At 36.5% G+C, this 144,179-nt stretch overlaps 1 protein-coding gene across 1 annotated transcript; it reads left to right on the top strand.

The window, feature by feature from the left end:
• The first annotated feature begins 38,030 nt into the window (after window positions 1–38,030).
• LOC131079194 (uncharacterized) lies at window positions 38,031–83,405 on the top strand. The gene is made up of 10 exons (XM_058017099.2): window positions 38,031–38,467; window positions 38,810–38,934; window positions 39,802–40,032; window positions 43,568–43,826; window positions 44,119–44,369; window positions 80,135–80,402; window positions 80,944–81,068; window positions 81,189–81,425; window positions 81,993–82,251; window positions 82,792–83,405. The coding sequence occupies exons 1-10, from the start codon at window positions 38,173–38,175 to the stop codon at window positions 83,016–83,018; spliced, it is 2,277 nt and encodes a 758-aa protein (XP_057873082.2). The 5' UTR covers window positions 38,031–38,172; the 3' UTR covers window positions 83,019–83,405.
• The last annotated feature ends 60,774 nt before the right edge of the window (window positions 83,406–144,179 follow it).

The raw sequence follows: 144,179 nt of genomic DNA, 5'->3' as shown, positions 1-144,179 counted from the left end.
ATGAAAGAATGCAAGCAACACAAAGAGGAAGAAGCTATTATCCAACTCATGATTTGGATAATATAACTAATAAGTAATGTCATCACATGTGACATGGAAAACCAATCAGATTTTGTAAATTTCATTATGAAAAATCAGATCTGAAAGTGGAAAATCAGAAATAATGAAAATGTAAGAAGTGTCGGGTTCACTAAAAATTTTAGTGGTGAAATATGAATTCACTTATTTCCACTAAACATGAAAGGGAGGAATAAAATTAATAGATTCAACTCCAAATGGAGTGGAATGTTGATTAGAATTTACCCTCTCTTTGATTGATTTGAGGGTTCTTAAAGGATTTGAAATTGAATGTTAGATCTAGGGAAAATGATGGAAAGTTAACATAAAACAACTTGAACAACAAGCTACAGATGTGGTATGGAGACATAGAGATATTATAAGAAAAAGGGATAGAGAGGAACATGTGCCTGGAAATTTAGCTCAAAAGTATGGGACCAAGATGCTTGGACCAACCCAGTCCTCCAGCTATTAGAAGAGAAAAAATAGGAAAGTTTGAGAATCAAAATGTCGCTCAGAATTTGTTTGCATAATTTTATCATAAATTAATGGCACTGACGTGCCCGGGGCAACCCGGTCCTTTGCTTTTCACCGCTACCAAAGTCAAAATTGATCATCATCATCTCCTCTATCAGAATATTCGCCCATAGCTCCTGAATCTATTGCCTATACATAGAAAGAAGGGAATATGTGTTGTTGATAGGGGTTTTCCTAAGTCAAGCCTCAAGTTTGGAATTAACCCTTGAATTGAATTGAAATTATAAATGGAAATATTGAAGCAAATGTTGAATGATATACCTCAAATTTGCTGCAATTGGTAATGGTTGACGATGCTATGCTTTTTTAATGTAATCACAATTTTTGATGCAATAACATGAAAAAACATGAATGGATCAAACACAAACACATGTTTTCATGAAGATTGATGTATTTGTTGTCCCATGATGTTGAAAATATTGGAAAAATACGGTGGGATGAAATTTTGCCTTGAACGCTTGAAGATGATAAAGAATGTATGTGATGAGAATGTTTGAGTATGAAAATGAATCATAAGGATGCTCTTATATAGGGATTCTAAGGTAATTTATTAATTAGGGTGACCTCCAATGGTCGAATTGAGATACTGAGATCTGAATTCACTAGGAAGGGGAAGTACATTGACATATCCAATATAGGTGATGTTTAAGGAGGACCGAGATGCCTTTGTTGCCCCTGTCCACCAAAAATGCATAACATCATCTTTCCTCAAAATATGTTGATGATTAAGGTAATCTCTAGGAGAATGAGGAGGATCTAGAGTGATTAATGTACTAAGTTTAAAATATTTTCCTTGCCCCACTTGCACCAAATTATCTTTATGAGAAGAGGATGGTTCAATGCTACTCTTTGATGTTGCCTCGCCCTTGGAGAGATAATTAATAGGAGTATTGATTATTTCCTCATAAGATACCCTAGGTGAGGTACAATTTTTAGCCATTTCAATATCATCTCTAGGATTATCAAGGGTATTATCTACCAAAACCTTTATGAAATGAACATGCTCCGTTAATTTCTTTAAAAAATATCATTATGTAACAACATTAAACATGGATAAGAACCTTGAAAAATGTTTTATAAGTAGGAAGTATCTTTGAGACCCTTATTATTCAATATGTGAAAGTGCTATGAAAGAATCCAAGAAACATGAAGTGGAAGAAGCTTTTATCCAATACATGATTTTGTTAAATATAACTAATATGTAATATCATCACATGTGAAATAGAAAAATAATTAGATTTTGCAAATTCCATTATGTAAAATGAGATTTGAAAGTGAAAAATATGAAATAATGTAAATGTAAAAAGCATCGAGTTGACCAAAATGTTTGGTGAACTAGCTACCCAAATGAATCAATACAATGCATACAAATTATATATGAAAAATGAAAATTAGAAATAAGCATAAGAAACATTGAGTTCCCCAAAATGTTTAGTGGTGAAATATGAATCCACTTGTTACCATTAAACATGAAAGAGAGGAGTAAAATTAATAAATTCAACTCCAAATGGAGTGGAATGTTGCGTAGACTTTACCCTCTCTTTGTTTAAGTTGAGGGTGCTTAAAATATTTGAAATTGAATGCTAGATCTAGGGGAAATTATGGAAAGTTAACATAAAATAACATGAACAACAAGATACAAACATGGTATGGATACACAAAGCTATATTTAAGTAGAAGGGACAAAGAAGAATTTGTGGCTAAAAAATTGGCTTGTAAGTATGAGACTGGGATGATTAGGGCGACCCAATCCTCTAGCTATCAAATATGGACAAACATGAAACTTTGACAATCAAAATGTCGCTTAGAATCTATTCCCAAAAGTTCATCAAAAATTCATTGTACTAGGATGCTTAGGGTGGCCCAGTCCTCTACTTTTCGCCTCTGAGAAGTCAAAATTGATTGTTGTTATCTCCTCTACTAGAGTCTTCATATGTAGCTCCCAAATCTCTTATCTAAACATGGAAAGAAGGGAACATGTGTTGTTGATAGGGGTTTTCCTAGGTCAAACCTCAAGCTTGGAATCAACCCTTGAATTGAATTGAATTTGTAAATGGAAATGCTAAAGTAAATTTTGAATGATATACCTCAAATTTAATGCAATTAATAATAGTTGATGATGCAATGATTTTTGAATGTAATCACAAGTTTTGATGCAATAACATGACAAAACATGAATGACTCAAACACAAACACATGCTTGCATGAATATTGATGTAATTTTTTGCTCCATGATGTTGAAAATGTTGGAAGAATATGATGGGATGAAATATTGTCTTGAATTCTTGAAGATGATAATGAATGCTTGTGATCAGAATGCTTGAATGTGAAAATGAATCAAAATTATGCTCTTATATAGGGATCCAAGGGTAGTTTATTGATTAGGTCAACCTCCAAAGGTCAAAATGAGACACCAAGATCTAAAATCATTAGGAAGTGGAAGTACACCAACATATCCAAAATAGGTTATGTTTAAGGAGGACCAGGATGCCCTGGGCACCCTTGTGCACCAAAAATAGGGCAAACAAGTGGTAGATAAGAATACACAACCCAAGGCATAGGTTCATTTATCCATGTAGAAATATGACATCAATTTTGAGGTAAAAAGGCTAGACATGGACCTAGGTGAGAGCTAAGACAAGACTCGCTAGAGCAGAGGAACAAAAAGTAGTGCAAATTGTATGAGGTTACAATTGACTCTACACCACTATTTTTCAAGCTCATTTACTATCATAAAACAAAACATATAGCTACCTTAAAACAAACATATAACATCATACAAAGGATTTTACAAATATTAATGGCAAAGTGCATCTTCTCAAACAAGGTAAGTGTTTAAGGCTGATTAGGACTATCCTAGGTTCATTAAAACTATGTTACACCATTTAGGACTATCTACATTCATTAAGACTGACCAATATTCATTAGCAATGACCTAGTTTCATTAGCATTGTCTTAGAATCATTAGGAATCCCTTAGGTTTAGTAGGATCATCCTAAATTCAAATTAACTCATTTGTGACAACCTAGACAATGGAGAAAGAGAATAAGATAGAGTGGAAAAGAGAGGGAGAGATGGGTATAAGGAGGAAGAGGGAGATAGAAAGGGAAAGTAGAAGAAAGGGAGGGAGAAGAGGAGTGACAAAATAATAAAGAGAAAGAAAGAGAGAGGTTTAAGAAGAGATGGAGGGAGAGGTAAACATGGAGGGAGTGAGATACCTAGGGAAGGAGGAAATAGAGAGATGAGGGAGAGAGAGAAGAGGAGATATTTTATAAAGGGAGAGGGAAAAGGGGGGAAGGAGGAAGAGGTGGAGGGATGGAGAGGACTAGAGAGCGAGCATATATAGATGTAAGAGACCTAGAAGGGGAGAGAGAGAGAGAGAGGTAATAGACCTAGATGGGGAGAGAGAAGGATGAGATAGATAGAGGGGGATTGAGAGAGGTAGGTAATGAGACATGGATGGAGAGGTAGAGAGGTGGAGAGGGAGGGAGAGAGAAACCTAGAGAATGGAGAGAGAGGGGAGGGTAGATAGGTAGTGACCTAGACAATGAAGAGAGAGAGAGAATAAGAGAGAGTGGGGAGGGGGAGAGAGATGGGGTTAAGGAGGGAGGGAGAGATAGAGAGGAATAGACCTAGAGAGTGAGGGAGGGAGAAGACAAGAAACAAAAGAAAAAAGAGAGAGAAGAGTGAGGAGGGATGAAGGAAGAGGTAGACATGGAAAAGTTAGATACCAAGGGAAGGAGGATATAGAGAGGAGAGGAGGGAGAGGGAGAAGAGAAGGAGAGAGTACATAAAGGAATAGAGGTAAGTGGGGAGGGATACAGTGGTGGAGAGGGAGGGAGAGAACTAGAGAGGGGACATATAAAGAGGTGAGAGATCTAGAGGGGGAGATTTAGGTGAGATACCTACATGGAGAGAGGGGTGAGATAGATATAAGGGGATAGAGAGAGGTTGGTATTGACACATGGATGGAGAGGTAGAGAGGTGGAGAGGGAGGCAGGGAAAAACCTAGAGACGAAGAGAGGATGGGGTGGGATGGAAGGTTATGACCTAGACAATAGAGAGAGAATAAGAGAGAGTGGGGAAGGGAGAGATAGATGGGGTTAAGGAGGAAGGGGGGATAGAGAGGGAGAGTGGAAGAAAGGGGAGGGATAGAGAAGAGGAGAGACAAAAGAAAAAGGAGAGAGAGGAGTAAGAATATACAGAGTGAGAGATAGACATGGAGATAGTGAAAGACCTAGGGAAGGAGGAGATAGAGAGGAGAGAAGACATAAAGGTAAAGAGAGAAATGAGAGACCTATATGGGAAGAGAGATGGATGAGATAGATATAAGGGGATGGAGAGAAGTAGGTAATGATACATGGATGGATAAGTAAAGAGGTGGAGAGGGAGGGATGGAGAAACTTAGAGAGGGGAGGAGAGAAAGGGATGGATGGAGAAAATTTTCAAGAGGTGGAGAGGAGGGGAGGGAGGAACCTAGAGAGAGAGAGAGGGGGGGGGAGAGAGAGAGAGAGAGATAAAGGAATTAAGAGACCTAGGGAAGTAGTAGATATAGAGGTGAGGGGAGAGATAAAATAGAAAGAGAGAGTTCATAAAATAGTAGAGGTAAGGGGGAAGGGAGAGAACTAGATATGGGTCATGTAGAGAGGTGAGAGACCTAGAGGAGAAGAGATAGGTGAGAGACGTATATGGGGAGAAAGAGGGGTGAGATATATTGGGGAGATAGAGAGAGGTGGGTAATGAGACATGGGTGGAGTAGAGAGGAGGAGAGGGATGGAAGGAGAAAACTAGAGTGGGGAGAGATAGGGTGGGAGAGAAAGGTTATGACCTAGAAAATGGAGAGAGAGAGAGAGAGAGAGAGAGAGAGAGAGAGAGAGAGAGAGAGAGAGAGAGAGAGAGAGGGAAGAGATAGAGAGGGAGAGAGGAATAAAGGGAGGGAGATACCTAGAGAGGGGAGGGAGGGAGAAGAGGAGAGACACAAGAACAAAGAAAGAGAGAGGAGTAAGAAGGCATCAAGGGAGAGGTAGACATGGAGTGAGTGCAAGACATATGAAAGGAGGAGATAGAGAGGTGAGGGGGGGAGAGAGAAGAGAAGGAAAGAGTTCATAAAGGGAAAGAGGTAAGGGGAAGGGATAGAACTAGAGAGTGGACATATAGAGAGGTGAGAGACCCATAGGGGGAGAGAGAGGGGTAAGTGTTAGGCCCAATATGGAAAGCTAATGTACTGAGAGGGGAGGGGTGAATCAGTACTTCAAAACTTTTCTTCAATAAGAACTTTACTGTTATGCATAAACCGAATAGTGCAGTAACATAATATAAAGATAAAACAAATAGATAACAATCATACATGATTCACTCCATAACACATATATTTTGGTTATGTAGAAACTCTTGGTTTGAGAGAAAAATTGTGGTGGGGATGGCACCCACAACTTCACTACTGCAATAATAAAGAGTACTCGGTTAGAGCTACATGTTTAGCTATTTTTGATAGCTTACCCTATTAGGAGTATCAAGATCTGTTAGATCTACCTTGCTAAAGGATTTTACAACACTTAAACTAAATGTTGCACCTGGTTAGAGGCTTTACAATTTATAGACTTGATTAGAGTCTTTTACCTTGTTAAAGGTTTCTCTTACAACTTTAAAATATTACAATAAAATCATTACAAATATCTACAACTTTACATCTGGAATGTTATAGCAGATTCTATGTGCTCAAAATATGATTATCTTGCTTATAACATACCTCGGTAACCAATATAGTAACTCGGTAAACCCTTCTGTTTACTCTATTCTTTAACTATTCTCTGAAAACCTTCTCGGTGACCTCTGTGTCTCTATAACAGTCTTCTTACACTCGTGCACTCACCTGGTTAATTCTTAACTCATGCTGTATAAATAGATCTCTTATGTCGGTGATCCATTCATTGCTTTGATCTTACAAATATGATTTATTGAATGAATAACCATGCAAGATATTTCATTGGTTAGATGACCTCAAAATCATACACAATCTTTAAGTGCAATTTCCAATGTGATAACGGTTAGATGTTCCTCGATCTTGTAACACATTTTCATATGTATGTCCAGGTTCAATGAATCTGGTAACACATTTAACTCAGTGTATATCAACTCAATGTGTCATCTTTTCTACTCGGTAGACATGGAATGATACTCGATAGATAGCTTTGTGTAAACTACGCTCAGACTACTTTCTTCTGTAACCGACTAGACTGTGCATACCGACTAAATATTTCGGTAGTAGTAACCGAATAGAGTATATAGTATAACTTTGACATGAAACTAATGGCAACTTGATAAGTAGTAACAATCTCCCCTTTTGACATTAGTTGAGATGTTTGACAAAAAACTACTTTCAAAGTTATAACTCAAAAATCTATATATTTGCAAAATTTGACTATACTGATAGTATGTACAATAGTCAATAAAATAATATATCCAGATATACTCCCCTTATCGATATACTGTACAAAACTCTGATTTTGCATGTTCGGTGATTAATGTTTCGTGTGCTGCTCTTGATCTTTGCTTACTGTCCTGTTCACTGCTCGGTTCACTGCTCTTGGATACTTTGCTTGCTCTGCTCGGTATACTCCCCCTGTATACTATACTCCTTTTGTTTGATACTTTGAATACTATATCACTCCCCCAATACTGTATTACTCCCCCTTTTTGACATACATCAAAACTTAATTACCATTCGGGGGTGGTAACTGATCAAAAATGGATTTGTACTTGGTCCGGGCTTCGGTGAGAGCGACAGAGAGTGCATTCTTTACACTATCCATTAAAGAATTATGTGCTTGAATATCAGCCAATAATGATATTAAGCCATCTAGAGTGCTTCCCTCTTGTGTAGTAGATAGGGAGGTGGCTCGGTTGATCTGTTCTTGGACGGATGAAAGATGAGGAAGGAATAATGTCTATAGTGTCATTATATCCATCTTGATCTTGTGTTCTTCATTTCTTAAGTCCAATTGTTGAGCCATGAGTTGTTGTAGCTTGGTATAAAAATTCTGAACTGAATTTGGCTCTGTAGTCAACTTATTTGAGAGATCAGTGATCTCTTTCTCAATTGCCTCTGTTTTATTTTTAATGTCTTTAATGAATAAAGAAAATGTGCAGAGTTTCTGAAATAAATAAAGAATGTTCTTGAGTTGAGGAGTCAACTCAGCAATAAATTTGACAAGTTTAACTTTGCCAATAGCTATAGCTTTCTGTACCTCTTCTATCATTTTTGCAGTGAGCTCTTTGTCTTTTAGTTTTCTCAAATACTCTGATGCATCTACTCCAGATGTCTCTATTTTTGTTAGGAGTTCATCCAGTTGAATGTGGATGGCTGCATCAGTGGATATTGTAGCTTCAGGTAGCATATCTATTAAGAGTGCTTTCACCTTCTGAAGTAGTTTATTTTTCTTTTGAATGGCCATTTGCTTCTCTTGTTTGGCCTTTGCTTTGCATAGTTCACCGAAATCAATGAGTGCTTGCCCCTTTAATTTTGATATATCAACATTGGGCAACACTATTGGTTTTGACAAATCAACTTTAAAACTATGCTTTTTCATCTTCTTTTCTTTACCTTTCATCGATGGAACTAAGACAATGGCTTATGAGGCTTGATGACCCTCGGTAGGTTGCTCGATAGAGGCAACACTTTGATCAGTTTCTTTAGCCTCTGTAGTGTCCTTTGGTGTCTCAGTACTCGGTGTCTCAATTGCAACATTCTCAGTGCTAGAAGGTGCTTGAGATATCTGTTCTTCAGTAGTACCTTCTCCTGTTGTAGACTTGAGACCTTTGATGCCTTGATCCGTGTCATGAGGGATTTCGGTTGAGATAGGTTGCTTGACTGGTGGATAAGGCTGAACTTGTTCCAAGATTGATTCACTAGATACAAGTTTTGCATATGCATTGCCTTCTATCATTTCCTGTTCCGGTGCCTCTGTATCCATGACATCTTCATCTATTTGTATGGTGTCAGCAGGGTCTTTCTCGGTAACATCAGGATCTTGCTCAGTGACATCAACAATTTCAACTGTAGCTTGCTCACCAACATCCTTGGTTTTAAAGATTTCCTGCCACTTTGCTTTTGTCTCATTTTCAACTTCAATGTACAGCCCATTCATCAGTTTTAAGGCTCTTTGTTTGACAAGAAACTTTGAGTTGTAGGTTGTCAGATGTTCTTTTATTTCAGCTACTGACATGTCAGGAAATAGATGAACCAGACTTCTCTCTCTGATCTATTTCTCCGAGTCCATTGCATACTTCCACCTATTATCAATATGCAAGTAAAGTTCATTTGGAAGTGACTTTGCTAGTTCCAAAGGAGCTAACTGGAATTTTAGAAGTGTGCAGATGACAACTTCTTCAATTTGTCTCTTCTCATCATTATTTCTGGTTTCATACTTTACATATCTGAATGAACCAAATCCTCAATATTCTTTCAGATTAGCACAAAAGTTTTCAACACTATGTACATTTACCTTCTTGCTTTTGACAATCTGAAATTTGCTTGCATCCTTTGATTCGGTATCACTAGACTCTTTTGCCAAAATGAGTCTCCGGGTAGATTTCTTGTAGGTCTTTGTTACCTTGGGAGCAGTAACACTTTTTGTTTTCTTACTCAGTGAGGCTGCAGATGCTCTTGTGTTAGGTTGCTTTGGAGGTGGAGTCGGCGAGGCCTTTGATGTGTCCTGTTTCTTTCTCTTCAACACTTTACCCTTAGGTAATTCAGTGCTTAGTGTTATTGATGCCTCTTGGGCTTCAAATTCCTCTTCGGTAATGGCAATCGTGCCTTTGACAGGTGTAGAGGAAGAGTCTTCTCTAAATTTCTCTGACAATGCCTTTATCATTTTTGTTGCCTTTCTTGTAGGTTTGGGTACTACAATGCTCATCTTTACCTTTTCCTTTACTTCCTCATAGGTTCCATACCTTAGCTCAGTAGTATGCCTCGATAATGTGAGAAATGCATCAATTTGTTGTTGTATGATGTCAAAATCAATCTCATATCCCATAGGTGACAAAGATTGAGTTCTCGGTTCCACAACATTCACATAACAGTAACCAATGTCAACTTCAAAACATATATCATTTTTGTATTTTTCTACTAGCTGGGGTGGAATCTGGTATCTGTTATACCCTTTTTCTTGAAATTTGCTGAGGTAGTCATCCATAATATCATTGAAATTATCACCTAACTTCTTGATGAAGTCATTTATCTGATGGGTGATTGGTCGGTGTAGTTCCCAAACAACTTTACCAACTGATGGAAAGAATTTTTCAAAATAGAAAAACATGCATACAAGTAATGATCCAAACTTTAGTGTATTAGCCGAGTTGTTTTTCTTCGGCTTCCTGATGGTGTTCAGATTCTCAAATAGGTTCTTTAGAAACACCTCACACAGATCAATTTTCATTCCCTTTTTCACAATTTTGTATGCCAAGTCTACTGCTGCACAGGGTACACTATTTTCCCTTGCTGATTGGAAGAAACAGTAACCCATTACTCTTATGGCAAATTTTAGTTCTTCATCAGTGACATTATTCAATTTCAATCCTCTACAATTTGATTCCACTCTGGTTAAACCGATCAATTCCTTCTGTGATATCATCTTTTGGGCTCGGGCATGATCATAAATGGGGTAATCGGTAATCAGATGAATGATCTCCTTGGTAATCTTAAATGGTTGTTCTTCTAGCCACATGAAATCATCGTGAACTCTGCTCAGAATAAACTTAACCCACTGGGGTTTGAACACACGAGGATATGTTAGGGCTTCAGTTAATCCCTTGATCTTGATGTGTTCATACTTGTTGTTCAATTTACCATCTGTGCACAGTTCATCATAGGCGTCTTTAATTTCAACATGACCGAGTTCTTCAACACGACATTTGGTGAAGAATCTCACATCTTCGACTAACAACACTCTATCCGGGATGAGTGAAAAAGCGGTTTTGTCATCCGGTTCAGATGTAACTTTGGGAGTCAAAGAGTATTTTAGTGAGGGCTTCTCTACATTCTTGACAACAATGGGATCTTGGATCTTAGGTGACATTTTAGATTTCAAATAAAAGCTAACAAAGAATCCTTAGGGTTTCAGGATTTTCAAATGACAGACGCTTTATACTTAGCAGATAATGGCAACTAGATAAGATCAGTAAACCAGCTTAACAATGCATTGAGATTGATGTAAATACCTTGAATTTTCTTTGTAGGAGGTTTTGATCGCCTTGGATTCACTTTGCTCTACTCTCTCAAAAACTTGGTAAGTGAAAATGACTGCGAAAATGCTTTTAAGTACACATTATACCTTATCGGGCTCTGTGCGGGTTAGGTCAAAAACATTAAATGCTCTCAGTTCACTTTAACTTTCTTTCCTTTTTTTTCGCTTTAACCGAGTAACCAAACTTCCTTCATTCACTGACTAGACAGGTTTCCTGTATAGTGCTTCAAAAGACTTTGATAGAATTTCAAAGTTACTATTACATCTTAATTATGCAGATTTGAATTAAGTACATGATAAAATAGGAACTGTTAAGATTTAACCTTGAGATAATGCAGTCCCTTCATACCTTTACCGATTAATTTGGAATAGGTGCACCTAACTCGATAGGTAAGGTGCTTACTTCATTTGACACAATTTCCTTCTTTTTCCAAATCATCTTTAATTTGTCTTTTATTTCTTCAGTGTCTTTTCTAGGTTGATCTCTGCAATCTCCAGCCAAGTGTCCAACTTTGTAACAATGAAAACATGCCATACCAGGATTTCTCCATGATCTTCGATTGTTCATTCCAAACCTTATAAAGCAGTTGGCACTTATATGTCCATATCTTCCACAACATTCACACCATATCCTTGTATTGTAATCCCATGGTACTGCAGAGTACTATTGGTAAGGATCTGTGTGAGTTCGATAACCTCTAGCATTTGCTTGGTGTGCATACCACATATAGTTCTTTTGCTTAAACCAACACTTCTCGGTACTATGTCCATATCTATTGCAGTTTTTGCAAAACCCTTTGAATTTTGCCTTCTGATAATTGTTAACAGACTTTGTCCTACATTGATTAGATGTGTGACCATATTTATTGCAATTGTAACAATAACCATTGGACTTAGTGACATTCGGTTGCTTACCTTTTCTGATTTAGCACATGTTGGCAGTGTGACCTTGATTTCCACAGTAGTTGCAAATAGGCTTCTTTCTTTTGATGTTATTCTTGTTTCCAGCTTGCTTTGATGATTCTCCTCTCTCGGTAGTATGAATTCCCTTCTTAGTAGAGTCTTTTCCTTTGTAACCGAGTCCTGCATCCTTGTTGGGTCTTCTTGTATTCAGTTGCTTATCCAACATCTTTGATGCTTCATAACTCTTCTTCAGTGTTTCTTTGGATTTCTTCTCTGATTCAAGTTCATCAGTCAACCTTGATACTTCAAGTTTCAATGCTTGATTCTCATCATTTTTTAGAATTGCTTCATGATGTGCATAACCTAGTTGATCTGATAGATTTTGTTGAATTCCAATCAACCTTGTGATTTCATCATTCTTATTAGATACTAAGACTTCAAGTTGTTGTTTCTCTCTTTCTAGATCTCTTACTTTATCCTCGGTTGTCCTCAATGCATCAAGATTTTCAGTCATCTGTGTGCTGAAATGTTCATGTTCTCTTTTCATTGCTTTCAGTTGATCAGCCAGTGCTTTGTTCTTTTCTTTCAATACTCAAATCATTTCTTCAGTTTCTTTAGATATACTGTTCTCAGATGATGTCTCAATTTGTTCCACTAACTCTTGAGAGTCCTGCAAATCATCAGATAATCTTCTTCTCACTTTCAAAGATTTTTGTATTTGCCTTTGCATGTCTGCAATCACTTGATTAGCATGATCCAGTTCTTCTTACAGATACACAATCCTCCAAGATTGTTTATAGCCTTCCATTGATAAGATCTTTCTCTTTAGGCAGTTAAACCTTTTTTCAAGATTGAAGCTCTGATACCAATTGTTAGGCCCAATATGGAAAGCTAATGTACTGAGAGGGGAGGGGTGAATCAGTACTTCAAAACTTTTCTTCAATAAGAACTTTACTATTATGCATAAACCGAATAGTGCAGTAACATAATATAAAGCTAAAACAAATAGATAACAATCATACATGATTCACTCCATAACACATATATTTTGGTTACGCAGAAACTCTTGGTTAGAGAGAAAAACTGTGGTGGGGATGGCACCCACAACTTCACTACTACAATAATAAAGAGTGCTCGGTTAGAGCTACATGTTTAGCTATTTCTGATAGCTTACCCTGTTAGGAGTATCAAGATCTGTTAGATCTACCTTGCTAAAGGATTTTACAACACTTAAACTAAATGCTGCACCTGGTTAGAGGCTTTACAATTTATAGACTTGATTAGAGTTTTTTACCCTGTTAAAGGTTTCTCTTACAACTTCAAAATACTACAATAAAATCTTTACAAATATCTACAACTTTACATCTGGAATGTTATAGCAAATTCTATGTCCTTAGAATATGATTACCTTACTTATAGCATACCTCGGTAACCCATATAGTAACTTGGTAACCCTTTTGTTTACTCTGTTCTTTAATTGTTCTCTGAAAACCTTCTTGGTGACCTCTGTGTCTCTGTAACAGTCTTCTTACACTCGTGCACACACCTGGTTAATTCTTAACTCATGCTGTATAAATAGATCTCTTATGTCGGTGATCCATTCATTGCTTCAATCTTACAAATATGATTTATTGAATGAATAATCATGCAAGATATTTCATTGGTTAGATGACCTCAAAATCATACACAATCTTTAAGTGCAATTTCCAATGTGATAACGGTTAGATGTTCCTTGATCTTGTAACATGTTTTCATATGCATGTCCAGGTTCAATGAATCTGGTAACACGTTTAACTCAGTGTATATCATCTCGGTGTGTCATCTTTGCTGCTCGGTAGACATGGAATGATACTCGGTAGACAGCTCAGTGTAAACTACGCTCTGAGACTACTTTCTTATGTAACCGACTAGACTGTGCATACAGACTGAATATTTTGGTAGTAGTAACCGACTAGAGATATAGTATAACTTTGACATGAAACTAATGGCAACTTGATAAGTAGTAACAGTAAGATCGATAGAGGGGATATAGAGACATGGGTAATGAGTCATGGACGGAGAGGTAGAGAGGTGGATAGGGAGGAAGGGAGAAACCTAGAGAGGGGAGAGAGATAGGCTAGGAAGGACAACTAACAACATAGAAAATGGAGAGATAGAATAAGAGAGAGAGAGAGAGAGAGAGAGAGAGAGAGAGAGAGAGAGAGAGAGAGATGGGGGTAAGGAGGGAGGGAGAGAGGATGAAAGGGAGGGAGGGACCTAGAGAGGGGATGGAGGGTGAAGATAAGAGACAAAATAACAAAGAGAGAGAGGAGTAAGAAGGGATGGAGGAAGAGTTATAGATGGAAAAATTTAAAGACCTAGGGAAGGAGGAGATACATAGGAGAGGGGAGAGAGAGAAGGAGAGAGTTCATAAAGGATAAGGGGTAAGTGGGGAGGGAGAGAGTGGTGGAGAAGGAGGGGACATATAGAGAGGTGAGAAACCTAGAGGGGGGAGAGATTTCAAATACCTAGATGGGGAGATAGAGAGGTGATATTGATAGAGGTAGATAGAGAGAGGTGGGTAGTGAGACATGGATGAAGAGGTATATATGTGGAAAGGGAGGGAAGGAGGGAGAAACCTATAGAGGGGGGAGAGAGAAATGGGGTGGGAGGGAAAGGTGACAACCTAGACAATGAAGAGAGAATAAGAGAGAGTTGGGGAGAAAGAGAAATGAGGGTAAGGAGGGAGGGGAAGATATAGATGAAAAGAGAAAGAAAGGGAGGGAGAGAGAGAGAGCTAGAGAGGAGAGGGAGGGAGAAGAGATGAGACACAATAACAAAGAGAGATAGAGAGATGTAAGAAGAGATGGACAAAGAGGTAGACATGGAGGAAGTGAGAGACCTAGGGAAGGAGGAGATAGAGAGGTGGGGGGTGTTTATGCTAGATTTGGAAGCTAAAATTATTGTAAAACCTAAGAGAATCAATCACTAAAACCCTAGTTCTATAATAAAATCCAACATAAAACCAATGAAGAACCTAAGATCATGGAAAACATCAAATAAAGAATAATTATACCATTCACATGCTCCAAGGGCTTTTCTTCATTGTCCTCCTATCTCCATTGTTCTTGCTTGATGTTGTTTCTCTTAGATTTTATGTTTGCACAAGAGCTCAATAGAGAATGGATGGTGGTTGAGTCGAAATTCAGTTGAGTGTAGATACTTGAGCACTTTGTTCTTTTGGAAAGAGAGTGGAAGAGGTCTCTTGTATAGAGAGAATCCTACAAATCAAGGGCTAGGATTAAGAGGTGGAGGGATAAATGGGTGGCTTAGATTAGAGGGTAGGTATAAGAAATAGGAAAATATTAGAGAGGTGGTTAAAGGTAAATTAAGAGATGAATGACACTTGTCGTGGAGGGAAAAAGATAATGAATTAATTAAATAAATAAATATTTTTGATTTATTTATTTAATGGAAGAGGTGAGACCAATTAAATAAATAAAATATTTATTTAATTTGGGGAAATGATAATTTAAATAAAAAATAATATTTATTTAAATAGGGAAAGGCTAGAAAAGGATTGGTGAATTAATTAAAAAAATAAAAATCTATTTAATTAATAGAAGGCTTAGGATAAAATAATCAAATAAATAAAATATTTATTATAATTGGGCTAGGACAATTTTAGGTGTCTATAAGGGGAGAGAGAGAAAAGAGAAGGAGAGAGCTCATGAAGGGAGAGGGGTAAGTGGTAAGGGAGAGAGAGGGAGGGAGATAACTGGAGAGGGGGCAAATAGAGAGGTTATGGACCTAGAGGGGGATAGAGAAGTGAGAAACCTAGATGGGGAGAGAGATGGGTATGATAGATAGAGGGGGATAGAGAGAGGTTGGTAATGGGACATGGATGAAGAGGTAGAGAGGTGAAGAGGGAGGGAGGGAGGGATAAACCTAGAGAGGTGAGAGAGAGTGTGTAGGAGGGAGAGGTGATGAAGTAGACAATAGACAAAGAGAATAAGAAAGCATGTAGGAGGGAGAGATTGATGGGGTTAAGGAGAGGGGGGGATAGAGAGGCCGAAACGGTGGGAGAGACCTAAAAAGGGGAGAGAGAGGTGAGAGAGAGAAGAGAGGAAGATTGAGAGGGAGAGATAGAGGGAAGTATCAACATGAGAAATACCCTTAACCCTATGTACCCTAAACCTAGTACCATCAATCCTGTATCATAAAATCAATACCAATGTCCTCAATCCTATATGCTAACCCTATATACTACACCCTATTCCCTAAACCCTATTCAAGGGAGGGAGAGGTGATGACCTAGAGAGGGGAGGGAGAGAAAATAAGAAAGAGAAAGAGAGGGATAAAGAGGGAGGTAGGGAAAGGTAGATGGGGATAGAGTGAGAGACCTAGAGAGGGGAAAGGTAGAGAGGTCAGAGAGGGAGAGAAAAAAATGTGAGAGATAAGTTCACAAAAAGAGGGAAGGGGGAGTTAAGGAGGTAGGGGGAGAGGTGGAGAGTGAGGGAAAGAATTAGAGAGGGAGAGATATAGACGTGAGAAACCTAGAGCTTGGGGAGAGAGGTAACATACCTATAGGAGGATAGATAAAGGGAGAGAGATAGACAGGTAGGTAATGAGATAGAGAGGGGGAGGTAGATAGGTAAAGAGGGAGGGAGAGATGTAGAGAGGGGGAGAGAGAGAGAGAGGGGATTGGAGGGAGAGTTACTGATCAAGAGAATAGAGAGAGGGGGGAGAAACTATAAGAGAGGGGGAGAGAAGAAGAGAGAAAGAGGGAGGAAAAGATAGAGATGGGGGTAAGAAGGGAAGGCAGGGTAGAGAGGAAGAGAGGGTGGGAGAGACCTAGAGAGGGAAGGAATAAGTGAAAGAGAGAAGAGAGGAAGAAAGAAAAGGAAGTATTGGTAGAGAGGAAGGATATAGGAAGGGAGTAAAAGATAAAACTTCAACTATCCATCATCAATCATAAACCCTAAACTCTAAGCCTTGATCAAAGTGGGGGGAGAGAGAGAGAGAAAGATAATTAATTCAATACATACAATAATGTGATATAATTATTTGGTGTTTGTGTTATGTTAGTGCATTTCTTATAATGTGCACACATTGTTTGGCTTTGGTATTTTAAAAATACATTCAAATAATATGCATGCATTATTTCATACTAGCATTTTTATTTGCGTCAGGAAATTCCAACCCTTTAGGTTGGACTTTCCTTATGCATCTAACCCTTTGGGAATCCAATCCAAAGGGTTGGATGACCATTTCATGTTAAAGATGTGTTTTTTTTTTAAATGTAAAAAAAAAAAATCACACATTTAAGGGTATTCTCTACATCAAGTTTGCAAATGTTTGAATGAAAATTCAAAAAATACCATGATGACATTAAGTTCTCTCTTATCTATCTAACCATATATTTTTTCATTTTTTCAGTATGATAAGGTTTTCATCTTTATTTTCTTTTGTTTACGTGTTCATTTAAAAAAAAAAATCATGTGGTATTTTAGGTATAGTTTTTTACTCATTCTTCGAATTTTGAAACAAATTAATATTTTTAGAAACTAGACTCCATTCTACACATATTTTTAAAAAAATTGAGATTTTAATTAGTTTTCAAAAATTGTAGGGAGGAAACACACTCAAATTTCTATTTTCAGGTTGTGTCCACTTTGGAGTAAAAAAATCATATATACATTAAAAATTAGCCAGAAATCCAACATAAACTACATGGTCTTAGCTAATTTCTTATTACAATTTTTTTTGAAATACTTAAGAAAGGTTAACATTTTTGGGGAGCACATCAAACACTGTTAACAATAGGAGCACTTTGTGTGTTCCCCCTTTTTGAAACCCTTAATCTCAACCACTATCAAAAAAATTAGTAGTTTAGAAAATAGATTTAGAGTACTATAACTCTTATTGTCGTCGGATCTTCAAATTGTGAGCTTAACTATCTTCATTTTCTCATCCATGATTAGACTATTTTGAATTGTTTTTTAAAAAGTGGCATCTTAAGACCCCCTTTTGGTCCCCCATTTTGGTACACTCTGATGAGTTGAAATAATAGTTCTTTTTGTGTCCATGTTTTTCATGATTTAAGTTATGTAATTAGACAATGTGAAGGTCATAGGGCATATTGGAGTTTTGACTGTGTGCATATTGAATATTAACCGAACCTACTGAACCTTGTATTATTTTTGCTAAATATTCATGTAGCTATGCAAATTACTATGATAATTTCATGTATGGATGCATAAATGTTATGGTTGACAGAAAATGGATGCGTATGTGTTTTCTTGCACTAACCCTTGATGCAGGAATAAATAAGTAGTTGTATAAGCGGTCAAGCTATGCCAGTTGGAGGATTGCGCCATGCAAGTCATTAGAGATCTTTCAAGGTGATTGAGAGCATTAAAGACAATAAGGGAGATGGTGTTCGAGTGGAGTGGCTAAAGAATGGTGAGGCAGTACCAGCTTTATTTATGACTATCTTCAACAGGTGAAAATCTAGTGAAAACCATCATGCTATATTCCTGGTTGTGTAATGATGAAAGTCCCATGATCTTTGTGGTTGACTTCTTCCTTGTTGTAATAAAAAATTTATGCCTATTCTCATGGGCATGGTCTAGTTAGTTAAGAGTTTTTTATAATCTCCTTATAAATAAAGTTCTGAACCTCTTTGCAGAGGTTAGACAAAGTTTTCAGAGCTAAGTAGTGTTTTCCTTGTTTTATGTATTGTAACAACTTTTGGAGATAATGAATAAATTTATGTTATTCTGAGCATATAGAAGAATTTGAAATCTAGGTACACTCATCTAAGGGGGCCCACTTGGTGAGTAATCTTGTGTAATTATTAAATTATGTTTTCTTTTATTGTAGTAGTTGTTCTGGCAATTGACTATTCCTGCAACCACTGGAATCAGATCATGTGACTGTTCCTGCAGCCAAAGCAGGCAGTGTAGTTCCTACTTGCTAGATTTGAACTTAGATAACAATTATTCATTTAAAATCATCTTTTAGTATTAATATTTCATGTAGCCATTTAGTTGTTGCATCTTTTTATGTTTATTTCAGCAACTTCATGTTTTGCAGAAGGATAGAATGGCTTTTACTGGAACTTAGTGCACAAATAGTGTTGACCCATTTCAAGTAATACATCTCTAGGTTGACAAGTAAATGAACCTCATCTATAGGACTGATATCTATTCAAAATGGATGTCCAATCCCTGAGTTAAGGCTTCAAGTCTAGTTATTATCCTAATTGGCAAGGCATACATTTTTGGCATCGTTATCGGGGATGGTGCCAAACGAAGAACCTGTCATAGTCATGAGTTTTCAAGTTTTCAGTTTCAAGTTTTTTGTTTTGATAGTTAAGATAAGTTGTTAAGTATTTTTCTGAATCTGCATGCATAGAAGAAGAAGAAGAAGAAGATATGCCCATGGTAGATTCCTTCCTAATCACCTTGATCATAGAGGACTCAATCCATATGAAGCACCAGATGTAAATCCTTTTGCTGCACTTTATCAAGCCTTAGATAATTTAGACTATCGTACATTTGAACTTTCAAAAAATGACCTTCATTTTCTTTTTGGACCACTTGAAGAGGATCATTGCCCTTTAGTTGTTCACCAAGGACCAATGGTGTGACAAGGAGGTGGAGCTAATCCACTAGGGGGTGGAGGTAATCCCCTACCTCTAGGTGGTGACAATCCACCTGTTAACCCAACATTTGAATTTCCCATTTCTGATCTGCATGGTAATGCTAACCTCGAGAACATCCCAGCTTCTTCTTTGCCTAAATTTTATGGTCTAGTCACAAAAGACCCAGATAATTTCTTGTTTGAATTTGATGTCCTCTGTAGGAGCTATGATTACACTATAGATGTCCATAGACTTAAAATATTCCCTGGTACTTTGAAAGAGTCGCCTTGAGATGGTTTATGAGTTTAGGGAATAGCTCAATCAATACACGGGATGAAATGAAACGATTTTTTCTTAGGAAATATAAAGATTATTGTAGGGGAACTGACCACCATGGACATGATATCTTCATAATGACGCAGAAGGAGGATGAAAGTCTAGAAGACTATCTTGAGAGATTTCTATTTTGTGTTAAGAAGTCTACACACAGTGCTCTAAATGAAGAATCTATCAAGCTGATATTTTTTAGAGGAATCAATGAAGGATGTACAGATGCCCTAGACCTTATGGGAGGTGGAGATATAACTCAATCATCATGGAATGACATCAGCCAAATCTATCAAAAGTATTTCAGGGCCACTACTAAGAAGAATAGGCATTATAAGCCTGGAATGTCTTCATCAACATCAAGCAGTGAAGTTTCCCAAATGGAATTAAGCCATCTTCTAAAGGATTTTAAGGAGGATATCATAAATAATATGGCCACTCAATTGGACACACTTCAAGCTAAGAAGAAGCACGAGGAAGCTAAAGCAATGCTTGCAGAATTCTGTCCACATTGTAGGAAGAAGAAGAAGGACTGCAGATGTAAGTTGGTTGCAAATCTTGACGTTTCTGAGTTTAAGCCAGTACATGGAGATGAAGAACAACTTTTATATGTTGCTCAAAGAAGGCCATAGGCCCCAAAACAAGGTATTCCTCCCGATCCATTATCTTTTGCTGGTTATAATAGGAATTCTTATGCACAATAGTCAGTGGCAACCTTTATATGTTCAAAATTTTGGGAACGTTGGACCTCAAAATTGGTAGAATCCTCAAAGTTCATGGCCAAAATTTTCAATTCCATCTCCATAGTGGTAGTAGCCACATGGAAATTGGTCTCAATCTCAAGGACCATAGCAGCTATCACAAGGGAGTTGGCAACCTACTCCTTAATGGAGAGGAGGCCAACAATGGTCAAGTCAATCTTCTGGATACCAGCAACCACTACAACAACCTCAATGGCCTGCTATAATGCCACCCCTACTCCTAATGCTACTACTTCTAAACCTACCCATCTGCCAGCTCAACCCATGCCAAATCCTAATAGTAGGCCCCAACAACAACAACAAGTATATTATGCTGATCCTAATCAGTATCTTGCATATTCTCTCAATATAAGTGTCATTCATCTTAGATCTGGGACAACCTTGCCTAATCCATCTCCTCTGGTTATAACTAAAATGCCACAAGAAAAGGAAGTATTGAGTCCAAAAACCCAAGCTCCTCAGGTTCAACAACCTATCAATTCACCTACAACTAATAAAATGCATCCATTCCCTCAAAGGCTACAAGTCGAGGAGACTAAACAACATGAGGATGCAACCTTTGATCTTATTGATTAGCTAAAACACATATGTGTTAAGATTCCATTATTCCAAGGTATTAAGGATGTCCCCATCTATAGTAGAGCAATTAAGGAAGTATGTTTGAAGAAACCTGGTAGGAAAAAGAAGGGCCCACAAACAATCTATGTAATGGGTCAATTGGTTGATATTACATTGTGCAAGGTTACAATACCTAAGTACTCTGATCCTGGTAGCCCTATTGTGAAAATAGTCATTAATGGCACTCAGATAAATAATGCTCTAATAGATTTGGGAGTAGCCATCAATGTTATGACTAAGGATATCATGCAACAAATTAACATAACTAGTCTCAGACCCACTCCTATGGTTCTGCAACTTGCTGATAGTTCCACATTCTGACCTGATGGTATGATTGAAGATGTTGTGGTTACTCTAGATTCCTAGGAATATCTAGAAAAAATCATGATATTATCTCCCAGAGCTACATTGGGAGGATATCCTGTCATTTTAGGGAGACCCTGGCTTGCTACAACTGATGCATACATTGGGTGTCGGTCAGGGGACATGACTATTTTCGATAAGAATTCTTCTAAAACTCTTGCTCTATATTCACCTATGCAATCTCAACTTGATCAAGAGCAAGTTGTTTGGCCTGACATGGGAGAAGAATTAGAACAAGAGGTCAACTATGTTCGTCATCTCATGATGATTAATAGAGAATCATTTATACAACTTCAAGATGAAGATTGTGTGCTTTGTAATATTATGGAAAATCAATATGGTTTGGAGCAACAATCATAGGAGCTAATGTCATATATCATGGCATCAAAACTTTCTGCAGCCACAGACATATTGCATACTTTCTTATTGTAGGAAGTCCATACTTCTTATCTCTCTGAAGTGACTTATGTAAATCTTACTGTCAAGGTAGAAGTTTCTCTAAATATTAATAATCATCTTTCAAAAGACCAAAAGACAACCTTGGTTGACCTACTTAAATTTCGTAAGAAAGATTTTGCATGGGACTATAGAGATATGAAGGGTATAGATCCTAAGCTTTGTACACATCGAATTATATCAAAGAGGAATGCAAACCAATTAGACAACTACAAAGAAGAATCAATCCTGCATTAAGAGAGATAGTTAAAGAAGAGCTGCAAAAATTGTTAAATGTTGGATTTATCTATCCTATATCAGATAGCCAATGGGTGTCACCTTTAGTCATAGTTCCTAAAAAAGGAGGTAAATGGTGTGCTTGTGTGGACTACACGACACTCAACTTGGCAACTAAGAAGGATAATTTCCCATTACCATTTGTGGATCAAGTGTTAGATTCTTTGGTAGGAAAACAATACTTTTTTCGTTCTTGGATGGATTTAGTGGTTACTATCAAATTCAAATTGCCCCAAAAGATCAGGAAAAGATAACATTTACTTGTCCTTGGCGGACATATGCTTATTTTGATCTTCCTTTTGGACTATGTAATGCCCCAACTACCTTTCAGAGAGCTGTGATTAGCATATTTTTTAGACATTTCAAATGACTGCATGGAGATATATATGGACAATTTTACTACTTATGGTTCAGAGTTTGAGGAGGCATTGGGTAATTTGAAGAAAGTCCTACAGAGGTGTGAAGATTACAATTTGTCCTTGAATAGTGAAAAATGCTTCATGATAATGCAGGAAGGAGTAGTCCATGGACATCACATTTCAAAGGCTGGAATTCAGGTTGACCCTTCCAAAATATAGGTCATCCTCAACCTTCCTGTTCCTACAAAGCAAAAGGATGTTAGAAGTTTCCTTGGTCATGCTGGATATTATAGAGATTTATCAAGGACTTTAGTAAAATGGTGGGAACCTTATATTATCTTTTTTCTAAAGACATGGAATTTGATTGGACTCCAACATGTCATGAAGCTTTCCTGAAGCTCAAAAGAGCATTGACAAAGGCACCAGTCCTCAAGGGTCCAAATTGGTCATTACCTTTCCATATTCACATAGATGCATCAGACTATGCTATAGGAGCAGTTTTGGGATAGAAGTTGGATAATTTAGAGAGTGCAATTTATTTTATCAGCAAAAATTTGCAGGGACCTGAGCTTAATTATACTGTCACGGAAAAGGAGATGTTGGCAGTCATATATGCACTTAACAAGTTTAGGCATTATACAATAGGATATCAAATATTTGTTCACACTGATCATACAACAATACAATATCTCATGAACAAGTCTTCCATTACAAGAAGATTAACTAGATGGTTACTACTGATACAGGAATTTGATATTACAGTTGTTGACAAACCAAGGAAAGCCAATGTAGTTGTAGATTACCTTTCCAGGCTCCAACTACTGGACATTCTTGCAACAATAGATGACTCCTTTCCTGATGAACACTTGTTCTTGATAAATGTTCAAACCCCCTAGTATACTGATATTGCAAATTATTTAGCTGCTAATAAGTTTCCTTCTCACTTTTCTCCCAAGGAAAGAAGGTTGTTAGTTGAGAAAAGTTTCAATTTCTCTTGGATTGTTGATTGCCTATTCTACATGGGACCTGACCAAATCCTAAGGAGGTATGTCCATGAGGATGAAACTTATGATATTCTTCATGCATGTCATGATGAGCCATGTGGAGGAAATTTTATTGCTAAGAGAACAACAATCAAAATTCTTAATGCAGGGTACTATTGGCCAACTTTACATAAAGATGCAGCTAAATACACTAGAAAATGTGATAGATATCAGCGAATGGGTAGGCCTACCAAATCTGATGAAATGCCATTGTATCCCCAAATATTGGTTACACCATTTGACAAGTGGGGATTAGATTTTGTAGTGCCAATTGACCCCCCTTGTAATGGGAAATCTTACATTCTAGCATGCACTGATTATGTCACAAAATGGGTAGAAGCAAAAGCAATGAAGCATGCTAGAGATAATAAGATAGTTGAGGTTATCTATAAGGAAATATTTACAAGATATAGAGTGCCCACAGAAATTGTTACAGATCAAGGAGCACAATTTACTTCTACATTAATCACAACCTTGGTTAATGAATATAATATTAAGCACAGGAAGTCCACTCCATACCATCCTCAAGCAAATGGTCAAGTAGAGGTGACTAACAGGGAACTAGAGACTATTCTCACAAAGACAGTAGCTCTCCATATGAAAGATTGGTCGAGCAGATTGCCAGAAGCCATTTGGCCATACAAAACTACCTGGAAAATAACTATTGGTTTTACACTTTTTGAAATGGTGTAAGGAAATTTAGCCATGATGCACATTGAGTTTGAACACAAAACTCTTAGGAGAACTCTACAATTGAATATGAATCTATCTGAAGCATAAAGAGCTCAAGTCATGCAACTCAATACCCTAGATGAAATAAGGAAACTATCTCTTCAACACACAAAGCTTGTTCATGTTAGCAGCAATCAAGAAGGAAGACTGAGAGGGGAGGTGAATCAGTCTTCACCAGATCAGAAAATTAAACTCAAAAACATAAACCGATAAACTGCAACAATAAACAAATAAGAAAATTAACAGCATAACACACAAAACCACGATTCTTGATGTGGAAAACCCGGTTAAGGGAAAAACCACGTTGGGAACCTACCTACAGTAAGATGATACTTTGCAGTAGTATGTGAAAATATTACAATGGGGAATGCACATGCATTTAGGCACGTTGCCTAGAGCTCACTACTCAAAAGATATTTGCCCGAAAGGCTACAACCCTCAAGGAAGTCTCACTGACTTACAATATGATTCGAACTACAATTCAGAAGAAATAAACTACAATGATAGCATCTACAAATGCCTGATGACAATTCCGATTAAGCATAATTGTCTGCTCAGCAACACCAATCTCTCCTTAATCACAACACTGAAAGATGAATCACTTGATCTCACATGCACCACTCTCTGATAATGCGGGCACAATACCGACACCAAAACTAAGTGAATAATTCATCTATATATACAATTCATCAACCTTGATAACAAGGTCGGCTAAACCCTCAACCCTCAATTCACAAAATTACATTGCACGATACAAAGATCAACCACCAGACCAATATAATGATTTACATTACATAACATTGACCTAATTCAAATTCCCAAATGATCACATCCATCGAAAATCATGGCAAGATCAACCGCAACACGCTACACCACCATGCAAAACTGCCAAAAACTTGCACAACAATCAATGTGGATTGTCAAAACAAATAGGACATGACTAGGAAGCACCAGCAGGCATGTTAGAATCATCACCAACAGTTGTACCAACACCACTTTTCAAATCTTCATCTGTCAACGTCTAGAAAGCTCAAGAACACAACTAATTAGCAACTGCTACGAAGAAAGATGGTTGATCTTTGTATTGTGCAATGTAATTTTGTGAATTGAGGGTTGAGAGTTTAGCCGACCTTGTTATCAAGGTTGATGAATTGTATATATAGGTGAGTTATTCACTTAGTTTTGGTGTTGGTATTGTGTCTACATTATCATAGAGTGGTGCATGTGTGATCAAGTGATTCATCTTTCAATGTTGTGATTGAGGAGAGATTGGTGTTGTTGAGTAGAAAATTATGCTTAACTAAAACTATCATCAGACATTTGTAGATGCTATCATTGTAGTTCATTTCTTCCAGATTGTAGTCTGAATCATATTGTAAGTCAGTGAGACTTCCCTAAGGGTGTAGCCTTTCAGGCAAATATATTTTGAGAAGTGAGCTCTAGACAGTGTGCCTGAATGCATGTGCATTCCCCATTGTAATATTTTTACATACTACTGCAGAGTATCATCTTATTGTGAGTAGGTTTCCACCAAGGTTTTTCCCTTAACCGGGTTTTCCACGTCAAAAATATTGGTGTTGTGTGCTATGTTGTTAATTTTCTTATTTGTTTAGTGTTGCAACGTATCAATTTATGTTTTTGAGTTTAATTTTCTGATCCGGTGAAGACTGATTAACCCCCCCCCCTCTCAGTCTTCCTTCTTGATTGCTGCTAACAATTGGTATCAGAGCTTGGTCATAGGTTCAAATCACGCAGGCCGTGACAAGTGACACTGGGAGGGGGATTGTTGGCAGTGGGCTAGCATCCCTCGTGGAGATTTGCGACATGGTTTAATAGCCTCTTGTGGATTCTATCAGTCTAGTGGTTGTATCAAGCATTGACAAATAAATCTTTTGGTGCAATGACAACCCTAGCTTGTAACAATTCAGAATCAACGTATTAGATGGCATGATAAATACATTAAAGAAAAGAAATTCAAATCTGGAGGTTGGGCACTTTATATGATTCAAGGTATAAAGATACAATGGGGAAGTTGTAGACTTGTTGGCTGGGTCCATATGGAATTATTGAAGTTTTTCAAAATGGAGCAATTCAGTTAGCAACCATAGACCATGTTAAATTTAAACTTCTGGTGAATGGTCACATATTGTGTCTTTATCATAAACCTGCCACAAAAGAAGACTTCCAGCAGTAGTTTGACATCCAGTCACCTACCATAGTTCCTATAGCTTCTGCAGGGGGACTTCCTATCCCAAAGTCCTAGATCATTCTTTGCATGCAACTATAATAAATATTTTCACATTTTGTGGGAATACTATTCTACATTAATAAATTTTCTTGCTTCACATCATTCCATCTCATCTCTTTTTCTGCCACATCACCCACTTCACTTCACCCCACCTCATATTATGATTAAATGAAAATTTTGTTGCAACAATAATTTGCACAATTGTAGGTACGTATGTTATCTATTTTTCTTTAATCATGCATTTATTTATCCATTATGACGATTATCATGTGTGATTCGTATAATATGTTTTCATTCAACTCGGTTCTTTTCCATATGTGTGGACACATGTGTCACCTTTGGTTGGGGTGTGTGTGCGTTATGATTAAATCTGTGGTTTTTCATAGCTAGGTGTCTTGTCCATGACATTTTAGAGTGTGTCCACATCACTTAAGGTTCATGTTAAGTGTTTTTAAATTTCTAAAATCATTTTAGAATGAATTCAAGATTGATGTGACAGCCTATAGCAAGTGTGAGTATAATTCTCCTGCCGCCATTTTTATTGCAAGGTACTATGAGTTAAATTGAGATAAATGATACCCGTAATAAAGTTTTTAAAGGATACGGTTCATGATTTTTTTTAAGTTTCACAAAGAATTTCGGCACTCTGCATTTGCTATAGCGGTTTAACAGAATTTTTCTTTTGCCTAAGTAGCCATGGGAGGTGCGCCTATCCACCATGAGTCTGTAACTCACAATGCCTTGCTATAGGATAACCAGTGTGAACCCTACTTTTGAAATTATGGGTGGATCGATTATATCTTGAAATTAACAAATTTTAATGAAGAAAATGCACAAGAATTTATGTAGACATTCAACAATGGTGAAGCTATAGTTAAGGGTTTATGGGTTGTAGCCACAAAAGAAAGGATAGAAGAGCTTACAGGGTTGCCAAGGGATGGGGAATTATTTCCTAAAGCCAAGGATGCAAGGAGTGCGTGTGTGGAATTCACTCATCCAAATGACAGACCTCTTAGTGTGGATAAGTAGGGGACAAAGAGGATGTCTCTTCTAGTAGAATGGCCGCAAGTAACTTAGCATGTGATGAAGTTTTTGACATGTGATGGAAAATATTCTAATCTACATTTTTTTCATTTCAAGTTATTGAGCCATTTACGACATGGGTGGAGAATGAATGTACCAAATGTCTTATATCACCTTTCTTTCTATCAATGCTAAAGAGATGCAAAAGGGTAGTTCACGGTATGTGAGTCATCATGGGTTAATTAAATTGTTAGTGGAACATTCCCTGAGGGATGTCTCTTAGATGACATGGAGAGAGTTTGAAGATATTAGAAGATTTGGGGAAGGCAATGCCCCTGTTGTGGAGGAAACTGCGGCTCAAGAAGGAATAACTGAGGGAGCCTCATCCTCTAGGGCTTCCATGGCTGTTGAACCTCCTATTGCTGAAGACGTTCCACATGGTATAGAAGAAACCATGAACAAACCAAGTTCTGAGCCTTCTTCTACTCCAATTTAGACTAGGGCCGCACTTCATGAAAATAAGGGCAAAGCGAGAGAAGCTACAGAGGAAGAAATTATTGAGCGACCACAAGAGGTGCATGCTTCTCCTGCAGCCAAGAAGAGAAAAACAAAGAGAGATGGTTCTCCTGTGGAAAATCCTTCAGCAACCACACAAGAACTATCATTGAGGAGAAGTCGTAGGGTTTGACAAAGGTTTCCAACATCCTCCTGCAGCCACACAAGAACTGTCATTGAGGAGAAGTCGTAGGGCTCGACAAAGGTTTCCAACACAAAAGAGTACAGAGGTGGTTGTTTTTGTTGAGCCACCTAAGCAAGAACATGGTGGTCCACATGAAACTCAATCGTAGAGGAGTCAAGGTTTAGAAGGATTGATAAACCTAGTCGAAATTGTAGAGTAGGTAACGAAGTCAAGAAATAGGGTTTTGAAGCCCCAGGTAACTGCTCATAGGCCTCCCTCTTCTCTTACAAGTCTGTCTATTGCACTTTCATTTTATAGAGAATGGGAAATAGAAAAAGCTAGGATGCAAAAGATAATTGATAAACAACAAAAGGAAATTGAGAAGAGAGATAAATAGATTGTTGAATTGCAGACAAAGGTGGATACTGTGGTAGACATGATTCTTAAAATAATGCAATGTACGGCTCCACCAAGGGTTTACGCTTTGTTTTTGAAAGAACAACAGGTGTTTTAAATTAACCCATATTGTTAGGGATTTCAGTCCCTCTTTGGAGACCCCACATGAATTGTATCATTCTTACCAAATCTCTCGTGCAACCATTAAAAATTTACTATGTGAATTGTATTTGCACAATTATGATGTCACCTCTGATACCGAATGGAACCCCCTGTTATATATTGGAGATATTCATCTAAAAGAATTTATGTCATGGATAAATAATGAAATCAGCATGGGAGAACAATTTAGGACACACAGGGACATGGATCTTGATTGTCCACTATCACTTAGGGCTGAAGCTAAGATTCCATGACTCTTGTATTACGATTGGCAAAAAATATTGTATAGATTTGACATTAAGAGCTGAGTTTTGCCACTCAGGGAGGAGGTGTTCCAATAATTGTAGTTGGACATTTGGCTCAACAATGGAATAACATTCCTGAAGAACTTAAACAAGGCGAGCCCCATTCCTTGCTGAATTATCATGCAATGATACAAAGAGCCCCCAAGTATATCCATCTGGGCAGAACAAAAGAAAATAATTGGTTACCCTTGATATTTCAGCCACCTATTCTCATGTGGTCGCTCATGGGATGCAAAGCCACTGATAAGCCCTATGATGAATCCGCAGAAGAAGCCAGGTGGACCAGGTTGGAGAAAACAAAGGGATTCTATTGGAACCTAGCTACAGGAGGCACATGACAGGGTACCATTGGTGATTTTAGAGTTAGTTCCCATGTGAGGAATTTTCCTCCTGGTGGAGGACCAACAAGAAGTTAGGTTGGGGGGCAAGATGATGAGTTGAGATAATATTTCTTTTTGTTTCCATGTCTGTTATGTTTTTTCATGATTTAAGTTGTGTAATCAAACAATGTGAAGGTCATAGGGTATATTCGAGTTCTAATTGTGTGCATATTGAATATTAACCGAACCTACTGAACCTTGTATTATTTTGGCTAAATATTCTTGTAGCTATGCGAATTACTATGATAATTTCATGTATGGATGCATAAATGTTATGGTTGATAGAAAATTAATACGTATGTGTTTGCATGCACTAACCCTTGATGCAAGAATAAATAAGTAGTTGTAGAAGCGGTCAAGCTATGCTAGTTGAAGGATCGCACCATGCAAGTCGTTAGAGACATTTCAAGGCAGTTGAGAGCATTAAAGACAATAAGGGAGATGGTTTTCGAGTGGAGTGGCTAAAGAATAGTGAGGCAATACCAGATTTATTTAGGACTATCTTCAGCAAGTGACAATCTAGTGAAAATTGTCATGCTATATTCCTGGCCGTGTAATGATGAAAGTCCCACAATCTTTGTGGTTGACTTCTTCCTTGTTGTAATAAAAAAAATTTGCCTACTCTCATGGGCATGGTCTAGTTAGTTAAGAGTTTGTTATAATCTCCTTATAAATAAATTTTTGAACCTCTTTGTAGAGTTTAGACAGAGTTTTAAGAGCTAAGTAGTGTTTTCCCTATTTTATGTATTGTAACAACTTTTGGAGATAATGAATAAATTTATGTTATTCTGGGCATTTAGAAGCATTTGAAATATGGGTACACTCATCCAAGGGGGGCCACTTGGTGAGTAATCTTGTGTAATTGTTGAATTAAGTTTTCTTTTATTGTAGTAGTTGTTCTGGCAAATGATTGTTCCTGCAGCCACTGGAATCAGATCTTGTGATTGTTCCTGCAGTCAAAGCAGACAATGTAGTTCCTACTTGCTAGATTTGAAGATAGATAATAGTTATTCATTTAGAATCATCTTTCAATATTAAGATTTCTTGTAGCCATTTAGTTGTTGCAGCTTTGTATTTATATTTCAGTAACTTCATTTGATGCAGTAGGATAGAATGTCTTTTACTGGAACTTAGTGCACAAACAGTGATGTCCCATTTCAAGTAATACGTCCCTAGGTTGACAAGTAAATGAACCTCAACTATAGGAATGATAGCTATTTAAAATGGATGTCCAATCCATGAGTTAAGGCTTCAAGTCTAGTTATTATCCTAATTGTCAAGGCAGACACACTTACCCTTTACACTCCCTAAAATTTTCACCTCAGTGAAGTTATCTTTTTTATGCTCTATGTGGCATTGGTAGCATGTGATCAACGCAAAATGATACAACACAATAGCTTGTGGAACCTTCACATGTCCCACCTTGGTAGCATGTGTTACACCTACCATAATACAAATTGATAGCATGTGGACCCTTCACATGGTATACCTTGGTCTCTTACGAGTCACCTAGCATAATACAATTTGCTAGTCTATGTGCTTCATATAGCCTACCATTTTACACCCATGGTCACAAAGCATAATACAACTTTCTAGCCTATGATTTAGGATTTTATTATCATTTGCATGACCCCAAGTGAAAAAGTAAGATAACATCCATGTCATGTAGTCTCTTTCATATTGAATGCATCTCTATCCAAATGTTGTTGAAATTATCTCCTTAAAACAATCAATCAACTCATTATACTTTTCTCTTTGTGTAATAATTCCTTTATTTGTTGTTTTCTTTATTTTCTTTATATTTTAAGGATGACACATAGTATTTGATAGCCTTCCACGTTGAGGTCTCTTTCACTTTTTTTACTCAATTTTTCCTTTGTTATTTTTTTGTGTGATTTTTTCTCGTGTCAATTATATGTTGTTGAACACACACCAGATGCTACTGAACAAAACTTCATAACCTTTTATACACATCTACCATGCTGAAAATAAACTCAACATCAAACCAAGAGGGGCCAACTTTTCATTAAAGACTCCCCCTCAGACACTGCAGTCCAAGTCAATTACCGAAAGAAGGAATTGTATCCACAACAGATGTTAAACCACCTTCAACACTTCCTTCAATCCTTTCTTTTGATTTATTCACCCACAAAAACTTTCTTTTTCCTTTAGAGTCCATTGCATTCTACATACCAACAATCGTTCCTTTCCTTCTCTTAATTTTTTTTTGTAATATGCCCAACAACATTACAATTATAGCATATTGGACCATTCTGCATAGAGTTCTCATTCACATCTCTTATAAAGTTTTTATTCATTCCACATTCAATGGCTTTGTGCCCATATACATTGCAAACATAGCAATATCCATTGAAAGATCTGGCATATCTATTTGTATTCATTCTGATTCTACATTCACTAGCCTTGTGTCCAAAATTGTTGCAATAATGACAATTTCTATTGAAAGAATAATTCCTCATATGGTTTCTACATTCATTTGCTTTGTGCCCTACTTGATTACATTGGAAACAATTTCCTTGGAAGGTAAATACCTAAAATAAGTAGGAGGTCTCTGGTCCATCACAGACATTTTGAAACTCTAGTTAGGCATGAAATTATTCTTATCATCAATACCACTCTTCACCTCTTTGTCCTTTTCTTCATTTCTCTTTAAGAATTCACTAAACTCTTCATTATTTTGAAACTGCAAAACGTATTCCTATATCTATTTTTCACCTTTCAAACTTAAGCCATTACTAATTTGATCTTTAGCATCTTTGAGTTCCCTTTATAGATTTATCACCTCTTCTTCTAATTTCGAACATTCTTTTGTCTTCTCATTAAGCTTTGTTTCATATTCATCAATAGACTTCTTTCCTTTGTCCAATAAACCCCTTAAGGAAATCTTCTCAATTGCCTTTTATATTTGTCTCTGCATGCATCTAGATCAACCAATGCAAATCTCATTTCTCCTTCCATATCAACAAATCCTTCAACGTCATCCCAATCACATTGATCTAAAGCATCCATATCATGCAACTCTTCTTCAAACATAGTGTTCAAGACTCTGGATCTACCTCAAGCGATTAAGATTACTCAAGAGGAACCTTGCTTTGATACCATATATTTAACCCAATGTAGGACTAAGAGGGGGGGTGCATAAGTCTTGAACACAAATAATTCAACACATATACAATTAATCAACAACACATATCCAACACATGAACACCAAGATTTTCTACGTGGAAAACCCAAATAGGGAAAAACCAAGGTGAGCACTTGCCCATAAAATATATCCACTATGTATATTTGATTACAAGAAGAGCACTTGCAAACTTGATGCTAACTACAACAGGGCAAGATACAAAAATGATTTGAAAAGAAGGATCTCTTTATCATGAAGTTGTCCTTGAACTCTACATCAAGCGATCAACATAAACACACACAAGTCAAACCTCATCTCTCAACACTCTGTCTCATGCCTCTGCCATAGTCTCAAACAACTTGCATATCACTCAAACATAACTCTTCTTCTCTACTTTGAATTTTGTTGATTATCTTCACATCACATACTTCTTCCCATCCTCTTTCTTTTCTTCATGCAACTTAATCACATACATCTTTTACATACAAGATAGATCATCAAAGCTTGAACCAAGTTAGCCTGAAACACAACACACCTTTCATACCAAAAATACACATGTTGATCCACTCCAGGAGAAAGAGGGGACCAAAACACATCTTCCAAAGATCAATCCATTGATTCACAATCACTAGAAAAATCTTCAACATCCCAACACACAACCCATCCATATAGACAATCAATGGTCAAAACAATCTCTGCAATGCAAATTACTCTTATCTGGATCTCCAAATGCTACCATGAGACCCATAACATATAAAATAACCTTCCACAAATCATATTCGAACCCAAAGATAGGTTTAACATAAAAAACCACAACCTACTATGGAATATGCCACAACTTCTAGAGAACACATATTTCCGGACCACAAAACTAACTCATGCATAATGCCAAAAACATAACCAAAGAAGATAAGAACATCAAACAAGATCAACAACACTTTCCAAACCCAAATTTTTTTGAAACAACCAATAGAACATCTGCAACACCAACACAACAAGATTTCTTTGCACCACAAACATTCCAGACCAACAATTATCCGAAACAACAAGTTTGACATCGTTGACAACCACAACAACACATACTTCCAACATGTGTGTGTGTCTGGCATCTAAAAATAGTAATTTAGCATGTTTTTATTTTCTATCTTTGTTACCTTGTGTAGCCTTCTATTGATAAATGTCTATTTTGTAAGTTCCCAATCTAAGTCATAGTTCCTTTAGTTGAAGAGCTTTCATCATCCTTTATAATATCTTTTAGGTTAATGATAGTATTTACTTTATGTATATCCTTTTAGTATTTATTTTCTTTAATTTAGCACGTGTATTCACGTAGGTACACTAGCTCACTAAAATAGAGGCAAAATATAATGTCAAAAAATGCATACCCTTGTAATTTCATGTTATGTTTTATGTACAATTTGGTGTTCATTCCCTTAGTATCTTTTTAGGATTATTTTTAGTGCTTGTATTACCATCTTTCATCCTCAAAGTACTTAGTTCTTCTTTTTTGTGTTTTCTTTTTATTAAATTTTATGCCACTTATGTCTTTCTAGTGCCTCATCATTTTTTAGCTGAACTTATTTGGACAGTACCATGATGCATGCTAAAAAATGACCATTGAACAAGAAATGTGCATGGGACACTAGCATGTTGCATAGATTTTTGTGTGATACATTAGCATCCCATGATAGTTTCTTGTTTAGTGACCATTTTAAAGAATTTTTCCACTCATCACCTTCCCTAGTCAATGAAAACAAATTACAATGATTCCAAATGACTTGTTAGCTCCTTTCTTTGGCCTCTCTTCTCAAAGTTTTAATATATCTTTTCATAGTTACATTCTTTGGATTTTTTGTTTCATTTTTTCTTGCATTCTTACAACTTTCTACAATCTCTCAAGAATTCTACAACTCTCTTTTAACAATCACTTTTAGCTCTCTTATCTCCGTGTCTTCCTCAATCCTTTCCAAGTGATATGTTCTTTCTTTTTACTACCGTTGCAAATATTCATTTAAATTGTGCCTTTGAGCACCTTTGAATCCTCAAATCCCTTCTCTTTAATTATAGTTACACTATTTTACATATTCACAAATCTACCCATTCCCTAACACACTTGGGATAGGACCATGTTCACACACTATTTTCTAGCTATATATATTGGTTATTGTGGATATTGAAAGACAAATATTGATATTTGACTAAAACAAATCCCTAAATAGCCCAAAAAATTTCTCTTATTCCTAATAGCTACAAGTTGTATGAAGGAATAAGTTATCCAAACTCTAGAGGATTTAGAGATATCTTCTCCTTATCGATTTCCTTTTCATTCTGATAAAGTTATTTCAATAGATTAATATTTATATTTACTTTTATATTCTTTCAATTATTGTCATCTCGTCATACTTCTAGATTTTTTTTAATTTGCAGGTTATATATTTTTTTAAGTAGAACAATACTTTAGATTTTTTGGGTTGTATGAACTAAAATGTGATGAGTGGATGTCTTGGTGACACATTAGTGTCCTAGACTATGACTTCTTTCATTTGGCACATAGTTCCTCTTGCCTTTATGTTTTTATTTTATAATAGAAAATATAAATTATTATTGTATTTTTTAATAAACAACACTTTATGATATTGTGGATTTAATTTGTTAAAAATTAGCAAACTAGTCTCAATCCTAATGTGAAAGTAGGAAAAATCACTTGGTTAATGCACTTCAGGTAAAATTGCCATTTTTATCTCTTACAACAATAACTAATTATTTTTTAATAATCAATCAACTTCCTCCACAATTTTGTCCATTAATTATCTAAAAACTAAATAAATTAAATCCACATACACTCCATTATAAGGTCAAATCTATTTTTATTTAGTTATTAAAATTAAATTAAATTAATTAAACCGACTTCACCCCATTATTAAATTAAATTTATTAGGCCCCCTTTTATCCACTTACAACAAATAAATAAACTATAAATAAAAAAATTCCCTCCACAATTACTTAAATTAAAGAAGCCACTTTACACATAATCCAATTTCTTAAAATGCATCTCCACCGTCTATCCATCATTTAATCTTAGCATCCACACCCTCACTTAAGCACCTATAAATTAAGCTTGCAAATCCTACATTATCCCCCTAGACATTCTAATACCCATGCTCTCTCATACTTAGGTACTCAATAAAGATACATTAAGCATACACATACAAGTACATATAATCAAAATCTTGAAGAATCTAAAGAGCAACTACATCTCTCATTTCCATGAGAAAATCCACTTGATAAAGGAGATCTCTTGCTTTGGTAGGTGAAGGATATATATATATATATATATATATATATATATATATATATAGAATCAAGCATATATTGAATCAGGCAAAATAGTAGAATACATAGAAAAGAAGGTAACCATTAGTTGCCAAGAATAATAGACAAAATCGTTCCAAAGATATAAAAATATTTTACTTGATTTAGAATAAGGGTTTTATATAAATTTAATATAAAAATATAAAAATATTTTAAATATTTTACTTTGATTTAGAACAAATTTTTTATATGAATTTAATATCTTGCATTATATTCTAGATCTAACATCATAATCTAGCAATAAATTACACAAATTTGTGTTAAGTCAACACTATGTGGGAAATGATGAGACAAGAGTTGATCAAAATTTGCATTTGAACTTCAAGATTTCAAGGGTTAAGTTTATGGTTGCAAGGCCAACCTTGCATCCACAAAAATGACCCAATATAATAAAATTTAATTAAATTAAGTGGGTTATGGAATGTGAAGGGATGCATGTACAAATAGGCATAATAATACATAATCATGGTGAGTATATTGGAATATGTGTCTATGTAGATAGGTGGAGGATATATTAATAGGAATGAATGTAAAGAAATGGGTAAAGGTGACACAAGATTATGCCATTATTCATATATAAATGTATGAGGGATTCTACCCAAATAGATGTTGAACTAAATAAAAAAAGGCATAAATATACAAATTTCACTATTACAACACATCTTAATTGATTTGTTTATCATACTCAAAACTTTTTATATCTAAAATTTTAAATTACATTTAATTTGTACAACTTAAATATTTTGTAAAAGAAATTCTCCCTATAAATGTAATCAATTTAAATATTCACTAATTTAATTAGTAGTATTATGCTCATAGGCATAACCTAAATGGTAGGTATTATAGAGTTCAACATTCCCATAAGAAAAACAAAAAGCAAATAGTAAACAAAACAAACAAAATGGGCACGTTTCCATTTGAAAGATTTAATTTCAGATTGGATTTGATTTGTCTTTGTATGCGAGTTAACTACTTATAGCTATTGTTTTGGGTGGGTAGTAACGAGACATGTTGTGGTGTCCCTCAATGTCCCAATACCTATCACTACAACCACCTAAAAAATGACCAATACTAATGCACAAATGGCCTGGTAGTTGTGCACTATGGGTACCAATAAAGTTACACATCTCCTCTAATTACTAAAGTCCAAGAATTCTAACTACTGGCCAGCTATTGGTACATGTGAAATTTATTAAGAAAAATTTAATTATCATTTTTAAGGTTTCTTTAATTTGAAGGCTGGATGAGCAAGGAGTAAAGGTAATTGAAACATGGATGGTAACTTTGATACTCTTTCCGAATGAACAAATAAAATAATTATATTAATAATTTTTTTTTAAATATGCTTGTTATTCAATATAATATGTTTAAATTTATCTTTTCTAAATTAAACTAAAAGTTATATGTATTATGTATCTTCAGACTTGACTTGCATCCAAAGAAAACAGAAAGATCTAAACCTAATTGTAAACAAACCTAGAGGTTACATCAAGAAATTAGAAAAGTATAATGAGAGTTTGAACTTAGTCTAATCCATACAAGAGATTCCTTTTAAAAAAATGAAGGTTTGACTTAAGTCAAATCCTGAGTTGAGATTGCATCCAGAATGAAAGACGAAGGTTCGAATCTAACTACTCCACTCAAATGCTTACATTTAAAAGCTAAAAGATCCTCCTTCTTCATATTTAGTTAAACCCCACCTAACTTTACCCAATACCAATGGCATTTCTCATATCTTTTCCTCATATTTCTTGAGGGCGAAGTTTCAACAGTTATATCTTCTAGAGCTTCTAGAATGGCTTACTTTAAGCCCTTCCACATGTTTACACCATGACAAAAACACCTTATAACAGTCTGTCAATGACGTATACAACACGATGTTGACCAGCTGTTCATAATCCTTCAATCAACGGTTCATATTCTCTCAAGTTGTAGGAACTAAAATGGAACGTTGATGGGGTTTGATTTTCTTGAAAGGTGGGCTCTCTTGAGCATGCTTATTTGACTGAGTAATGTAAATTGAATTCATGGTGGCTACCAAAGTCAACAAGTAATTCAAAAATATATGTTGTTTCGCCCATTTTTTCTTCTTCGAACTGTTTGTGGAAAGATAAGAGTGGGAGGAAAAAGTATTCATTCATGTTGCATGGAATGAATTCATGAGAATGGATTTTCAGGAGTGGAGATGGATCAAGATTGTGCTCTTCTGTGTTGCAGTTGTGGCTGTCAAGGCATGTATTTGGAGGAGCAAAGGTGTTTATGATCAGTTTCATGGTGCCCCACCTAAGTTTTCTGCTCTTTTTGTGTTTGGAGATTCATTAGCAGACTGTGGGAATAATAACTATATCAATACAAGTGTTGCTGCTCGTGCAAATTTTGCTCCGTATGGGAAAACTTTCTTTGGCACACCCACTGGCCGATTCTCTGATGGCCGAACCATATTTGATTTCTTAGGTATATTATATGTTTATTAAATTTTCAGAATTTTTTGGTTTGATTGTATAAAAGATTTTTGAATCAATATTTCGAATCATATTACATACATGAACCATCATCAGATGTAAGAAAGTAAGTAAAACTGCAGAAGAAAAATATATCTGAAACTTTTAATTGTTTCTGTTTAGGTCATAAAACAGTACAGTCAATCTATGTCTTTTCTTTCTGGTTTGATAGTTACACATGTTAAGAAGAGAGTTCACTCAGAGGGCTAGTTCTTGTTGTTGTCTTGCCTTTTTGTCAATAACTAAAACTGGAAGTAGATGTTGTATTTATATGGTTTTGAATTTGGAATGGCAGCAAGTAGGATGGGGATGCATTTTCCTGCTCCATGGTTTCAAAGCAGAGTGGGTTTGGTGAGCTCTGAGGGTGCAAACTTTGCTTCTGCTGGAAGTGGGTTGCTGGACTCCACTTTTCAACATCTGGTAAGAAATATTTTGAAAATTTCATTAATTGGCATGAGTTTACAATATTTTGTGTGGTGTTCAAAAGAAAGATTGTTTCTGAAATCAATATGATATTTTGGATCACTTTCATTAATCACTCTCCTCTTTCGGATGACTGACCACTGATTGTGTTCGAAAATATAATTCAAACATATATACAGTTGAATCCAGAAACACCCAAATCCAGAAACACCCAACTCTTTCTGATAACAGATCACTGTGTATTCCAAAATATCACTCAAACACATATACAGAAACAATCTGAAAGTTTTATCATGAAGAAAAGAACTCAAAGGATGAGAAGTCTTAATCAGTGGAGTATATTTGTTGGGCTTTCTCTACTAACAGAGTTTTCTTGTCACAAATTTATTTGATAGTCACATAAGTTTACAATTTTTTCAAATTTAGAATAAGGTAGGTGAGGTCTTTCTTCAATAGATGGGAGAAAAAATTTCTGTAGTAAAATTATTTTTAGGTCTTGCTGTTAGGAGTTTGAAACTTATGTGATTACCAAGCCTGCCTTTTCTGTGCTGTGGATCCTTAAACAATGCTTCTTTGAGGTGTTTGTGTGCTATATGGGTATTAATTACTAAAAACTAGCATGTGGGTTCTGATTCCGCTGTAAGTAGTTTTGCTTACAGCTCCTTCATCAAGCCATAACACTTAAACACACAAGTAAAATTCCACAAAGTAATTAACATCTAAACTTTCACTAAACTGACCACTGGACCACTGTATTCAAACTGACTATTGGTCTGATATACCCTCCATTTGATTTAATATCTCTGGTTTGAAGTCATATAATTTCCTCTCTGCTTACTTCCAATTTTTTTATTGTGTGTGCAGAATGTTATTTCATTTGGGCGCCAAGTAAAGGAGTTCAGAGATGCATTTTACATGGTGGGAGGAGTTTCTGGGTATCCAGCACAACAGATGCTTTCGGATTCTGTAATTGCAATCAATATTGGAGCAAATGATATTGCTGGGAATTACTTGACAAATTCTTCTTTCAACCACAAAGTTAGACCCCAAGCATTTATCCAATCCCTTTTGGAGATCTATAAACACTATTTGCTGGTAAGTCAGAGATTTAAAGTTGTTTTCTTCAGGCTGATTTGAAAAAAACAATTTCTTTCATTATGTACAATTAGTAAATCAGATTCAAAAGAAATAATTTTTAATTAAAGACATTAGGTTTTCACAATTCATAATATTGATAATTCAGTTAAACTGTAAGAGCTTTTCAAATCAATATTTCGGATCACACCACATAATCCATCGTCACCATCAGGATGATAGAAAATTATAAGGAAAAAGACAGTAGATTTCCATCATCTATAATACTGATAATCCAGTTAGACTGTATAAGGGTTTTTCAAATCGCACCACATAACCTATCATCACTATTCATCCATCATTCAAGTAATAGAAAATTACAGAAAATATAAAATCACAGAATGTAATTGAAAGTGTTTTGATTCAAAAACTCTTACACAATCTAATCCTCAAGATTTTCAATTCTGCATGAATAAAAAAACTTTTGTTTGTTTGTTAGTTAATGGGTATTTGAACTATTGACATCAGGAACAGCTACATGCTTATCAACATGTGATGACAGCTATGTTTCAGCGGTAACTGTGTCAGTACTAGTAATAACCTAAGGCTTAAATTAAAAAGACATCCAATCTCACAATTAATTTAGTAAAACTCTGCACAATTCTAGCTAACTCACTACATGACAAAGTTTTACAGAAAATTTAAGTTGAACAGTAATATTTTTGGTTCCTCGAGGACACCCAAATGGACGGATCTGCATGGATTCGTTTGTCATGTCTTTTGGTGTTTTGACATGTTAATCTGAAACAGTAGAATATCAATACAACCATATGTTTTTCACCATTACATTCATCTCTGATAAATGCTTTTTGACTGGTTGGCGTGTCAGAAAATTCTGCCTCATTTATTATCTCTAAATTTTCACATGCCCCACACACACACACTATATATATATATTTATATTTATCATCCCGTGACTCTTGGGCGGCCGGGCCTTCGTCTCACGGGATAGAAAAAAATCTTTACAAACTCATTACTGTGGATTCTGCAAATCTAATAATTCCAGTCATAATTGATGAAATTTTGGTGGGGATTGAGTTCTGTGAGCTGTTATATAGTATTATGTGGGCTGTGTTTAATGGCTGCCGCTGAATTTTGTTGTATGCTTTGTTCAGTCTTCTGTGTAATCTCTGTATTCTTATGTTTTATTTAAGATTTTAGAAATTGTAATAGAGGATTGAATCAGTGGCTATTCTTCATATAAAATAGTGCTTATAAAAAACTTAAATGTGCATAATACAAATGTTTTTCAATAGATTTTTTGCATTTTTGTATTTTTGTATGGAGAATAGATAGAGTTGTCTTATTTCTGAAACATTTCATTAGGAGCTGTTGAGATTTTTTAGACTAGGGTTTTATGTGGGGTTAGGGATTTTTTTAAAGGTTGAGGGGTCCCACCAAGTAAAAGAAAAAGTTTAAAATATTTTTCTCAATAGTAGGGGTCTCTACTTTTTAGTTTGAAATTGAAGTAGGGAAGATGTTATCTTCCCCTATTTTAGTGAAGCAGATCCTGCTTAAAAGTTGAAAATAAACTTTGAAAAAAAGGGGGGCTAGAAATAAGCATTGCTCCTTATGAAAAAAACAAACATGTGGCTTTATCATATTTGTTCCCTCTCCTTTCTATTTTTTATCATATTTGTTACCTCTCCTTTCTATTTGCCTATAATTTTGCCTACAATTTTTATTTGTAAAAATGTAAGGAGTCATTTTACTTTCCATGGGACCACCTGCTCCACAAATTACTCCTAAAAAAATTGAGCAGCTATTGCTACCCAAAATAAGCTAAGCAGTAGCATGGGGACATGCCCTTAGAAATTGTCCCATCAATTATTTTATTTTATTTTATTTTGTATTTATTTATTTTATTGAATTAGTATGCAAAATAATAAGATGTATGAGACCATCAACTTCCATAAATTGAGCACCTATTGAAGTATTTAAGTTTTTTAGCAAGCTCCCTTCCAAGAGACCTAGTCTTAGGAGTATTTTGAAGTGGGATGAATTTTGTAGTGTATCTTTAATGGTTAAGATCCAAAATTTACGGAAGTTGGGGGTCTCACAATTTTTCTTATTTTACATTATTCAATTCAATAGATATATAAATACAAAATGATAAAAAAAAATGTCAAAAATTTAAAAACTTCACATGATTGACAAGTGGTAGAAAATTTCATACGCTGATGTTAGGAATTTCTAGCCTCATCCCAAATGCACACCCTTAAGCTGGGGTCCTATCCAAGAAGGTTTTGAAAAAAAAAATTTAGTAAATGTTATTGAGATTTTTTAAGAATATTTTAAGTTGATGGTCCAATGAATTTAGAAGTGCTCTTAAGCTTAAAAGTTTAGGTTCTAAACTTTAAGGAAGTTGGTGGAAAGGATTATAAATATAGAGAGATAAAATAAACAAATAAAGATAATTTTTTCTTCATTTTTTTCTTGGTGAGAATCTAGAACTTCACATGATTGAAAAGTGTGAGAAAAAAATTACTATGTTGATGGGGCGCTCCATTTCACCCACTCAAATCTATGACTTTAAAAAGTAAAAAAGATTCCAAACATTTTATTTATTTATTTATTTTTGCTTCATGAGACCTCTTGCTCATAGATCTTGAAACCCCCTCATGAGATCTAAACCTTAAAATTGCAAACTAAAAAGAAGTGGTTCCTATTTATCATTGGAAAGATTCTAATTAATTTTAGAGCACTTTTTTTTTATCTTTTTCTTCATTAGACCCCACTCCATAAAACTAAACTCCTCCATGAGACACCATAATATATTCACATTTATATTATGATGATGTAAAAGATGTATTTATAGACATTATTTAGGATTAGATTTACAAATTTGGAATTGGAATTTTGTCAAACACTTAAGACAAACTTGTCATTGATCTATATTTTATGTTTGAACATAATTTTATATGATTTAATTTTAGTATGACATGATTTTATATAATATTTTGTGAATTTATGTTATACTATCATAAATTTACCTACACTCTTGTAGCATTGTCTTCTTTTAGAATGACTTTGTGCTAAGAAGAATTTTGAGAATTTGCTATAAGAGAATTGAAGTACCAATTTTTTCCTAACTCAAATCAATCAATATTAGATGGAAGACACGACAGACAATTATGCAATTTACCTAGATGTTGTAGTGTCTATTAATGACTGCGCAAACCTAATGTCACTACTTGATGATACCTAGTTGTCAAATCAATAACAATAAAATTTGATAAAAAACTAGTCTTAAAACAAGCTGAAAACATAATACTATGTATTTTTTTTCCTCATGGCACATTATGATTAATTATCAGAAAAAAATAATGAAAGTTTAGTCCAAATCATTATAAAATATAAATTTATTTTAAAAATAAAAATAATAATATTTTTGATTGATCCAAAACAATTGATTAATTGATAAGTTCAGTATTACTTTTTTTAGAGTTACAGATTCTCTGAAACCCTCTAAATACTGCTTGAAATGATTCTACAGGAATTGCACGAGATCGGCGGGCGAAAATTTGTTGTGTTCGGAATCGGGCCTCTGGGATGCAGTCCAGGGATGAGATACGCCGGCCTTGCCAAATGGAAAGGCGGATGCGATGAAACAGCCAATGAAATGTTTCAGGAATTTAATTTAGGACTACAGAAGCTCATCCGCCATTTAAACAGAAATCTAATAGGATCAACCTTTCTCTATGTCAATACTTACGACCTCGTCCTCGGCATCATAAACAATGGGAAAACACTTGGTAAGAATTCTCTGTCCCAGCCATTTTCTGAAAAATATGTTTTAAAGCAAGCTTTTCTGTTTATATCTCAGATTCAAGCTCTTCCGTTTATGCCTTCGGCTGTAATAGCAAGCTCTTCCGTTTATGCCTCAGATTCAAAACTTTTAGAAGGATTTTGTTTTTAGGGTTTTCTGAAAAATATGCTTTAAAGCAAAGCATCTTATATTGTTTTATGCCGTTGGCTGTATTAGCAAGCTCTTCAGTTTATATTTCAGATTCAAAACTTTTAGAGTAACTGGGGGTTTTGTTGCAGGGTTTTCTGAGATTGAATCTGCTTGCTGTGGTGAGGGAACATTTAATGCTGGTGTGGGATGTGGACAAAAGAGTGAACACTCTGTGTGTGAGGATGCAAGCCGTCACATATTTTGGGATTCATTTCATCCCACAGAAGCAGTGCAGAAGATCATTGCAGAGGAGGTTTGGGGTGGAAATTCCTCTGTTTTTCCTTCCAATTTAAGAAATGTGATACATGCCCCTGCCTCTCCCTATATTCATTCCTTTACAGCATAGGTTAGAGAATTGGAGAAATTTGTATATAATGAATGGGTTGCTAAAGAGGAAAGAGCTCACTTCTTTGTGGTGGTGGGGACAGCATTGGGTGGCTCGAAATTGCTTATTTTTGGATGTGTTGGAAGCAAAATGATGAAATATAAATTGGGTTGTTCTCAGATTTAAGATCAGATTTGGGAGTGCAGAAGTGAATTGGATCAAATTTGTTAGCAAGAATCCAAACTCTGCTATGGATCTAAGCTACCTGTACAAAAATGCCCTAAGAAAAATATCACCAAGAATATACTGAAGTTTGAGTGTTTGTAACCTACATACAAAATGGTATTGTGGATAGATGAACTTAAAAGGAAAAGATTGTTCTTCTTTGGTCAAACCTTTAGATAGCAATGTAATATACATATCAATGTTTTTTATAATACAATTTTTTTAGGTGTCAATGTATATTAAAAAAATTCAATTGGTGTTCCAAATAAGTGAAGTTTTATCCTTTTAATCAACAACCTAACATTGCTATGCAAATGCTTTTCCATTTTGATTGGCTCATAATGGCTAAATGGAGGGAAAGATATGAGGAGCTTGAATTTTTAATTTGCAATCTCAAAAATTGGGTTCATTTTGGTCAATTCTTCCCTTCAATTATGAATTTGAACTAGGATGGTGGATTGATAAATTGAGGTTTGATTCTAGGCCTTAAGGAGTAAATGAAAATACAATTGACTAAGACTAGGTTTTGTCAATTTTCGTGCAAAATATATCATTTTGTACACAAGTCATATTTTTAAGACAAGTGGGTCAAAGTTAGTCTAAAATGAAGGGGAAAAGGTGCAAGGCATGCAATTTTCACTAGTACAAATATATGTAAATATTATATGCTATAAGAAGTGTCAAAAAAGGCTAAAATAAGGTCTCTGACGATAGACTTTTCTTGTTAACGATTTTGTGTAGTATTATTATAAGGCATGGAAGGCACTAGCCCATGACATTAGAATTCAAAACCAAATACTTGTAGATTCGAGTCTACAAGTAAAGATCATACTAGGGACATTAGTAAGGAACTGTCATCTTAAGGAAGGTGTAGTATATCAATAGGAGTAAGGCATGTAAGGTGTATATAGGCACCAAACCATAAGATTGGGATTTAGGATCAATACTTGTGAATTTGAGTCCACATTAAACTATTAAATTAGGGCCCTCGTTAAGGAAATCACTTTTAAGGACATTATGTTGTGCTAATGGAGGTAAGGCACATAAGATGCATATAGGCACAAGATTGCAAGGTAAGAATTCAAAATCGAGTATTTTTTAACTTTAGTAAGGAACTCACTTTTTAAGGACTTTGTAGTGTACTATGAGAAAGTTGAAGGGCATCTTATGCTAAAATAGATTAAGACCAATTAATAGCTATGACATAAATCAACTGAAGACCAAATAGTGGAATGAAGCAACATTAAAGCAAATATATAAAATCAAAAAACATTTATCTTGTTACCTAAATTATTGTATAAGTTAGAATATTACTATCTAAATTGAATGGTTCATTTTATAATGGAAACAAAAAGCTTATTGTCTTTGATAGCATGGTTAGCATAAAGATACAATGGCTCTCAATCGCTCAATGCTTATCTTTCATACACCCGCAATAACATCTATGAATCACCTTGGCCCTTCTTGGTTGTAGATAGTTAGCCAAATGTGCACACTCATCCATTATAATCTTTATAGATAGATGCTCTATTTTATTAGACCCTCTACATCAAATTACTAAAGTTACATTTCCAAACTCATTGTCTTTGCGAAATTATTAATGGAGTCTACAAAATTGAGTATATGTGCAACGCGATCTAGTTTGAGATGGAGGTCACAATTAAGAGATGTACAAACTCATAACTATAACGCACACAATTCCTTATGTTGATCCTCAAAAGGGATTAAACCTTTATGAAGCAGTCGGGTTAGCTTCACAGGAGGGGCACAGGCACCCTGTGAAACAAACTCCAGAATTTTAGAAGTTGACTCTTCAGGATTAGGGGAGAAGAAAAAGGGGAGGGAGGTCTTTACTGTTAGACTAAACTAAAGGGGCAATGTGCCTATAGTAAAGATTGGTTTAGGAAATGACTTATGGTTATTTCAACCAAGAATGTGTGTGATGATGTTCATAGGGTTTCGGCCATTACTAGCCAAATATTCACACCATCATTGAGGAAACATGATGCACCACAGACCCTTCATTGTTAGCCAAGAAAACATAATATACAAAGCTTATAAGGCATAGAACATAACATTCAAACCCCGACTGCAGGAAGTACCTGCAAGGGTCTAAATAATGCCGTAAACTCCTAAGGAATGCTAATCCCATTATGTCCTAAAACATGATATAGGAAGATAATTCCGATCAAGAGATCCCAAGAATGGGTTCTTGCTTCTTAATCAAAATAACTCCTACAAGGGTTCAACAAGAAGCTTTGAGCCTCCAAACTATGATTTCCTAAAGGGCAAGCTATGGGAAGTACAATTCATCTTCTATTTTAGGTGCCCTATGAAGAGAAGAAAACATTCATGATCATGAGCACACCTAATTAGATTGTAAATAAAGATACCAACATAAGTAGACTGGAACAAACTCGAAGGAAATCAGCACAAGACACTTTGATTAATAAAAAGAAAAAGGCCCCATGGACACAACTTTCATAATTCATTAAGAGCAAAAATACCAAGGCTAGAGAAAATATTTCAGAAAACTAATAACATGATGAACCCTTCTGGTATTAAGAACATGGAGTTTCCAAAGAAAACTATGAATTTACAATTGTTTCTCAGCAAAAAACTTTCTATCTTTTACAAGTTCACCTCATAAAAATAATTTCCCAGACCTTTTACAAAGAGAGCCCATGGGCCTTTATAGAAAAACATGCCTCCTCACCTTGATTTTTTTGTGCCAAGGACAAATGTGCCCTTCTTACTGATCGTTCACAGGATGTGCACCAATTGTTGATAAAAAGTCGATCGCCCTGATTTCTGGGCTTTTATGGTTGCATGGTCAGATCGAGGGTGTGTTTTTTAACACTTGTCGACCCGTGGTTGGATAGTGAGAAAACCCGTAATTGTACATATCCCGAGAATATGCGTCGACAACCTAGATGAGAGAGCAGCCAACGCATTGGACACTTGTCATGTAGGTGGGCCTTCTTGAAGGGGACTTCTTTAAGTGAGCGCAAGGGCTCGATGAGTAGGCCACATGGCATCCTGTCTATGGTAGCTGGAACATGGCACGCTTGGTGGGGAATTCGTGGATTTGTATGCGGCCACTCTAAGAGAGGACGGGGCACAACAACTTGGTGTAGATGGAGTCAACACCTTAAAAATAGAAAATATCACCATATAACAACATCTAACACAATAAAATGCTACTAAACGATAACTTTTATTGATTACAAAAATTTATATCATGTCACTTTAAATTACATATAGGCTTTGGAGACTTCCTCTCAAGCCTCGCATCTTGGCTTCTTGAGCTAAAGGTTTTCAATATATGCTTCCTTTATGGTTCCCATTTTGTTGGTATATATAGATGATTTTTTAGTAATCATATTATACACTCCCAATAAAGAGGGACAATGTACCATGTTAAAAGATGCATTACAAGTTGTCTATGAAAAATTCTGAGGTTAATTATTGTTGTTATATGGAGCATAATCAGACACAGAGGATAAATTTTCTCCACTTTTATCGACGTAGTTTCCCCCCAAATTATTGAACGAGGTTTTGGGGGCAGCACCATTGGCACACTTGCTGTCGTGGTACAAGGCGGGGTTGAGGGGCAGCGTCCTCGATCGCCCCTGAAACCTCAACAGACTTTTATTATTTAAAAAGGTGTTAGGAGTTATTTTTCTATTGGCTGACATGTTCTAACCCTAAATTTGTAACCGACATAAATCTTGATAAAACGGCTAAGGGTTAGGGTTTTCTGTAGAGAATTTTGTAGCATTTTGCAGCGGTATTGAGTTGCAGGGGATTGTTGGTTGTAATCTGTTTGATTTACTGGATAAAAATATTGGACTCTCTGTTTGGTGGATGTAGCCTGAGTTTGGGTGAACCACATTAAAATTGTCTCCTCTTTGTTATTATTTATGTGTTTTTCATTCCTCTGTTTAATATTTATTTGCATATAATTGATATTTTCTGGATGCAATTCCTAACAATTAGGCCTCCTAATTGGTTGGTTCCATAATATAATTTTTCATAAGAATTAATTCTAGTCCCAATGGTTCAAATGTGTAGTTAAATTGCTTCAATGGTACTTTCCATTTGGCTTTCCTTCTACATGCTATGGAAAAATATAATGATTCATAACAAATACTTCAAATGATTGAAATTGCATAACAAATACTTCAAATGATTGGCTTGCTGAGAGGAAGCCACAGTGTAAAATAATGCTTCCAAATGCAAAATCCATGGGAGCTTCACTTAGTGAACCTAGGTTATAGCATGTGCATTCTTGGAATACTAAATAATCCCCCTATTTTCAAAAAATATTGCCCTAAAATCCTTTTTTGTCACCCCCTCCCAATACACAACCCAAATTAAAAAAACCCCCATGTTTTGACCATATACTGCATTTTTTCATACCCCGAATTAAAAAAACCTCCCTATTTTCACCAAATAGGCAATATATTGAACTTATTTTTTGAGATATTAAACCCCCCAATATGAATGCACGTGATATAATATTGCCTAGCAAGTGAAGCCCCTGTGGAAAAATCTAACAAGATAAATGATGTTGAAATTTCTTACAACTCTTAAACTATTGCAGATTAGATAAACACACATAAAATCATATTTAAATAAATTAAACCACAACACTAGATATATGTGGGAAGATGTGGGACAAATGGATCAGCGAGAGGATCCAAGTTCTCCAGTATGAGATGCTATAACTGCAATCAGATGGGGCACCCAGCCTACAAGTGTCCAGAGAAGGCCTCAACTTCTCATGGTGGTGAGAGGAGAACCAGTTTGAATCAAGAAGATGAAAGGAGTGTGACATCTCCTGAAGTAAATTTGACGTCAGAGATGGGAGAGAACCTGATCATCAATAGGACACTGCTCAAGGAACCAGTGAAGATTGAGCCACCCCAAAGAAAGGCTTTGTCTAGAGTCAACTACAAGATTCAAGGTAAGGTTTGTAAAGTTGTCATAGATTCAGGGTCTCCTGATAACATTGTATCTTTGGAAGAAGTAAACAAGTTGAACTTGGAGAGAATACCCCATAGTTGTCCATATAGGGTCAGCTGGTTGAACAAAGGGAAACACATACTCATCAATGAACAAGCGTGGGTAGAGTTCAATATTGAGGGGTGTAAGGATAAAATTTTGTGTGATATCCTTCCAATGGATGCTTTCCATCTTTTGCTTGGCAGACCATGGCAGTTTGACAGAAAGGCTCATCATGATGGAGAAAAGAATTCATACTCTTTCCAAAAGGATGGTGTGACTTTTAGGATACAATCAATGGTAGAAGGGGATCCACAACATGTAGGATCTAGTGTGATGATGGTAGGGGAAAAAGAGTTCCTAAATACACTAAAGGAGGAAGGTGGAGTAGGTTTTTCTTTAATTGTGAAGCCCAATGAAGAAATGAAGAAGGGTGTGAGTGAGGTAGGACCTAAGGAGGTCAGGGAACTGCTAGAATGGTACAAAGGAGTAGTTGCGGAAGACATACCTGATTCCCTGCCACCTATCAGAGATATTAGTCATCGGATTGACCTCATAAAAGGAGTAGTACTTCCTAGCAAGGCAACATATAAAATGACCCCACAACAGAATGAAGAGATAGCTAGGAAAATTCAGGATCTCCTAGATAAAGGGTTGGTGAGAAAGAGCCTTAGCCCATGTGCAGTACCTATTGTTTTAGCCCCAAAGAAGGATGGGAAATGGAGGCTTTGCACCGATTCTAGGGCTATAAATAGGATAACCATCAGATATAGGTTTCCTAATCCAAGGATAGAGGACCTAATGGATTATTTAGGGGGAGCTACCTATTTCTCTAAAATTGACCTCAAGAGTGGGTACCATCAAATAACGATAAGAGAGGGGGATGAATAAAAGACTTCATTTAAAACCAATGAAGGGTTGTATCAGCGGCTTGTGACACCTTTTGGTCTTTCAAATGCCCCTAGCACCTTTATGAGACTAATAAATGAAGTTTTGCAGGGGTTTATAGGGAAATTTGTGGTAGTCTACCTTGATGACATATTGGTGTTCAATAAGAGAAAGGAGGAGCACTTGAAACACTTGGAGGTAGTCTTGAAGTGGCTGCAGGAGTAGAAGTTTATGATAAAGTTAGAAAAGTGTGACTTCATGAAGTAGGAGTTGGTGTACTTAGGCTTTGTCTTCTCTAAGGGTGACTTTAAGATGGATTCTTCCAAGGTAGAGGCTATTTTGAACTGGCCTACACCTAAGATAGCCGAAGAGGTAAGAAGTTTTCATGGTTTGGCAATATTTTATAGGAAATTCATTAGAAATTACAGTGATATTTGTGCACCTATGTTAGAAACCATCAAGGGTGGTGGTAAGGTGAAGTTTGTGTAGACCAAAGAAGTGGATAAGAGTTTTGAGTGTTTAAAATAAGAAGTTACCAAGTACCCAGTCCTAGTATTGCCTGATTTCAGTAAGGTCTTCACCATTTAATGTGATGCAAGTGGATTGGCTATAGGAGCAGTATTGAGCCAAGAGGGGAGACCGGTGGCCTTTTTCAGTGAAAAACTAAATGAAGCAAAGAGGAAGTATTCCTCATATGATTTAGAGTTGTATGCCATGGTACAAGCTCTAAAAAAGTGGAGGCATTACTTGCTTCCTAAGGAGTTTATTGTGTATACTAACAATAATGCTCTTAGTTTTTTGAACGGACAGGAGAAGCTCAGTCATAGGGATATGAAATGAGTTGAAATTATTCAAGCATACACCTTCATCATCAAGCACAAGAAAGGGTCAGCCAACAAGGTTTCAAATACTCTAAGTAGGAGGGTGTTGACAATGCAAGAAGTGCAGTTGCAGAGTATGGGTGTTGAAGCACTCAAAGGATTGTATGAAGAGGACCAAGATTTCAAGGAAATATATAAGGTATGTTGTGAGTTTGCAAATGCTTTTCATGGAGAGTTTTCTAACTACACCTTGCAGGATGCTCTTTTGTTCAAGGGATGTCAGTTATGTATCCCTAGGTGTTCAATGAGAGATAATGTAGTAAAGGAGAAACATAGTGGTGGTTTAGGAGGTCACTTTGGGCTAAATAAGACTTTGGACCTAGTTAGGAGATTTTACTTTTGGCCAAAGATACAGACTAATATCAAAAAGTTTGTCAAGAGTTGTATTGTGTGTCAGAGAGAAAAGGGGGTCTCAACCAATGCAGGGTTGTACCAACCTTTGCCTATACCAAGTAGACCATGGGAAAGTTTGAGTATGGACTTTGTGATGGGATTACCCAAGACAAAGATAGGTCATGACAGTGTGTGTTTTATGGTAGACAGGTTCAGTAAGATGGCTCACTTTATTCCTTGTAAAACCACAAATGATGCTAGCTATATTGCAGGATTGTTTTTCAAAGAAATTGTTAGAATCCATGGGTTGCCTTTGAGTATTGTATCTGACCGAGACAATAAGTTTGTAGGGCATTTTTGGAGAACCTTGTGGAAAAGGTTGGGTACAAATTTTTCTTTTAGCTCAGCCTATCACCCTCAAACCGATGGCCAAACTAAGGTTGTGAATAGGTCATTGGGAAATATTCTTAGATGTTTGACAAATGAGCATGGCAGTAGTTGGGATGTGGTGATACCTCAGGCAGAGTATGCCTATAATGATTCAACAAATAGAAGTATAGGTCTGAGTCCTTTTGAGATTGTGTACAGTAGTCATCCAAGAGGAGTTTTTGAATTCAGAGATGTCTAGGGGTTGGACAAGAGGAGTGGACATGTTGATGAATTTGCAAAGGCTATGAAAGAGGTGCACCAACAAGTCAGAGATATTGTACAACAAAATAGTCAAAAGGTTAAAGAAAGAGTGGATCAGAGAAGGAGAGATGTGCAGTATCAATTGGGTGACATGGTCATGGTTCATCTTAGCAAGGACAAGTTTCCCAGTGGAAGCCATAGCAAGTTGATGATGAGAAGGATTGGACCTTGTAAAGTTTTAGATAAATATGGTCCTAATGCTTACAAAATTGAATTCCCTGATGATATTGCTATTTCGCCTATATTTAATGTGTCTGATCTAACATTGTATAGGAGTCCTACTGTAGGAGAATGTACAAGTCAATTTGTTCAGGAAAGTGAAGAATGGATACAACACTTACCACCTAAGGAGCCGCCTAAGATGGAGTACATTTTGGATAGAAGGGAAGCCAAGAAAACAAGGCACAAGACCTATTTTAAGCACTTAGTTAAATGGCAGGGCCTTCGTGACTCGGAAGCTACTTGGATGCTGGAGGAAGATATCAAAAATCAGGGTGGTGATTTGCAGTAGTTGGTCTCTAAGAGGACTTGAGAAAAATTTCACCCAGGGAGTATGGTGCAGGAGCACCCACCTATGAAGAAATGAACCAAGAACAAGATGATTTTCCATTAGCCTAGAAGGAATGTAATAATACCCTATGGGTCCTTTTTGTAATTCAATGTCCTCGAAGTGTGACAAGTTTGTCCATGTTTGGGTCAAATTGTCATCTAGGGTATGGTAGAGCAAATTGAGTCAATAAGGGTCACAATGGTCTAATTTGAGGGATCAAGTGACCACAAGTCTATTTGATTCATTTTTTATGTTTAATAATAAAATGTAATCATTTTGGGGGACTATGATAGTCTAGAGTCTAAGTTAGTTGAATTATGCAAAAGTTGTCATATTGTCAATTTGTTGTCATGACAATTTTGCACTTTTTGTAAGTCGTGATTCTCCAACGGTCAGTCAGTTTGAAAAAAAAATAGAGGAGGTTGTGGTTATTTGGGAGATATATTTAAAGGCCCCAAACACTAAAGGATGTATGTTGGTTGATTTGGAAAGGAAATTGAAGCATCAAAACTGTTGGAAACTTGGAAAAACTGTCTAATTTATGTTGATTGCATACTAAAGGTGGATTGGAAAGAATGCTCATGGCATAGATCCTACAACTAGATTGGTTTACCTTTGTTTTTCTTTCAGTTTGAATTCTTGAAGCGATCGTTGCCCCATTCTACAAGCAAATCTCTACCAGGTAGCCTAAAACCCTTAAACCCCTAGGGCTTGACTGCAATAATGGGTTTTGGCCTATCAATCCTTAACTAAACACTCTATCATTATAGGAGATGATAGGCCACTGTATCATATGTCAATTCCAAAATCCTTTAAGAGGATACAACATGGCGAAAAGGATGGAGAACTAACCCTAGGTCTGGCATCTCTATGTGACAGACCGATTTGATGAGTTCAGTGTGTGAGAATTGAGTGCTAGAGAACTGGAAAGGGGTTTGAATGTGGTAGAAGAGTACTCTGGAGGTTTACATAACATTTCATGGTCAGTGATGGTCACCCATTAGGAAAACCGAATCAGTTTGTGAAAGACATTCAGTCAAATAGGCCTAAAAGCCCTATTAGGTCTGTTAGTGCAACATTGGTTGGAAAATCTGCAAGTTGGCCCAGTACTAGAAATTGAGATATTGTTGAGAACTCCCAAAAGGGTATCTGAAAATATAATTTGTTGGCCTAGAACCTTAGGGTGTCAAAATCAATCACCCGATTCCTTGAAATGGAGGCCATGCAATCCTGTTTCATTTGTGTTAAGGTGTTGTGAGAACACCCCTCCAAGGATCTTTGTATTGAATTGGTCAAGTGGGCCATTCAAACCCTAAATTCTGGTAGTAGCCCACTCATGTATGCAAGGGTGTGGGTAGTCAGACAAAAACTTGAGAAGTGTTAGTTGTTCGTAAGTGGGCATAGTGGAGCCTTTGGGTCTTCCAAGGTGTTGTTTGGTGCCATTGAACCATTTCTTGACTTGGTGTTGTGTAAGGTTCTTTGGAATTAGGGATTATTGGTTGAGTTTGTGAGCCTTAGAGGTTGGTTGGTTCAAGGTTATCTCCTTCCGGTCTGTTGCCTCCTCATCAGGTTCCTCCACTACTCCACTAAAACAAGGAAGCATTATTATAACCATGTGATAATTCCCCCTTAATGCCGATGAGGGAGTGGTATTGGAAAACCAACTAAAATTGAGCATAAAAAATGTGCACAAAAATGTAGAATCAACATTAGTTCAATAGATGACAAGAAATTGGAAAAGGGTGTGCTTCATGACACACACATGAAGCAAGAATCACAAGCATCTATTACTATGATGGAAAATCTAAGACACTACACAACTCCCCATTACACTTTGTTATTCAATGTAAGCACACAATTCCTTCTCTAAAGAACACACATTTAATTTTGTGGCACTTTATATGACCACATTTATAGACTTATTTTTTGTTTGTAGAGTTCTTACAATTTTTATGTCATGAGGTGGACAATGAAGACATATATCAAGTATGCCTTTCAAACCTCAAAAAAAATGACAAAGATAAACAAATTGAACCGATTATTTAAAACATTAACCCTTTTGTAATGATACAATTATATGACACTTTATATTAGTGCATTACAAATTCCACAATGTGAATTTGGTGTACATGTCCACAAAATAAGGTATATTTTTTTGGCATTTTGATGATGTTGTGATTGTCATTGATGGACACACACTTGTTTTATGATCACTTCCCTATGTATGAGTTATTCTCAATTGGTAATTGTTCTAACCGGTATTATGAATTATAGTCTTTAGACTATCGATGTTTTGCAGAAGGTGTTTACCGGTTACAAACTGACTGAAGACCCAAAGCGGTATGAAGACCTCAAGCAGTTCGAGGATCTCAAGTGGAACGAAGGAATAAAGCGACAGTTATCATTTTTCCTAGTCTTAATTTTGACAAACCGGTAATTGGTAAATTGTATGAACCGGTAATTGGTCAAATGTATGAACCGGTATTACTTGGTGATGAGTTACCAACTGGTATTTTTGTGATGAGTTATCATCCACTGACACTTTGGCGGTGATTTTGTGATGTGTTACCAAATGTGTCTAGATGCACTAAACCTAGGAACTTGCAATGCAATCCTATTGGATCGACATGAAATCAGATTCCTTTATAAAGACACCATGTCTAGGGTTTTAGAAGGCATTAGGGTTTTAGGTGGTTGATGAGGTTTTTGTATGTGCGATCATAGAAGAGAAGATTAGGTCTGTTTGAAGAAACAGAGTGTTGAGATATTGAAGACTGAAGTAATGTTGAAATGCTTTAACAATGAGTTATCAAGGATCTAACCAAGCATATTGTGCTAGTATCTAGATCACTCAGTTGTTGATTACTCACATCTTCGACAAGTCTGAAACCCTTAAGCGGGTAGGCCCAGAAAAGCCTTTGTAAATCCTCTAACAAGGTGGTTCACAACTGTGGATCTGAAATCATCTCACAAGGTAGTCTTTAATAGGACTTATCTCCTAACAAAGATCTAGATTCCTAACAGGATCTGTTCTAGTAAAGAACATTGTATGACCTTAACCGGTCTGGTTTCTATTATGCAGATAGTTACTTGTGAGTTTCTGCTCACTGTGGTTTTTCCCATTTGGGTTTCCACGTTAAAACTTCTTGTGTTATGGTGATTGTGCTCTTGTGGGTGAATGCCTTATTTGATGTTTGGTTTGCATTTGTTTTCCCCGGTTTGTTAGTAAACCTATTACACCGGTTGACTGCTAAACTGTTCAAGTGTTTGAGTTCAGTATTTTTTGGTATACTAATTCACCCCCCCTCTTAGTATTCATCAATTGGTATCAGAGCCAACCTTTCTATAAGTTTAACCACTTGGAAGGAGATATGGGGGAATATACTATGAGGGAGCTTACTCATCGTCTCACTCAGACTGAGAAAGCCTTTGATGAACTTAAAGTCAAATATAAAGCCTCTCTAGCAAAGAGAAGAGAGCATGTTGAGAAACTGATGGAGCTTACTGAAAATAGTTCTTCTGATGAAGCAGACATGGAATCGCTAGTTCAAGAAGTTGAAAAACTAAATGAATCTAATGCCAACTTGAGAAGGGAACTGGAAGGACTGACTATCAAAATGTGTCAAGAGCTTGAGAACTGGAGGAAAACTAAAGATCTAGTAAGAGACAAAGATCACGAGATCTCCAAGCTGAAGCAAGAAATCAGTGCACTTACCACTCATCTCCAAGAGAGTAAAGTGGAAAAAGAAGAAATGCAAGGTGAACTAAACATGGCTATCTCTGAGAATGCGACCTTGAAGGAATCCAATGCTTCTATTTCCAAGGAACTCATTGAGACAAAGGAAATACTTGCCAAATTCAATCAAAGTGCTGCTAAGTTAGAGCAAAAGCTTGAATCAGCTAAACCGGTAAAGAATACTAATGGACTTGGTTTCTCTGGTTATGAGGAAGGTGAAACCTCTAGAGAAAAAGATGTAGCATCAAAGAAGCAACCAACATCAAAGGATAAAGGTAAGCAAAAGTTCAAACCTGTTTGCTTTAATTGTCTCAAGGAAGGACATACTGCTAATGTATGTAGAAATAAGGCTTACAATAATTTTCCTTACTTTCTAAACAATAAGCCTAGATCCAATAGATTCAATGGAAACTATTATGCATGCAACAAGTTTGGGCATAGAGAATTTGAATGTAGGTCTGTCGTGCACAACACTGGAAGATATCCTCAAAGGAGTCAAGTAGTTTTTCCTAAATCCTCTGTGAACTGGAATCCAAACCGGTATAATGCCTATAATCATCAGTCAGGTAGTGGTGGCTATCAAACTGCAACCGGTTGGAGAGCAACCTATTTGATTTGCCATGGTAGCGGTCACATTGCTGCAACATGAAAGAGGAAGAATGGTAGAATGAACAATGGACCATGGAGAGCACCTGGAATGGTATGCTATCACTGCAACAAACCGGGTCACACAGCTAGAATCTGCAGGATGAGAAAGAACATATCGGATGATATACCGGTCACTCTGGAAGGAAAGATTGATGTTGAAACTATTCAAGCGGATATGAAGAAAACATGGAAGAGGAAACCTAAAAAAAGTGTCACAGAAAGAACCAATTTTTGCACCTAGTGTAGAAGTCTCTGAACCGGCAAACTGAGCTTCAGAAAAGCTTAGGGGGAACAAATCGGTGAAATATTTCGAACCCCCAGTTTATATTGGTAAAATACCTTAACCAGTATGTGTTACCTGTCAATCGGTAGAAGACTGGAAACGGTAAAAGGCAAAATTAGGGTTTATGCCCTAACGGTGATGCATTTATTATGGTAGGTGAAGAATTTGTTTAAAAGGGATTCTTAACGTCATTTTCACTTATCAATTTGTGAGCGAAGAAATTTTCAAGTTTAGAGCGACCAAAGGCGATTCGACTCGCAATTCAGAGTGAATTGAAATCTAGCAAAAGAATTTTGAGGTACTTGCAACCTATCAATGAAGAACACTAAGTGGTATTCAAACAATCGAAGTGGTGAAGTGTGTGTTGTATTGACAAACCCTAAATTTTGAAATTCTGAAGGTATTTATCGAAATTCTTGTTTATCAGTTAATCATGGCTTCTGCATCGCACTCCAGTTCTAGTGCACCTGTTGATTCAACAAATTTTATCCAACGGAAGATGAAATACAATGCCCTATCCCAGATACCCACTAGAGTTATAGTGGAAGGTGATATTTCAGGGTACATTGATTGTAAAATGGAAGACCTAGGATCTCTAGTGATCCATTCCCAGCTAGGTCTATTCTGCGGGGATGACAAAAAGATCAAACTAGAATACAGCATCCTGGAGAGGAAGAAACTTCACAATGGGGTGTACTTTCTTGAAGAATTCATGGAAGATCACATCCGCATCATCCTGAGCAGAGTGCATGGCGACAAGATGTATCTTGAGAGGACACATGACATTACGCCTGAAGCTATTCATGTCGTCACCGATTTCTGCAACACTGGTGAGGTGCCAGCCCTAAGAAAAGTCATCAAGACTGAAATGACTAAGCTCTCTGGTTCTGTGAGCGACCAATGGGGAATGACTGTCAACACCATCAACGATGATTTGGTCAAGTATGCTTGCATGGTGATTGGATACCGGATGTTTTATGCTAGCAGAATAAACTCTGTCTCTGTTGCTGTGGTAAATGATGCCTATAGAATGATCATGGAAGATGCCTCATTTGATCTATGCACCTGTATGCAGAAGCAACTTCTAATAAATTTGAAGTCCATGAAACAGGACAGTGCCCTAAGATTCAAATTTGGATAACTTTTGGTAGGTCTGTTTTTCTACTTTCAAGGCTATTTTTCGGGAGTCGATGATATTCAATGGTATGTTGACCAACCAGTTACCAAACAAATCAGAGAAAGTCTTCAAGCGGTGGGAACCAGATATCCTGAAGTCTTGAATAAATACTTTGATGAATTCAAACGGAAGATGAGCCAGAGGATGAGGATAGTTGGCGATATCATTAAGAAGTATGAAGAGGACATCTGCTTTACCATCAAAGTAGATGAGTGCATAATGGAGTCAGTTGAGCCTAGAAAGGAAAAAGTTGAACCCATGAGATATGAGGTGATGTATGACATGCTAGATGGGTATGCCTCTACCCTACTTGCCTCGCCTCTTGATCCAAAGAAGAAGAGAACCAACACCTACTTGGAAAGGATAAAACTAGTTGAAGAACCTTCAGTGAAGAAGGGAAAGGCAGTGCCATCGGTATCAACACTGGTTACCTCAGCAAGTCCTAAAGTGACCAAGCGGTCACCTGCCAAGAAGAAATCGAAAGTTGCACTCGCCAATGTTTTTGAAAGAAAGCGGAAGACCAAGAGCAACTCACCAGATTCTAAGGATACAGAACCTAAAGTGCAGCCTAAGAAGACTAGGAAAACTAGGAAGAAGGCAAAGGCAACCAACAATGAACCGGCATCGTTAGCACCGGTAAATATAGACATTTCCTCTTACAAACCATTGAAACATTGTCAAAGGACTATCAAGAATGTTAGGAGAAAAGTGCTAAGTGATTTAATAGATCACTTTGATGATTTTAATGATAATGAAAAAGAGGAAGTTGAACAGGAAGTCATCAAATATCTATGTATTAATGACCCGTCGCCATCAGAAATTAGATCGATGACACCAGATTCTTTATACAATTCTTTAGATAACAAATGGTGCATTGCCATTGAAAAAGAACAAGAAATAAGAAAGGAAATCTTTGCACAATATTTTCTTGATGTGTCAAATTCTGAGCTCTATGAAATCATGGATAAGAACAAAGGGCTCTTCTTCATAAGAAGAAGAATACTCAGGATGCTTGAAGGCAAAACATCTGAAGTAGAGAAGGATACTCATCTGCATGCCAAAGCTGCTATCTGGTTGCATCAAGTGTCTGAGGCCAACAAGAAGGTCGAACAGGAACTGGGAACCGGAAAATCGGATGAGGAATTTGATGATAAAGGAGAAAGAGTAACAAAATAGGTAGACACAATTGATGTTGATGCGCTAGATGTTGAAGATGTCACTCCAGACATTGAAAAAGAAAAAGTAGATAAGGAGAGACATGACAAAGAAAAGGCCGACAAAGAGCAAGCAGAGAAAGAGGAAGAGAAGAAGAAGCAAGAAGAGGAGAAGAGGAAACAGGAAGAGGAGAAGAGGAAACAGGAAGAGGAGAATAAGAAAGAAGAGGAGAAGTGGAAAGAAGAAGACAGAAAGAAGGAGGAAGAGAAGAAAAAGCATGAAGCGGAGCTAAGGGAGAAAGAAGAGGAAAAGAAAAGAGTGGAAGAAAAGAAGGAAGCAGAAAAGAACAAGCAAGCTAAGACTCCAAAGGCAACCGGTGGTCAAGCCAAACCAGCTGACATCACCAGTCCTATTGACGTCCAATCTACAAATGAATCAGAGCTTCTCCAAAGCATTAAGCTTGCACAAGAGCCACTGGAAGCATTAAGGAGGAAAAAGGAGCAAGATGTTATTCAAATTGCGGTTGACACTCTTACCAATTTGATTCCCGGTACTAACCTCCCCAGTACCGATTCCTCTCTAGCCCAACTAAAGCTTCTCTGTACAGTTGTAGAGGACCAGGTACAATGCCTGGAAGAAGTTGTTGAAGCTAATGCACAAAAGAAGCATCAAAAGGCACTAAACACTTCCTTAGTACAGAAACTGAATGAGCTCCGGTCTCAACTTTAGAAAGGGCAGAAGGATATAAGAGATGCTATGGATGAGGGAAAACTATTGTTGAGTAAGATAAGCCAACCCCATCTATTTTGTGATGATGTGCTTGCACAGAAGGAAAAACTACAATCTGATTTGCAAGCATACATAAGTAACTTTAAGACACCATATAATTCTTTCACCACATATGGGCAAACTGTTCACCAGTTTCAGCTCCAGTCTGCCAGAATAGAGTTGGAGATTAGCAACAGGACTAGAGATTTGCAAGAACTTCAACTGGTTTTATTACCCAGACTGCAAATACTTCAGAAGTGCTTTCTCAATCCAAAAGCTTTAACGGTCACTCAAGACATGAGTACAATTGATGCCATGGAAGAACAGGTATCCCAGATGCAGACGAAAAGTGAGGTTGCTACCTCATTACTTGAGTCATGGTCGTTATCCATGAAGACTTTTATGCAGGATTTTAAATCAGTTTTTGATAAGTTTCACTCATTATTGTCATAAACACTTATTTTAATAATAATGAGAAACAGGGGTTATTCTGCAGTACTTTGTCATTGTTGGCAAAGGGGGAGTAGTATCTAAAATTTTGGTGAATGTTATGTATACTTTCATGTTATTTCTTTAAGGGAGTAGTATACATTGTATTTTCTACAAAAAGGGATAGTGTATATGCTTAGGGGGAGTAATTTTGATTATGGCATATTTTTTTTGTAAAACACTTAGATGTCAAAATTTTCCTAAGTGTTGCCATCAATGCCAAAGGCAAGGATTGTTGGCATTTTGATGATGTTGTGATTACCATTGATGGACACACACTTGTTTTATGATCACTTCCCTATGTATGAGTTATGCTCAACCGGTAATTGTTCCGACCAGTATTATGAATTATAGTCTTTAGATTATTGGTGTTTTGTAGAAGGTGTTTACCAGTCACAAACTGACTGAAGACCCAAAGCGGTATGAAGACCTCAAGCGGTTCGAAGACCTCGAGCGGAATGAAGGAATAAAGTGGTAGTTATCATTTTTCCCAGTCTTCATTTTGACAAACCGGTAATTGGTAAATTGTATGAACCGATAATCAGTTAAATGTATGAACCGGTATTACTCGGTGATGAGTTACCAACCAGTATTTTTGTGATGAGTTATCATCCACCAACACTTTGGTGGTGATTTTGTGTCATGTTACCAATGTGTCTAGATGCACTAAACCTAGGAACTTGCAATGTAATCCTATTGGACCGACATGAAATCATATTCCTTTATAAGGACATCATGTCTATAAGGACATCATGTCTAGGGTTTTAGAAGGCGTTAGGGTTTTAGGTGGTTGATGAGGTTTTTGTATGTGCGATCATAGAAGAGAAGATTAGGGCCATGTGAAGAAATAGAGTGTGGAGATATTGAAGACTGAAGTAATGCTGAAATGCATTAACAATGAGCTATCAAGGATCTAACCAAGCATACTGTACTAGTATCTAGATCACTCACTTGTTGATTACTCACATCTTCGACAAGTCTGAAACCCTTAAGCGGGTAGGCCTAGAAAAGCCTTTGTAAATCCTCTAACAAGGTGGTTCACAACTGTGGATTTGAAATCCTCTCACAAGGTAGTCTTTAACAGGACTTATCTCCTAACAGAGATCTAGATTCCTAACAGGATCTGTTCTGGTGAAGAACATTGTATGACCTTAACCGGTCTGGTTTCTATTCTGTAGATAGTTACTTGTGAGTTTCTGCTCACCATGGTTTTTCCCATTTGGGTTTCCACGTGAAAACTTATTGTGTTATGGTGATTGTGCTCTTATGGGTGAATGCCTCATTTGTTGTTTGGTTTGCATTTGTTTTAACCAGTTTGTTAGTAAACCTGTTACACCGGTTGACTGCTAAACTGTTCAAGTGTTTGAGTTTAGTATTTTTTGGTATACTAATTCACCCCCCCCTCTTAGTATTCATCATATTTGGAATCTAAAAATTCTATAATACAATAATAAAAATAACACCACCAATACGTAGAGCTCAAAAAATCATGTAGGTTCAAAAAAAGGGTCACAAAAAGGAGTATGTATGAGACCAACTGAGAATTTTGTAGGGTGCCCTTTAAGAATTTAAGATTTGGAAAAAATCCATACATTATTCTATAAAACCAATCACATCATTGGATAGAAGATGAAAAAATACAAAATGAGAAAAAATATCCACTCAAAATTTTTTTTGTATTCTTGAGAATAAAGCTCTCAAAGTTGAGCCAAAAATTGAAACAAGCTAATGATGAAGGGGCCAAATTTGGGGGAGTAAAATGATAATGTTATGTTGACATCAACACTAAATATTCAAAAATTCCACTGAAATATTCCTCACAGTTAAAATATTCTAAAACCACTTTTCATTTTTTGTAAAACCACTCAAACAATCCAAAACCACCCTTTGAAAAGTAAAAAATCACCATTCTTGGGTTCTAGTGGTTTTGAATGCATTTTGATGATGTCATTAATGTACTACATAGGCTAATTGTTGATGTCATCACCACACAGTGCTATATCTTGCAAAAAGCAATTTTTTTAAAAAAAAAAGTCACATAGAAGCCAAAACAACATGTGAAATGAGATGACAACACAAAAATTGAAGGAATGATCTAGCTTGCTAATGCAAGATGGTACAATGATGGTATGACTATATGGATCTACATAAATTGTATCAATTTTCATATAACTCTCTATAAAAGGGCCTAAAAAAAAAAGTCAATTTTTTTGTCTCAATATACCCAAGTGTTATATGCCAAAAGTTATCCTTCAGCCCTTCTAAGTTCAACTCTAACATCTATTTCACTCTAGGAAGAATTGTTTGAATCTTGATGCCCATGATCCTCATGAATTCAAATGAGAAAGAGAGAGGAGTTACAAGCTTGCTTTGATACCATTTTGTAATAGACAATATCTACTTGCATACTCAAAACTCTCCATAGATATGAAATTTTCACAATTAAATTTATCATATGCATGTTATCATGTGTCGTAAAATGTACAAATGAGTTTTACTTATAAAGGTAAGAATGCATAGGTGAGAAGGTAGGATTCAAACTCTAACTACCCCTCCAAGTATAAAACAATTGTAGGACTCTATGGACAAGTTTTGAGACACTTAGTGAATCTACATGACGTGAGACAAAAATCTAGATAACCTCTAAGTGAGATTAAGTGTAGTGTGAATAGGACTCTATTAAGTAGGCTCAAAGCTAACTCGTTTGATAATACTTAATTTCATACTTGCAGTAACCATCACTAACAAATTCACCTCCTTAATGTCAAATACACGAAATTAATTTATCAAGATTTTGAGATAGTTTAAATTATAAATTAATTTCCAATTACACCATACGCATCAAAGGACACTTTGTGGAGACAAGAGTGTTGGAGGCACATGAATAATACATAGGATTACAAGTTAAATGACACCTTAACTCTTACAATTTTATCATGTTCATAGATAGCAAAATAAATCTTTTCTTCTAAGGGAGCACAATTCCTTTTATATTAACACGAAATTGTGCCAACCAATTAACATGATTATTTGCAACCACTTCACCTTCAAATGGCGGTATCCCAATATTATCATTTGCTTCAAACAAAAGGCTTAGAAGACTCATAATATTTTTTGAAGGCTTGCCTTCATTGAAATTGGTTGTACCATTTCTTTTATCCAACCTCTTCATAGTTACTTCCATCAAGATCTTCACAAAATCTATGGATTGAGATATGATTGCAACAATTTTCTAGCATTCATCTTGAGGAATCTCACTTCAACATCAAATGCTTCTTCACTTGTCAGGCTTCTCAACTCAATTATCTACCTGCATGATTTTATATCTTTGTGTAAAGCTAATAGTTATTTTCCACTTGACCTGTTGGGGATATAAACCTACAAAATAATCAACAAAATACTCTAATGCCACTTGATCACAAACAAAGATGATACTCCTCAAACTTATCTGTCAACTATTATTATTCTCTTACTCAAAGTCAGGGGGTTGTCCCCATATCACAGTGGTTGTAGGCTGCGCACCTCCGGGTGGAGGTCTCGGGGTCGAAACCCCCGAGCCTCATGCCGTGTCGTCCAAGCTGGGCGGTACGGTGAGGTGGAGGTTTATCCCGCCCCTGCTATCTATGACTATTCGTAGGTCCCCCATCCCAGAAAAACATCTTCTCTACCTCACTAGTGTTGACAGACCAATCTAGTAGCGCGTACCGTGAGGAAGGCCTAGCACAGATGTAGGGTAAAGTTTGATGTCGGCTCTCACTGTCAGTGGCTCGATCGATGGTTTGTCTTTGTTCATTGACCAATGGAAATGATGGCTGGTGCTCTCAAGCCGTACAGGTGCTTCATCGAGGATGCCTTGACTCACGACATGGAGATGAGGTCCTCCCATGTCATCTCACTGGTTCATAGCTCCAGTCAAAAGTGCTTGTCCTTAAAATACCCACAAAAAGACAATACAAAGAGGTCACAACATGGAGGCTTTTTAGACAAATTTTTTACACCTCTATCTAAGTGTTGGCAGTACATATAAAAATTTCCACTCTATATGTCGCCTTATTGAGTCATGTCCCTACTTGGTCCTTTGGTTGCGTTGTATGCTTTGAATTCTCCATGTAATCCAGTCTTCACTGTTTTCTTTAAGTTTCACTATGTTGAACTTGAACCTTCAACTTGAACCTTTTGGTTCAAGGTTCAAAGTTCAACGGGTGTTGTGTTAAGGTTTATTCTCCTGAGCAGCTTCATAAGTCTTCTTTAGTCTTGGTCGGTGTTTAGCATTGGTTGAACCTTGAACTTGAACCTTTTGGTTCAAGGTTCAAAGTTCAATATTTGTCATGTTTGTGTTTCTGTGTTGCTGATTGTCCCTCACGGTTCAAAGTTTGATATTTATTTTCTTGAAAATCATGTGACTTTTCATGAGGTAGAAGCGCAGATTTTAAGATACGGTTGATAGCGGCAGAAAAAGGGAATATTCTTTCTTAATAATTTGAAAGTTGTCATTTATAGCAAGTATGGCGTGGAAATCCGTGTTTTCAGATATGAAGTGACTTGTTATTAAATGCATGCTCGATCGCGATCATTTCAGAGTGATGTCGCACAAGTGAAGAGTAATGATGATGATTTGTGGTAATCATGGGTAAGATTTTCTTGGCTATTTTAAATTGAGCAGTTGTTTTGTCAAGATTATCATTTGTAAATAAGTTTTAAGAAGAGTTTTTGGAGCGGGAGGAAAATAGACTGCGACCAGGGTTTTGCAGATGACAGAGGAAGGTATGTTCAACGACTTTCCTAATTGCTACAGTTTAAAAAAAAAAGATCTGGGTATATTGTTTAGCGTCTTGTTTCTGTTTTACCTATTTTCTTCTTTGTCTGGGTTGATTGGGGAAAGATTACGGGTTAAGCATGAGGCCTACTTTGCCTAAATTAATGAACTCTTCTTCCCTTGTAAGGTCTTTAACAGAGCTGGCTGATACAACTTTAGTTCAATTAGATTTAGATGTTTTCTTAGAAAGAGTAAGGAACCCAACTGTTGATTCTATGATGAAAGACATTGCACAAAGTGGTTTATTGGAAGTGACATTTCCCACAGCTGCCCCTTGTCCTGAGTTGGTTTTAGAGTGCATGAATCACTATGATAAAGCTAACAGATGCATTGGAAAAAATAATGGTGAGGTTTTGTTGTCTATTGATAGACAGACAGTAATGGCTGCCATGGGTATCCCACATCGGGAACCCTATGAGGATTGGACTATTGGCAAGTCTTATGGGTTTTATTTTGAGAAGCCGTACTACAGAACCATTATTGCACGGAATTGGCTTCTGAAGTTTCAAAAGGGCAGTTCAAGGTTGCCAAGGCCGTTAACCCGAGAGCATTTGATTCCTGGAATTAGGGATTTGGTAATAATGTTGAGCAGAGTTAGGGGAAATTCACACTCCTTCTATTGGGAAGACTAGATGTATTTCTTCATCCAGGTCACTCTCGACAAAAACTGGTTCATTGACTGGGGCATCGTTATTGCAAAAAGGTTGCATGAGGGTTTGAGCAATTACCTTGGGATGTCAAATTTCTATATGTCTTCATATCTGTTATATATGCTAGCTTGTGTGAGGGAGTGGCCTAAACTGTTCCATGCAAAATGGGTTCAGGCTATAAAGATTTATGAATACCACCCTCATTTGACCCAAAAAGGACATGTTGATAATTACCTTCGCTGGAATGACATTTTTGCTGTGAGGTTGACTTTTGAGTTACAAGATAATTTGCACAGAAGAATATCAGTAGAAGCGGTTGAACTAATCAAAATATATGGTAGTTTCTTTACTCAATTCAATCACTTCACTTACATAAGGGTTGGAGGTTTTAAAGGTGAACCCTTGAGGCTACCTAGATATGTTTCAGACTACTGTGTTTTGATTTAAGTTTCCAGACAGTTAGCCTATGTTGTAAAGGATTATGGAGAAGATTCTAGCACAAGTGGAATTTTTCCTATCAATTTAGGCCATTATAGTTGTAGGTCTATTTCTGATGCACTAAATCTTGAGTTAGAATTTAAGAGATTTCATTTGAAAACCTTTGTGAAAAGAGATAATTTTGACAGTAAAAGTTTTATTGCCCAATATGTGAAAAAGATAATGCCTGATCAACATGTGTCACAGTTGGAGGATTATTGGGAAGACTGCCCAGATGAGTTTGATGTGAGAAAAAGGAGTTGGTCCAGGTTAACTCTGAAATAGATTCTTGACAAGAAATTGTAGATGGATACCTCTGGTGTCACTATTGATAATGAAGATGTACTGGATCCAGAATTCATGAGACAGGTACACAATGAACCCCTTCTAGAGGTAGATTGGAGCAGAAAGATGGAGGATAATGTACAAGCACACACCTTCAGTATAATTCACAGAATTGAGAATTGGCTAAGAAACTGTAGATTTCATTTGGGAAAGGCAACTAGTTCAAGAAATAAAGGTGGGAAAAGGAAGAATGTAAGAAAAACTATTGTTTTAAGTGACATCTCTGTTTCTATTGCAGGAAAGAAGCAAGCTAAGATTAAAGAAGAAAAACTTGTCTCTGAAGCTGCACATTCCATTGGTGGCCGAGTGACCAGGTCAAGATACAAGAAGAATTTTCAGCCACCTGCCACTCATCTCATTCTTGATTTGGATGCTGAGGAAGTACAAGGAAGTATGACAACCCCTGTTTCTGATGCTAACAAGGTCTTAGCCAATTCTGATGCCGGTATCCAGGATTCATAGGTGCTTGATATTTTGTCTAACGCAGATAATGCTACATTGTCGCCTTCAGGAGGGCCTTCGCCCACGCAATCTAAGGATCTGACTGTGGCTCCTAAATGGTTAAGTGATTCAATTACCAAGAAAAGAAATGTGATGCCTATTTCGGTGTCAATGGAAGATGTCGTGAGTAAATGTTTGGGAAGAGCCACAAAGCCTAAGCAGCTAAAAATGGAGACCATGATTGGTTTTGATGAAGGAACAAAACATTGGACCACAAACATTGCCAAACCTACATCTGATAAGGATGTTGCCACCACCTCAAAGGTTGATTATACTATTGAGTGAGTTGATTTGGGGGTAGGAACCAGAGCAGTTGATGTGAAACATTTAAAGACTTCAGCCAAAAGGATTATCTCCTGCACTTGGAAGGACGAAAAGGATAAAGCAGAGTTGACGTAGAGTTTAATGCAAATGGCTCAATACATTCATGCTCTGCAGAATAGTCCACTGCCATTGTCCCAAAGCTCTGTTCCCTTTAGTTCAAAATCCCCTGGTAATCAGAAGTTCTTTGATGAGGTTCAACGAAACAAGATGATTGCAGAGATTTTCTCTGAGTGGCTCACATCGATTGTGCATCAAGGAACTAATTATATATCCAATTTAGTTCAAATTTTCAAAGATGCTAATGAAGTTACCAAGGAATTGGATGCCGACTTAATCTCATGGCAAAAATAAAAGACTAAATGGGCAGTGATTTCAAAGAAAATGCGCGATATTCAGTGCTATGGCTTGATGAATTTTCTTGCTGAAAGACAAGTGCTAGAGTTAAATGAAGATATAATGTTCATATGCAAAGAAAGCATAGAGTGGCGTAACCAAATCATCGAGCAAGGTCATAGTGAATCTGCTAGTCTATGAGGCGAACTAACAACCCTGAGAACAACCATGCAAAAGGATTTGCACTGCGTAGATGTCCAGTTGCTTAAGGAGGATAGCCAGACTTTGGAAGATACAACAGAAATGATCAATCAATTCAACAACCACATTAAGAAAAATAAAATGGAGAAATCTTTAGCTATGGAAGATTTTATGAAGATTTCCAAAGTGGAGTCAATGCTCACAGTTTGCCTAGATCACTTGGATTCACACAAGGATAAAGTACAGATGGTGAAAAGGAGGAAAGAACTCTATAAGCAAAGGGTAATACACATAAGCCTGCCACATGTAGCGGTAATTCAGGAGTTCTCGAAGGTTCATCGGGAGTGGAGCGCAGCGAAAGTGGTTATGGTGTCCATCCAGAATAACCACCCGGGCAATCCGACTAAAACAGAGTTGACGACATGACTAGCACTGTTGGCAGTTGTTTGCCAGCAAGTCTAGTTGTCTCTTATTTCTAGTTATGCAGTTAGGGTAGTTTCTTATTAACTCTTTCGAGTTAATTTTACCTTTGGTAAAAACTATTGGTCTGGCGACCTATTTATAAGCTTTGTAATGACTTTGTTGAGGTTCACTAAGTTTTTGAAAAAACTCTTTTTTTAATTTTAGCTAAAAACTTTGTGTATGTGGAAAGTTGAGGACCATTTATGAATGAAAATCAAATGACAGTTATCTTTGAATTCAAATCTGTGTGTTTGGTGTTTGAAATTTGATTTCTGTGAGAATCTATTTCAAGAAAGGATCTATCATAACTTTCTATGTATGCAAAAAATATCAGTGGAATTCATCTTTTAAGCTTTTTCATTTTGTTTTAGTGTACATGTGAAGTCTGTCGGCTTTATACAAAGAATTATATATGAATCAATGCTTGCGTTCATTTGGTGTTGACTGGTGAATACAATTACCTTTCTGTGCTTTTTGGTGAAAAGTATAATATTGGTTGTGCGTAATTTGGAGCTGATTGAATATTTATTAAAGGGAGTTGTACCTTAATTCAGAGGTTAATCAATATAATGATTTTCCAACTGTTTGGTGAAATTTGTCTTTCATTTCTTGGGCTAAAGAGTATAAAAATTAAATAAATTGTGAGAGACAAATCTGTTTACCAACACTAAGTTAAAAAAATACTTCCAAGAACTCTCAAATTACTTCCTCTACCTTCAATGTCATGATAATCCAAAAAATATTATAGAATTCTATTGGAATCTCCAATCTTATTCTTCAACAATGCATATGAGCTACTAAAAATGCTTTAACATGTCACAAAGGGGTGTTAAGTAACATTAAAATGTACAAGAAGTTGAAGGAACTAATAAAATCAATCAAGAGGAAAATTGAGAATAAAATGTCACTAGATGCCACAGATTGTTGTGATCAAATCATAATTTCCAATAGACACACATGTTCATTTTCATTCTACTCATTCACTATTAAAGAGATGAACTAATTTGCAATAGATAGTTTAGCATCCTATCAAAATTGATCATTTGGTTGCAGTAAACTAAATACTTAGTTTTTAGGGTTTTCTCACTACCAAAGCTCAAAAGTAGATGTCTTGTGCCACCTTAAATGTTCTTCAACATCTAATAAACTATCTACTATCCTAAATCATGCCATGAAGTATGAAAAACAGATCTATGAGTCACTTACTCAAGGACTTTAGTTTAGTATGTTTCTAGACATGGTGATGCTTGCATTTTTTTCTCTTGAGACCACTTTTTCTAGGCGCATACTTGTCCTCTGTTAGCATTTCACAAAGGGAGATTGTTGGCATTCCAGTAAGTTTATTGATATGAGGATATTGAAAAGGTTGTTGAAGATTGTGGATATAACTGAGAAAGGATGATTACTGTCTTAATAATATTATTTTGTCATTGATGTCAAGCAATTGATTTTCTGATTCAGTATGATGTTGCCATATCTTAATGAGTATGTTTTGATAAGTATAAAGATGTCGGTAAGTGACACAAAAAGAATGAAAATGAAGGGGAGTAATAAGTTATTCAATGGGCAACTATTACCGAGTTAGACAGTGATGAGATCTTGTTGTTTTGATTGTTTTGATATCCTATATATAAGTATTCAAAGATTGAACAAGAAGGAGAAAAGATTTCAAGCTATAGAATTAGTTAAGGTTTGATACTGTTCTATGTTACCAAGCAAGATGCTAGTCGGTAAACCCTAAGGTTATCGCTATCGGTTAAAGAAGGCAGAATATCTACCGAGTGAGGTTTAGTATTTACCGAGTAACAACTAAGTAATAACAGAATGCATTGGATGGATAAAAATATTATTAAATGAAAGATGCCAATGAGATGGAGATGTATAGATGATTGTTGTGTCGTGAAAGAAGTTTGTTGAAGATCTACGACAATGAAAAATACAGGAGTTAGATCTACAATGCAGATTGAACGGTCATAACCTAGCACAAGTTCCAAGGAAGGAATACAAGTTCCAAGTCGAGATAAAACGTTTTCAGATCGAAGGATACAATGAACCTAGTCAAGTTTGAAGATCTGATGGCTAAGATTGATCATGGGAAATGTGATCAAGGAGATTAAGCGGTTAGGAATTGTTTATAAATAAGAAATTGTTGATGAACAATAGATGTGGGCAAATAGAAGAACAATGATACTACAATAGTGATCACCGAGCATAGAAGATTGAATATCTGATTAAAGAACAGATTGAGAAGCCCATCAAGGAGCAAGATAAGTCTTATGACAAGATTATTTTGAGCACATAGAGTTTGCTTTAGCATTTTAGATGTGAAGTTGCAGATATATTTTATACAGTTATTTATTTTGTAAGTGACAAGAAATCTCTTAACCGAGTGGACCTAACAGTCTTATTTGTAAATCCTCTAGCAAGGTAACATTCTGAATGAGTGTTTGAAATCCTTTGACAAGGTCACTTCTAAAAAAGTGCAAGATTCTAACAAGTCTGAGGGAATTCCCTTAACTGGGTCACATCTAGCAATGTGTTTATGTAATCTGTAATAGGATTGGCTTTTAACCGAGCATACTCTAGAAGGGTATATTTCTTAGTGGGTCCGAAATCCCATAGTGGTTTTTCCCTATTTGGGTTTCCACGTTAAATCTGGTGTTAAATATGTTATGATGTCTTAAGTGTATCTGTTTATGAGTTTGAATGATTTACAGTCATACTTGCATAGCAGTAAAGGTTACCGAGGTTGAATCTGATAAATATATTGCATAGTGAGTTTTTATGATTCACCCCCCCCTCTCATCTTATTAACAATTGGTATCAGAGCTTTGGAATCTGGAAGAAAAGTTTAAAGGTACTTGAGGCAAGATCCGAAGATGTATAAAAGGGATGCACCAAAGTTGAACAAGTCTAGTTTCTCCACATGGCAGAAAAGGATGAAGCTGCACTTATCAGGAATTGGATAATATGCAATATATTATCTGGAGAATGATTATAGTGCACCTAGCACCCAATTGATGACAATGGAAGAGATAAAGGCAAAGCAAGAGCATATTCAAGCAATGATTGAGATAACATCATCATTAACCGACTCAGAGTTTAATGATATAGAAGGCTGCACTGATGCCAAAGCAATGTGGAACAAGCTTATATATGTGTATGGTGGTGATGAACATGTTCAGAGAGGAAAAGTAGATAGTCTAAGAGGTCAACTTGAATCCATGAGAATGAATGAAGGTGAGAACATAACCCAGTACAGTACAAGGTTAAAGGAAACTATCAATCAAATCAAAGGAGTAGGAGGAACTATTGAAGAAAAGGATGTAACAAGTAAGTTGCTTAGAACACTTCTACTTGCTTATGCCATTCGAGTCTCTGCAATCAATGAATTAAGGTCTATACCAAACATGCCAGTCTCTTTGGATGCTACTATCAGTAAGCTACATGCATTTGAGTTAAGTAATTTTGATAACAGTGGGTCTTCGGTAAATAAAGTTGAATCTGCATTCAGTTCTTTTCATATTGGTGAATCTAATGATTACAATGATATAATGTATAAGTATACTGAAGGAAACCATAGTGGAGCAAGTGAGAGATTTCACAAAAACATGGAAGAGGTACACAAACTATATGAGGAGATCAAAAAGCAAGAAAAGTTTGAAGCATTATTAGCCAGAAGGTTACCAAGAGGCAAAGGTAAGTATAAAGGAAAGTTACCTTTAAAATGTTTTAACTATGATAGAATAGGACATATGGCTTCTAACTGTCCTGACAAAGAATCTAGTGAAAAGAGAGAATATCGAGATAACATACATAAAGACAACCAATACAGAGGACACCGAGACTTCAGAAGGAGATATAGAAAGACATGCCTAGTAGCTGATGAGGAATCCAACGATGACAAATCTGATGAGACTGAGACAGAGGAAGTTGTATATGTGGTTATCAAAGATGGATCAGACGAAGAAAGGTATGAGGAAAAAGCCTTGATATCTCACATAAATAAAAATGATTCTTGGATCATAGATAGTGGATGCTCACATCACATGACAAGTGATAAACACAAGTTTGTTAAATTAGAAGACTATGATGGAGGCTATGTAAGATTTGGTAATGATGCACCATGTCCGGTGAAAGGTAAAGGTTCTATCACACTTCTTGACAATGCTAAATGTGATGATGTATATTGGGTTGAAGGTTTGAAATACAATTTGTTGAGTGTAGCACAACTAAACAATACAGGACACCGAATAGAATTCCAGAAAGGAAGTGTCAAAGTTCATGACAAACATGGAAAGTTGGCTGCTACCGGGACACAAACAAAAGGTTATACATTTCATCTTGACTCAACTTGGAACAATTGTCTATATGCTAAAATAGAAGATACCTGGTTATGGCATAAAAGGTTTTGTCATGTAAATTTTGATAACCTGATCAAAATAAGTAAAAAGCACCGAGTAAGAGGTCTATTGAGCTTGGAAAAACCTGAGAAAGCAATATGCCGATGATGCCAGATGGGTAAGATGACAAAGTCAAGCTTTACAAGTCAATTATGTTTTTAAAAGAGAAATCAGAAGCCTTTCAAATGTTCAAATGGTACAAGGCTAGAGTGGAAAAAGAAACAGGAAGACAGTTGAAATGTCTAAGATCTGACAAAGGAGGAGAATTCATTTGTGATGAATTTAACCTATTTTGCAACGATTATGGTATAAAAAGACAAGTATCTGCACCAAGAACACCTCAGCAAAATGGGATAGCTGAAAGAAGAAACAGATCAATTGTAGATTGTGCCAGAACCCTGATGATAGAAAAGAGGGTACCTCAAACATTTTGGAGAGAAGGGATCAGCACTGTAGTTTACACCATGAACCGACTACAACTGAAGAAAGGAACTTTGAAGACACTGTATGAAATCTGGTATGACAAGAAACCTAATGTAAGATACTTTAAAATATTTGGAAGTAGATGTTATGTTCACAAAGATGACAAAAATGGAAAGTTTGATCAGAAAAGCGAGGAAGGAACATTTCTTGGTTATTCTTCTAGAAGTAAAGCATTTAAATGTCTGATTAAATCATCTAACAAAATAGTGGAAAGTGCAAATGTGAAAATTGATGAATTTGCAGAAAGAAATGATGAAGGAAATTCCAAAGAACCAGAAGATTATGAAGAGTTTGTATATGTTCAACTGAGAAGTCCTACTGAGAAAGTTGATGAAGAAAATGAAGAAAATACCCAGTTACCGAGTGATGAAGAAGATCATATAGAGCCTACCGAGCCTATATTAGCCAAGTATGTCAGAAGAAATCATGCATCAAGTCAAATTATAGGAGATAAGGATAATCCAGTGATGACAAGGAACAAACTAAGACAAAACACATGTCTGATATCTGAATTTGAACCAAGAATAATACAAAAGGCATTTAGTAATGACGATTGAGTAAATGTTATGACAGAAGAGATTGAACAAATCAAGAAGAATGGAACATGGACATTGGTCCCAAGACCAAAAGAGAAAAATGTGATTGGTACAAAGTGGATTTTCAGAAACAAGCTAAATGAAAAAGGAGAGGTCATTCAGAATAAAGCAAGACTAGTTTGCAAAGGTTATGCTCAAGAAGAAGAAATAGATTATGGTGAGACTTTTGCACTTGTGGCAAGACTTGAAGGAGTGAGAACATTGTTGGCATATGCTGCTTACAAAAATTTTAAGGTATATCAAATGGATGTTAAATCTGTATTTTTAAATGCTATACTAGAAGAAGAAGTTTATATTGAACAACCTGAAGGATTTATTGAAGACAAGAATAAAGATCAGGTATGTAAGTTGAACAAAGCTTTATATGGTCTAAAGCAAGCACCTAGAGCATGGTATGAAAGACTGCACTCTTACTTAATCAAGATTGGATTTATAAGGACAAGTGAAAACAACAACATGTATATGAAGAATGATGAAGACAATGGAATACTGCTTTCAGCCATATTTGTTGATGGCATTATTTTTTGTGGAAATGACTCTTTATGCAAGAACTTTGGAAATGAAATGTGCAAAGAATTTGAGATGTCATTAATCGGTGAAATAAAGCATTTTATAGGTTTATAGATATTGCAAATGAAAAATGAGATTTTCATTACTCAATCCAAGTATATAAAGGAAATCTTGAAGAAATTTGGAATGGAGGATTCTAAACCTGTAAGTACTCCTATGACTACCAATTGTAAACTATCAAAGAGTGATGAATCTGCATATGTTGATGAGATACTTTACCGATCTATGATTGGAAAGTTGCAATATGTGGTTCACAATAGGCCGGATATAGCACATGCAGTAGGTATAGTTGCAAGATTTTCTGCAGATCCCAAAGAAACCCATATGACAGCAATCAAGAGAATTTTCAGATACTTAAGAGGCACTGAAGATTATGGTTTAGTGTATAAAAAGAGGAATGATTTTGACTTAAAAGTCTACACTGATGCTGATTAGGCAGGGAACATTGATGATAGGAAAAGCACAAGCGATGGAGCTTTCTTTTTAGGAGACAGACTAGTAAGTTGGCTTAGCAAGAAACAAGGATGCATTTCACAGTCAACAGCTGAAGCTGAATATGTCGTTGTAGCATTGAATTGTACCAATATAGCATAGATCAAACAATTGTTGGAAGGTATGAATGAGAAAGTTACTGAGCCAGTAACTATATTCTGTGATAATACTAGTGCCATTAACATTTCAAAGAATCTGGTAATGCATTCTAAGACAAAGCATATCTCTAGAAGAAAGTTGCGTTGGAATATATTAGTTCAAAGGAACAAATAGCAGACATCTTCACAAAGCCACTACCAAAGGACACTTTTGAGTATCTCCGAAGTAAGTTAGGGGTCCTACCCCTATCTAGTACTCACTGACAGAGTTCAGTGAAAGCATCAATTCTACGAATCTAAAAATTAACTATTTATGAGTTGATGCTGATTTACACACTTTAGGAGGTTACCTAAAGTTGTGGAGGCAATAGTGATTGAAGACAAGTTGCTATGACCGAGACTGAGATGATGCATTTGTATTTGCAGCAAGCAAATTACTTCACAGCGGAAGGAATCATGAATTAGTTTTACTTTTTGGCATTGTTGTCAAAGGGGGAGAAGACTAATTAGTGAAGATTAATAGGTGAAGATGGGAGAAGACTAATGACTGGGGGAGAATTCAAGGATAACAACAAGAGAAGATTAAAAACAATCCAAATCTGAATCAATTGAAATAAAATCAAGTTAGGTATTGCAATTAAAAGTTGGTTTTTCCATCAATGCCAAAGGGGGAGATTGTTAGCATTTCACAAAGGGAGATTGTTGGCATTCCAATAAGTTTGTTGGTATGAGGATATTGAGAAGGTTGTTGAAGATTGTGGATATAACTGAGAAAGGATGATTACTGTCTTAATAATATTATTTTGTCATTGATGTCAAGCAATTGATTTTTTGATTCAGTATGATGTTGCAATATCTTAATGAGTATGTTTTGGTAAGTATAAAGATGTCGGTAAGTGACACAGAAAGAATGAAAATGAAGGGGAGTAATAAATTATTCAATGGGCAACTATTACCGAGTTAGACAGTGATGAGATCTTGTTGTTTTGATTGTTTTGATATCCTATATATGAGTATTCAAAGACTGAACAAGAAGGAGAAAAGATTTCAAGCTATAGAATTAGTTAAGGTTTGATACTGTTCTATGTTACCAAGCAAGATGCTAGTCGGTAAACCCTAAGGTTATCACTATCGGTTAAAGAAGGCAGAATATCTACTGAGTGAGGTTCAGTATTTACTGAGAAACAACTGATTGGATGGATAAAAGCATTATTAAATGAAAGATGCCAATGAGCTAGAGATGTATAGATGATTGGTATGTCATGAAAGAAGTTTGTTGAAAATCTATGACAACGAAAATACAAGTGTTAGATCTACAACGCAGATTGAATGATCATAACCTAGCACAAGTTCCAAGGAAGGAATACAAGGTCCAAGGCGAGATAAAACATTTTTAGATCAAAGGATACAATGAACCTAGTCAAGTTTGAAGATCTGATGGCTAAGATTGATCATGGGAAATGTGATCAAGGAGATTAAGCAGTTAGGAATTGTTTATAAATAAGAAATTGTTGATGAACAACAGATGCAGGCAAATAGAAGAACATTGATACTACAGTAGTGATCACCGAGCACAGAAGATTGAATATCTGATTAAAGAACAGATTCAGAAGCCTAACAAGGAGCAAGATAAGTCTTATGACAAGATTATTTTGAGCACACAGAGCCTTCTTTAGCATTTCAGATGTGAAGTTGTAGAATATTTTATACTGTTATTTATTTTGTAAGTAACAAGAAATCTCTTAACTGAGTGGACCTAACAGTCTTATTTGTAAATCCTCTAGCAAGGTAACATTCTGAATGAGTGTTTGAAATCCTTTGATAAGGTCACTTCTAACAAAGTGCAAGATTCTAACAAGTCTAAGGGAAATCCCTTATCCGGGTCACATCTAGCAATGTGTTTATGTAATCTGTAACAGGATTGGCTTTTAACCAAGCATACTCTAGAAGGGTATATTTCTTAGTGGGTCCGAAATCCCACAGTGGTTTTTCCCTATTTGGGTTTCCATGTTAAATCTGGTGTTAAATATGTTATGATGTCTTAAGTGTATCTGTTTATGAGTTTGAATGATTTACAGTCATAGTTGCATAGCAGTAAAGGCTATTGAGGTTGAATCTGATAAATATAATGCATAGTGAGTTTTTATGATTCACCCCCCCCTCTCATCTTATTAACAGTCCTCAACTCTTTTTCTTATTGCTCACATATACGTGCTTGTGCTTTTACAATGTTTAAAATCAATGGAATTGAGAAGCACATTCAAGGATAACCCATAATAATTAGTGCAATTGAACAGAAATAAAATTGTGAATTCAAAATGATACAAGATCAAAATAACAACACAAAGTTATCTTCCAAGAGAAAACTACAAATGCTAAAGAAGAAAAATAGCATTAGGAGAATGCAAGAGCAAAATCTGCAAAATGCAATCACAATGCAATAGAATGGAATAACAAGACTATCTAGGAGTGAGTATATATAGATAATGAGATAGGAAAGAGGTGGCAAATACAACCAATGGGAAGAGACAACTACAATAGCCTAAATAGATAAGTGTAACTCCCATGGAAGATGCCAACACCTTGTACCCACTCACATTAATACTGACTTTATTAATCCCAAACAAGCTTAACTAAAAGTGTAGGAAAAACCTAAGAATTGGAAATGAATAATCAACTAGGAAATAAAGCCCTACACTAACAAACCCACTATAAATAAATAAAATTCTTTCAAATTCCTTGATCTCATTGAAGCTTCATTTCCAACAAACAAGATTGGAAGACACACTAAGTAAAGATGCAAGATGCATAGATAATGAGTGAAGGTGTAGTATCTATGATGCAAGTGTTGAAGTAAGATGTGAATATCCGTATGCAATAAAAATTATATTTGAAAACTAAATCTATTTGATCACATACTAATGGCCTAAGGCAGTAAGGTTTGTCCAAATAAATACAAAATCTTTGGTACTCAATTTAAAGTGTTTGGTGTGCAATTTAATAGATAACAATCAAATTATGTAAAGGGACCACTTGAAAAGTAGGAAAAGAGATTGAATTAAGAGGACAGGGTGACAATGACAACCCTATCTAAGACACAAATACATGCTCATGGTCAAATCCATGGCATATAAATGATTGTAGAAAGGATTGATCTAGACCATTAAGTACTCAAATAAACTAAGGCTAATAGATTCCAATGTGTGGATGGTCAATCTTAAAATAAGACATTCAAATGTTACGATAGTATAACAATACTAAAATAGTAACAAAAAACAACTAAAAATATACACTTTTCTTCTCTACAATTAAAACTATAAATCTATTGTCGTTGGATGTTTAGTGTCGTGGTAGAAACACTTTGTTAGTGAGGCCACCACAAGATTCAAACCCCCATTGGTCCACTTAGTTCACAGTCCTTATGCATTTGCTGGATCGTTGAGCTCATGAGTTTGAACAAGTGAAATGTGAAATATGGATCTCTCTTACTGATTCAAAACAGACTAGAAACCTCAACTTTCCATAATAAATAAATAAATAAAATATAAATTTATTACAATTCTAATTGATCAATGGTAGAAATAATGATTTTAACAAGAAAAACAAAACTCAGAAACCCTATTGGAGAAGTCATAATCCATCTAGAAATGACAAGTTGAGCAAGATGATAAGATGATGTCTCCTCTGTTTTGCCAGGATCTGAAAGCTGTCTGTTTCTTTTTGTAATGTCCGCCATGCTTCCCTACTTGACGCTCAATACAAATCATTAACAACTATTTCATTTTGTTTATTAATATCATGGCTCTTCCCTATGACCCTCATTACATTATTGAGATCAAACAAATATGGTTTGGAAGACAATAATGTGTGACGTCAGCTGTTAATACTTTGAATTATTGCTCGGCCTATTTCAAACGATTCCCACGTTGAAAAGCTATAAACCCATTAATACCCAGTCCAGAGAAATACCCCAATATACGGTCCCTGATGCACCCAACAAAAGATTAATTACCATCCTTACCGCAGGTTTCTCCAACGTACTTTATTTTCATTATCTACTATTAACCAACTGCCCATAAAAATCATCCATTGGAAGCTTCTAATGAGGCTTCTAAGTCAGCAGGGACTATAATTTACTACAAGGTTTAGCAGATATTTGAGATTGAGACAGAGAAATAATTGATTTGGAAGAAAAATAGCTTATGAGAATGGATTTGCAGGAAGGGAGATGGATTAAGATTGTGCTCTTTTGTGTGACAGTTTTGTTTGTTAAGGCATGTGTTTGGAGGAGCAAAGGTCTGTATGATCAGTTTCATGGTGGCCCTTCTAAGGCTTCTGCTCTTTTTGTATTTGGAGACTGGGGGATTGATATCTATATCAATTCAAGTGTTGCTTCATATGGCACAAAGTTTTCTGGCAAATCTACCGGTTGCTTCTCTAATGGCAGAACCATATTTGATTTCTTAGGTAAACATTGTTTCCACTCTAACAGAGGAAATTCCTTTTCCTCAGAGGGTATGGAATGGATGCCTTTATATAGGAACTAAGTATTGCACACATTAGCCCAGTTGTTTTTTCTGTTATGAAGTGGATGCCCAAAAGTAAATTATACTATTCACTGTTTGAGATTTGGATATAACTGGGTATCTCAGAAAACAAATAATTTATGGGATTTTTGTGCTTGGTTATTTGAAGTTGTTAGATATATGATTTCCTCTTTATTGTGCATAGCTTCTGGTTATAGCTGTGCAAAGAAGTTATACACAGTAATGTTATGATATTTTGACAAATTTCTGATTATGTAAGTAGTTATTTCTTCTTGACAACAAGTCATAGAGTATAATCAGACATGTTAAAGAAAGAAAAATAAATAAATGTTGCTAAGATTACTAAAACTGTAGAAATTTGACATCCCAAATGACAAACAATTTGAAGGCTGGTTAAATTTTAGAGATTATGGGTAATAGACAATTACACTGATAATATGGTATTGAATTTGGAATGACAGCCAGCAGGATGGGGGTGCATTATGCTACTGCATGGTTTCAACCTGGAGTGGAATTGGACATAACAAAGGGTGCTAATTTTGCTTCTGCTACAAGTGGATTGCTTGACTATACTCTTCAACATCGGGTGAAAATTACATTATTGTGGGCAGATTACAATTTTTCTTCGATTCTAGAAATTTTGTAATGATTATATCTATACATTCAAAAGCTGATTTTGATTTCAATTTGGTTTCTGATGATAAAGAATGGTATTTCATTTGGGCAGCAAGTAAACGAGTTCATAAATATATTCTCCTTGTGGAAAGGAGAATCTGGAAATGGGTATCAAGGAGAGGAATTTCTCTCGAGCTCGGTAATTGCAGTGAATGTGGGAGGAAACGATATTGCAGGGAATTACATGGTGAATGCTTCTCTGAGAAACAGAGTTAGCCCTGAAGCGTTTATTGAGTCTTTATTACAGTCCTATAAAAACTACTTACTGGTAAGTTTATAATGATGGGTGATAGTTTTATCTTTAAATGCTTTTGCATACAACGGCCATGGTGCACCAAATGAGGCATTATATTCGGCATAAATATTTGGATAAATGCATTTGATCAGTCTTACAGTTGGGAATGAAATTTGTGTTTCCTGTTTGTTTTAGAAAGTTATTAAAAAGTTCAATTTAATTTGAATACAATTGATGTGAGTGATGGTATGATTCTTGATTATGCCATTCATCAAGCTCGAAATCTTAAAAATATAACGGATGAAGCTATCAATGAGGCAGGTAACCCATCAACCTCATATTCCTGTATCAACCTCATATTCCTGTATCAAATAAGAAAATATGGATGATAAAATTTGATAATCAAGTTTTTGAAAACCATTCTCTACAGTGAAGTTAAATGGTTCTGTCCATTTTTATATGTGAAATTTGTTTGTGTTTGCATAAATAATTTTTCATGAATGTTTTTATCATACTTTATGATCTATCATCTGAATGAAAAAAACCTGAAAAAAATACAAAAGAAATACTATGTAACCTTATTGTTCATTAACGTTGCAGAGCTTGCATGAGATAGGTGGAAGGAAATTTATAGTGTTTGGAATTTCAGCATTGGGGTGCAGTCCAGGAATGAGATACTCGGGCTTTACAAAATGGAATGGCGGCTGTGATGAAACAGCCAACGAATTGTTTCAGCAATTTAATTTTGGGCTGCAGAAGCTCCTTCACCATTTGAACACGTATCTGAAAGGATCACTCTTCATCTATGTCAATACTTACGACCTACTCCTGAACATCATTCACAATGGAAACACCTTGGGTAAGAATTCCATTAAAGAAATGAAATTCTTGGAGTTTATGATTATAGCTCCTTAAAAACTGATTAGATTATCGAAATTTATTTGTTAGTTTTTTTAAAATTTTTTTTTTTTAGTTCAATGTAGACAAATTATAGATCTTGTTCTTAGACAATGTTGGGAAGTCATTCTTGGATCTGACATTTTAGCTTATATTCAATTTATGAAATTTTACTGTTGTTGTTGCTTATGGATTAGATTGAGTGTATTTTCAATTTCTTTATATTCTCTAACATCTTAATGATGAATCATGAAGTGTGATCTCAAACGTTGATGCAAAAAGTACACGCAATCTAATTCAGAAGAAGCAACAACAGTAAAACTTAAAATTATATTTTATGATCTATCATCAAGATGAGATAATCTAAAATTTTCATTCCATAACTTTTATGTGCATCACATCTTAAATAATTTTTTTTTCAAAGAATATATACTAAAGCCATGATGATGTTAGATCTGAAGATTTCATGAACTAAGTTACAGTCACTGCAAATTGTATGAAGGGTTTTCTGAGACTCAATCAGCTTGCTGTGGAGAGGGGTTATTCAATGCTGGTGTGGGATGTGGGCAGAGCAATGAAGGATCAGTATGCAAAGATCCAGAAAAATATGTATTCTGGGATGCATTTCATCCCACTGAAAGAGTTCAGAAGATAATTGCAGAGGAAGTTTGGAGTGGAAAGTTTTCCTCAGTATATCCTTTGAATTTGAGAAATATGGTACATACCTAAACTAGTACCTCTACTGGGTAGGCATTAATTGAAAAGTAGGATGGATGGTGTAGGCACAAGAAGTTTGTCTGTAAGTGGGGACAGTGAGAGAATTTTCTGGATCAGGTTTCTTCTGAGTGGGGACAGGTGAAGCATTTAGCAGCTGTCTGTGTGTTGGCATCCAACAGCAATTGTAAATATACAAATCAACTTTATTTCTCTTTCCAACAACTATTCAGACATTCCCACCTTTCATCATTTGGGTTTTATACAAGCATGTATGAATCCAGACAAAAATGGCAGAAGGATGTATAATATTAATTTCTGGGGACAGCTTTTCTGATTAGTTGTTGTAAAGTATGTAAATTTTTTAACAAAATGTGAAGGAATTTATAGTAAAAGTATTGATGGGAATTTCTTGTCTTTTATTTTTGTTGTAGGGAAGGGGTTTGCATCCTATCTTTGATAATTCCATAGCTTTTTAGATTGCATCTGCACTTTTCTTTTATGCATTCGAAGTCGGTTTATCATTTTTTATTGTTAATTTTTTCCCTTTTTGATATGATTTATTATTTCATATTAAGATCATTTTGAGCTCTTTTGCTTTGGATCTTTGTTATTTTATTTGATTCTAACTTTTAATACATTCATAATTATATGTTTTTAAGGAATTTTAGATGATGTCAAGCTGTTTTTCTTTTCAATTTTTAACTACAATTTGTAATTTTATTAATAATTTTTATTTAAAAAAATATATTTATAATTTAAGTTAAATTAATTTTAATGGTTTATTTTAGTATATAATGGTTTAATTTTGTTTTTATTTTGAGACAAGTTTTTTGGTATAGACATATAGACAAATGGCATAATGTTGTGTAAAGTTGGGTCTCTTATTTTATGCTTTCCACCTACCTCATTGTACATATTTTTATGCATCCACTATTTCTCACTTTTGTCATATTCACACACCCTTACACATTCACCCTATCCACTTATTCATTACCCACCTGTTCGCATTTATTTCTATGCACAGGCTATCCAATATAATTTATCTATCCCATTTTCTATTTTAAGACTAGTATGTAATCATGGTATTATCCTCATGGTTAAAGACTTCTCTCACCTTAATTTAAATTTTTTAATTCAAATTTGACTAGCTTCCCACCTTTATCCTTCTCACTTAGGGCCAACCAAACACAAGTTTGTCCAATATTTTGTTATTTCCTTACATTTAAAGGCATTAATCCATTCGTTTTAGGAATTGAATTATAAGGAAAAAACATTTGCATCTACACACTTCTATCGAAGTTCTTTAAAAGGAATGAAGCATTGTCCAATCATTTTAGGACCATATGCATGACTATATTTTTCCTACTATTCAATTTTGAGGGGTTGAGAAAGGTTCAAATCCCTTGAAGCTTGTTCATATGACAACCTAACAAAGATATTTGTTGATGTTGATTCCCCTCACAAATATCAAATAACATACAAGAAATCAGGAACCTAGGTGAAGTGAAGAAGAATATTATTTGAATCACATAAGTCAAAAGATAACATCAATGCCATAGATTTTTTCTCTAGTAATTAAACTTGATCATGTATAGTAATACCTAAATATTGTAATTCCCAACATATATATATATATATATATATATATATATATATATATATATATATATATATATATATATATATATATATATATATATATATATATATATATATATATATATATATATATGCATTTTATTAGATTATCCTTCATCACACATCAAAAAATAAATTTATTTTTCATTACATTTCGCATCGACTTGTCCAATCTTACATGTTCCAATCTTCTTTTAGGATCTCTAATTTGTATTCCTAGAATTGATATTATTATATTTTTTAGATATTTTCAACCTCCTAGGTTTTGATTTTATTTTGATTACATCTTTTGGATTAGGGTCAGGGTATACATAATGACTTATATTTCATCCCACCCTAGAATGTTGTATCAATATGAAAACTATTAGGGTTTGTTCAATGGCTAATATTCATACATAAAATTTAAACTCTGATAGATTCTTACCTTTTACTACACATTCCTCTATGTTTACTATTCTCAAAACACAATTTTATAAGGATAAGGATGTGTTCTTTGTCGAGGGTTTGTCCTATCATGTCTTCTCTTTTCCTCCCTTTATGGATTAAAGTGGTACTCACATATAACTCCTAGCTACACTTATGTTATATATTCATAAGCCTAATGATGATCGTTTGGATTATGATAGTGATGAGTGCATGCCTATTGTTGATCTACCCTGTGATAGACCTTATAGGATAGACGTAGACGATATAATTTTACCTCTACCTACTCATGAAATTATTGCACCTCATGGTGATATTTCTTTCACATGTCACTATGATTATACATCCATATAGTCTTCCTTTCTTAGATAAGATGTCTCCTATCATCCATGATGATATGACACATAATGTTCATTCTTCCATATCTCACGTTGAGTATATGGATATATATAATTTACATCACCATGTGATTATCGGGGTAAGTGCACCAAGATGCTAGTAATAAAGGGGGTCTAAGTGGCCATTTTTTTCCTAAAATCAGGTAAACCTGAACTTGGAGGAGTAATTTGAGACTCATGCACTCAAAATTTGAAGATACCAAAACAACATGACTTGTAGTTCTCTGAATCTATTTTCTAAAATACAATTTTTTTTAAAAAATGGATAAGATTAAGAGAGTCAAATGCTTCACACACAAATTTGGAATATTGTAGAGTAGAAAGAGACAATCAGATCCAACTTTTGCAAGCACAAAAAGTGGAGGACAGGGTCACCCAACACAACTATGTTTGATAAATTTATGACAAAACTTTTTGGGTAGATTTTGAGCAGCATTTTGGTTCCAAAAAGATAGCTTTCATCTGCATCCAACATTCTGAAGATAGAGTCGCCTAGAGCATCATTATCTTGCTTTTTTGGGCTCAAATTCTCGTCACAAGTTTGATTCATCTTCCTTACTCCAGATATGTGTTTATGGCTTCATATAAAATCTAAAATTGTTGGTTTATGTTAATTTACATCAATTTTCCATCTTTATCCCTAGATCCAACATTTAATTTTCATCATTATAGTATCCATTTCAACTCAAATAAACAATATCCATTTCAACTCAAATAAACCATATCCATTTCAACTCAAATAAAGGAACCACCTAAAATCAATAGGTATTCATCCCTTGGGAGCGAGTCTATTGATTTTGTCTCTCTTTAATGTAATTGTTGTGTTAAATAAGTTCATTCCTTGTTTACAATAGCTAAAGTAGTGAAACCCTATTTCACCACCTTATATTTTGGTGAACCTGACACATTTAACATTTTGCATAATTTTGATTGGGTGTTTTCAGATATAATTTTTACTAATAGAATTTACAAAATCTTACTAATAAAGTGGATATGAATAGTGGTGATAAGAGTGATAATCTTTCTACAAAGGATATTCCTTCTTAATTTATTCATCACTTTGGCTCTCCAACATGTTCTTGATCAAAATAAAGAAAAAAACTAAGGGGGGCGGGGGGGGGGGGGTGAATCAGTTGTCACCAAAATCTACAACAACTTAATTTAATCTCGGATCTGATAATTAATAATGAAAGCATAAATAAACAACACAACATGAACACACATAACACCAAGATTTTTGATATGGAAAAATCGGTCAAGGGAAAAACCATGGTGGGAACCTGCCCACAATATGATGATACCCTATTAGAAGTATATGAAATATTACAATGGGGAATGCACATGCATTCAAACACACTGCCTAGAGCTCATTGCTCAAACAAAGGGAAACAACCTTGGGAAGACTCACTATCTTACAAACACATTTGAATTACATTCAGAAGATCATGAACTAATAGAACAACATATCCTCATGCCTGGTTACAGTTCTAGTTAAACACATATAACTTCTTCTTTTCACGCTTCTGCTCGGCCTCCAAAAGAGCAATACATCATTCGCACATACACTCATCCATGAAACACTCAATTTCAAAGATATTACATTTATTTATACATGACATCAACCTTGGATCAATGTCAACAAGGCCGGTTCAACACATATCACCTAATTATAAAAATATAAACATAAACGCTACAATACCACATGCAGACCAAAATAATGTTGGCTAAGACATACCATGGACCTAAATCACCACCTTGAATATAAAAGACCTCCAAGAATTATGCCTCAAACATCCACAACATGCTACAATCATCATGTCGGCCAAGAACATGAAGAACATTACCTGATCAAGGAAAATCATCAATGACGTTCTCACCGATTAATGCAGACGACCAAAATGAATAGCACACGATCTAGAAACATCCACAAGCATCATGAATTACCACAACAACATCTGCACCAACTTAAATTACTAGAATCATATCACCATTATACCAAAATTCAAGAACAATAACTGAACTGAATGTGAACCTGGAAAAATTACTTGTGGAGCTCCAAACCATAAACCACTTGAATTGAGGATGCACATCAATGTCCCAAACATAATTCCAAATCCGTAAACCAATATATTATAATGAAGAGCAATGTAGATCAAAATATTGAACACTAGCAACACTGAACAATAGAAAAATTGGCCACAACACAGATACTCATAACTCACTCAAATCTTCATGCAAACCTCTGATACTGACACTGAATAACTAGAGATATCACTCTACAAACCCTTTAATATTTAAACATTGATCATCAATATACAACATAAACCAACTAACTGAACTGCACTGCATTAGACAGAGAAAATATGTTGACATCAATGACAACACATTTCTCAGATATCATTAGAGCACATATTTGCAGCATACCAACAACAATATCCAACAATCTCCCCCTTTGGCATTGATGGGAACATATATGATGTGGAAAACAATCAATGCCAAAGAAATCAACAACTCTCTTAGATAACTCTCTCCCACTACAAATATTCTCACCCCCTTAGATTATTACAAAGTTTTTCACATGAATCTCCCCCCCTTTGACATCAATGACAAAGACACATATTTGCAAACAAAAAATCTCACAAATCTGAACATTCGACTACTCCCCCTGAGTAGTAGCCACCTCATCAATCCAGATCACAAAATATGTACGTGAAATGTACTGGACTGATTAATACTAATGCACCTTAGTTTTGATCAGGAGGGGAAATCACCCCTAACTTCTCTCTAAGATGCTCAAAAGTATCCTTAGGCAAAGGCTTCATGAAAATATCTCCAATATGTTTCTTTGTGCATACATATTCCAACTTGATTTCTTTGTCATTTACCTTTTCTCTCAAAAAATGAAACTTGATAGATATATGCTTAGTCTTTGAATGTAGTAATGTATTCTTAGAAATGTTTATAGCACTTGAGTTATCATAGTAAATAACAATAGGCTCATCATACACTACTTTGATATACTTCAACATCTGCTTCATCCACACAATCTGAGTACAATTGTTAGAAACATCAATATATTATGCCTCTGTAGTAGATAGAGAAATAGAATTTTGCTTCTTACTCAACCATGAAACCAATCTCTTACCAAAGAAAAATTCACCACCACTAGTACTCTTTCAGTTATCAACATCTCTTGCCCAATCAACATTAGTAAAGACACTCAAAGTAAAATAATTATCCTCAAGATACCATAAACTAAAATCTACAGTTCCTTTAAGATATCTAAAGATTATTTTAACAACAACAACATGATATTCCTTAGGATCAGCTTGAAATATAGTAACAAGACAAACAACATTCATGATATCCGGTCTAGTCTGAGTCAAATATAGTAGTCCACCAATCATAGATATGTATCTAGTCTTATTTGCTTTAGGTGAATCATCATCCTTAGTCAACTTAGATTTGGTCACCATAGGGATACCAACTGGCTTTGAGTCATCTAATCCAAACTTCTTCAATAATTCCTTCACATACTTTGACTGAGATATGAAGATACCTTTATCTAGGTGAGTAATTTGCAATCCCATAAAAGAATTTCATCTCACCAATCATAGAATGTTTCATCAACAAGCTTCTTGCATAAACTACCATTCCCTCCAAAAATAATGTCATAAAAAAAAACTTCAAGAATCAAAATATTATCACTATCAATCTTGAAATACATATTACTACTAGCAATACATTTATTGAATCCAATCTTCAACAGATACTTATCCAATCTGGCATACCAAGCTCTGGGGGCTTGCTTCAATCCATACAATGCTTTCTTCAATTGGCAAACCATATCTTTTTCATCAGTCAACTAATATCCATATGGTTTCTTAATGTACACTTCCTCTTCCAACTCACCATTAAGAAAGGTTGACTTGACATCCATCTGATATACCTTGAAATCCCTGTAAGCAGCATAAGTAAGAAATAATATTACAGCTTCAATTCTTGCCACTAGAGAAAAAATCTCCTCAAAATCAATTCCTTTTGTTTGTGAATATCTTTTACAAACAAGTCTTGCTTTATTCCTAACAACTTCACCTTCCTCACTATTTATTCTAGAAGACCCATTTAGTTCCAATTACATTTTTTTGTTTCGGTCTCAAAACAAGGATCCATGTATTATTCTTTTAAATTTGATTCAATTCTTCTTCCATTTCTTGTAAACAATGTTCATATTTACATGTTTCACTCACATCCTTAGGTTCAATCTTAAAAATCAAACAATACTCTTATGTAATTCTTCTCCTACTCTAAACACCCTTATCTTTATCTCCTATAATTAGATTTTATGATTGATGAAATCCTACATACCTAGAAGTCTTAGGATTTTTTTGATTTTTAGACTCTTGACCTTTTTCTTCAGCATTTGCACTAGTTCCTTCACCTAGGAGTCTTAGGATTTTTTTGATTTTACATACTCTAGGAGTCTTAGGGTTTGACCTATCATGTCTTCTCTTTTCCTCCCTTTATGGACTAAAGTGGTACTCACATATAGTTCCTAGCTACACTTATGTTATATATTCATGAGCCTAATGATGATCGTTTGGATTATGATAGTGATGAGTGCATGCCTATTGTTGATCTACCCTATGATAGACCTTATTGGATAGACATAGATGATATAGTTTTACCTCTACCTACTCATGAAATTATTGCACCTCATGGTGATATTTCTTTCACATGTCACTATGATCATACATCCATATAGTCTTCATTTCTTAGATAAGATATCTCCTATGATCCATGATGATATGACACATAATGTTCATTCTTCCATATCTCATGTTGAGTATATGGATATATATAATTTACATTACCACATGATCGTAGGGGTAAGTGCACCAAGATGCTAGTAATAAAGGGGGTCTAAGTGGCCCTTTTTTTCCTGAAATCAGGTAAACCTGAACTTGGAGGAGTAATTTGAGACTCATGCACTCAAAATTTGAAGATACCAAAACAACATGAATTGTAGTACTCTGAATCCATTTTCTAAAATACTAGAGTTTTTAAAAAATGGATAAGATTAAGAGGGTTAAATGATTCACACACAAATCTAGAATATTGTAGAGTAGAAAGAGACAATCAGATTCGACTTTTGCAAGCACAAAAAGTGGAGGACAAGGTCGCCCAACACAACTATGTCTGACAAATTTATGACAAAAATTTTGGGGTATATTCTGAGCAGCATTTTGGTTCCAAAAAGATAGCTTTCATCTCCATCCAACATTATGAAGAGAGAGTTGCCTAGAGCATCATTGTCTCGCTTTTTTGGACTCAAATTCTAGTCACAGGTTCGATTCATCTTCCTTACTCCAGATATGTGTTTATGGCTTCATATAAAATCTAAAATTGTTGGTTTATGTTAATTTACATCACTTTTCCATCTTTAGCCCTAGATCCAACATTTAATTTTCATCATTATAGTATCCATTTCAACTCAAATAAACAATATCCATTTCAACTCAAATAAACCATATCTATTTCAACTCAAATAAAGGGACCACCTAAAATCAATAGGTATTCATCCTGTGAGATTTTGCCAAGATCAAGAGCTCAATGAAAAGTACAAAATAGAGAGACAAAATGTATGACAAGAATAAACTGTATTCTCATCAATAGATAAATGGTCAATTGTTGTTCATACAACGAATATGAGCCTGCATATATAGGTTGTTGGCATATGTGCAGAGCATGATGACATGATGATTTTGTATGTTGTCATTGATGTCAATATGCTGAAGTATGAACCGGTATGTTGTAGTAAGTAAACTAGCAAGAGAACCAGTATGGTAATGTAAACCGGTATTTGTGAAAAAGTGAAGCGGTATGTTTGTTCAAGGTGAACCGGTATGTTGGAATGAGAATCGGTATGTGGAAGTTTTGTATCGGGGTTTCATTTGGCATGACTACCGATTGGTAGTCTCAGCTTCAAGGTTTTCGGTTGATGCATTCCAAGATTGTGCGATTCAACCGATGACATCTTGTGATGAGTTAGCACTGTAATGAAGACCAGAAAAGTGTTGCCACATCAGCCTTGTGCGCGTGAAGGATTTCCTTGAGGATCTTGCATGGAGATTGATCCTATCTACCTCGGGAATGTGTGAAGTCTCTGTAAACGGTGGAGAGTGTGTGATGAGTTATCAGCTTCCTGAAGCGGCAAAGAATGAATGTTGGAGAATGTCTTGAGATCCGTTCAAGACTATTGTATTCGATGCAGTGTGATTAACGGTCAGGATTGAACCGACTGGATTGTAAAACCTAAATGTTTAGGGTTTAGGGTTTATGCTACCGACCTATCTGTTTCCTATAAGGTCAAGGATGTTTTTCATTTTGAAGTTGTTGGCAAATGTTATGTGTGTATCCAAGTGAAGAGATACTTGATTCTTTCTAGACCGGAGAAGTGTGTTGATACTTGCAAAGTGTGATTGCAGAAGAGAAGGAGATAAAGTGGATCTGCCTTGGCATTAGTGCTATTATCAGATCAGTGCACAACCTGTTGACTTCTAACCATTTCAGTAGTTGGAAAATCCCTTAACCGAGTAGCTTTAACAGACTTTTGTATAAATCCTTTAATAGGTAGACTCAACTCAATGAGTTCTTCAAATCCTCTTGCAAGGTAACCTTTAATAGGGTTCTAACCTTTAACCGAGTATTTAGCCATCCCTTAACCGGGTGATCCCTAGTAGGATCAGTTTCTAGTAGAACCTATTGTAAAAGTCTCTAACTAGACTAGGCTCCTAACATAGCGGACTTCAAAAGAGTTCAAGAACAGCTTGTGGGTATTCATCCCTACCGTGGTTTTTCCTAGTTGGGTTTCCACGTGAAAAATCAGTGTGTCATGTGTGATGTCTTTCATGTGATGGTTTAGTGTTTTATGTCAAAGTGGTAAAACATGTTGAACTAGCAGTCATTATATTTTTGATGATAGATTACTTGTTTTTGACTAATGGTGAAGTGGAAATGAGGTATTAGATTGCATGGAAATCTAAGGGTTACCAGTTTATGTCTTTCATATTCTCACTGTGTTTTACCGATAGTAATCTAATTTAGACTGGTGTTATTTCTTGCCAGTCAAGTGTTGTGTTTATAGTCAAACCAGTTCAGGGAAAGTGTTTTTGCGTGTACTGATTCACCCCCCCCCCCTCAGTACTGGTTTGGTACTAATTGTTCATCATTAACTCATCAATTGGTATCAGAGCTTCTTCCAGGTCCTTTGTGTTGTAAGCTTAACCGCTTGAGGAAAAAATCCTATTCTAATGATGAAGAGGGAAGGTCAAAAGTTCAATAGAAACAACTTTAAAATATGGAAGGATATAATGAAGATATACATCATAAGCATGGGTGCTCAACACTGGAGCTATGTTGAGAATACTTATGTTAGCCCTATCGGTACTCTCACCGATGATCAAAAGAGAGAGATTCAGGAGAATGGGCAAGTCATGGAAGCCCTAATCAACAATTTATCTAACACTGAGTTTATTGATGTTCAAGATAAAGAGAATCCAAAAGAAGTATGGGATTCTCTTGATAATATCTATGGTGGTGATGAGCATGTGAAACAAGCTAAGGAAGAGAGCCTTAGGGGAAAGTTTGAAGACATGCGGATGGTTGAAGGAGAGACCATTCAATAATATGGAATAAGAATCAAAACTATTGTTGGAGACATCAAGAGTGTAGGTGGTAAAATAGAAGATTCCATTGTTGTTAGCAAAGTTTTGAGATCCTTATTACTGGTCTATGCAATAAGGGTTGCTGCTATTTAGGAGTTGATGTCTATAGACAAGACAAAGGTATCTGTAGACTCCATCATTGTAAAGTTGACTACATATGAGCTAAATAATTATGATGGCAATATTCAGAAGACTGAATCAACCTTTAGAGCATCTGCTGCACCATCTAGAAAGGGCAAAGAAGCTAGTACCAGTGGTGAACCAAGACAAAGTAGAGAAATGGATGGTGAGGAGATCCTGATGGAATTTGAAGCTCTTCTTGCTAAGAGACTTCCTAAGGGAACTGATAAATATAGAGGTAAGCTCCCTTTGAAATGCTTTTCTTGCAATAGGATAGGACACATTGTTGTAAACTGTCCTAATGGTGATAATAAGGACAAACCGGAGAAGTTCAAGAAGTTCAAAGGAGGAAACATGAGAAAATGTTTTGTAGCAATTGATGAAGGAGTCACTGATGAGGAATTAGAAGATGAAGAAAGTGAAGACATTGTGTTTGTAGCAATTAAGGAAGATGTGTCAGACAAGAAGGCTCTTGTCTCCCGCTTTGATAATTCCAATGAGTGGATTATTGATAGTGGTTGTTCTCACCATATGATTGGTGACTGGAGTAAGTTTCTATCTCTGGAAGAGTATGATGGTGGTGTGGTTCATTTTGGTAATGATGCACCATGTATGGTAAAAGGCAAAGGGTCCATCTCTCTAAATGGAAAAAGTAGTGCTAATAATGTGTATTGGGTAGAAGGTCTCAGACACAACCTTTTGAGTGTTGCCCAGCTAAATGATAATGGAATCACTCTGGAATTCAGAGATGGAGTGTGTAAAATAAAAGGTAAGAGTGGTGAACTGATGGCCACCAGTATGCAGACCAAAGGTAACCTATTTCAGCTGAATGCAAACATCAGTACATGTCTAATGGCTAAGTTTGATGATAGTTGGATATGGCATAGGAAACTCTTCCATGTAAACTTTGATAATATTGTGAAGGTCAGTAAGATCAAGGCAGTTAGAGGATTGCCTATGCTAAGAAAACTGAAGAATCCTTTGTGAAGAGAGTGTCAACTGGGGAAAATGTCTTCCTCAACCTTCAAAGGTAAATCTTTCACTGTAGACAATTTACTTGGTCTTGTGCATATTGATTTGTGTGGTCCTATGAAAACTAGGAGTGTGCAGGGAGATAGGTATTTTATGATTCTTACTGATGATTGCTCAATAATGATGTGGGTTACATTCTTGAAGGACAAGTCTGAAGTCTTTGGAAAGTTCAAAGCCTTCAGAGCACTGGTTGAAAAAGAAAGCGGTAAGAGGATTAAGTGCCTAAGAACTGATCAAGGAGGTGAATTCACTTTCAGTGAATTCAACAAGTACTGTGAAGATAATGACATCAAGAGGCAACTATTTGCCCCCCGGACTCCATAGTAGAATGGCCTAGAAGAGAGGAACAACCGGATTGTAGTTGAAGTAGCCAGAACAATGGTGATCCAAGGAAAAGTTGCTCACACTTTTTGGAGAGAAGCGGTGAGCATTGTAGTCTACACTATGAATTGGGTACTCATCAAGAAAGGTAAGGATAAAACTCCTTATGAGTATTGGACTGGTAGGACATCAGTGGTAAGCTACTTTAGAGTGTTTGGTAGCAAATGTTATATCAAGAGGAGTGAACATCAGAGCAAGTTTGATGCAAAATGTGATGAGGGAATATTCCTAGGGTATTCCACAAAGAGAAAAGCTCTCAAATGTTTCAACAATAGGACTCAGAGAATTGTTGAAAGCATCAATGTTAGAGTTGATGAAACCTCTGAGAAACTTGAGGAAACCGATAGTGAGCAAGTAGGAGAGGAACCGGTAGTAACCTTCTGGGAACCGGTTGCAAAATAGCCTAGCACTAGTAACGCTGCTCCTACACCGGTAGATGCTGATGCTGATGAAGATGAGGATGAAGAAGAAAAACAAGAGGAAACAACCAAGATCATTCCTGGGTATGTAAAGTTGAATCATGATCCAAAGCAGATCATAGGAGATAAGGATGCAAGAATTCTTACAAAAAGAAAGGTCAGAGAGAATTCTTGCATGATCTCTGAATTTGAGCCTAAAACATTTAAAGAGGCACATAAAGATGAAGACTAGATCAAGGCAATGGAAGAGGAACTTGACTAGATAGAAAAGAATGGTACATGGTCTTTGGTACCCAGACCTGAGCATAAAAATGTCATAGGCACCAAATGGGTTTTCAGAAATAAGCTAAATGAAGATGGAAAAGTGGTAAGAAACAAAGCTAGACTGGTGTGCAAAGGATATGCTCAAGAAGAAGGAGAAGACTATGGAGAAACCTTTGCTCTAGTAACTAGATTGGAAGGAGTTTGTATGCTTCTTGCATATGCAGCCTTCAAGGGATTTAAAGTATATCAAATGGACGTAAAATCTGCATTCTTGAATGGAATACTAGAAGAGGAGGTGTATATAGAACAACCAGATGGGTTTGCCCTATCAAAAGACAGTGACATGGTGTGTAGGCTACATAAAGCCTTGTATGGACTAAAGCAGACACCTAGAGAATGGTATGAATACTTGAACTCCCATCTTGTGAAGATTGGATTTGAAAGAACAAGTGAAGATAGCAATACCTACTTGAAATCAAAAGGAGATCAGATTCTGATCTGTGAAGTATTTGTTGATGACATTATTTTTGGTGGAGATGACAAGATGAGTCATGACTTTGCAGATGAGATGAAGAAGGAATTTGAGATGTCACTTATAGGGGAGATTAAGTTCTTCATTGGACTATAGATTCAACAAATGAAAAATGAAATTTTTATCACTCAGTCCAAGTATGTCAAAGAGGTATTGAAGACCTTTGGCATGGAAGATAGCAAACCAATTGGTACACCGATGGTGACCGATTGTAAACTATCAAAGGAGGATGACTTAGCATTGGTAAATGAGAAGGAATATTAATCAATGATTAGTAAGTTGCACTATGTAGTACATAGTAGACCGAACATTGCACATGCAGTGGGCATTACTACACAGTTCCAGAAAAGCCCAAGAGAATCCCACTTGGTAGCAGTCAAGCGGTTTATGAGATATCTGAAGGGAACTATTGACTATGGATTATGGTACCCATACAATAATGATTTCAACCTGAAAGTGTTTACAGATGCTGATTGGGCTGGTAATGTGGACGACCGAAAGAGCACAACCAGTGGTGCATTCTTTCTTGGTGGTAGACTAGTCTCATGGATGAGTAAGAAGAAGAGTTGTATCTCTCAGTCTACAACAGAAGCAGAGTATGTTGCAGCATTTATGAACTGCACCCAGACAATTTGGATGAAGCATGTATTAAATGGCTTCAAAGTTCCTGTATCTGAATTAGTAAGTATATTTTGTGACAACACAAGTGCAATTAACATCTCCAAGAATCCGGTTTTTCATACTAGAACCAAGCACTTCGAGCTCAAGTATCATTTCTTGAGGGAGAAGGTTTAGAAAAAAGAGGTTGTATTGGAACATGTCTCCAGTAAGGAGCAGTTAGCAAACATATTCACCAAGCCTCTACCAAAGGCTACCTTTACCTATTTGAGAGGTGAATTAGGGGTGTTGCCCCTTCAACAGGTGAACTAAAGGTGTGTGCTCCACATTAGCCAGGTCTTACATTGATATACCTTTTTTAGGATTGGTGTGTTGAAGGATGCTACTCCTTAGGGGGAGAAGCATAGTGGAACATACATGTGTATTCCTCCACTTTGGCATTGTTGTCAAAGGGGGAGAAGATGTGAAGCAGAAGCAGAAAGATATCTTTGTATATTGCCATCAATGCCAAAGGGGAAGATTGTTGGCATATGTGCAGAGCATGATGATATGATAATTTTGTATGTTGTCATTGATGTCAATATGCTGAAGTATGAACCGGTATGTTGTAGTAAGCAAACTAGCAAGAGAACCGGTATGATGATGTAAACCGGCATTTGTGAAAAAGTGAAGCGGTATGTTGGAATGAGAACTGGTATGTGGAAGTTTTGTATCGGGGTTTCATTTGGCATGACTACTGTATGCGGGAAAAGCGGGTCGATAGAACTCAATATGTGAAAATATTCCAAAAGACTTGTCCACACACACCCAGAGGACTTCTTAGTGCAAGCTATGGAGTCATGAAGTATAACTCAGCTTCCCAAGGTTGGTCCCATGGTTCTTTATCTTACAATGTCCCTCAAACCAATATTTTTGCTCTCAGATCACTGAGCAAAATGGTTTAGGGATGGCAAATGCAAGAACGAGGGATGCTTTGATAGATTTTAGAATGAAATGCATCCTAAGCTATGAATGATTCTAGAAATGCAATAAACTATCTATAAGATGACAAGGTTAGCATGAATACTATCCTAACATGATATATTAGTCTATGATTGAGCTAAATGATAAAGAAAGTATTCTAAACATACATATCTAGACTAATTCTTAGTTAAAAGAGAGGCTAAAATGATGAGCATATATGAAATGAAAGCTTGAATGTATTTAAGCATAAGTATGATACTACAAACTTGGATTGATCTATATCCCAAAATGGAGGAATGAGAGCTCTATTTATAGCAAAAATAGGGCAATGGATGGTCAGGATTGAAAGAGTTGATCAAGGGTTAAATTTGAAAGTTGGGAATCCATGTTTAAAATTGGCACCAATGAAATGGTGACAAGTGTCAACATAGGGTTGGGTTGAGAGAAGGGGTTGGAGACATTAAATGCTTGATAAGACCTTATGGTTATCTAGAGGGTAAGGGTTAAGCTTAAGTTAGGCTTACCTATTGGATTAAGAGTTAATCCAAGGATAAACCCTTGTGCAAATGATTAAGAAATAATCATGGTCAAACCATTAAAGGCTTGATGAGACCCTTGGGTTGGTTGAAGGTTAAGTTAGGCAAAAAGTCTCTAACCATGTAAGAGGGTTGAATTAACCATTAATGGTTTGGGAGACTTTGGGGATATTAAGTGGTTGAAGTTTTGAAGCCTTTAATGGTTATCAAAGACTTTAAGGTTTTGAGAAGTGACTTCCCTTTGTTTAGAGATGTGACAAAGTTTATAAGATGGGTTAGGCTAATTAGAAGTGATTAGAAGAGTCTAGAAGGGATTAGAAATAGGTTTTAGAATGCAAGTGGGAGATGTAAGAAAATGCAAGTGGATGGAGGGATAATAGGATTTAATTGAAATAAAGTTAATTTAATTCAATTTGTTTGTTATTTGGGAAAATTAAATAAATTAGATTTATTCAATTTAGGATAACTATTTAATTAAATTTGAATTTAATTAAAAGTGGATAGGAGGATTTAATTGAATAAAATGATTTATTCATTAAATGGGTATAGTGAATTTAATTGAGTAATTTACTTAATTAAATAGAGGAATGTGGGTAATTTAATTAAATTGGATTTAATTAAATAGAGAAATGAACATAAAATATTCATTTAGGAATATGGTCATTTTTATACGTCTACATTTTGCCCCTCTTTGAAGTGACGTGTGTGCACATGTTATTTCAAAGAAAATGATGCGTTATCATGATTTATGATCAAATGTAATTTTTGTGTTGCTCTTATGATTTGCAAGTCGTGCCCCAGATTTGATTTGATGCGTGATGTCCTAGATTCAATATTTGATGGTGATGTCCCCTCGGGAGATGAATCAATATTTTGAAAATTCTGATTGGATTTGATGAGTTGTGTGTGGTGTGTATGATTTTGTCTATGTGAAATGTGTGTAAATTGATTCATCTCCTGATAATTTATAGATTTTAGGGTATAAGGGAGACCGCGACCATATTACATGCCCAGTTTGCTAACCCTAATTTCATTTTCCTCCTATAAAAGGGGAAAAGAGCTTTGATTTGATCATTTGCACATTGTTGACTTTGGAGAAAGAGAATTTGGTTTGAAGTCAAAATGCCTATCCCTTATTCTAGACATCGTTTTGAGCGCATTCGGAGGTACCGAAGACCTGTTGCATACGGACCACTAGTAAGTCAACACTTTTGACCCTTTTTTGATTTTTGATTTTATCATTTTTGGTCATTTTTTTATTTTTGAAATTCGGTTTTAGCGTTTTAGCGCGTCCAAGTCGTAAAGTAGCGCATATGAAAATTTAGGTAGCGCATCAAGCAGATTTTTAGGGCTGCGTCCGAAACAAAATAGTGTAGCACATAGAAAATATAGGTTAGTGCAGGGAGTGAAAATAGTGCATGCCGTACATAGGGTAGCGCGTCAGGTCAACAGGGTAGCACGTAGGGTGGACCTAGCACATAAGGACCGCAGGGGTTCGCACGGGTAAGGGGTTTTAGTGCGTAGGGTAGACCTAGCGCATAGGGTCAAATAGGTAATGCCAACAAGGTATAGATTAGCGCGTGGGTAGGGTTTAGCGCATAGTGTAGGCTAGGTGGTTCACGGGGGGAAGATTTAGCGCGTAGAGTCAATCTAGCGCATAGGGTGAATAGATTAGCGCGTAGGAAAAACAACCTAGCGCGTGGGTGGTTTTTAGCGCAACGAGAATCTGTTTTAGCGCATTTGGAAAATTTTTGCAAGATGAGATGATTTGTGAAGTTGTTGTGTCGTGCTGACATGATTATTATGGATTTGTCCAATATGAGTGTCGATATAACTTGTTTTAATTTGCGATATTTCAAGTTATGTATAGATATCAATGTGTTGTGTTGATCAAAATATGATTTGTGTTTGCACTCTGTTTCAAGTTCAATGTGTGAAGCCTGATTTGTGTTACAAGCTGATATAGGTTGGAAACTTGAATTGTTTTACAAGCTGATATGGGTGGGAAACTTGAGTTGTTTTACAAGTTTATGTGATTTGGAGACTTGAGTTGTGTTACAAGTTTTGATATGGTTTTTGATAACTTGAGTTGTTTTACAAGTTGATATGAAATGATAGGATTTTAAACTTGATGTAGATGAGCAAATTGTTTGATGTTGTTGATGTGAGTTTGATTTTGATATCTTTGTTTTGATGTGGAAACTGATATTGGATTTGTTTTGCTTGTTTGACAGGAGCGATTGGGTGTGGTTCAGTCGCGGGAGCGATTTTCTGAGGCCATGGACATTGATACCACGGTTGACCCAGGTCGATCTTGATATCATTGAGAGATGTGGTTTGATGTCCCTTTTGGGTATGCCTCAGTTCACTGTGAACCGGGGGCTACTTATAGCACTTGCAGAGAGGTGGCACAGCGACACGAACACATTTCATTTTGCTACTGGAGAGAGGACAGTCACACCAGAGGACTGTTACAGGATCCTGCGCATTCCCGTAGTAGGTGCACTACTACCGTATGAGTAGTCAAAGGAGGGCGGTACAGAGGCACTTCGTCGCATATTTCACGATGAGACAGTCTACGGATATGAGATCCCATGGCAGGAGTTCTTAGACCTGGATTATGTACCCCTTCCATCAGTACTGGCAGGGTTTATTGGTGGATTCCTTTGTCCCGATCGCAGGTCAAAGGGATTCTCGGTGGGATGGGGGTTGGTATTAGAGGAGATGGTCACACAGGGCTGTAGGTTTTCATGGGGATCGGCTATGCTAGCCCATCTGTACAGGGGCTTGCATGAGGTGGTATACCTTGGTTACGACAGTTTATCAGCTGGCGTGACGCTGTTACAGGTATGGTGCTGGAAGCACATTCCAGCTGAGAGGCCCGTGGGATGTGCATATGCTTACGGATACAGAGGTCTAGTTGTCCAGCAGAAGCTGGGCAAACTAGAGCATTAGAGGAGAGTACTGGATGATATCAATATGGTTACATGGCGACCATATACATGATACGAGGTGTGGGCGGAGGACGGGCTGGAGATGCCCTTTGTGTTCATGACGAGATATCTGATTGGGAGGACCCCATTTGTCATTGAGAGGTTTGTGGTGACCCGAGTTTTGAGAGAGTTTGGTCAGCAGCAGGGTATACCTTAGGGAGCTTGCCTATATGCACGACGGAGGCAGGATGTAGCTGATTGGGGCTCGACCATTGATAGTGCAGTGGCAGTGGATGAGTTTGTCGGGTTGGCGAGGTAGATATGGGATTATGCCCCAGAGATTTTGGATGTAGGCATGACTGATGAGTTCGCGAGATTGTTTGCTGTGCAAGCGGTGGCTAGGATATCTAACCCCAAGGAGATGCGGCCAGCATTTGATGATGATGATGAGGAGGGAGAGGGAGATGATGAGGATGATGGAGATGATGGAGGAGGAGGATGAGGGAGAGGAGTTAGAGGGAGATGGGGAGATAGAGGGAGGAGAGGAGATAGAGGGGTGGAGAGAGCAGTTAGACAGGGGGAGAGGCAGATTAGCTATTGGAGCTGGTGGAGAGGGGAGGGTGGGGGAGGTGCTAGCTGCAGTGGGGGGTACTGATGAGGTGAGGCGACCAGCGTAGAGGAGGAGGATGGATGTGCTCCCACCTCCAGCTCCGAGGACAGGCAGAGTGGGAGGGGTTGCCCCTGCATAGGTACCACTACGGGTTCGGGTCCCTACACACATTGAGGATGCTCAGATTCAGACCCTGCAGGTGATTGTATAGCAGCTGTAGGCATAGGTTTTGACATATCAGCGACAGATTGCGCAATTGACCACTGAGCGGGATACAGAGATAGAGCGGAGGGGGGGAGCGAAGGAGCTTGCAGCCAGTATGTAGAAAGCAGTGGCAGGTGGTCCGATGAGAGACACCCTGAGAGAGCTGGCATTGAGAGCTCAGGAGGTGAAGTACTATTGACGACATTATGAGGCTGCGGTACCCAGGGATCGTCGAGTACAGAGCTTTACACAGTCAAGATCTAGTCGATCTCGAGATACTGGGTCACGGTCTGAGAGCCGAGGTGTGACAGGGCCACCGAGACAAGACCCTCCTGGAGATCCAAGGGTGGGGACATTTGGAGCCAAACCATCTCCGTCAGGGGATAGTCATACTTGAGAGACGTGGTCTCTGTTGTATTTTTGCTCATTGTATTCTTTGTACTGGACACAGTGATGATATATTTTGTATATTTTGATCATTTTTGAGATATATATATATATATACATGGCACCATTTTCTTTGATCATGTGGTGTGTTTATACGGATGCATGTTATGTGGGTTATTTCTTTACTTTATGATGATGCAATGCTCAAATATATGATATAATGTATGATGCAGGATGTATGTTTTGATATGTTTGTGAGATGTATCTTGAAAATGAGATGTATGATTTGATATGTAACTAAATGGAAAATGATATGCAACTATGGTAAAATGATATGTAATTAATTGTAAAATGATATGCAGCTATTTTAAAATGATATGCAATTTATTGTAATATGATATGCAACTATGTTTTTGGTAGCATCCTCATTCTATATTTGCCATCCGATATAGCCATATGTTGTTTGCTTTCTTTGTAGGTATCATCATTGAGCATTGATTTGTTTAGGATATGTTGAAAATTTATACAAGCATAATGGTATAATTGAACCATAATGACCTGAGAAAAATTTACATGATGTTTTTATTTTGCAAAATGGCACAAGTGTCAAGGTATAATTGAACCAAGATGACCTGAGTGCGTATTGCGTAAACAGATAAGATTAAATCATTTGTATGCATGAAGTGGAATCAGGCCTTTAGTGATATTCGATGTATCACGTCTCGAGGCAAGTATTCACACAGTACAAGTGATCGCTTCCCAGACAGAAGACTAAGAAAATATTGGAAGTTCCCCATGATCTCTAGCTTTGAAGCATATAGTGAGAAAAGGAAAAGAATCCAATAATTAAAAAGTTCAAAAATGCAAAAATAGTCAAGATTGTATGCAATAATGCCTACATTCAGTACTTCAGAAAATCATCCATCCTTGGTATTTTTGTGAATTGTTTTGTTTTTGTTTTTGCTATGAAGCGTAGTTGTGGTTGTTGGATGTCATGCTTCTGGATTTTGCAAATAGTTTTGATGTCTTGAATGTTTGCAAGTTTTAGATGATTTTAATGCCCCTAGCTGAGTGTGCCTCTTGATATGATTATGTACAATGATTTTCAAGCCATGGTGGAATGTGGTAAGAGGATATATATGGATAACCCAGGATAGTGACTACGCTAAGTATGTCCTGAATGGATATGTGCTAAGTGTCGGGCGATGGCCGATAGTATTTTTACGGAAAAATGGTATGGAGATAGATAGAGGAGCCATTCTTTCACAAGAGCGCCTGTTTACCAGGTTTTCACCAGTTGTTTTTATTGTACTTTGTGTTTTTGCTTTTTCTAGATTTTTTTGATTTTTTTTTTTGCTTGTTTTGGCTTTTTCCGTGCACTAGGCTACTTAAGTGTAGTATTTCTTCAGATGAATGTTGTTAGTTGGTTCATCGAGCACATCTACTTCTGAAGTTGTTAGCTGATAGGCACCTGATCCATAGACTGATATGATGACATAGGGGCCTAATCAGTTAGGTTCAAATTTCCCTTTCTTTTCTCGATCTTGCTGATTTCTTGGATTTTCTTTGAGGACTAGGTCACCAACTTTGAAGTTTCTGGGAATGACCTTGTGATTGTAGCTCCTGCACATGCATTGCTGGAATGCTTTGAGATGAGTGTAAGCATGTTGACATTTTTCATCTAATAGTTCAAGTTCTTGCAGTCGGTTAACTCGATACTCTTCATCTGGGATTAAACCTTTTAAAGAGACTCTGAGAGATGAGATTTCTACCTCCAGGGGTAAAATAGCTTCTGACCCATATACCAATGAGTATGGTGTTGCTCCTGTAGGTGTGTGGATGCTGGTTCTATATGCCCAAAGTGCTGGATTGAGTTGTACGTGCCAATCCTTGCCTGCATCATTCATTGTTTTCTTTAGGATTTTCAAGATTGTCTTGTTAGATGCTTCTGCTTGACCATTTCCTTGTGGGTAGTATGGTGTAGAGAATCGATGTTGGATTTTGAATTTTTCACATAGTTCTTGTACATCTTGGTTTTTGAAAGGTCGTCCATTATCTGTGATGATTGAACTTGGAATACCATATCTGCAAATCAGATAATTTAGGATAAAAGAGGCAATTTGTTTCCCAGTCACCATGGTCATGGGAACTGCTTCTATCCATTTGGTAAAGTATTCTGTTGCTGTTATAATAAACTTGTGTCCATTTGAAGATGAAGGATGAATTTGGCCAACTAAGTCTAGTCCCCACTAACAAAAGGGCCAAGATGTTGTAAATGGCTGCAGTTCATGTGCCGGTGCATGTATCAGATTGCCATGGATCTGGCATTTAGGACATTTCTTGGCGAAGTGGTATGAGTCTTTTTCCATTGTAGGCTAGTAGTATCCCATTCTTAGAAGCTTCTTAGCAAGAGTAGTACCACTTGAATGTGTGCCACAAACACCTTCGTGAAGCTCGTGTAAAGGAGAATCAGAATCATTACGATCAAGGCAACGAAGAAGAGTACCATCTAGACCTCGACGATATAAGGTATCAGTGGTAAGGGTGTAACGGGCAGCTTGTCGAATAAAGTTACGTTTTTGGTTATGGGATTGGTCAATTGGTAAGATATTGTGCTTGAGGTAGTCATATATTGGTCCATATAACAGCGAATCTGAACCAGTCAAGGCATAGATAACCTGGGATTCAGAGTGGTCATAGGCTGGGGAGAACAGTTGCTCTACCAGGAACTCATAGCGACTCTATTGTTCTCGAATTTGTAGTAATGAAGCGATAGTAGCCATTGCATCGGCTGCTTTGTTGTTCAATCTTGGTATTTGCTCGAAGGTGATGTGCACAAAATACTGTTTGAAATCATCCACCATTCACTTGTAGGGTAGTAGCTTGTCATCCTTTGTCTGATAGTTGTTGTTGATTTGATTGATGACTAGTTGTGAGTCTCCGTAGACCTTTAATTCTGCGATTTTCCATTCTACGACCATTTTGATGCCTATAACCAATGCCTCATATTCAGCCACATTATTTGTGCATGGAAACATAAGCCTATATGATCTTGGTATAGTGTGTCCTTCAGGAGTGATGAATAGAATGCCAGCACTTGAACCATGTTGTGTGTAGGAGCCATCAAAGTATAGGGTCCATTATTTGGTAGAAAGAGCAAGAACATCCCTGTCTAGAAATTCAATCTCCATGGTTTGTTTTCCTGGTAGCAGTGCTTCAGCCAGCTAATCTGCAATTGCTTGTCCTTTGATGGCTCATCTTTCTATGTATTGAATGTCGAATTCACTAAGAATCATGACCCATTTAGCCAATCGGCCTGTAAGAGCTACCTTGCTGAGTAGATATTTGAGAGGATCAATTTTTGCAACTAGTTTAATGGTGTGTGCTAGCATATAATGTCGAAACTTCTAAGATGCGAAGACCACTGTTAGGCAAGCCTTTTCAATGAATGTATAGTTGAGTTCATATCCATTCAATGTCCTACTGATGTAATATATGGCTCGTTCCTTTCCTTGTTGATCTTCTTGTGCCAATAGTGCCCCCAGCAATATATCTATTGTGGAGATATATAGGATAAGAGACTTTCCTGCGACTGGTGGTACTAGAATTGGTGGATTCATCAGGTACTATTTGATTTGGTAAAAAGATTCCGCACACTTGGTCTCCCATCTGAATGGTACATTTTTGTGTAGCAAATGGTTAAATGGTAGACTTTTATCTGCTAGTTGAGCAATGAATTGCCTGATTGATTGAAGTCATCCTTGTAGAGATCTGAGTTGACTAATATTCTTTGGTGGTGGCATGTCCATAATGGCTTGTACCTTTGCTGGATCTACTTCAATACCTTTAGCTGAGACTATATAGCCTAGTAACTTGCCTGATGTAACCCCAAAGACACACTTCTTAGGGTTGAGCCTGACTTGGAATTTCTCCAATCGATCAAAGGTCTTTGTTAGGATGCTAAGATGTTCTGCTTGGGTGAAGGATTTAGCTAGTAAACCATCCACATAATCTTCCATAAATGTGTGCATCATGTCATGAAAGATTGTTGTCATTTCTCTTTGATAAGTGGCCCCTGCATTCTTTAAGCCAAAAGGCATAACATTCCAACAGTATGTTCCCCAAGGACAGGTGAACGTCATTTTATCTTGATCTTCTGGGGCTATTTTGATTTGATTATAGCCTGAGAAATCGTCCATTAGTGAGAGCATTGCATGGCCTGCTGTGAGATCTATAATTATGTCGATACTGGGCAGAGGAAAGTCATCTTTTGGACAAGCTTTGTTGACGTCTCTGAAGTCAGTGCATATTCTGATACTACCATCTAGTTTTGATACTGAAATGATGTTGGAAATCCATTCTGCATAGTCAATGGGTTGGATGAATTCGACATCTAATAGTTTCTTTAGTTCAGTTTTGACCATGAGTGCCACCTGTGGATTCATCTTTCGTAGCTTTTGCTTGACTAGTTTAATCCCTGAAGAGATGTTCAAGTGATGCATGATTAAGTGTGGATCCACTCCGGGCATATCAGCATATGACCAAGCAAAGTTAATTTATTGTTCTTGAAAGAAAATGATGAATGCTGATCTTTCTTCCTCTGTCAGAGATTCTGCAAGGTGTATGTTTCTAACGGCTTCTGTGGTACCAATGTTGTTTGATTGAGTGGGCTCAATCAATATGGGTGATCGCTCATGAAAGTGCTCAGGAAGAGTGTCAAGTCTCCCATCTTTAGGTACCTTAAAAAGGTTTTCACCCTCAGATGCGTCCTTTATTTTTACTTTTTTGTGATCTAGAGCTGCCATTGACTGGTTTTTAGCATCAGATCTTTCTTGTGATTTATTTTTGCGGCTAAGAGACTTGGCATTCCCTGATTGGCAGACATCGTTACTTTGTTCACTAGTAGAGCCTATTTCTGGATTTACGGTACATAGGTAATGGATAATAGATTCATCATCTGGGAAAATTGCTATATCATAGATGTCAGGTTCGTCCAAGTCGATGAGGTCAAGAAAGACAAGTGCTAAGGAATCATTAGGTGGATTAAGGTTTGCTACTATAAGTGTCAAGATAGAGGTTTCATCGTGTTTTCTCTTGGTTTTAAAGAAGTCCAGGATTTCGTTGAGGTCTTCAGTGGTATTATCTTCCGAATAGACTTGTTCATAATGTTTCTGTTTGCTTTCCTTGGCGTCATAGATATTTTGTGGTCCAAATTCAAGAGGTCTATCTTCTGCGTTATGTTCTTCTTAAGAAAGGGATATGGAATCAATCTCATTAGGGATATCCATAGTAGCATTGGAGCAGGTACCCCATTCATATTCATTGGAATCTATCTCAGAGGCCTCATCCCAGATTCTATCAGTGCTGTAAACAGGTATGTTGTATGGTGAAAACAAATCTTTGATGATGGATACCATTTTGATAGTTTTTGTTGATTCTGTGTCAGATCCGGCTTCTACTTTCTGTATTTGTTCATAGACTGTGTTTCCTCGGGAAGGAATAATGGTATCCGAAGATGATTTTATTTGTTTTTGAGATATTGGTGTTTGAATAGGAGCTACTGCTGCAGATATGGCCTTCTTGTGGCTTAGAAGCTTTCCCTGATGTAACTTCTGATCTTGAGGTTCCCGTGCCTTGCAGATTGTTTCTGCTAATTCAAAGAGTGCTTCCTGCCAAGATTCTTCTTTGTACTTCTTCTTTACTTTCCATTGAGGTTTTTTAGTTATGCTGGGCGGCTTTCTTAATAGGAAAGTGAGCTTACAACCCAATCCTGCTTTGTTTCTACTGGGCTGTGAAGGAAGATCTATAGGTTCAGTGACTCCTTCTTTGCGTTTCCCAATAGGTCCTTTACCATCATATCCCTTTTGTTGCATGATTAAGTATCCTTTTCCATACAGGTGTGTTGGTAGAACAATGTCCAGAGCAGCTGCTCTATTATCTTCTTCCTCATCTTTGTATAACCAGCTAAGAACATCCTTGTCTTCTGATTCATGTGCTAGAGTGCCCAATTGGATGAAGGTACCATCAAAATTGGTGATGGGCTGAGTGGCCAAATGTGTTGATGTAGTAGGCAATCCATGAGATCGAGGTGATGTTGGTAATTTGGCCAAACATAAAAGCTCCAAAGAGTATTCTCCTATGCCTTGGTCTTTGATTTGCATTTTCTGTTTGAAATCTCCAAATAAGGAGTTGAGCGTTGCTGTTTGTAGATCTGATGTTAAAGATCGTTGCTTTTCTCTATTATGAGGAGCCAAACTATCTTGGGCTGCCCCCATTGCGTTGCAATGTTGAAATGGATTGTGATTAACAGATATGGAGATTTCTTGTCCATCATAAAGAAATTTGACACACTAGTGATACGTAGAAGGTACTGCTTGCATTTCATGTATCCAGGGTCGCCCTAACAAAATATTGTAGGTGAGATCTATGTCTAAGACCTGACATATAGTATCCTTTTGCACTGGTCCTACTTGAATTGGTAATATCACAGTTCCTTTAGAGGACCTTTCCTCATCATCATATACCTTTATAGTAATCTTCTTGCAGGGATCAATAGACTCTTCTGAGAAGCCTAATGCACAGATAAGCTTTAAAGTACATATATTAAGTCTGACTCCTCCATCTATTAAGACTCTTTTTATTCGGTGTTTGCAGACAATGAATTCGATATGGAGAGGAGTATTATGCGGATGACTCGAGGAAGTATTGTCATGCTCTGAGAAGGTGAGGTTATGAGGTCCTGTCATATGGGCGACCATGGCTTGAAATCTGTCTGTATCCAGATTTTGAGGTACATTGGTTTCCAATAGCGCTTGTTCCAATATGTCTTTGTGCTTTGGTGATAGTTTCAACAATTCTAGTATAGATATCTGAGCTAGAGTTTTGCGTAGTTGGCTAACCAAGTCATATTGGATTTTTGGTGTAGTAGTTGTAGGTGCAGTATGTCCTTTCAAGACATATTTCTGAGTTCGGGTTGTTACATTGATAGATTCATGATCACGCTGATCTCGGATGGTGATGACATTTACTTGATGATTTTTAGATGATATGTGGTTTATGGTGTTGTTGTAGATATGGTTGATACGAGCTCCGCGTGTATCATTCGAGTTTGAAGCTCCATTTTTGTTGTAATTGGGGAGAGGGTTTTTAAAGGCTCCGTGATCACCATTTGTTTTGAGACCATCCATCGTTAAGTCACCTCGATCAATCATGTCTTGCACCATGTGTTTCAATCTCATGCAATCGTTTGTCCGATGACCCTTGTTACAATGGAAATCACAATATTGTGAATCATTCCACCAAGGTGGTTTGATTTGGGATTCATAGTTGCTGATTGGAGGCAAAGAAAGAATCTTGTTTGCCAAAAGTTCTTTAAATGCTGATTCTAGTGATTGCCCTAGTGGTGTGAAGATACGCTTTTAGAAATTGTTTGCGTTGTTGTGTGAATTGTTGTTAGGTCTTGGATTTATGTTTTTGCTTTGATTATCATTGGTTTTGTTTGTGTTGAGTTGTCCTTGATCAGTATTTGGTGCATATGTGTTAGCACTTGGATTAACATTTTTAGGATTTTTCGTATTTTGAGGATTTTCGGATAATGCAAGCACTGGTTGCTTAGATTTGGGATCATATGATTCATTGTTGCCTTCGTTTTTGTTTCAAGTCCAAAATCAAGATTTGTCGAGGTTGGTGTTGTTCTGGTTATTGTAGTTTGATGAGTTTGTTCCTTCCTTGTAGAATTTGAGTGTTCCCTTTTTGATACATGCTTCCTCTACTTGAATGCCATTTTCAATCAATTTAGCGAAAGATGGTATGCATTGAAGTTTTAGCCTGTAACTCATTTCACCATTCAAGTTATCAATGAAGATTTCCATTTTCTCTTTTTCGGGAATATCTCGAGGATATCTGGATACCATACGTCGCTAGTGTTGAAGGAACATCATGAATGTTTCATTGTTCTTTTGTTTGGTGTTACAAACATCTAGCATGGTTATGGCATGTTGGATGTTATATGAATATTGGGTTATGAATTTGTTAACCAATTCATCAAATGATCTGACAGGTGGTGTAATTTTGGATAACCATTCCATTGTTTGCCCTCCCAGGCTTCTTGGGAATAACCTCATCAGATAGGTGTCATCATGAGAAAATTCAAGACTCATTGTGTAAAATTCTTGAACATCATCTCGGGGATCACTTTTTTCCATCATATTTATCAAATTTAGGCACATCTGAGTTTGGAGGAAAAGGCACCATGTTCAATCTTCTGTCAAATGGATAAGGACAGATTTCATTTAAAGAGTACCGCACTGTTGTCCCTTGTTTCATATCATGTATTTGTCGTTGTAACATTTGCATTTGTTGAGTAAGGGCAACCAAAGGTGCATTATTTTGCCGAGGGAAAATTTCTTCCCTTATATTAGTTCTTAGCTGAAAAGGTGTGGCAAATGGTATGTTTTGTTCTGGAGTTTCTAGCTCAGGTATACGCATTTCTGGTATGCGTTGTTCTGGAATATGTTGCTCAGGAATGTGTTGTTCAAAGTTACGAGTTTCTTCTTCTCTTTTTTGTTCTTGATATGCATATTGTCAAGATCCAGTTCTAAAGATGTTTGCATCTAAATCTTCGGAAAGTTTAACGCCTTTACTTGTGAGCATGAGCAGATACTTTTCTTTGTCATTTTCCATAAGCATTTCTACAAGCTTTTGGAAGGAAGGATTTTCTTGACATTCTTGAAGAAGTGCTTCAAAAATTTTAGTTTCTTCGAAGTGTGGAACTTCAAAAGGATTTGACATCCTTCGATTCATACTAGACTCTGTGTGTGTCTCACTTTGTTGGTTTCTTTGAGAGCGAGTAACAGACATTTTAGTAAAAACTTTCTGTGACAAAGGGAACAAAATCCTCTTCGATGTGTTGCTCAAGGGTTGGTGGTTCTGGTTGAGATGTGTTATAAGTGATACACTCGTCGAGCAAGAATGCTGGATTGATCTTTCCTCCACGGTTTATGATTTGATTAAAAGCATATTTTTGACAGTAGGCTCCTATTTTTAAGGGTTCTTTGTCAAATTCATTGGATTTGTTTTGGATATAATGTTTGACGTGATGAAGGAATACCCGATGAGATTTGAAGAGTTGACGATTGATGTATAAAAACTTATTTCTCTTGATGAACTTGGAAAAACTAGGTTGTTGTTTCTTCAACGTGATGTTACGATAAAGGTTCTTTCTTCTCAAAATATGGGAATTAGTCATGCATTAGTGATCAATGGTTTCCTTTGATTTGTTTGGATTCAGTTGATCTTGTTTGGAAAATTTCAAATTTTACTCTATCCAAGTGAAGGTTTAGATGCCCCTTCACGACAAAGCGTGTCAAATGATATGGATAAAAGCCTCCTGATATGGAGACTTGATTTGACAACTTGAAAATTTTAAACAAGTGTTTTTGAGATGAAATCTATAAGATGGTAAAGGATTCTGTTGATACTGATGATGAGTTTTTCGGATTATGATAAGATAGACATGTTTTATCATGCGATCAGTTTAGAAAATTTACAACGTTTGTTTTGACACAAATTTAGCTCAAGAAATAGTTTTTAACGGTTTGTTTTCGCTACTCCGTTTTGATGAAAAATGTTGTTGATAATGAGAGGCTTTTGAAAATGTTTTCAAAATTTTTTAAAATTCCTCACTATTTTGCCCCCTGCCTTTTTTATTTTGGTCACGCGCTAAAACAAAGACTACATGCGCTACCGAAATTACTCCATGTGCTAAAATAATGACCACACGTGCTAGGATGCCCTCAGACACGCGCTAAAGTTTTGACTGTTCAAAAAATTATTTTCTATCTGTTTTAAAAGTCATGCACTAGCCTGGGCCTGTAACACGTTAACTTTTGAACTTGATGCGCTAAAGTTTGGTTTCCACGTGCTAGACTGTTGCTCTGATGCGCTAAATGTTTCAATACTGGTTTGACTTGGGATAAAATGCTACTGTTTGGAATCGACGCGCTAACTTGATGGTTGGATGCGCTAACAGAAGTACCTCACACGCTAAGAAGTTTCTCTTATGCGCTAAACTGCCCTAATTTTTCCTTTGGTTGGTTTTTTTGCAAATTTTGAATTTTTGTTGTGAATTTTTTAAGTTTGATGGATGATTTTCTGAAGTAGTAAATGCAAGCACGACACAGAAAGTACAACCATTTTGCCTAATCTAACAAAAAGTGTATGTTCTGCGAGGATATGTTCAAATCCCCAATGTTTTAACAGGTTTGAATACGAATAATACACTTCAGAAAGACTCTTTATTCAAAGGTCATAAATAACATCATAGCCCACTAGTCTTGATACACCGTCAGCTCAAACAGTCGTGTCACCCCCTAGAGGGCGCCCATTTTTTTGCCTTTTGCCATAAATTAACTCAAAGTGAATCGCTTCATAGTTGAGTAGTTATCTTGGGAGATATATGGTGAGTAATCTTGGGGGCAGATTCTTCCCCACCCTTGCACTATGATGTTATAAATGTCTAGTTACTGACTCGGTTCAAAGCTTCTATTTCTATGGTTCGTAATCAAGCTTCCTGTTCGGCCATCAGTGATAAACTCTTTCAGGAGGCTTCCCAACCTTTAGAACAAAGGCTTTATGTATCTCGAGGATACCGGGGGAAGGCTAATCACTACGCACAACCATTGAAAAGGGCTTTCGTCACTTTCCACATTTGATTATAGTGGGTTGGAATTCTTGGCATCAAAGTCATTCCCCACTTAGGTCATTCCCTTCACACCGGCCATAAATGGCTTTAAGAGTTGATTCCAACTCCTTGGGAAGGTAGGCCTGCTAAAGGTTTTATGCTTGAAACATAGAAAGCTGTAAGAGTGGTCTGAATTTTTGATCACCTAGTTAAGGGGAGAGCATATTCCTTCCACTTTCGAGACAAAACAATCAAGTTGTTCTTTTTAGTCTTCAAGACAATGATTTTCTAACTTCTATTTGGAGATGTTGCTCCAACAAGCATGATGTTCTTTTTAACCTTTCATAGCAAAGTATGTATTTCCAAAACTTTTGTAAAACAAGCCTGCTCAACAAAGTAAATCATGATGTTTGGTCAACAAAATTAAAGTCGATAGGAGAAAACTTTCCCTCTTTGCCTTGTACAAAATGAAGATGAAGTTCTTTTACTTTGCAAAATGAAGTGAATCCTTTTAAACACCAAAGGATGGTGAGGTTCTTTTTATATCTGCTTTTGCAAAAAAGGAAAATTTTATATTGTTTGTTTTAGAGCCTAAAATAAAGTTTTTCTCCTATAAAAGCAAGAAAATTTCTGATAGTGGTTCTTTTTATAGCCCAAAAGAAATAAGTGAGTTCAATTTTAAGAATAAAAGATATTCAAAATTTTAAACTAACTTAACTAAGTTAGTGAAAAATCCTAACTATCTAAATATTCTAAGATTAAGCTCCTTTCTGCAACAAGTTGGTTAGAATCCTGCAAGAAAACCAGAGGAAAAATGTTAGATGATTTGGTGGACTTCCACAAGTCTAATTTTTAACTTTCGGTTACAAATTATTTTCTATCTGCGATGCGCTACAGAACAAATTGTACGCGCTACTATATAACCTCGATGCGCTAAAATAAGGTTTCAACGTGCTACCCTATTTTCGGGATGCGCTACTCTGTGCATCGAAAGCACTGCTCTATTTTTCCCCCGCACTGAGACCTACAGGAAAAACAGTAGTCCGATGCGCTAATATATGGATTTCATGCGCTAGATGATGGACTCCACGCGCTGAACAGTGAACTGAATGCACTAGGTTGTTAACCGGATGCGCTAAACAGTTAACTTAACGCGCTAATTCATTTTTCTCGCGTGCCTCCAAAAGTGGTTAAATTTAAAAATCGATTTGATATATGGGGTCTGACCCCACGGTGGGCGCTAGAAATGTATGCGGGAAAAATGGGTCGATAGAACTCAATATGTGAAAATATTCCAAAAGACTTGTCCACACACACACACAGGACTTCTTGGTGCAAGCTATGGAGTCATGAAGTATAACTCAACTTCCCAAGGTTGGTCCCATGGTTCTCTATCTTACAATGTCCCTCAAACCAATATTTTTGCTCTCAGATCACTGAGCAAAATGGTTTAGGGATGACAAATGGAAGAACGAGAGATGCTTTGATAGATTTTAGAATGAAATGCATCCTAAGCTATACATGATTCTAGAAATGCAATAAACTAACTATAAGATGACAAGGTTAGCATGAATACTATCCTAACATGATATATTAGTCTATGATTGAGCTAAATGATAAAGAAAGTATTCTAAACATGCATATTTAGACTAATTCTTAGTTAAAAGAGAGGCTAAAATGATGAGCATATATGAAATGAAAGCTTGAATGTATTTGAGCATAAGTATGATACTACAAACTTGGATTGATCTATATCCCAAAATGGAGGAAGGAGAGCTCTATTTATAGCAAAAATAGGGCAATGGATGGTCAGGATTGAAAGAGTTGATCAAGGGTTAAATTTGAAAGTTGGGAATCCATGTTTGAAATTGGCACCAATGAAATGGTGACAAGTGTCAACATAGGGTTGGGTTGAGAGAAGGGGTTGGAGACATTAAATGCCTGAGAAGACCTTATGGTTATCTAGAGGGTAAGGGTTAAGCTTAAGTTAGGCTTACCCATTGGATTAAGAGTTAATCCAAGGACAAACCCTTGTGCAAATGATTAAGAAATAATCATGGTCAAAGCATTAAAGGCTTGATGAGACCCTTGGGTTGGATGAAGGTTAAGTTAGGCAAAAAGTCTCTAACCATGTAAGAGGGTTGAATTAACCATTAATGGTTTGGGAGACTTTGGGGATATTAAGTGGTTGAAGTTTTGAAGCCTTTAATGGTTATAAAAGATTTTAAGGTTTTGAGAAGTGACTTCCCTTTGTTTAGGGATGTGACAAAGTTTATAAGATGGGTTAGGCTAATTAGAAGCGATTAGAAGAGTCTAGAAGGGATTAGAAATAGGTTTTAGAATGCAAGTGGGAGATGTAAGAAAATGCAAGTGGATGGAGGGATAATAAGATTTAATTGAAATAAAGTTAATTTAATTCAATTTGGTTGTTATTTGGGGAAATTAAATAAATTCAATTTAGGATAACTATTTTATTAAATTTGAATTTAATTGAGTAATTTACTTAATTAAATAGAGGAATGTGGGTAATTTAATTAAATTGGATTTAATTAAATAGAGAAATGAACATAAAATATTCATTTAGGAATATGGTCATTTTTATACGTCTACAACTATTGGTTGGTAGTCTCAGCTTCAAGGTTTTCGGTTGATGCATTCCAAGATTGTGCAATTCAACCGATGACATCTTGTGATGAGTTAGCATTGTAATGAAGACCAGATAAGTGTTGCCACATCAGCCTTGTGCGCATGAAGGATTTCCTTGAGGATCTTGCATAGAGATTGATCCTATCTACCTCGGGAATGTGTGAAGTCTCTGTAAACGGTGGAGAGCGCATGATGAGTTATCAGCTTCTTGAAACGACAAAGAATGAATGTTGGAGAATGTCTTGAGATCTGTTCAAGATTGTTGTATTCGATGCAGTGTGATTAACAGCCAGGATTGAACCGACTGGATTGTAAAACCTAAATGTTTAGGGTTTAGGGTTTATGCTACCAACCTATCTATTTCCTATAAGGTCAATGATGTTTTTAATTTTGAAGTTGTTGGCAAATGTTATGTGTGTATCCAAGTGAAGAGATACTTGATTCTTGCCAGACCGGAGAAGTGTGTTGATACCTGCAGAGTGTGATTGCAGAAGAGAAGGAGCTAAAGTGGATTTGCCTTGGCATTAAGTGTTGTTATCAGATCAGTGCATAACCTATTGACTTCTAACCATTTCAGCACTTGGAAAATCCCTTAACCAGGTAGCTTTAATAGGCTTTTGTAAAAGTCCTTTAACAAGGTGACTCAACTCAATGAGTTCTTCAAATCCTCTTGCAAGGTAACCTCTAACAGGGTTCTAAGCTTTAACCGGGTATTTAGCCATCCCTTAACCGAGTGATCCCTAGTAGGATCGGTTTCTAGTAGAACCTATTGTAAAAGTCTCTAACCAAACTAGGCTCCTAACAAAGCGGACTTCAAAAGAGTTCAAGAACAGCTTGTGGGTATTCATCCCCATTGTGGGTTTTCCCAGTTGGGTTTCCACGTGAAAAATCAGTGTGTCATGTGTGATGCCTTTCATGTGATGGTTTAGTGTTTTATGTCAAAGTGGTAAAACATGTTGAACTAGCAGTCATTATATTTCTGATGATAGATTACTTGTTTTTGCATAAGGGTGAAGTGGAAATGAGGTATTAGATTGCATGGAAAGCTAAGGGTTACCGGTTTATGTCTTTCACATTCTCACTGTGTTTTACCGGTAGTAATCTGATTTAGACCGGTGTTATTGCTTGCTAGTCAAGTGTTGTGTTTACAGTCAAACCAGTTTAGGTAAAGTGTTTTTGCTTGTACTGATTCACCCCCCCCCTCTCAGTACTGGTTTGGTACTAACTATTCATCATTAACTCATCATAGGCAAGGCTATATGGATATGTGAGCACACAAACATGACATGTGGCTCAATAAGAAACAAGGGTAGGTAGGAAATAGGTGTGGTAGGTAGGAGAAACAATAAAATATTCCACATGAGGTGGATCACCCACCGAAGGTAGAATTATCACTCCACAATAAGTGGATATGATAGAGTAGTAACAAGATCAACACCATAAAAGGTGGAAATTTTCCTACACACTATCCCAATGTGGTACAAACACCCAAGTGTCTCATACCCAAACTACTATGAAATGCATTATCCTAAGTAAACTTAAGTGTAGTGTAATAATATCCATGATGAATAATTATTTACACCAAAACCACCCCTTAAGTGCAACTTAGGGGAATGCACTTAAATGTACAATGCAACTAAGCAATGTAAGATGGGTCCTGGCTACGAGGCCATGTTAGGTACCCATGTACAAATGCAAATGCATGCAAACCAATGAAATGAAATCTCTCACAAAGCAGGGAAAGAGAGGAAAACCCAATGGGAAAAAACCCTCCCCCAAAAGAGAGATGAAAGCTATACAAGAGAACTCTCATAGAAGCATGTGAGGAACAAAACCCCATGTGAAGAAAAAGTCCCCCCCATATGAGAGAAGAAGAGAAGCTCAGAAGCCCCCCCTCAATGTAGAATCTGTACCAATGATAGAAGCTCGAGAATGAATGAAGAAACTAATCCACGAATGTTATGAAGTCTTCCCAATCATGAAGGGAAGATGTATGAAAAAAACTCATGATGAATGAAGTCTCTGAAAACTGCTAAAGTGTCCCCATGTCGATGCTAAAAGATACCCCCTCTAAAGGTGGTGAACTGCTCCACGCTGCTAAAAAAGGCACTCCAATTTCTAGTAGAGATGAATGTAGAACATGTCCCAAAGACTCACATGTCTCCTCAAAGGATAAAGAGACATCCTCCAACTGCTGTACATAAGAATCCAAAGTCATGTCAACCTCGAAAGAATGATCAAGTAGAGATTGAAAAAGAGGGTCAGAGTGTTCCCTCGTAACAATCAAAGAAGGATCATCTTCATCAAAGAGAAGATGAATATCATCAATGGTGTCTCCAAAATCAGCAATGTAGGATTCGACAAACAAACCTGCAATGTTTGTCAAGTACTCATCCCATGAAACGAAAGCTAGAAGACATGAAATATCCTGTTGCATCGAATCACATGAAGGAAAAACTATTGCACTATTCACATCATCGGGTGCAATAGGTGATGTGATATCAATAGGAGGAGATGAAACACAAGGCTCAACAATGGGGTCACATGTGAGAATCCTCAAGTTCGAGTACCCAAATTTCTCCTCAAAATCTGAATCATCACAAGAAGTGTGATCATCATGTGTAGAATCATCATATGTGTAATCATCATCATCAACAAAATCCTAAAAGGAGTATAACCGAGATGCATGATCAACCACCCCAGTCGCAATGATAGCTCTAGTCTCCAAGTCTCTAATGAAAACTGACTCAGGTGTGAACTCCACAATTCTCTTAGTTGCCCCATTTGTGATTTGATAGATGGAAAGGAGATTGTTTGTCAAATGGGGTACACACAACACATCATTGAAGGAGTTATCCCCAATGGCAATAGATCCTTTCCCAATCACATCCATGTATGTATGATTGCCCATCAAAATCTGCCACATGGTGCAAGGCTCAAATGAAGAGAACATAAATTGCAAAGATGCCATATGATGAGAAACCCCTGAATCTAGAAACCATCTCCCTAAATCATGACTTGTAGTAGCACAAAGAGATTTTCCTTTTCTTGCCCCAAAAGAGTGAGTCTCCCTACTTGTGGAAGCCATGAATGCTTGCCATTTTCCTTTTGAATGTGAGGAAGTGGAAGTTGATGAATCATCCTTCTTGTAGACATTAAGCAAATCAATGTTATGCTTTTTGAGGATATGTGTGAGCTCATCAATCTTCTTAGAATGGCAACGACGCTCCTCATGATGAAACTTTTTAGAATAGACACAAGTAGGTCTCTCCCTCTTTGGTGAGTTGTCCCTCTTGGAAGAGTATGAATCTCCTTGTTGTGGAGAAGGTGGTGCTTTGTCCTTAGGCTTTGATTGCCATTTCTTCTTGTTTGAGTTGTCCTTTCCTTGATTTCCTTTGTTCCCTTGATTTTCCACTAATGTTTGAGATGTAGAAGCCTTAAGAATTCCCATTCTTATCAACTTAGTTTGTTCCATCATCAACATTTCGGTGAAAGCATCAAATGTAGGCATTGGATAGCTTGAACCCATTGTCATCCTATGGGTTTGGAAACTAGAAACAAATGTTGCATATTCTTGTGGAAGTTTGCCCATCAAATTGAAGATCAATCGGGTATCTATCTTATCAATGCCACAATCCTTGAGTTGTGCTCTCAACTCTTTTGCCTTAGTGACATAATATTGTATAGTATCAAATTTCTTGGGATCTAACATGGTGAGATTACTATCAATCTAATATCCTCTAATCTCATCAACTTGACCATACAAGTCTTGAAACTTTTGCCAAGCATCCTTGATTAGAGTACATTTCTCAATATGAAAAATGAGATCCTTTGATACATACTTTCTTAAGGTACCAATTTCCATGATATTTTTAGTGAGCCAATCCAAGTGACCAATAGGATCAGCCTTAGGACCAGCAGGAGCAATGATAGTTCCATCAATATAACGAGTTAGTCCTTTTTCCATAAGTTTACTCCATGCATCAATTTTTCAAGTAGCATAATTATGAGGAGTTAAGAGAGGAAACTTAGAAGAAACCATAGTAGCAAAAATGAAGGAACACAAGAGCACAAAAGCACAAGAGACACCCCCCCAAATTCAATCAATCAAAGTACCCCACCAAAAATGATGATTTTGACACTTTATATGTAGTGCTTGTGCAATAGGCCACTTGAAAACAATGGCAAGGTGGAATTCTGATTTTGTTTTACAACTGCCCCAATAGGCTAAGAACTATGAAGCAAAAGACCAGCAAGATAGATCTATGCAATACAAGTGCCAAATTGGCCAAAACAGACCATATGTTGAAAGTACATTTTCTACCCAAACTTTCTACAAAATGATAGCATATTATGAGAGTAGATGAAAAATTATGCACTTTAAAAAAAACGGAACCTGAAAAGGAGTTCATATGAGCCCAAACAGGGTCCCGGAAGTTGCAAAAATGGGGATTGGATAGGTACAGTCACCAAAATCTGAGATTTCTGAAAAATCCATCCATCAAAATTAGAAAATAATGCCACCATGAGAAAGTACACAAAATTATAGCCCATTTCAAAAACAATTGCACCAAAAAAGGGGCAAAAATGAGCAAGATATGGCCACTTGAAGTTGAACTGCAAAATCAAAAAGCTCAATGGAGGGGGCCTACAATTTTTTTTTTTAAAATGATGATGTCTGCAAGTCACAAGTTTAAATTTGGTGACCATCTAGCCATTGCAAAAACTTCGCCTCCCTTGCTGATTGGGCGTCCGTACTGTACGGACGGATGCCTTGGCAAAAAATGATTCGTGTGTACGAATGTTGTGTTAGTACAAAATATGATGTGGATGTTGAGGTGGCATATACAGATAGGTTTGATGTGTTTGCATGGCACTGACTATGTGCAGATGTGGCAGGTGACATGCATGGTCGCGTGAGAAGATCACCGACAGGCTGGAGGAAGTCCACGTGGCGAAGGGGCCTGACAGGTGACGTGGTGGCCGTAGAAGATTCCCGGCTGTGGCAGCATGTCAAAGGGTGGTAGGGAAAGGAGCAGGTCATTGGCGTGGGTCTGATGGCGGAGCCACATAGGCATTGATGAGGAGGAGTGGAGGCCAAGAGACTCAGCGGCACTGGGAGTAAGGCGAGTGGTGCGGGCCACAAACTATGGCAGTGGGAAGCACTGAGGTGCCGGGAGAAGCTCGGGAGGAGCGACAACGGTGGGTGTTGGAGTTGGAAGGTCAGCAAAAGAGGAAGGTGCAAAGCTTGCAGAGTACGACTGTCAACGAGGGGGAACTCCCCCCGTAACAACAAAAAACAAAATTGATTTGTTTTTATTTTTATTTTTTTAAGTTTTCAAAAAAAAAAAATCTACAGAAAGTGATAATTTCAAAATCTGTACCATACTACCCAAATTGGGCCAAATTTTTCCTCCAAGCCCAAAATTTGACTTTCACCAAAACAAGTCGAATTTAACCCAAAATTAATGAAAACGACCACCCGGATGCAATGGCGAGGTCGGATCTAGTCTAGGATGCCTCCAAAAGATGTTGCTCCTCAGATCTGCCTCTTGACGTCACAATAATGCCTCTCAAAGATGAATCAATGATGCTCTAATGACTCTGATACAATGTGAGATTTTTCAAAGATCAAGAGCTCAATGAAAAGTACAAAATAGAGAGACAAAATATAGGACAAGAATAAATTGTATTCTCATCAATAGATAAATGATAAATTGTTGTTCATACAATGAATATGAGCCTACATATATAGGCAAGGCTATATGGATATGTGAGCACACAAACATGACATGTGGCTCAATAAGAAACAAGGGTAGATAGGAAATAGGTGTGGTAGGTAGGAGAAACAATAAAATATTCCGCATGAGGTGGATCACCCAACGAAGGTGGAATTATCACTTCATAATAAGTGGATATGATAGAGTAGTAACAAGATCAACACCATAAAAGGTGGAAATTCTCCTACACACACTATCACAATGTGGTACAAACACCCAAGTGTCTCATACCCAAACTACTATGAAATGCATTATCCTAAGTAAACTTAAGTATAGTGTAATAATATCCATTATGAATAATTATTTACACCAACACATCCCTTGAGAGTGAGTCTATTGATTTTGTCTCTCTTTAATGTAATTGTTGTGTTAAATAGGTTCATTCCTTGTTTACAATAGCTAAACTAGTGAATCCCTATTTCACCACCTTATATTTTGGTGAACCCGACACATTTAACATTTTGCATAATTCTGATTGGGTGTTTTTAGATATAATTTTTAATAATAGAATTTACAAAATCTTACTAATAAAGTGGATATGAATAGTGGTGATAAGAGTGATAATCCTCCTACAAAGGATATTCCTTCTTAATTTATTCATCCCTTTGGCTCTCCAACATGTTCTTGATGAAAACAGGGAAAACAACTAAGGGGGGGAGAGTGGGGGATGAATCAGTTGTCACCAAAACCTACAACAACTTAATTTAATCTCAGATCTGATAATTAATAATGAAAGCATAAATCAACAACACAACATGAGCACACATAACACCAAGATTTTTGACATGGAAAACTCGGTCAAGGGAAAAACCATGGTGGGAACCTACCCACAATATGATGATACCCTATTAGAAGTATATGAAATATTACAATGGGGAATGAACAGGCATTCAGGCACACTACCTAGAGATCACTGCTCAAAAAAGGGCAATAACCTTGGGAAGGCTCACTGTCTAACAAACACATTTGAATTACAATAAGATCATGAACTAATAGAACAACATATCCTCATGTCTAGTTACAGTTCTGGTTAAGCACATATAAATTCTTCTTTTCACACTTCTACTTGGCCTCCAAAAGAGCAATACATTATTTGCACATACACTCATCCACAAAACACTCAATTTCAAAGATATTACATTTATTTATACATGACATCAACCTTGGATCAATGTCAACAAGGTCGGTTCAACACAAATTACAAAAATATAAACATGCATGCTACAATACCACATGCGGACCAAAACAATGTTGGCTAAGACATAGCATGGACCTAAATCACCACCTTGAATATGAAACACCTCCAAGAATTATGCCCCGAACATCCACAACATGCTACAATCATCATGTCGGCCAAGAATATGAAGAACACTACCTGATCAAGAAAAATCATCGATGGCGCGCTCACCAATTAATGTGGACCACCAACATGAATAGCACATGATCTAGAAACATCCACAAGCATCATGAATTACCATAACAACATCTGTACCAACTCAAATTATTAGAATCATATCACCATTATACCGAAATTCAAGAAGAATAACTGAACTGACTGTCAACCTGGAAGAATTACTTGTGGAGCTCCAAACAACAAACCACTTGAAAAGAGGACACACATCAATGTCCCAAACATAATTACAAATCCACAAACCAAGATATTACAATATAGAGTAATGTAGATCAAAATACTGACCACTAGCAACACTAAACAATAGAAAAATTAGCCACAACATAGATACTCATAACTCACTCAAATATTCATGTGTACCTCTGACACTTGCACTAAATCAACTAGAGATATCACTCTACAAACCCTTTAATCTACAAACACTGATCAACAATATACAACATAAACCAACTAACTGAACTGCATTGCATCACTGCATTAGATAGAGAAAATATGTTGACATCAATGACAACACATTTATCAGATATCATTAGAGCACATATTTTGCAACATACCAACAACAATATCCAACAATCTCCCCCTTTGACATTGATGGAAACATAGGATGTGGAAAACAATCAATGCTAAAGAAATCAACAACTCTCTCCCACTACAAATATTCTCTCCCCCTTAGATTATTACAAATATTTTCACATAAATCTCTCCCCCATTGACATCAATGACAAACACACATATTTACAAACATAAAATCTCACAAATCTGAACATTTGACTACTCCCCTTGAGTAGCAACCACCTCATCAATCTAGATCACAAAATATGTTTGTGAAATGCATTGGACTGATGCATACTAATGCACCTTAGTTCTGATCAGGAGGGGCAATCACCCCTAACTTCTCTTTGAGATACTCAAAACTATCCTTAGGAAAAGGCTTCATGAAAATATCTTCAATATGTTCCTCTATGGATACATATTCCAACCTAATTTCTTTGTCATTTACCTTCTCTCTCAAAAAATGAAACTTGATAGATATATGGTTAGCCTTTGAATGTAGTATTGTATTCTTAGTATAGCACTTGAATTATCATAGTAAATAACAATGGGCTCATCAAACACTACTTTGATATCCTTCAGCATCTGCTTCATCCACACAGTCTGAGTACAATTATTAGCAACATCAATATATTATGCCTCTTCAGTAGATAGAGAAATGAAATTTTTCTTCTTACTCAACCATGAAACCAATCTCTTACCAAATAAAAAATCACCACCACTAGTACTCTTTTGGTCATCAACATCTCCTTCCCAATCAACATCAATAAAGGCACTCAAAGTAAAATATTTATCCTTAGGATACCATAAACCAAAATCTACAATTCATTTCAGATATCTAAAGATTCTTTTAATAGCAACAACATGAGATTCCTTAGGATCAGCTTGAAATATAGTAACAAGACAAACAACATTCATGATATTCAGTTTAGTCTGAGTCAAATATAGTAGTCCACCAATCATAGATATGTATATATTATGATTTTCTTTAGGGGAATCATCATCCTTAGTCAACTTACATCTGGTCACCATAGGGATACCAATTGGCTTTGAATCATCTAATCCAAACTTATTCAACAATTCCTTCACATACTTTGACTGAGATATGAAGATACCTTTATCTGACTGAGAATTTGCAATCCCAAAAAAGAATTGAATCTCACCAATCATAGACATTTCATCAAAAAACTTCTTGCATAAAATACCATTCCCTCCAAAAATAATGTCATAAAAAAAAACTTCAACAATCAAAATATTATCATTATCAATCTTGAAATATAAATTACTACTAGTAGTACATTTATTGAATCCAAGCTTCAACATATACTTATCCAATCTAGCATACCAAGCTCTCGAGGCTTGCTTCAATCCATACAATGCTTTCTTAAATTGGCAAACCATACATTTTTCATTAATCAACTGAAATCCATCTGGTTGCTCAATGTACACTTCATCTTCCAACTCACCATTAAGAAATATTGACTTGACATCCATCTGATATACCTTAAAATCCCTGTAAGCAACATAAGCAAGAAATAATCTTACAGCTTCAATTCTTGCCACTAGAGGAAAAATCTCCTCAAAATCAATTCCTTCCATCTGTGAATATCCTTTTACAAACAAGTCTTGTTTTATTCCTAACAACTTCACCTTCCTCATTCAATTTATTCTGGAAGACCCATTTAGTTCCAATTACATTTTTTTCTTTCGGTCTCAGAACAAGGATCCATGTATTATTCTTTTAAATTTGACTCAATTCTTCTTCCATTTCTTTTGCCCAATGTTCATCTTTACACGCTTCACTCACATTCTTAGGTTCAATCTTAAAAATCAAAGAATACTCTTTTGCAATTATTCTCCTAGTCTGAACACCTTTATTTTTATCTCCTATAATTTTATTTTATGATTGATTCAATCTTACATACCTAGGAGTCTTAGGTTTTTTTTTATTTTTAGACTCTTGACCTTTTTCTTCAGCACTTGTACTAGTTCCTTTGCCTTGAATCACTGGGTTCACCAGAGCAATCTGAACTTGGATCTAGGTGTGAACTTGATTTCCTTTATCTGCACTATCATTCTAATCATCCAAATCATATCCTAAGCATCTATATTAATACTCATTACCTTCATCAACTTTGACATTGGCACTCTCAACTATCTTCCTCAATCTCCTATTATAGCATCGGTAGGCCTTGCTTTTAGTAGAATAACCAAGAAATATTCCTTCATCACATCTAGCATCAAACTTTCCTAAATCTTCATCTATTCTAATATAGCATTTACTTCCAAAATTTTTGAAATATCTAATAGGATTATGACCAAACCATAATTCATAAGGAGTCTTACCGGTATCACATTTGATATGCACCCGGTTAAGAGTGTAAACAACAGTACTCACATCTTCTCTTCAGTAGATATGCAAAAAATTTCCTTCAAACATCATTGTCCTAGCAGCTTCCTTAATGGTTTTATTCTTTCTTTCCACAACTCCATTTTGTTGAGGGGTTCTTGAAGAAGATAACTGTCTCTTTATCCCATGCTCTTCACATAATATATTGAACTCACTAAAGATTAATTCACTACCTCTGTTAGATCATAGACAATTCAACTTCAATCCTATCTTTGTCTCAACCATATCTTTGAAAATCTTGAATTTCTCTGAATCTTCAGACTTTTCCCTTAAGAAAGTAACCCACATCATCCTTGAATAATCATCAATCAACAACATGAAATATCTATCTCCTTGCAAACTTCTGACTCTAAAGGGACCACAAAAATCAGTATTCACAAGATCCAATAATCCATTAGAAAAATGCATTTTACTTTTGAAAGAAACTCTGGTTAGCTTGGACAATTGACATTCTTTGCATATAGAGTTAGTAGGATTCGTCAATTTAGGAAGATCTCTTACTACCTAAGTAGAACTCATCTTAATCATGTTGTCAAAATTTTCATGACACATCCTTCTATGCCACAACCAACTTTCATCAATCTGAGCAATCAAACAACTTTTACCAACAACAATTGTTGGACATTGGTGTAGCTAGGATATGTTGTTGTCATTGATGTCAGCATATTCCTATGATTTATTGCTCTGGTGGTTGTAGATTGGTTTATTGGTATCATGGTTTAGTGTATGGAGTATTTCTTGTATCATTGCATCTTTTTGTATTGGTTTTACTGATCTAGGAACTTAATTGATCATATTATATGATCGAGTTTACAATTTGGTTTTTTTGATTAGTGCCTTGCAGAGTTTAGTATTTCCTCTGGTATATATGAGTGTGATCAGATCTTGAGTTGATATTTTGGGATATTGTTTGGAATGTTATTGTGTATCTTCATTTCACATGGTTCAATATTTGGTGCTCCGCAAGTTGTCTTTCCTTGTGACAGTTGTTGTTATTTGAGTGTTCTTGAGTTTCAAATGTTGATCGATGAAGATTTGATAAGTGGTGTTGGTGCAACTGTTATAGATGATTCTAACGTGCTTGTTGGTGTTTCCTAATTGTGTCCTATTTGTTTTGGTAGTCCGCATTGCTCCTTGTGCACGTTCTTGGTGATTTTGTTGAACCAGTGATATTCTTCATGTTATGCGATATTCTTGGTGGTGTAACGTGTTGCAGTTGATCTTGGCGTGATTTCCGGTGGTGTTGCGTGTTTGAGCATTTGGTTTAGGTTTATGTTATATCATGTATATCATAATATTAGTCCAAAGGTCAATCTTTGTTTCATGTGATGTAATTTTATAATTGTGAGTTGAGAGTTTGGTCGATCTTGTATTCAAGGTTGATGAATTGTATAAATAGGTGATAAAGTCATGTAAGTTTGGTATCGGTGTTGTGTCTTCATTATCAGAGAGTGGTAAAGGTGCGAACAAGAAAATATATCCTTTGTAATTGTGATTGAGCAAAGATTGGAGTGTTTCAAAGAAGATAAATGTGCTTAACCAGAACTATCATTAGGCATTTGTAGATGCTATTCTTTCAGTTCATTTGATTTTATATTGTTGTCTGAATATTTTGTAGCTGAGTGAGACTTCCTTGTAAGGTAGTGAACCTTCCTTGAGGGTTGTAGCCTTCTGAATTACTGTATTTTGAGCATAAAGCTCTTGGTAATGAGCCTGAATGCATGTGCATTCCCCATTGTAATTATTTTCACATACTACTGCAGAGTATCATCTTATTGTGGGTAGGTTCCCACTGTGGTTTTTCCCTTAACTAGGTTTTCCATATCAAAATCTTTGTGTTGTGTGTTGTGCTATCAATTTACTTATCTTTGTTGTAGTTAATTGGATTTATATTTGAGGTTAAGTTTGTTAATCTAGTGAAAACTGATTCACCCCCCCTCCCCTCTTAGTTTTCCTTCATTGTTGTTGCCAGCAATTGGTATCAGAGCAAGATCTTTTGAAAGAATCTTCACCACTTGAGGAGATCTGGGATGACAACTGGAGGTGTTATCTTTAAGAAGGAAAGTTTGAGATTTGATGGAATTAACTATTCTATATGGAAGAATCAGATGGAGGTTCACTTGAGATGTCTTGGAGAGGATTACTAGAAGATCACAAAGGATGCCTATTATGTTTTTAAGAATGGATCGGTTATTGTTGTTGAGATCAAGGATGCTAAAAATAACATTAGAGCTAAGGAAGCATTTCTAAGTGCCCTTACCAATTTAGAAATGACTAATGTAATGGGACTTAAAACTATACATGAGATCTGGGAGAATATTGAGACCTTATATGAAGGAAATAAACAAGTCAAAGTTGCTAAGTTGTAGAGTTTTAAAGGGAAGTATGAGATGCTGAAAATGGGAGAAGATGAGAACATAAATTCCTTCATGGATAAGGTGAATGAACTTTTCCTAGGTATCAGATGTGTCGATGGAACCCTTGAAGAAGATGAAATTATTGCTAAGGTGTTGAGATCATTGCCTCCTACTTACAAACATAAGGTAGCTACTATTGATGAGATCTGGAATGTGACTACTATGACAAGAGATATGTTGGTTGGAAAGATTATTGCATTTGAACTAAGCGAGTTTGGTGAATCACATGGAAAGTCTGAGACAACATTTAGAGCATCTGTATCCAGAAAGAAAAAGTATGATCTTGAAGAATGTAGAATATCCAGATATGAAAGAGAGAGAAGAGAGATGGAAGAGAAAGAAAGAGAATTGGATGAGCTTGAAGCATTGATTGCCTGGAGATTGCCTAAAGGAGCTGGTAAGTATGATGGAAAATTGCCTCTGAAATGTTTCTCTTGTAATAAGATAGGACATTTTTCTTCTAAATGCCCGGAGAGAATGTCTAAATATGATAGGCATGATAAATTTTATAAGCATGATAGGAATGATATATATGAGAAGCATGAGAAATATGATAAGCCTTACAAGTCTAACCAAAAGTATAAGCATCAGAAGAACTATTATTATGTTGTTGATGAAGGTGTTACAGATGAAAAATTAGAAGGAGATGAAATTGTGTTTATTTCTATTAAAGAAGATGGACCAGTACTTGTTGATTCCACAAGTTGCACAATTGAGGAGAAATATTTAGTTGCTAAAGTTGAAGAAAAAATGAATGGGTGATTGACAACGGTTGTTCACATCATATGACAGGTGATAAAAAAAAATTGTGAATATTAAAAGGTATGATGGTGGAATATTAATATTTGGAGATGACAAAGCCTATGTGATCCATGGTAGAGGTTCTATTTCCTTTGATGGTAAGCATAACACTAATGATGTCTTATATGTTGAAGGATTGAAGCGTAATCTTTTAAGTGTTGGACAGATGGTTGAAAAAGGTTATGATTTGCAATTCAAGAATGGAAAATGCAAGATCCTAAATGCCTCTAGTATAGAGATTGCATCAGGAACTAAGACTGAAGGTAATATCTTTCATTTGAATGCCGGTGAGAAAATTTTCTTGATTGCTCAAATTGATGAAAGTTGGTTGTGGCATAGGAGAATGTGTCATGTTAATTTTGCCTCAATGATTAAGATTAGCTCTACTCAAGCCGTTATAGATTTACCTAAAATTGTTACGCCTGCTAATCTAGCATGTAAGGAATGTCAAATGGGTAAGAAAATAAGAATTTCTTTCAAGAGTAAGCAGTATTCATCTAATGGATTGCTAGATCTTGTGCATATTGACCTATGTGGACCCACAAGTATAAGAAGTGTGCAGGGTGATAGATATTTCATGTTACTGATTGATGATTATTCCAGGATGATGTGGGTTGCCTTTTTGAGGGAAAAATAATAAGCATTGGACAAATTCAAAATATTCAAAGAAAAGGTTGAGACTGAGGCAGGACTAAAGGTGAAATGTTTGAGATTTGACAGAAGAGGAGAATTTTGTTCCAGTGAGTTTGACTCATTCTGTGAGAAGAATGAGATTAGAAGAAAATTATCTACTCCTATAACCTCACAACAAAATGGAGTTGTTGAAAGGAATAACAAAACTATCTTGGATGCTACAAGGACTATGCTAATTGAAGGGAATGTTTCGAAGATCTATTGGAGAGAAGCTATAAGAACTATTGTTTACACATTCAACCTAGTGCATATAAAAGGTGACACCGATAAGACTCCTTATGAACTATGGTTTGGTCATGTTCCTACTGTGAGATATTTTAGAATCTTTGGAAGAAAGTGTTATATCAAGAGAGACGAGAATATAAGAAAGTTTGATGCAAGAAGTGATGAAGGAATATTCTTGGGATATTCAACAAAGAACAAAGCCTGCCAGTGCTACAACAAGAGACTAAGAAAGATAGTGGAATGTGCAAATGTGAAGGTTGATGAGAACTGTGGAAAAGAAATCAAAGCATGTGGTTATGATGATGATCAAAATGTTGTTTTAACACAAATTCATATTGAAGAATTGAAGCCGAATGATCCGGTAGAGACAGTTAACCTAGATATTGTTGTTGTTGGTGAAGAAGTGCAGGAACCTGAAAATCAGAATAATGAGAAGACTCTGAGGTATGTAAGATTAAAAGATTCTGAAAATTAGATCATTGGTGATAAAAATAAAGGCATAATGACTAGAAGAAGACTGGCTGCTCAAGAGGTATGTCTGATTGAAAAGAATAACACATGGGAACTTGTGCCTAGACCTAAAGAAAAGAATGTGGTTGATACTAAATGGGTATTCAGGAATAAATTGAATGAAGTCCGTGAAATTGTTAGAAATAAAGCAAGATTTGTATGAAAAGGTTATTCACAAAAGGAAGGGATTGATTATGAGGATACTTTTGCTCTGATAGCTATACTTGAAGTTGTTAGACTATTGCTTGCATATGTTGCTTATAAGGATTTCAAGGTATATTATATGGATTTCAAGTCAGCCTTTTTGAATGGTGATCTTGAGGAAGAAGTCTACATTGAGAAACCTGATGGATTTTCATTATCAGATGATGGAGATATGGTATGCAAACTAAAGAAATCTCTTTATGGATTGAAACAAGCCCCTAGAGCCTGGTATGCTAGATTGGATAAGTATATGTTGAAATTAGGATTTAATAAAGGTATTGTTATTAGTAATTTATATTTCAAGATTGAGAATGATAACATCTTGATTGTTGAATTTTTAGTTGATGTCATTATCTTTAGAGGGGATGATGACTTGAGTATGAAGTTTGTTGGTGATATGCAGAAATAATTTGAGATGTCTATGATAGGAGAGATGAAATTTTTCTTAGGTTTGTAGTTTTCACAAATTGGAAAAAGGTATTTTTATATCTCAAGATAAATATGTGAAGGAATTACTGAAGAAGTTTGGATTACAAGATTATAAATCCGTTGGAACTCCTATGGTGACTGGCTACAAATTATCTAAAAATGATGAATCTCTGAAAGCTAATTAGACCTTGTATAGATTTATGGTTGGTAGACTGTTATACTTGACTTAGACTAGACCCGACATTATGCATGTTGTGTGCATGGCTGCTAGATATCAAGTTGATCTTAAAGAGTCATGTCACTGTTGTAAAGAGGATATTTAGATACTTGAAAGGAACTATGGATTATGGTTTGTGATATCCGAGGAATGATGATTTCATGTTATATGCTTACACTAATATTGATTTGGCTAGTGATGTTGATGATCGGAAGAGTACCTTCAGTGGTGTATTCTTTTTGGGTAAGAAACTAGTTTCATGGGCAAGTAAAAAAAAAAGATTCAACTTCCCTATCTACTATTGAAGTTGAATACACTATTGCTTCTAGTAACTGCACTTAGGTAGTTTGGATGAAACAAATGTTGAAGGATATTTGAATTATCTATGATGAACCTACTATCATATATTGTGATAATTCCAATACTATTAATATGCCAAAGAACCCAATGCAACATTCAAAGAATAAACATGTATCAATCAAGTATCATTTCTTGAGAGAAAAAGTCAATGAAGAGGAAGTGAAGCTAGAGTATACAAAGGAAAAAATTTCTGATATTTTCACTAAACCTTTGTCTATGGATACATTTGTCTATTTGAGAGACAAGTTAGGGGTATCCACCCCTCCTGATGGGAACTAGATGCATTGAGTTGCATCAATTTGGTGGACTTCACAATCTTATCTTCTTGTGTAGATTGATGAGTTTATGTTGCTCCTTTGATGGAGTAGTTTGTTTGTGATTCAATTGAACTGATTTGTTTATCTAAACGAGAGAATTTGGTTTTCTGTTTTGAGAACCTTTGTCATTGATGTCAAAGGGGGAGAGAAAGCATGTGAAAAACTATTTTATCTGCTTGATCTTAGGGGGAGTTTGTTGGAGATGTTTTCTTTCTTTGCATTGATTGTTTTTCACATCCATATGTTGCCATCAATGCGAAAGGGGGATATTGTTGGACATTGTTGTTGCTAGGATATGTTGTTGTCATTAATGTCAACATATTCTTGTGATTTATTGCTCTGGTGGTTGCAGATTGGTTTATTGGGATCATGGTTCGGTTTATGGAGTATTTATTGCATTATTGCATCTTTCTTTATTGGTTTCACTAATCCGAGAGCTTAATTTATCATATCATATGATCCGATTTATAGTTCGGTTTTTTTATCAGTGCTTTGCAAAGTTTGATATTACCTCTGGTATGTTCCAGTGTGATCAGATCTTGAGTTGATATTTTGGGAGATTGTTTGGAATGTTCTTGTGTATCTTCATTTCATATGGTTCATGATTTGGTGCTCAACAAGTTATCTTTCCTCGTGACAGTTGTTGTTGTTTGAGTGTTCTTGATTTTCAGATGTTGATCGATGAAGATTTGATAAGTGGTGTTGGTGCATCTGTTGCAAATGATTCTAATGTGTTTGCTAATGTTTCCTAATTGTGTCCCTATTTGTTTTGGTGGTTTGCATTGATCCTTGTCTGCGTTCTTGGTGATTTTTTTGAACCGGTGATATTCTTTGTGTTATGCAGTATTCTTGGTGGTGTAGCGTGTTGTGGTTGATCTTGGCATGATTTCCGGTGGTGTTGCATGTTTGAGAATTTGGTTTAGGTCCACGTTATATCATTTATATCATAATATTGGTCCGATGGTCCATCTTTGTATCATTTAATACAATTTTATAATTGTGAATTAAGGGTTTGGCCAACCTTGTAGTCAAGGTTAATGAATTGTACAAATAGGTAATAACGTCATGTAAGTTTGGTATCGGTGTTGTGTCTACATTATCAGAGAGTGGTAAAGGTGAAAACAAGTGAATACATCCTTCATCATTGTGATTGAGAAGATATTGGAGTGTTGTAGAGGAGACAAATGTGTTTAACTGAAACTGTCATGAGGCATTTGCAGATGCTATTCTTTTAGTTCATTTGATTCTGGATTGTTGTCTGAATATTTTGTAAGTCAGTGAGACTTCCTTGTAAGGTAGTAAGCCTTCCCTGAGGGTTGTAGCCTTTCGAGTTATTATATTTTGAGCAGTGAGCTCTAGGTAGTGAGCATTCCTCATTATAATTATTTTCACATACTACTGCAGAGTATCATCTTATTGTGGGTAGGTTCCCACTACGGTTTTTCCCTTAAGTACTGGGTTTTCGATATCAAAATATATGTGTTGTGTGTTGTGCTATCAATTTTCTTATCTTTGTTGCAGTTAATCAGATTTATATTTGAGGTTAAGTTTGTTAATCCATTGAAAGTTGATTCACCCCCCCTCCCCCCTCCCTCTCAGTTTTCCTTCATTGTTGTTGCTAAAAACATTCAGGTGAAAGATATTACCTTTTGTTTTTGTACCTGATGCAATATCATTTTCAAAATTACTCAAGATTCTTCACTTCCCATTCTTGAATTGAAGATCATAACCTTGTCAACCATCTATCCAACACTCATAAGATTATTCTTTAGGCCTTCTACATATAAAGACATCATTAGTATTATGCTTACCATCAAGAGAAATAGAAGCTCTACCATGGATTTTACCAACTTTGTCATCACAAAACCTAACAACACCACCATCATACTCCACCATCATACTTTGCCAAGCTCACAAACTTTTTCTTATCACCTGTCATATGATGAGAACATTTATTGTCAATCACCCATTCATCTTTTTCTTCAACTTGTGCAGCCAAAGCTCTCTCCTTATTAATGAAGCTAGTAGAATTAGTAGGTATTGGATCATCTTCCTTGATAGCAATAAACACCCATTAATTATCACTTGAATTTCCTTTGTTAAATTCATCATTTGTCACACTTTCATCAGCAGCATAATAGCATCTCTTCTAAAATTTAGGCTTGTAAGTTTTCTTACAAACTCTTTCCGGACACCTTGAAGCAAAATGTCCTATCTTATTGCATGAAAAACATTTAAGAGGCAACTGTCCTTCATACTGATTGGCTCCCTTATTCAATCTCCTAGCAATCAATGCTTCAAGCTCCTCAAGATCTCTCTCTTCTTCTTCAAATTCCTTCATCTCTTTCTCATATCTAGATATCCTCCTTGAAGAACTTTCACTTGGATCAAATCTTTGGTTGTCCTTTCCAAAGATAGTGGCTTTGAATGTAGATTCTACCTTAGGAAGGGAATTTCACCAAATTCACTTAATTCAAAAGCTGATAACTTACCAATCAACATGTCTCTATTCACATCAGTCATGGTCCGGATCTCCTCAATAGGAGAAACTTTATATTTTTAGGATGAAGGCAAGGATTTGAGCACTTTAGCAAGAATATTTGATTATTTCAACTTTCCACTGACACATCTGATATTGCACACTAGTTCATTCACCTTTTGCATGAAAGAAGTAATGTTCTCATCTTCGCCCATCTTCAACATCTCATACTTTTCTTTCGGACTCTACAACTTGGCAATCTTCGCATAGTTGTCACCTTCATATAGGGTTTCCAACTTCTTCCAAATCTCATGAGTAGTTTGCAATTCCATCACATTTGTCATTTATGAATCAATGAGAGCACTCAATAATACTTCCTTAGCCCTGATATTGTGTTCAACTTCCTTAATCTCATCCAGAGTTGAAGGACCATTTGCAGGAACACTATATTTGTCTTTAGTAACTTTCTAGTAATCGTCACCACTACATCTCAATTGACACTCCATCTGGTTCTTCCAAAGAGAATAATTTGTTCCATCAAATCTCAGACTCTTCTTCTTGTAAGTCACCATCCTAGATCACCTTAAGTTGTCAAAATTATCTGGAGGAACTTGCTCTGATACCAATTGATGAAAATAGGGAAGACAACTGAGAGGGGGGTTGAATCAATTGTCACCAAAATCCACAACAACTTACTTTAATCTCATATATGATAATTGACAGTTAAAACATAACTCAACAACACAACATGAACACACATAGCACTAAGTTTTTTGACGTGGAAAACTTAATCAAGGGAAAAACCACGGTGGGAACCTACCCATAATGTGATGATACCTTGTTAGAAGTATATGAAAAATTACAATGGGAAATGCACATGTATTCAGGTACATTGCATAGAGCTCACTGCTCAAAAACAACAAAGAGAAACAACCATGGGAAGACTTGTTGTCTTACAAAAACATTCAGATTACATCCGAAAGATCATGAACAAATAGAATAACATCTCCTCATTCTTGGTTATTGTTCTGGTAAAGCACATATAACTCTTAGTTTCACACTTCTACTCGGCCTTCAAAAGATCAATACATTATTCGGACATACATTCATCCACAACACACTCAATTTCAAAGATATTACATTTATTTATACATGACATCTACCTTGGAACAATATCAACATCGGCTCAACACATATCACCTAATTACGAAAATATAAACATGCATACTATAATACCACAGGCGGACCAAAATAATGTTGACTAAGACATATCATGGACCTAAATCACCACCTCGAATATGAAACACCTCCAAGAATTATGCATCGAACATCCACAACACGCTACAATCATCATGTCGGCTAAGAACATGAAGAACACCACCGAATTAAGGAAAATCATCAATGATGTGGTCACCGATCAATGCGGACCACCAACATGAATAGAGAATAATCTAGAAACATCCACAAGCATCATTAATTACCACAACACATCCACACCAACTCAAATTACTAGAATCATATCACCATTATATCAAAATTCAAGAATAATAACTAAATTGACTGCCAACCTGTAAAAATAACTTGCGGAGCTCCAAACCACGAACTACTTGAATGACACACATCAACATCCCAAACATAATTCCAAATCTGCAAACCAAGAGATTACAGTGAAGAGTAATGCATATCAAAATATTGAACACTGGCAACACTGAACAACAAGAAAACATGCCACAACATAGATACTCATAACTCACTCAAATCTTCATTTAGACCTCTGACACTTGCACCGAATCACCTAGAGATATCACTCTACAAAACCTTTAATCTACAAACACTGATCATTAATATACAACATAAACCAACTAACTAAACTCCACTACATCACTGCATTAGACATAGAAAATATGTTAAAATCAATGACAACACATTTCTCAGATATCATTAGAACACATATCTGCAGCATACCAACAACAATATCCAACAATTCTTACACCAAAAATTAAGACCATAATTAAAATCCTCCTCCTCCTTTATAAATTATTTTACCACAATCTTGTCCTTCAATCCCTGAATGGACAAGACCTATCTATGTTGACAATCAAGAAAAACTAGCAAAATGAATCTTTTGGAGACTCAAATATGATAAAAATATTACCTCTCCTTTTGTAAGATTTATCAATAATTATTAGAATAAAGATGGTAGTGTAAATTGCCTCTTTCATCATAGTTTTTCTTTTTCTATTTGAGTTTGTAAATATTTTAAATTATGTGTCCAAGATTTATGTGATAGAGCTTGTATCCATATCACATTAGATCTCATGCTTTTTCTTGATCCAAATTTGAAAGTAGTGCATTAGCACTCCCTTCACCTATTATGTTGCTTCTCACTATATGACATTAGCAACTTACCTTTTGGGGGCTCTTTGTCATTCATGGTCATATAATTTCATGTGCAATCATACTTGGTTGGTAACATAATAGTCTTTCTTATTATTTTTTCCATCCTTGGGGGGGAAGAATAATGTTTCAATCTTCTCTCATTTAAAGGATTTCCTTTTCTTTTGTTGAGTTGCATCTTTTATAACTTGATGTCCTTTCATGCATAATACATATATGTGCGTTCCTTGGTTAGGACCTATTTCTTACTTAAAACAATATGTCTTTTATGAATAATCTCTCCTTAGTAAAAGTGTGCAAACCTTTGCTAAGAATCCACTTATGGGTATGTGCAGGATCATAGTGTGCCAAAACAGGCCCTTAAGTGGCAATGAAATTTCAAAAAATCAAAGCTATGCAACTTGACATGAAAATTTTAATAAGTTGTGAACATTATTTTTAAAATATGTAAGAAGAAAATATATAGAAAATTGAATGTAGTTTCTAAGCTACTAGTTGTTTTTTGGAAAAAAAAAATCCTATTTGATGAAAATTTCAAATTTCAATGCAGTGGTACTAGAATTTCAGGAAAAAAATAAGAAGTACACGTATGTCTGACCACCCTAATCACAATCAAATCATAATATTTTTTATAATATTTATAATATAAGTATTAGACTCATGTCCGGATGTGACACATATTTTTTTACATTTTTTATAAAGTAAATAATTATTTATGATTTTTTTACTACAACTTTTCAAAATTTCAGAAACTCCTACATCTGACCACCTTAACTTGTTCAAAACCTTATGAAATTTAATTTTTAAAAATTTTTCCCTATTGCAGATGAAGCATAGGATGTGATGCATGTTTCCGATTCAAAAAATGTTATACCGTTTGAAAGTTATGAGTGTTTTTCAATCAGTATATCAATATGGACTATTGTCAGAATTCAATTAGAAAATAAATAATTATTATTTATTAAAGTCAAAATAAGACAAGCCTTATATTGTTGGAAAGCTGGGAACGTCCTTAAAAAACCCTTTTCATTTTATCAATTTTGGCTACAAAAAAAGTCGTTAGCCACCAGTGTAAAGTCTGGAAAATCAAGGAATACTGAAAAACGCGTTTTTTCAGTTGACTTTCCAGGCTTGTCACTTCCAAGCCAAATACCAAAGCATTCCTGAGCTAAAATTTGAAATTTGAAAATTTGACTACAAAAATCGGATATCCAATTTTAATTAGCAAATTCTCTAACTAGATTTGTTTATTAATATATTAATAAATTAATTTATAAATGAATTAGTATATGATATTAGGGAGAGGGAGAGAGAGAGAGAGAGAGAGAGAGAGAGAGAGAGAGAGAGAGAGAGAGAGAGAGAGAGAGAGAGAGAGAGAGAGAGAGAGAGAGAGAGAGAGAGAGAGAGAGAGAGAGAGAGAGAGATTAGGGGAGAGGGATAGAGATAGATTAGTGGAGAGATTAGGGGAGAGAGAGAGAGAAGGAGAGGGAGAGAGAGATTAGGGGAGAGAGAGAGAGAGATTAGGGAAGAGGGGGAGAGAGAGATTAAGACACCATAGGACCCAAAGCGACCCAATATGGTGTCATAATAGGTTGTATGGTGTCCTAAGGGGTCATAAGGGTTCATGGGGCACCATATGACCCCTAAGGACAACATACAACCCCTTATGACACCATATGGTGTCATTAGGGGTCATATGGTGTCCATAGGTGTCATATGGTGTCCTAGGACACCATATGACCCCTTAAGACACCAAATTGTGTGTTATGGGTCATATGTTGTCCTAAGGGGTCGTAAGACACCATATGACCCAAAGCAACCCAATATGGTGTCATTAGGGGTCATATGGTGTCCTAAGGGGTCATATGATGTCTTAAAGGGGTCATATTACACAATATGATCCACTAGGACACAATATGACCCATAACGACCAAATATAGTGTCTTAAGGGGTCATATGGTGTCCTAATGGGTCGTAGGACACCATATGACCCCTATGGACACCATAGGACCCCTTATGACACCATATGGTGTTGTAAGGGATCATATGGTGTCCTAAGGGGTCATATGGTGTCCTAAGGGGTCGTAGGACACCATATGACCCCTTAAGACACAATATGACCCAAAGCGACCCAATATGATGTCATAATGGGTCGTATGGTGTCCCAAAACACCATATGACCCCTATGGACACCACAGGACCCCTTAAGACACCAAATCATGTCGTTAGGGGTCATATGGTGTCCCATGAACCCTTATGACCTCTTAAGACACCATATGACCCCTAATGACACCATATTGTGTCCTAAGGGGTCATGTTGTGTCCTGCGACCCCTTAGGACACCATATGACCCCTAACAACATGATTTGGTGTCTTAAGGGGTCCTATGGTGTCATTAGGGGTCATATGGTGTCTTGGGACACCATATGACCCCTAATGACACCATATTGGGTCACTTTGGGTCATATTGTGTCCTAAGGGGTCGTAAGACACAATATGACCCCTTGGGACACAATATGACCCAAAGAGACCCAATATGGTGTCATTAGGGGTCATATCGTGTCCTAAGAGGTCATAAGGGTTCATGGGACACCATATAACCCCTTAGGACACCATATGACCACTAACGACATGATTTGGTGTCTTAAGGGGTCCTATGGTGTCCCAAGACACCATATGACCCCTATGGACACCATATGACCCCTAATGACACCATAGGACCCCGTAAGACACCAAATCATGTCGTTAGAGGTCATCTGGTTTCCTAAGGGGTTGTAGGACACAATATGACCCCTTAGGACACAATATGACCCAAAGTGACCCAATATGGTGTCATTAGGGGTCATATGGATTCCCAAGACACCATATGACCCCTAATGACACCATAAGACCCCTTAAGACACCAAATCATGTTTTTAGGTGTCATATGGTTTCCTAAGGGGTCATATGGTGTCCTGTTGGTGTAAATAAATATTCATTTTGGATATTATTACACTTACTTAAGTTAACTTAGGATAATGCATCTCTTCGTAGTTTGGATTTGAGACACTTAGGGAAGTGTGCACTTAGGGATAGAGCTTGTAGGAGAAATTCCACCTTTTGTGGTCTTATTTTGCTGTTACACTCCACATTCGATGGGTCATCCACCTCTTGTGGAATATTATATTATTTCTCCTACCTACCCTTAGTATTTCTTACCTACCCTTGTTTCTCATTGAGCCACATGTCATATTTGTGTGCTCATACATCCATATGGCCTTGCCTATATAAGCAGGCCTCTATTCATTGTATTGGTTAATCCAGTTGATCTTTTGCATATTGATGAGAATACAGTTTGTTCTTGTCATTCTGTTGTCTCTTTTATGCTTTTCATTGTGCCCTTGATCTTGGCAAAATCCTACATGGTATCAGAGCTATTGGGGCTTCATTGATCGGTTTTTGGAGACATCGTGGAAGGCTTCTATTTTCGGATTTGGGGATCTTCATTTTTTGGGGGCATCATACAGCGATTTGGACATCACCATTAAATCCGGGAGGCCATCTCCATAAATTTCGACTATAAAGTCGACCTATTTTGGTGAGAAATTTTTTTTCCCCATTTTGGTTATTATCCTACAGATTTCGAAATTTTTTTAAAATTTTTTTTTTTTATTTTTCAAAAAAAAAACAAAGCAAAAAAAAAAAAAATTTTAAGTTTTTTTTGCATTTTTTGAGGGGTTCGTAGACAACCCATACTTGGCTGTACCCACTGTGCACAGGTTGCAGGACGTACCTGCTATCAGCACCGCGCAAGTGTACCCACAGCCGCTCGTGCAGGTCCACCCGTCGAGACCCGCCGCCGGTCTCCGCTCGTCGCGCCGAACTCTACCGCCACCACCACCCCCGGCACCCAGGTTTCACCGACAACCGCTCCCGTCCTTCTACCGGTGACCACCAACATAGGTGGCCCCATGTCCGCCACATGGTAGGTAGCCACTGGCTTGCGGGCTAAACCGTACGACACGTCACCTGCCGCGCAGACCTCCCGTACGCACTATCAGATTGCCACGTCATTCGTACGGCCTACACAGTCATCTACCCAGTCAGCAAGGAGGCAAAGTTTTTGCGATGGTCATATGTCTGTCAAATTTAACACAGTGACTTGCTGACATCAGCACCACATCAGCACTTTTTGGAAATGTTTTGACCCCTCTCCATTGGGCTTTTCAGTTTTGCAGTCCAACTTTGGAAGGCCATATCTTGCTCATTTTTGCTCCTTTTTTGGTGCAATTTTTTTTGAAATGGGCTAAAATTTCATGATCTTTGCAGTGGTGTGGTTATTTTCTAATTTTGGTGCACAATTTTTTTAGAATTTTCGGATTCTCTCAGTTGTACCTGTCCAATCCTCAATTTTGCAACTTCAAAGGCTTCGTTTGAGCTCATACGACCTCCTTTTCAAGTGTCATTTTTTTTGAAAGTGCTTATTTTTTTGTCTACTTTCATAATCTATGATCATATTTCAGATATTTTGAGTGGAAATTATACTTTCAGATATTGGTCTTATTTGGCCTATTAGGTACTTGTAAATTGCTTGGATCTTAGTTAGATCTCTTGCATTATCAGTTTGAGTCTCTTTTGGCCTTATTGAGGCAGTTGTAAACTTATAATCAGAATTCCACTTTGCCATTTTTTGCAAGTGGCCCATTGTATACGCACTACTTATAAAGTGCCAAAATCATCACATTGGGGGGGGGTTCTTTGATTGAGTGAATTTGGGGGGGTGTCTTGTGTGATTATGCCTCTCTTTGTGCTCTTTCCATTCTTGTTGTAATGAGTCTTAACAAATTTCCACCTTTAACTCCACATAATTATGCACCATGGAAAATTAAAGTATGGAGTAAATTAATGGAAAAGGGTCTCACACACTACATAGATGGAACAATAACAACACCACCTGATCCTAAGGCTGATCCAAATGCTCAATTAGAATGGCTCACAAAGAATTGCATGGCTCTTGGAACCTTACGCAAGTATGTATCAAATGACCTCATTTTTCACATTGAGAAGTGTAAAACAATCAAGGAGGTTTGGGATATGTTTCAGAAATTGTATGGACAAGTTGATGAAATCGGAGGCTATCAGATTGAAAATGAGCTCACCAACTTAGATCCTAAGAGTTTTGATACAATCCAAGATTATGTCACCAAAGCAAATGAGCTAAGAGCAAAGCTTAAGGATTTTGGAATTGACAAAAAGGATGCTCAATTGATATTCAACTTGTTAGATAAGCTTGCACCAGAATATGTAGCATTTGTGTCTAGCTTCCAAACTCATCGTTTGACAGTGGGGAGTTCTTATGTTATGCCTTCATTTGATGCTTTCACAAAAATGTTGATATTGGAACAAACTAAGTTGTTGAACATGGGGTTTCTCAAGTCTTCAAAGTCCAGGGCTTTGGTAGCAAATCAAGGAAATCAAGGAAGTCAAGGCAAAGATTCCAACAAGAAGAAGCAATCCAAGTCTAAGCTACACTAGGAAAAAGGACAATCATCCTCTCCATCACAAGGCAATTTTTCATCCTCTTCCAAGAAGGGGACACCACCTAAGAAGGATAAACCAACTTGTGCATATTGCAAAAAGTATGGTCATGATGAGCATCTATGCCACGCAAAACAAGTTGATGAGTTAACCAATCTTCTCAAGAAAAACAACATCAACTTGCCATCCACCTACACAAAGAAGGATTCATCTCCTTCCTCTTCCTCACAGTCTAAGGGAAAAGGGCAAGCATTTGTGGCTACAACAGGTTCTTCACAGCAATGGATACTTGACTCGGGTGCCTCATATCACATGGGTTCTACAAAGGAACAATTTTCTTCATTGGAGCCATCTAAGGTACCTCACATTTACATAGGTGATGATACACAAGTAGAGGTTGAAGGGAAAGGTTTAGTTGACATGGATGATGGAACATTTGAGAATGTTCTCTATGTTCCTAACTTGTCTACCAACATTCACTCCATCTACCAAATCACTCACTATGGGAATGGGAAAAAGGTTGAGTTTACACTAGATTCAGTTGTGGTAAAGGAACTTGATGATGATGCCTTGGTAGCAGTGGGACAAGTCAATGACAACTCAAGGCTTTATTCATTCTCCCACTTTGTGCCAAGTTCACCTTCTAGGGCCTTGCTTACTCATTCAAATTCAAAAAGTAAGCTATGGCATGAGCAGTTTGGTCACCTCAACTACCGCTATCTTCACCAGCTAAGCACTAAAGACATGGTCACAGGTCTACCTCGAATCAGTTTTTCAGAGGGTGTATGTTCAGGTTGTTCCATGGGCAAGCATCCCAAAGAGAAGTTTGATAAAGGGAAAACTTGGAGAGCTTTGGAAGTTCTTCATTTTGTTCACAGTGATGTAGCAGGTCCATTTCCAACACCTTCATTTAGTAAGGCCTGCTATGTTCTCACCTTCATTGATGACTACTCCCGCTTCACTTGGGTCTACTTTCTAATTCATAAGAGTGAAATATTTGACAGATTTCAGGACTTCAAGACTTGTGTGGAGAAGCAATCAGGGAAAGTGGTCAAGATTCTTCGCACAGATAATGGCAGGGAATATGTGAACAAGAGACTTGAGGATTTTTGTACATTTGAGGGGATTGATCTTCAGCATTCTATTGCATACACTCCACAGCAGAACGAGGTTGTTGAACGCAAGAATAGAACTCTCAAAGAAATGGCTAGCTATATGATACATGCACATTCTCTTGATCCTACCTTTTGGGCAGAGGCTATCAGTTGTGCCACACACATCCAGAATCGGGTTCCTCACAAAGCTTGGCAAGGTATTACTTCTTTTGAAGCTTGGGCTGGTAGGAAACCGATTGTGAGACATTTAAGAGTCTTTGGGTGTCCAACATGGGCTTGCATACCTCCGCAGAAACGCAAGGCATTGGAACCACAGAGTCGGCCTTGCATATTTGTTGGATATCCTAAGGGTGTTAAGGCATACAGATTGATGGATCTAGAGACACATGAGGTATTCATTGAGAGGAGTGTTCACTTTGAGGAAAGCTCTCCTAGCTTAGCCTCTTTACCTCCTCCACCTTCCTCCATTGTGGATAGTGATGTTAGTGACTCAGATGACGAGACTCCTACAACTCCGACTCGCAGGGTAACACCTCCGCAGGGTCCACTTGCAGTTGAGGAGCCTCGTTCTCCACCTCCACCTAGACCTCATTGGGCTCGACAGACACTTGAGTCTGTGGGTTCTCTTGTTGGGGATCCTTCAGATACATAGAGAACTCGATCACAACATAAGGATCTTCCACATGCATTCATTGCTACCGCTTCTGATCCATACACATTTAGGGAAGCATCAGGGGTTCCTGAGTGGGACCAAGCTATGGAGGAAGAGTATAGTTCCTTGATGAGGAACAACACATGGGATCTAGTCCATCTCCCTAAGGGGAGAA

The sequence above is a fragment of the Cryptomeria japonica genome, chromosome 10 (assembly GCF_030272615.1).
Source record: "Cryptomeria japonica chromosome 10, Sugi_1.0, whole genome shotgun sequence".
Lineage (NCBI taxonomy): Eukaryota > Viridiplantae > Streptophyta > Pinopsida > Cupressales > Cupressaceae > Cryptomeria > Cryptomeria japonica.
The sequence above is the reverse complement of the archived record's forward strand: the minus strand, read 5'-3'. Positions and strand labels throughout refer to the sequence as shown.

Bases quoted from the DNA above. Each gene is read 5' to 3' on its own strand.
- LOC131079194 (XM_058017099.2), top strand. From the start codon at position 38,173: ATGAGAATGGATTTTCAGGAGTGGAGATGGATCAAGATTGTGCTCTTC. The intron at 81,069-81,188 runs GTGAAAATTACA...CTGATGATAAAG, and splicing joins ACTATACTCTTCAACATCGG to AATGGTATTTCATTTGGGCA. The intron at 82,252-82,791 runs GTAAGAATTCCA...AATTGTATGAAG, and splicing joins TCACAATGGAAACACCTTGG to GGTTTTCTGAGACTCAATCA.